At 47.1% G+C, this 118,023-nt stretch overlaps 4 protein-coding genes across 5 annotated transcripts; 2 read left to right on the plus strand and 2 right to left on the minus strand.

The window, feature by feature from the left end:
- The first annotated feature begins 35,196 nt into the window (after window positions 1-35,196).
- On the plus strand, window positions 35,197-79,320 carry LOC142588453 (paired box protein Pax-1-like). 2 transcript variants are annotated; one of them, XM_075700212.1, is made up of 5 exons: window positions 35,197-35,297; window positions 54,666-54,793; window positions 69,362-69,586; window positions 74,225-74,463; window positions 76,346-79,320. In XM_075700212.1, exons 1-5 carry the CDS (start codon window positions 35,294-35,296, stop codon window positions 76,494-76,496), a joined length of 747 nt encoding a protein of 248 aa, XP_075556327.1. In that variant the 5' UTR covers window positions 35,197-35,293; the 3' UTR covers window positions 76,497-79,320. The 2 variants fall into 2 exon arrangements, with proteins under 2 accessions (XP_075556327.1, XP_075556328.1); XM_075700213.1 differs by having other exon boundaries at window positions 74,225-74,409.
- An 11,579-nt stretch (window positions 79,321-90,899) lies between these two features.
- Window positions 90,900-93,631, minus strand: LOC142588454 (uncharacterized). The gene has a single exon (XM_075700214.1). It carries the CDS (start codon window positions 93,335-93,337, stop codon window positions 91,082-91,084), a length of 2,256 nt encoding a protein of 751 aa, XP_075556329.1. The 5' UTR covers window positions 93,338-93,631; the 3' UTR covers window positions 90,900-91,081.
- A 7,703-nt stretch (window positions 93,632-101,334) lies between these two features.
- Window positions 101,335-106,208, minus strand: koko (cyclin Q). Its single transcript, XM_075700215.1, has 5 exons — window positions 105,970-106,208; window positions 105,794-105,891; window positions 105,626-105,711; window positions 102,399-102,531; window positions 101,335-101,703 (listed from the first exon to the last, which is right to left on the minus strand). The coding sequence occupies exons 1-5, from the start codon at window positions 106,028-106,030 to the stop codon at window positions 101,359-101,361; spliced, it is 723 nt and encodes a 240-aa protein (XP_075556330.1). The 5' UTR covers window positions 106,031-106,208; the 3' UTR covers window positions 101,335-101,358.
- Window positions 106,209-106,406: 198 nt separating this feature from the next.
- ix (mediator complex subunit intersex) lies at window positions 106,407-110,861 on the plus strand. The gene is made up of 4 exons (XM_075700216.1): window positions 106,407-106,642; window positions 107,381-107,439; window positions 107,538-107,631; window positions 110,132-110,861. The coding sequence occupies exons 1-4, from the start codon at window positions 106,448-106,450 to the stop codon at window positions 110,342-110,344; spliced, it is 561 nt and encodes a 186-aa protein (XP_075556331.1). The 5' UTR covers window positions 106,407-106,447; the 3' UTR covers window positions 110,345-110,861.
- The last annotated feature ends 7,162 nt before the right edge of the window (window positions 110,862-118,023 follow it).

The following is a 118,023-nucleotide window of genomic DNA, read 5'->3' on the forward strand; positions in this document are numbered from 1 at the left end:
AGCTGAAGCTTTATTTTAAGAGGAAGCTTTAGCTCGGATAGCCCCTGGACCGATATCAATTAAAGTTGTTTTATTTGACAGAGAAAATTAAATTATAGCAAATTTTGGAAGCAAAATTTTGATTTAAGGCCTGCGATATTATTTTGCAAAGATTGCCAAAAATTGTTAGGTTTCACAAAATAGTATCATGAAGGCTGAAAATTCTTAACTCTGCATCACGAACAGATACAGCAGTTCTGTAAACCGCATAGGTTAGAACATTCAAAGCGGACAAATTTTCTACATCAATTTTTATCTTACATGAGTTTCTTATAATGTTTATGAGGGTTTCGCGGAAGTCCTACTCACATATTAGTGTTGCATTTAAGAGCCATGTATTATAGAACACTCTTGACCGCTTTAGATGTGCTATTAGTACAATATGCAGAATTGTGATATCATTCTTTATTGCTGAGTTACCGAGTTGTAAGCTTGATTGTTTCGTTTTCTGAAAATTTGCGATTTCCAGCAATTTTCATAGAAAAATGGACGGTCTAAATCAAACATCCGCTTCCACCAGTCACTAAATTTTAACTTTTCTTTTATATGGAACAAATCTCACCAAAGTTGGTGCCGTGGTTGCCGAAAAAAAAAACAATTTCTCCTTTCCCACGTATGTAAATACCTACACCCTACTTATCTAATTTGCCTTACGAAGGTTAAATTACACGCGCACACATATAATATGATATACGGCATTGTGAGTGCTGGAATGTGCCACTAAATTGAACTAATTCCGGTGAACAGATGCTAATAAGTACCATTCCCAAACTGTTAAATTACCGTTCTGATCCTGATATGATGTTATAAGATTTAACTGCACTAGAACTTAAGCACGCTTTTCTGAAGTTTGTTTCTTTGTATCGTTTTTGTTTCCTACACAATCGTATTATGCAACTGAACATGAATCACAACCATGCTGTTTATCTCAACTTTGAATACTCCAGCGCTAAGAGTTTCCCAGAATAATTGCTAGAAAGAACTCTAGCGCTGCGATCGCTGGGCCACCATGGGAAATGATGGCTAGTACATGGATTTGCCCGATATTCGTGCTTCTGGCTTCATACGTTCTTGTGGCTTCGTTTATTATCCATTGTCTGCCTTCAGTTGCCTAAATTTCAAAGTAATTCATACCTTCTTTTAAACGCAGAAGACAATAAGGATCTGCTACCACGCATAATCACTGCCAATTGCAGTGATTCGACTTGTCCGTGCGTCCGTGGCGTAATGATTTCAATATCGGGCTTCTGTGCTGGATGTCCTGTGTTGGAATCCTGCTGGCGGGCTACTTTAACAATGTTTATTTTATTAATGTTTATTTCAATATTTATAGCACAGTAGTTTCTTGTATCAGTTTGCAAAATCACGAAGCCGTTTTAAAGCCAGAAGCACGAAGTTTAGGCAAATCCATGTAACTACCCATCATTCCCATGGTGGCTGAACCGCCCTGCTTACAGCTGCCGCAGACACCAGCGCCACAGTTCCCTCTAGGAGGAGGAGGAGACAAAGGGGAGGAAAGACAGGGAGGTTAGCCAGTGTAAGTACCGGCTGGCTACCCTGTGCTGGGGAAAGGAGTAAAGGGAATAAAAGGAGAAAGAAGAAGAGGGAAAAAGTGGAAACCAGTAAAATCACACAGTAACGCGATACTACGCGCTACAACATTCAAAGGCGGTCGCACAATTCGCATGTCCTTAAAAACTTCAGCAAAGCTCTTAAGGCCTTGAGTGCCGAAGCCCGTCTGGACCAATGTCCTAGAAATTTTTCCTCTGTAAAGGGGCGATTGCCCAGTTTTTCAAGCGCGGTCACGAGCACTTTTCTTGGCACTTTGTAACGGGGACAGTCACAAAGGAGGTGCTCAATCGTCTCCTCGCAGCCGCAGTTGTCACAAGTAGGGCTGTCGGCCATTCCGATGCGGAATGAATAGGAGTTCTTGAATGCCACGCCGAGCCACAGGCGGCACAGAAGTGTTGCTTCCGCTCGTGGTTACCCTGGTGGTAGGCGGAGTTGCAGACGTGGATCCAATCTGTGACGTGCGTTCGTAAATTCACTGGTGTTCCACAGATTTTGCGTAAGCTCGCGGGCGAGGGAGCGAAGACTTGTGGCTGCGTCTGTTCTTGACAGCAGTATGGGTATAATCTGGGCACCATCATGGGCCGACCGGGCAGCGTCATCCGCACTGTCATTTGCCGAAATTCCGCAGTGACCCGGTATCCACTGGTAGATGATGTTGTGTCCCTCGTTGATTGCGTGATGGTGGAGTAGTCGGATGTCTGCGACTAGTTGCACATTTGGTCCGTGGTTGAAAGGGGACATCAGACACTGGAGAACTGCCTTTGAGTCACATAAGATGGACCACGAATCTAATTATTTGTGAACAATAAACTCCAGAGCAGCACGGATAGCTGCGAGTTCTGCAGCCGTCGATGATGCAATGTGAGATGTCTTGAACTTGAGGGTGACAGACTCTGCGGGAATCACCACTGCTCCAGCTGAACGTTTAGAGGAGACAGAACCGTCCGTGTAAACGTGGATGCGTCCTCTGTGCTTGTCATGTAGCACTGAAAGCACGGTTTGTTTGAGGGCGAAAGCTGACATCTCCGTTTTCTTTTTGATACCTGGAATAACAAGAAGAGCCTGGAGTGGATGGAGGCACCACAGCGGTAGAGATGGTCGTGCTGCAGGCGTGAAGTTTGACGGTAAAGTTCCATGATTGGCGGCAATAATCTTGCTAAACGCTGAACGAGGTCGAGCGGCAGGAAGGGAGGCGAGATGATGCGATGGAAGTCGGGCGAAGTCCCTGACGTGCATCTTTAAAGTGTCGACTTGAAGATACGTGTTGATGGGGTGGTCATGCGCGATGGCTATTGTTGCTGCCGTAGATGCACATCTGGGAAGACCAAGGCAAATTCGCAGCGCTTGAGCTTGTACAGACTGGAGGGCACGGAGGTTGGCCTTACCGGTCCCACCCAGTACAGGTAAGCTATAGCGCAGGAGACCGAGGAACAGTGCGTTATAGAGTTGGAGCATCGCACTCAAAGACGCACCCCGTGACTTTTCCGCAAGAAATCTGAGCACGTGGGTTATCATGACTAATTTCCTTTTTAGGTAGGAGATATGAGGACTCCAGGAAAGGTCTCGATCTGTTATCATTCGTAGAAAGCGGTGCGTCTTCTCGTAGGCAACTGGCTGTCCATTAATTATGATAACGTAAGGTTTCATTGCTTTGCGCGTGAAAGCGACTACAGAGCACTTCTCGGAGGACACTTCCAGACCTCGCGCTCGAAGATAACTGATGTAAGTGTGGCCGCTTTTTGAAGTCTGGCGCGCACCTGGGGACGCGTCGCTCCTGATGACCAAATGCATATATCGTCTGCATAAATCGACTCATGGACGGATTGCGGTAGGGTATGAAGCAGGTCGATGAGCACGATGTTAAATAGAGTGGGGCTCAAGACTCCGCCTTGTGGTACGCCACGGTAGGTGTTGTGTTGTGATGACGCACCATCCTCTGTTTGCACAAAGAATGACCTTTCCTTCAAGAAGCTGGATATCCACCCAAAAACAGGGCCGCCTAGGCCGACATCGCCCAAGGCGTCCAGGATGGCTTGATGGGTTACGTTGTCATAAGTGCCTTTAACATCCCGGAACATCGCCGTTGACAGCCTCCTGAGGTTTTTTTCGTGCTGAACAGACGAGACAAGATCTATGACGTTGTCTACAGAAGAGCGTCCGCGTCGAAAGCCTGCCATAGCGTCAGGGTATAACTTGTAGTGTTCTAGATACCACTCTAGACGCGTCAGCACCATCCTCTCCATCACGTTTCCTAGACAACTGGCCAGAGCAATGGGACGATAAGACGCCACGTCTAAGGGTGATTTACCTGGTTTTAGCAGAGGCACAAGGCGGCTGGACTTCCATGCAGCAGGAACTACTCCTTCACGCCATGAATTATTGTACACGTCCAGAAGTGCATGCCGGGCTCTCTGACCAAGATTTCCAAGAGCTGCGTATGTGACACAGTCAGGTCCAGGCGATGAGGAACGTCTGCACGCTGCCAACGCCGCCTGCAACTCCTCGATGGAAAACAGATTGTCCATACGAGAATCCCGCGAGATTGGAACATCACGGGGATCACGTGTAGCGAACGATGGCGGTAGACCAGCAACCTTGGAACAGAAGTCCTCCGCTACGTCGATCTCTCTGCGACCTTGGTAGAGAGCCAGGCAATTGAAGGGGTGGCGTTGTTGCGGTGATGTTCGAAGACCACGCACTGTTCTCCATATATGTGACAGGGGTTTATGCGGATCAAGGGAAGCACAGAAGGTTTTCCATCTTTGAGACTTCAGGGAGTTGATCCGACGCTGGATCTTCTTCTGTATGCCTCTCGCCTCCCTTAGGTCGTAGATGGACTTGGTGCACCTGTACCTTCGTTCCGTGCAACGGCGGATCGCTAGAAGCCGCTCCAATTCTGCTTCGAATTCAGAAAATTTAGGAATAGACCTAACAGATCTTGTGGCTTCTTGAGCAGCGGCGTTAATTAGCTTCTCGATGTTTCCAGGTAGACAGTCCTGGATCTCTTGGCAGTTCTTCTCCATGAGCAACGTGTATTTAGGCCAGTCGATGTGATGAAGAACTGTAGTAGAGTATGACTTGCGTATACCGTCGATTTTAACATATGTTGGAACGTGGTTACTACCGTGCGTTTCGTTGTCCGTGAACCATTTCACACTGGCACTGAGACATCTTGAAACAAAAGTTAAGTCCAGGCAGCTGCTGTATGTCAATCCCCGCAGAAAAGTAGGAGTGCCATCATTTAGGCAGCAGAGCTCATGGTCCGACGCGAAAGATAGTACACGTCTTCCTCGACAGTCCATCTTTAAGCTTCCCCATAGCGGATGATGCGCATTGAAGTCGCCGGTAATAACCTATGGTCCAGGTGTCGCTCTAGTAATTGTATGAAACTCTATGCTAGCATACTGGTTACCTGTTTATCATACCGGTAATAGTTGAGTGAAAGCTTTTTTTTTTCATTTTTGTGGATGCGTTCATTGTCTGTGATTAACTCTTTTGTGTGCTGTTAAATGTGACTGGTCAAACGTATGGGAGTGTCATCTCGTCAAGCTGTCTGATCGGCAGCCTTCTTGTTCATATTTTTTTTCTTCTTCTTCATTTAAGTCGGCAACCTCTTTTTTTTCATGACTTCATCTGCATTGCTACCAGAATTGATTGATTGATTGATTGATTGATTGATTGATTGATTGATTGATTGATTGATTGATTGATTGATTGATTGATTGATTGATTGATTGATTGATAATGACAATGGTGATAACGATGACGATAGTGACATGCATTGGGACAGCTCCGTCTTTTACAATGAACGCGTCCTTGCTCCCGTTTTGTCGTTGCCCCCGTGTTGATCTTGTAGTACGTTATTCTCAGCCTCTGTCCTGCATGCGAGATGTACAGCAGGCGCTGCCGATGAATTGCGGATCTGCGCCATTTTGTGGGGCTCGTTCTTCGCGCGTCCGTCTGCTGACGGTGGCGGATAACAGATGAATTCAGTGCGCACGCCGCTTCCGCGCGAGAACACTGCCGAAGCTGCAGAAGTACGCAGAAGCAGACGGGGGCGCAGAGGCAGCAGAAAGTTCGCCCCGCGCCTCCTTGGCGGCGTGGCGGGCGGGCGAGCTCGGCAGAGGAGTGCGGTGCGCGGCGGCACGGAGAAGCCGAAAGGACGACGTGCCATCTGGGCCTCAAAGGGGCCGCCGCCAGCAACGGCGGCAAACACAGGTGCCGCCGTGGAAGACTTTGCGCATCTACGAAAGAAGGAAGGAAGAGCTGATATGCGCTTTCTGTTCTGCGGACTTCGTTAACCTCCTCCGCGAGTCGTCTGCGTTGCTCTGAAGCAGGCGGGCGTCGTCTGCTGGCGAGCGGATATCACGCAGAGTTTTGTCGGGATGGCTGATATCTCTGTATAACTTGTCGGATACAACACGGCGTAAAGTCGCCCCCTGTGGCAACAAGGTGTTCTCGAAACGTAAGACTCGCTGATGCACACGTGTGCGCGCGTTACGTATATGTGTACACTTACGAGATGTGTTCGCGTAAGTGAATATTTGCGCGCGCATTCCTTTGTCTTTTCATGGTCTCAGCGTTTATCTTGTCCTTTCAGTTCTGTAACTTGAGTCGTTCGCATTATTTCGCAGCGTAGACCGGTGCACATGCCTTTTGAGCATCCGAGAGCCCACGTATGCACCGAGAAGCTCACTCATGATTGAACGATTCGATTATTCATTAAGTTTATCGTCCTGAGCAACCCTACACGAGACAGGAGCTTACAGGAACATAGTGGGTTGAAGTGATTAAAAGTGGTCGAGCAAGGACTGCCGCCGTAGCGAACGTTTGGACAAAGGATCTTCTCTTCATCAGGACAGCTTCCCTGACGAAGAGAAGCCATCTTGTAAAAACAATGGCTCCAGCGGCATTCTTCAAAAGACCACTGTTGATCAAGCAACCGTGGCTATAAAGACGTCGCGTAGCGGGGGGCTCCGGGTCCATTTTAACCACCTAGGGCTCTTTCATTGTACGTGCCTAACACGAGTGAAATGAGGGAGTGTGACACACATGATGATGATGATGATGATGATGATGATGATGATGATGATGACATGAGGATACCCTTTCAGACGGGGTGGCATCAAACGTCACGAGCTCATTCCTTAAAGCCTTGCTGTGTATCTAAATATTTAATGAGCTATAGCTTACTGAGAACTAAAAGTTCACGTCCATTTGAATGCTTTCCTTTCTTTCCCTTCTTTTCTTTGCACCACCCATACTCCAGCTCAATAGTTCCTGTGCCATTTCCACGCGATAGAGACGAGCACTCGCAATTCGCGATAGCGCGATTTCATAAAGAACCGTTAACGGAGGAAATCATTTTAAAATGCCGACCTCACAAGCCATCGCAGCTGAGGTAGACGAGGGCGCTGTTTCAGTTTTAAGGTCAACATGGGCCTGCAGAAGCGGCTGTAGCCTGAACAGATGCTTGTAGTGCTACAAGTGCTATTATGCTGTGATAGTATTAGTGTATAGTAGTATATGGGTAGTATATAGTATAGTAGTATAACTTTAAGGTTTGGCTCAAGTGAAACAGCCCGTATATCGTTCACAATATACACGTCCGGGCAACTGAGAAGCTTGTAAATGATAAACAACAGCTTTCATATTACCTAGAGCGTCATGGAAATGACAGTAATGAAAGAACAACATATTACCATGGGATGTTTTCTGCGACGATTACTTTCGGCGATACTATCGCCTCGGCCGTCAGGCGCGCGCTGGCTGGCTGGTTGAGCACTACGTCACGTGAAGGTGATGGTATCGCTGAAATTTATCGTTGCAGAATACGTCCTCAGGTGCTCGTACAGTGTTGTTTTCGTTGAAGGAGAGACGATTGATACCACAAAGCATAGCAAATCGTCTTAAAGGGATGCTAACACAGTAAGATTGGTAAAATAATAAATAGGAGCACGTTCTTATATCGGTTGCATAAAAGGTTGCGTTCTTATTGAATGGCTGGAAATTATTCAATAGAATTAAGTTTTCTGCCCTGCACGTATTCGCTCAGAAGCTGGTGCCCGTGAGTCATAACCACAGCTGTCTTGTAGCGAAATCATTTGTGTCAGCGTTTGAAACATCTGTTGTTCTGTCTCCCTCGAGACTCTAATAAGAGCTTTTATTGCCCTATCTTTCGAAAGAAACGTATATTCGACAACTTGGAATAGCGAATTCTCGAATCGAATGCGTATTAAATAGCAAAGACTATTTTATTTGCAATAAAGATTTCGAATATGTGTACACTCCTGTCATGAGTCACCGGCAAGACCTGTATGACAAGGTGAACAGGACGAAGACGCCGGTCGACGAAACGGAGAAGGGACTCGCAGGCGAGAAGCACGTGAAGCGCAAAAGAAGAATAAGAAATTAAGAAAAAAGGAGACGCAGGCGGAGATGAGCTGGCATTGCTGACGTGGTCGAGAAGGAAGACAGTGGCATCTCCAGCTGTGCTCTAGAGACGGGAGGCAGCAGCTTCGGGGACCACGGACCGGAGAAGGGACGTTCGTGAGCTGGCCAGCGACGACTCCAGCTCCTGAGCCTCGACTGCGTCGCTGTGGCTTTGTTCCGCGGCCCCTGTCCAACGCCAGGCTGCCTTAACCGGTTACTGTCCCGTGCCACGAAGGCAATCGTTTGGCCACGTCAGCGGCAGAACGGCCGACTGGCCCAGACCGCGTCCGGTGCCACGCGGGTCTCTGCGGAAGACTACAACCTCATCGCTCTCGACGGAGGTCGGCGCCCACGCAGCGTCGGAACCACGCAGGTCAACGTCCTTTGCCACGCTAAGCCGGAGTCCGACACGACTGGCGACGGTCAGAACGTTCGTTTGCTCGTGACGTCGCGTTGGTTAGTCGAGCGGAGGAACAGTATGTCGTTGAGGGCTTGTTTGCTTTTACATGTATAGCTAGTTCTTGGAGTGTGTCTAGTGCGCATAGCGTTTATAGTGTGTCAGGGTAGTTTGCTGTTTTTTCTTTCATTATTTTTTTTTTCAAAATAACTATTCTTCAATATATTTTGATTGTATCTCTGTCCATTTCTGGAGCGCTGAAATTCGTGACAATTGGCGAGCCTGCCAGGATTGATTTTTTTCTGCCCCGTGACGAATTTTTCGTTATCCGGAAATGGATTGTGACAAGACTCTAGCCTTAGTGAAAGAGTTGGATTTGTCGAAGGACGAAGCCCTGAAATTTATTGAGAAGCAGAGAGAGATCTTCCAAAAAGAACGCGAGGCCGAACGTGCGGAAGCGCGGGAAGTGCATGCTAGGGAGAAGGAAATTTTAGAACTCAAACTGAGATTGGCACAAGCAACAGAGGGTCACCGCGATGACGACAGTTTGGTGCCAATGTCCTCCGACTCGCAGTCTCCAAAAGCCAACAAAATCTGTCCGCGTAAGCTAATGGCACCCTTCGATGAAAAGCGTGACGACTTGGACGCATACTTGCACCGGTTCGAAATGATAGCCCTCAGACAAGGCTGGGACCGGAGCGAATGGGCCACAGCCTTAAGTCTCTGCCTGGTAGGGGAGACACTGAGTGTTTTTGGGAGGATGACCGCCTCCGACTCCCTAGACTATGACAAGGTTAAGAAGGCACTACTACAAAGATTCCGACTTACAGCGGAAGGTTTTCGTGAACGATTCCGAAACTGCAAGCCGGAAGATGCAGAAACGGGAAAGCAATTTGCGTGCCGCCTGTCAAATTATTTTGACCGGTGGGTGGAAATGGCAGATGTCGCGAAGACTTATGCGGGGGTTCGTGACTGCATGGTCCGTGAGCAGTTCTTAGCTTGCTGTAGCCATAATCTGGGTTTCTTCCTAAAAGAGAGAAAGTTGGATTCACTCAACGATCTTGCCGAACACGCTGATCAATTTTTGGAGGCACAGGGGCTGAGAAACATAGGAAGAGTGAAAGAGGACCTAGCCAGAGAGAAAGTAGACGAGGCAAAATACGAGCCTCAGGGAACAGTGCACCCACCCCAATTAAGGTGTTTCGTCTGTAATCGTACCGGGCACCGCCGTTAACTGTGACATAGGGAACAGCCGCTCCCACCAACAAATAGCCATGTGTCAATTATGCAATGGAAAGGGACACAGTGTGAATGAGTGCAGGTCTGGCACATTACAAAAAACAGCGTGCATAATAGGCAAATGCGGAAAATCCGACTCTCAACCGAATTGTGCAGAGGTGAACCAGGCTCAAGAGAGCCAACAGGTACCGATGGAAAAGCGGAAGGAAGGAGTCCCAAAGGAAAAAACTCTACCTGTCGTAGAAGGAGATGTTCGTGGACAACGGGTAACGGTGCTAATAGATAGCGGCACAAATACAGTTTTAGTAAAGAGAAGCCTGGTACGCGATTATCTGACAGGAGTGCTAACGCAAGTTACCGTAGCTGACAACCCAGTGAGGTACCTACCTGAAGCCTGTATCCAAGTCTCCAAGCCGTATTATACCGGGTGGTTTAAGGCAAAATGCCTTGAAGAGCCGTTATACGATCGAATTCTAGGAAATGTATCTGGAGTACGGAGAGTAGATGAAGATTTGAGCTGGAAGGGAAGTACAGCTATCGCAGTAAGAGAGATGAATTACTGTGGTGAACAACCACATCAAGAAGTGAACAAGCAACAGCTGTACATAAGTAAATCGCGAGAAGCGGCAACTGGGGTCTGCCGTCCAGTTATATTGTCAGCTGTTCGGACCAGAGCCCAAACCCAGAGCAAAGCACCCATGGCAGCCCTGAAGGTACCTGCAATTCAGTGGTTAAGCATCACGCCCGCTCATTTCATGGAGGAGCAAGACAAGGACGAGTTGGTCAGATCGTGCCGCAAGAAGATAGGAGAATTAGTGAAAAGGAAAAGGGAAGCCGCACTACGTTTGAGTTTGTTATGCACAATGGTCTTTTATATAGAAGATGCGTATTCAGCTCGGGCAGAGAGGCTCAGCAACTCATTGTGCCTGAAGCCTTTATGGAGGCAGTGATGGGATTAGGACATGATGTCATGGCTGGTCATGATGTCATGATGGGCGTAAAGAACACCCTAGCAAGGATTACAGAAGAGTTCTTTTGGCCCGGAATTTAGAGTGACTGAAGAGACACGTGAGGTCTTGTGACGTGTGCCAAACAACGGTACCAAAAGGGCAAGTGGGGCATGCACCACTTCGGCACATGCCCATTGTCGACATGCCGTTTCACAGACTGGCCATAGACGTAATAGGCCCAATAACACCTGTATCTAGCAAGGGAAACCGCTATCTTCTCACGCTGCTGGATGTGGCTACCAGAAACCCGGACGCAGTTGCGTTGAAGACCATTGACACAATACAAGTGGCAGAAGCTCTCCTCGAGATGTTTGCTCGGTGTGGGGTCCCAACGGAAATGTTGAGTGACCGAGGATCAAACTTTACGTCAGAATTTATGGAGGAGGTCAACAGGTTAATGTCCATCGAGCAGAGATTGGCGATGCCGTATCACCCAATGTCTAATGGGTCGGTCGAAAGATTCAATGGTACGATTAAAACTATGGTCAGGAGACTGTTCCAAGAGAGGCCCAAAAACTGGGACAGGTATCTGCCGGCTCTCCTTTTCGCCTACCGGGAGGTACCACAGGCAAGCATCGGATTCTCGCCATTTAAAATGTTGCATGGAAGAACAGTGAGAGGACCACTGGCGATCCTCACGGAATTATGGGCAAATGAGGAAATTGGGGCAGAGCTAAAGACCACATATACATACGTATTGGAGTTGAGGGAAAGATTAGAAGAAACATGTAAGGTGGCGCACCAGAACTTCTGGTGCGCCACTCTTCTGGTGTACCAGAAGCACCAGTTCTAGTGCACCAGAACAGGGACCTTTTCCTGTGGCTCAAAAGAACAATTTTGATTATGAACTCCTCATACAGAGTCATAAGAAGGTGTTTCGCATAAGCACGTTAAAGACGTACGAAGAGAGAGAGACAAAAGAAGATTCCACAATAGCCTGAGTGGTCGTGACAGACGAAACTAGTGCAACAGAAATGCCCACGTACAGCTCCAAAAAAGTATGGGTGCAGAAAACGTGGTAATTAACCCATCCCTTTCGGAAAAACAGGACGCTGGACTGAAGGTTCTGCTGTACAAGTACAGCGATTTGTTTTCAGACCTTCAAGGAAGTGCAGACTTAGTGCAATGCAAACTGCAATTCACGACTGAGGAACCAGTACATGTGAAGCAGTACCCTCTACTGCTGGCGGTGCAAGAATCGATAGAGAAAGAAGTGGACGAAATGCTGCGTCAGGGAATAATAGAAAGGACTAACTCGGCATACAATGCGCACTTAGTCGTGGTCAAGAAGGCCGATAGTTCAGAGTTTGCTTGGATTTCGGACGTTTGAACAACGTCCTGAAGGCGGACGCCGAGCCTATACCGAGGATTGACGTTGTGTTCGTGAAAGTGGCTGGCAAGAAGTTTTACTCATAGCTAGACTTGGCGAAAGGCTACTGACAGATCCCCATGGAAACATCATCCTAGGAGAAAACAGCATTTTCGTGTTCTAGCGGGCTTTTACACTTTAAGTACATGCATTTTGGGTTATAAACAGCTGCAGCAGTATTCACAATACTGATGAAACTAGTTTTGCATGGAATGCAAAATGTAGAGCACTACATTGACGATATTCTGATTGCGACTGACACGTGAGATGAGCCCTTAAATAACATTAGAAGAGCTGTTTTACAGAATCAAGGGCGCGAAGTTAACCGTTGAGCCAACGAAATGCGAATTTGCCTTCCAAGCGGTTTCTTTCCTAGGACGTAAGTTAGGCATGGGCAGAATCGCTGCTAAAGAGGACATCTTAGAAAAAAATCCAAGCGGCGGGGCAACCACGAACCAAGGAGGAGGTTCAATCGTTCTTAGCGCTGACGGGATTCTACAGAGATCTTATACCTCATCACGCCGATATAGCTGCGCCATTTGTAGAACTTACGAAGAAAGGTGCTAGTAATGTGGTGAAATGGAACTCATCACACAGTAAAGTCTTCGAAACACTAAATGAAAAAATGGCGGAACCACCAATCTTGTTAGCCCCAAATATGGAGGTTGAGTTTGTATTGTGCACTTGCAAGAAAAGGACGGGGTTTTACATCCAGTATTTTATGCCAGCAAGAGGTTCAATGATACGCAGAGAAATTATTCTACAGTGGAGAAGAAATGTCTGACATTGGTATGGGCTGTCAAAAGGTTCCATATTTATCTGTTTGGGAAGTGTTTCAGAATACAAACGAACCACCTGCCGTTGGAATTCTTGAGTAAGAATAAGTTAATAAATGGAAGAGTAATAAGGTGGAGCCTCGTTTTGCAAGAGTACTGTTTTCATGCCGAATATACTAAAGGGAGAGAAAACGTGGGTGCGGACTTTTTGAGTAGAGTTACTTAGGTTCGGACGTCAATTCAAAAGACAAGTGTAAATTCTATTTTGCTGTGCAGAGAGTTGTGTTTAAGTGCAGTCAAGAGATTAATCGTTTGGTGCCGTGAGGTGATGTATGGACAGTGGACATATGGAGTGGCATTGTGAGCGTTCACTTCAAACCTGATGTGATAAGCAAGTGATAAGCAGTTTTCCGTGCCAAAAACTCTTGAAATGGGCGCATTTCTCATGAGTCACTGGCAAGACCTGTGTGACAAGGTGAAAAGGACGAAAACGCCGGTTGACAAAACGTAGAAGAGGCCCGCAGGCGAGAAGCGCGTGAAGCGCGGAAGAAGAAGAATTACAAAAAGGAGGGACAGGCGGAGATGAACTGGCATTGCTGACGTGGTCGAGAAGGAAGACAATGGCATCTCCAGCTGTGCTCTGGAGACGGGAGGCAGCAGCTTCGGGGACCACGGACCGGAGAAAGGATGTTCGTGAGCTGGCCAGCGACCACTCCAGCTCTTGAGTCTCGACTGCGTCGCCGTGGCTGTGTTCCATGGCCCCGGTCCAACCCAAGGCTTCCGTAACCGGTTGCTGTCCCGCGCCACGAAGGCAATCGTTTGGCCACGTCAGAGGCAGAACGGCTGACTGGCCCAGACCGCGTCCGGTGCCACGCGGGTCTCTGCGGAAGACTACAACCTCATCGCTCTCGACGGAGGTCGGCGCCCACGCAGCGTCGGAACCGCGCAGGTCAACGTCCTTTGCCACGCTGAGCCGGAGTCCGACACGACTGGCGACGGTCAGAACGTTCGTTTGCTCGAGACGTCGCGTTGGTTAGTCGAGCGGAGGAATAATATGTGGCTAAGGGCTTGTTTGCTTTTATATGAATAGCTAGTTTTTGGAGTGTGTCTAGTGTGCATAGTGTTTATATTGTGTCAAGGGTAGTTTGCTGTTTGTTTGTTTCTTTCATTATTATTTTCAAGATAAAGAATATTTAACATATTTGAATAGTCTCTGTCCATTTCTGGAGCGCTGAAGCTCGTGACAACTCCTACTTTTATTATGCTCATCGGAGATTGATATGGGGAACAGGTCATACTCGTTAGCGAAGGCCAAGAACGAGTATCTGAACGCATCAAGACCACCGAATTCTTGCTGGAGCTGAGGTATTGAAGTACTAAGGTACTTGTCCTCACTGCTCATTAGCCCTAAAAAAGCACACGAGCACTTGTGCAATGTGCTAAGGCCAAAAAACTTGAGCGCTTGACTGACACGCCGTGCTTTATATATATATATATATATATATATATATATATATATATATACGCAGGAAAGAGACGACGAACTTTTTGGGAGACGTCTTTTTCTTAACATTTTCGGCTGGTGGACCAGCCTTCGTCAGAGTACAGTACTACATGTACTATATACTATATATATATACATATATATATATATACTATATATATATATATACTATACATATATATACTATATATATAGTACTACAGTATATATATATATATATATATATATATATATATATATATATATAGTATTTTAACGCATATAAGAGCTCGAGGGTAGATTGAATTTATTCAAGCGTAAATAAGGGATTGTGCATGCCACACGCTAAATCAATAAGTCTATACATAATTACACGAAATTCAATGGAAATCCGAAGCAACCGCATTCAGAAAAAGAAGAAAATTTAATGCACTGCAAAATAACTTATACAAGCCACTTAAGCTATATACACGATACAGTGAACACATAGGCAGTATACATATATTACAGGTGAAAATGACAATAACTTAGACTTTAACACAACAGGTAGAGTTGGCGGCTTAAATGGTTAAGCTTCCTTTTCTCTCTCTCTCCCTCTCTCTCTCTCTCTCTCTCTCTCAAAAGCGATAGTAAAGGGCGGCTACAAAGTTTCCGAACGCGGTCCATCGAAATAAAAGCCGTCGAGGAGCAGATCGTAATTGTTGAAGATAGCATAAACGACGCACAAACACGGTCTCAGAACTTTCTCTCTCCGCTCCCTCTCCGCCATCACTGCTTTTAAGAACGTGAGAAGCGTGACCTCGCAGCAGTCCCTGGCTTCCCCAACAAGGCGACCCGTTCATCTTCTAAGACGCCGCCGACGCACATCGAGGCGCGTTCACAAGGTCGCGTCGCTCGTGACAGCAGTTTCTCTCAAGCATTCGAGAGTCGGCTATGCATATACGGGACGCATGTCCCTGTAGGGCCCATTTTAACATATAGCTTCCTATACAGAAATTGCCACAGTGAACTCTGGCTCTGCGACCGTTAAGCTATCATAGGAATAATGAGTATGGTACATGGATTTGCCTAACATGCGTAGACGTGTGGCTTCAGAAGCTGTTACTAAATTGTGAGGTTTAGCGTCCTGAAACTATACACAGCCAGCTGCGATTATGGAGTAGAGTGGAGGGCTTCGGATTAATTTTGGCCACCTGGGCTTTTTTTTTTTAACGCGTGCCCAAAGCACGTTCTCCTGATTTTGTGTTTTCTTCCGCCCACATCGGAATGTGGCATCTGTATCTATCCGACCGACGAGAGCTAATTTTAGCTTACAGAAACAAATTACGAGAGGAAACACTCTGCATGCATGGTGTCTGCGGGAGCTGCAAGGATGGTCTCAGTTGAGCCAACAATGAAATCACGAGTGACCCGCCGTGGTTGCTCAGTGCTATGGTGTTAGGCTGCTGAGCACGAGGTCGCGGGATCGAATCCCGGCCAAGGCGGCCGCATTTCGATGGGACCGAAATGCGAAAACACTCGCGTACTTAGATCTAGGTGCACATTAAAGAACCCCAGGTGGTCGAAATTTGCGGAGTCCTTTACTACGGCATGCCTCATAATCAGAAGGTAGTTTCGGGACGTAAAACCCCATATTTTTTTTGTTAAATAACGAGTAGTATAGTACATGTATTTGCCTATAAAATTCGCCCTTATGGCTTCAAAAGGTGCTGTAACTTCGTAAATTGATAATTTTCAACAAATTATTGCGTTATGCATGCAACACTTTGCTACGATTATGCGTGTATACGCCCAACCGGCAGACATCACCAAATCGTGACTGCTAGTTTACCGCAGTCTTCGAAAAGAAAATATTGCCATTTCTACATTGTACCGGTGCTAATATATATATGGGGCAGGAAACTACCACGCAACGAGCGATGGAACTGAAAATGTTGGGCCCAACTGTTAAGAGACACCAAGACAGCGGATGCGAATTAGAGAGCAAACGGTGGTAGCCGATATTTCAGTTGACATTAAGAGCATGAAATGGAGCTGCACAGGCCACGTAATGCGTTCGGCCGATAACCGCCGGACCATCAGAGTTATACAGAATGGGCGCCAAGGGAAGCGGCGCGCGGTCAAGGACGGCAGAAGACTGTAGCTGGGGCGATGAAATGAGGAAACGTGCAGGCACAACTGGGAACCAGCTAGCGCAAGAAAGGGGTAATTGGATATCGCTGGGCGAGGTCTTTCTTTCTGTAGTGGACATAACAATAGGCTAATGACGATGACGATGCGTGTACGAAGAGACTTTGTTGCCTGGCGCGTGCGTTTCTGTATAACCACGATCTCTCGTAAATTTAGGAAGATAAAGCGTGGCAAGTGGCGCCGCAAGAAAGCCCGGATTAATTAGTCACCGGCACGAGGTATGTAGACAAATTCACGTACCCATCATTGCCACGGTATAGCTAGCTGAGCGGACGCATCGCCACGATTGCCCCTAGAGAGAGAGAGAGAGAGAGAGAGAGAGAGAGAGAAAGAGAGGTACTTTATTTATCCCATCTTAAAGGGAAAGGGGCTGCGGGAAGAAGGCGAGGGAGGTTATCCTACTCGCGGTAGGCCTTATCTACCAGCTCAGCCCATCTCAGGATAGCTTCCTGAAGTTCGAGGTTGTAGCTGCGCATGGCAGCGTTCCAGAGCTCCCTACTACTTAAAACTCTATAAACGTTAGGGGGAGGGGAGTGGTTCTTGCATTGCTATGTAATGTGGTTGAGGTACGCTCTGCTAGCAGGACAAAACTTGCAGACTGAAGTAGGGTACATTCCCTGGTGAATTCTGTGACGTAAGGCAGAGGCACTATGACTTAAACTATACAGACTCCCCCTGGGAAGTTTTGTAGCGATAACTCAGCGCTCTCGGGCATCCGAGAATCGGCATATTGCATATGCGTGCGGTATGCACAGCTATATACGTACACACTGCCGAAGCACGGGCGGTGAGGCGAGCGCGCGTGCGTGCATCCGACCGACTGCTCGGGGCTAATTTTAGAGCAGAGCTCCCCTCCTCGCACGCGCGGGTGTCGCCGGAACGATCGCGAGCGAAAACGAGCAGATATTCCGCTCACACGACGACGACGCGCCCGACTCCGCGGCGGGAAACAGGAAGGGGGTGGCGTCGTCGTCACGCCGAGCTCAGAGCTCGAGGCGCTGCGCCGGGCACGCAATGCGAACGTCGGCGCTACAGTCGGCGTGCCAAAGGCGTGCCTGGCTGTTCACGCTCCGGCGATTCGCCACCGGGCCGAGAGATCGCTTACGCCGCCGTATGATATATACGTCCCTCTGTAGCATAGCGAGCAGCGTTACGGAAGCCTGAAGTGGCGCTCTGTACTCGCTCTCATCGCTGTATACCCTTTAGGTGCACGCCTTCTTAAATTTCGGTGCGGCCCATCCTTGAAACCGTTGCGGCTTAGCCGTTATCGTTTTAAACGAAATCGGTCGGCTTCGGGGATTCCTTCTGCTCTGAACTCGCGTATTGCCAGGACAGCGTGCAGGCTCTCGCAGCGTATACACGGGTGTCTTGTTGTTGACAGTGCTGGATTAGGAAAATTCGGGGCCCACGGCTACATTTGCCTGGGCGCCCAAGTGTGGTAACGATGACGACGACAAACACGGTGATCAGTTAAGATGCCAAATATATATACGCTGTTAAAGGTTTCACCTACTATCTGTTTTCAAGCTTTTTCTCAGATTAAGGGTTACGTGCCTATCAAGTTGCATGCGAGGAAATATCTTGCATCTTGATATAACGTTCGCAGCAATCCCTCTTTGAGAAAACGCGCTTTTTTTTTCTTCTTCTTCTTCCGTTAGGTTATCTAATGATTATTGCCTCACGGGCACGTCTCTATAATTTAACCGTGAAATCAGTGACTGATCCACGACCTGCTCTATCATCAACACTCATGAAAAAGAGAACTGCGTGTTGTAAGGCAAAACATATATAGTCAAGTTGCTAGTGGTAACTTCTTAAAGTTCTGTGGCATATAACCTAGGGCCGGTGAACCCTGCGGTCTCTATTATATGGGAGGTCAGTGAGGAAGGTCACTTGCGCGCTGCTCGAGAAAAACCTCCGTCCACAAACGTCAGATCGGTTTCCTTTCGCCCCACTTTGATTCTGTTTCGGCTATCAGTGATCGCAATTCAGCTCCATGGCCTCCGAACTAGCTACACTGCGGACAGCTTTTGTTCACGTCACAGACCCGAGTCGTGGGTCACCTTCGCCGACTCACGGGCGGTACTGCGGTCCCTGAAGTCGCCACGCACGCAGGAACAACTCGTCGTGGACATTTAACGTGCGTGTATCAAAGCCTGCGAACTGCATCACAACGTTGTGTTGCAGTGATTACCCGTCCTCTGCGCTATGGAAGGCAACAACGAGGCTAACCATGCTGCTTGAGCTTGTATGTGGTCTCAAACGTGCTCTTGGGACAAAGGAACGGCAACGCATGCAGTAGTGCAAATAATCACACGGGCATTTATTGCACCTTTCATACACCAATGCCAGCTAGCCGAATCCCAACCAACAGAACGTGCCGATGGGCGCTGACAAACCGAGGAAGTCTGACTCATTGCGATAGGATATCGAGCGAATTATGTTCACGTCCATGCCGGACATCCCCGCCTAATCGTTCGCCTGTACAGTCACGCGAACGGTGACGCGCGCGAACGATCGTGTTCGTCCGTCCCAGTGCCCCGCTCCGAAGCCTTTCCCGGGACGGTCCCGCAAAGTGTGCCGGCCCGGTGACCGATGAGGGTATACTATATGGTGATTATGAAAGGAGGAAAGAGACGCTTAATACTCCCTCTTGCATACGAGTAACCCCGCCGTTAGGTGCAGTATAGTAGCGCAACACTAGCGCTACCCCTCGTACTGTTCTGCAGCTACACCGACCACCAGCGGCTCTTAGCTACGCGGCAAGTCGGATTATAGGAGATGCATGAGGCATGCGGGGAAAACAACACAAGGGGATGCAAGAGTGTCGAGCGTCCCCAAAAGCTGCATATGAGATTTCGATATAAATGGTCCGGATACCCCTCTTGAGAAAAGACGTGGTAACGCTGGTATCCGCATGTATACGCTTGGCACTTGCAGCGCTTCCTCTTGTTGCGTTTCGCCTGCGACACGTGGTTTTGCCGGCGCGACGGCGGCGGGGCGGCGGACATTTTGGCCCGATCGTCGTCACCGCAACACTCATCGCCAGGTGTTTCCAGGCGCGTCTGCGGCGATGCGACCGCCTAGGGATTTCGTTCCAGTCATTGTGCCCGAAACAGGCGAGGCCAAAGCAGGGATCTCCTTCCAGTTATTGGGCCCGAAACAGGCGATGCCAAAGCAGGGATCTCGTTCCAGTCATTGTGCCCGAAACAGGCGATGCCAAAGCAGGGACCATCTTCTCGTTACAGTCATTGTGTCCGACCGGCAGCGCCACGACAGTGTGCTGCGCAGCGCCACGACAGTATGCTGCGCAGCGCCACGACAGTGTGCTGCGCAGCGCCACGACCAGGTGCTACGAGATCGTGCGCAGCGCCACGACATGGTGCTACGGCATCGCTACGACAGTGTGCGTCACCATTAGCCCATTGTACATTCACGTGCTCGTCTTTTGAGGGGTTCCTTCTTGCCCTCAACTGCGAGAGTATAAAAACAGCTGCCCCCGGACGCCAGAGGAGGGCTCCGATTTCTTCTGCTGAGTGAAGTGCTCTCCCGTCTCTCTACTTCGGTCAAACCTGACCGCCAACTCTTTGCGATGTTAAAATAAACAAGTTGTTTCGTTGTTACCTGTCGACTCATGCTTTGCCGGGACCTTCGGATGCTTGCAGTTGTACCCCAGGCCGCCAGGCCAACGCTACCCTTGGGGCTTGCGACCCAGGTACAACCACGGGCGTCAGCGCCGAGTTCCCAACAGATCGTACCAGAAGTCCGATCCAAACATCTGGTTGGCAGCGGTGAGATCGCCTACGACTTCAAACAACGGTCTGCCAGCGGCGAGATCGCGACAACGGAGGCCAGCAGCAAAGAGATGCAGTTGACTGTATGCTGAGCAGCTCAACGTCGATCCGGGAGCAGTGCAACGAGCCCTGTGTGACGACTGGTTGCCTGCAGCGGAACGACTGCGCGGAATTCCTGCCTGCGAGGTTTGGTGAGTGCGGGACTTTCTTCTACTGAGCTTTGCCAGGCTTTTTGTTAGTGTCAGAAACAGAGCTGGTAATTGTGGTTGTCGTTGCTGCCGGGTTAGTTTGCGGCAAGACAATAGTAAGCAGTAGAGAAAGCAGCATTCAGAGCAGCCATGGATTTGAAGTCGTTGCGCAAACCGAAATTGTTGGAGCTTGCAAGAGAGTTGGGTCTGGATGTCTCAGACAAACTAAGAAAACCGGAACTGATAACGGCTATTCTTGAGTTAGAGGCTGAGGATGACGAGCTGTCGGAATGCCTTGAGACTATTGAGGAGAGGTCAAAAAGACAGGAGCGCGAACTTAAAGAGCAGAAAGAAAAAGAAGAGCGCGAACACGCTTTGGAAATGAAGCGTCTCGAGGTAGAGATGGAACGCGCTCGTAATGGAAGTCAGGCACACGGTGCAGGAGAACGCGTATTGTTCAAAATGACTGACCTGATGCGGCCGTTTAAGCTTGGAGAGGACATTGGTTTGTTCCTGGTTAACTTTGAGCGAACGTGCGAGAAGCAGGGGTTCTCTCGGGAAACGTGGCCACAGCGCTTGCTCACTTTGTTACCCGGCGAGGCGGCCGACGTAGTCGCTCGCTTGGATAGAGAGGAAGCAGAGGATTTCGACAAAGTAAAATCGAGTCTGCTAAAAAAGTACCGGCTGTCTGCGGAAGCGTTCCGTCGGAAGTTTCGGGAAAATGAGAAAGGCAAAAGTGAGTCATATACAGAGTTTGCGTATAGGCTTATGTCGAACATGCAGGAGTGGCTCAAAGAAGAGAAAGCGTTTGGTGACCACGATAAAGTTCTGCAGTGTTTCGGGCTAGAACAGTTTTATAGTCGGTTACCGGAGAACGTGCGATACTGGGTCTTGGATAGGCCAGACGTGAGTACGGTGGCTAGAGCCGCTGAGCTAGCCGAGGAGTTTGTGACGCGTCGAGCTCGCGGAGCTAAGGACGGTCAAAAGGGTGAATTTGGCTCCAAGTCTGAGAGGCCAAGGTTCACGCCCATGAGATTTAAGGGGGACACGCGTAGTGAGGATGCGAGTGAAAGCAATCCGACCAAACGTAAAGAGACGGCAGCCGAAGCCGAACGCAGAAAGCGGTTCGAGATGAGGCGAGCGGGCGTTTGTTATACGTGCCAGAAGCCGGGTCACTTTTCGGCGCAGTGTCCGGAAACAACACCAAAAGTTGTGTTTTTTTCAATAGGCAGCACGGACGAGAACATGAAGCTTCTCGAGCCTTACATGCGAGACCTCCTCGTAAACGGGAAAGAGTGCCGAGTGCTTCGCGATTCCGCAGCTACGATGGATGTAGTTCACCCGTCTTACGTAGAACCCCATATGTTCACGGGCGAGTGCGCGTGGATCAGGCAAGCCGTGGAAGCTCATAGCGTGTGTCTGCCGGTAGCAAAAGTGCTTATTGAAGGACCTTTCGGAGCGCTTGAGACGGAGGCGGCAGTGTCATCTATGCTGCCACCCCAGTACCCGTACCTATTTTCAAACAGGTCCGATCACCTCCTGCGCGAGAAGGGGCTTTTGTTTGGTGAAGCTAGTGTTCAGGCCTTAACCAGATCGAAGGTTCGGGAGCTCGCTGCAAAGGCGGTAGTTGCGGGGCCGACGTTATCAAACAACGAAAAAGGGTCAGAGGCGCCGCAAGCTGATATTCAGAGCACGCCCGAACTGAATAAAATTGAGTCTGTAGCGTTGAAGGCGCCAGATACTGGAGAGGAAAATCCCGATTCGGGAAAGTTAGAAGAGCTATCTACTGATTTGCTCATCGCGCCTACGTCAGACGGACTTGATAGGTTGCTAAAAGTCAGCCGGACGGCTTTGATAGCCGAGCAAAAAAAGGATGGCAGCCTGGAAAACGTGCGCTGCAATGTCAAAGAAGGTATCGCCAGGAAAACTGCGCGTTTTGTGGAAAGAGGTGGAGTCCTGTACCGGAAGTATCTAGACCGCCGAGGAGTGGAGTTCGATCAGCTGGTCGTGCCTCAATGCTATCGTCAGGATCTGTTGCGCTTGTCACATGGGGGTTCGTGGTCCGGACACCTAGGAGTTAAGAAAACTAAGGACCGTCTCTTGCAAGAGTACTATTGGCCAGGGTGTTTTCGGGACGCAGACCATTTCGTGAGGACATGTGACACTTGTCAGCGGGTGGGCAAACCAGGGGACAAATCGAGGGCGCCGTTGAAATTGGTACCTATCATTACGGAGCCTTTTAGACGGCTCGTTATTGATACAGTGGGACCTCTGCCGGTAACAGCCACGGGGTACAGACACATTTTGACTGTGATCTGCCCAGCGACAAAGTTCCCTGAAGCAGTGCCGCTTAAAGAACTCAGCTCAGTTGAGATAGTTAATGCACTACTGTCCATATTTGCGCAAGTTGGTTTTCCTGCAGAAATTCAATCAGATCAGGGCACAGTGTTTACTAGCGCTTTGACGACAACTTTTCTCGAAAGGTGTGGGGTAAAGCTGCTACACAGCTCAGTGTACCACCCACAGTCGAATTCCGTTGAGAAGCTCCACTCCGCCATGAAGCGCGTGTTGAGAGCCTTGTGTTTTGAACATCAAACTGACTGGGAGCTGTGTCTGCCTGGGGTGATGTTTGCTTTAAGGACCGCGCCGCATGCGGCTACGGGGTTTTCGCCAGCTGAACTGGTGTACGGTCGCTCGCTTCGATCTCCGCTTCGCATGCTTCGAGAATCATGGGAAGGTAGGGGCGACGACCCAGTCGTGGTGGAGTACGTGCTTAAGCTCCTCGAACGCTTAAGAAGGGCACAGGAGTTGTCAGGTGAAGCAATGACAAAGGCCCAGCAGAGGGCCAAGGTTTATTATGATCGGACAGCCAGGGCCCGTCGTTTTGAGGTTGGCGATGAGGTCATGATATTGCGCACATCGCTAAACAACAAACTAGACGTGCAGTGGGAGGGCCCAGCGCGAATTGTTCAGAAACTGTCGGACGTTAACTACGTGGTAAGTCTGCCAGGAAAGCGGAAAGCACAGCAAGTTTACCACTGTATTCTGCTCAAACCTTATAGACAAAGGGAAGCAGTGGTGTGCATGATGGTAAACGTTCCTGAAGAGCTTCCGGTCGAGCTTCCGGGACTAGGCTCAGTGACGAACAGGGAAGACACCGGTCAAGTCATTAGTGACCTTATCAGTAAAGCACCGCTGTCGCCTGAGCAGAAAACCGAACTACACCAGCTATTACAAGAGTTTCAAGGTCTGTTCTCTGAGAGGCCTGGTAGGACTTCTGTACTTACTCATGATATAGAACTTACCTCCACAGAGCCAGTACGATCCAAGGCGTATCGGGTGTCACCCCGCCAGAGCGATATTATGGAGGCTGAGGTAAAGAAAATGCTACAGCTCGGTGTTATTGAGGCAGGTGAGAGTGATTATACCTCCCCTTTGATTTTAGTTGAGGTACCGGGCAAGGAACCTCGTCCTTGCGTCGACTACCGCAGGCTTAATTCCATCACTAAGGATCAAATTTATCCGATCCCTAACATCGAGGAGCGCCTTGAGAAAGTTAGTAGCGCTCAGTTTATTTCCACCCTAGATCTTGTCAGGGGTTATTGGCAGGTTCCACTTACAGAAGAGGCTAGTAGGTATGCGGCGTTCATTTCACCAATGGGAACATTCCGTCCTAAAGTGTTGAGTTTTGGTTTGAAGAACGCGCCATACTGTTTTTCAAGTCTCATGGATAAAGTGTTGCGGGGACAGCAAGAATTCGCTTTACCGTATCTAGACGACGTAGCGATATTCTCCGCATCCTGGTCTGAGCATATGACACACTTGCGGGCAGTGCTAACCCGCCTGCGCGAAGCAGGCTTGACAGTAAAGGCTCCTAAGTGCCAGTTAGCACAGGCCGAGGTTGTCTACCTCGGTCACGTGATTGGTCAGGGTCGTCGCCGCCCCTCTGAAATAAAAGTGGCCGCTGTGCGAGACTTTCCGCAACCGCGCACAAAGACCGATATTCGGTCGTTCTTAGGTGTCGCCGGCTACTATCAGAGGTACATCCCTAGGTACTCTGATATCGCGGCTCCCCTGACGGATGCTCTAAGAAAGACAGAGCCTCAAACAGTCGTCTGGGACGAGACAAAGGAAAGAGCTTTTAGCGCCCTAAAGAGTGCCCTAACAAGCCAGCCTGTGCTACGATCGCCAGACTATACAAAAGGGTTCATTGTTCAGTGCGATGCTAGTGAGCGAGGCATGGGCGTTGTACTGTGCCAACGGGAAAATGGAGAAGTAGAACACCCCGTCCTGTATGCTAGTCGTAAGCTGACCAGTCGTGAGCAGGCGTATAGCGCCACCGAGAAAGAGTGTGCATGTCTCGTGTGGGCCGTTCAGAAATTGTCATGCTATCTAGCCGGCTCGAGGTTTATCATTGAGACAGATCACTGCCCTCTCCAATGGCTGCAGACCATCTCTCCCAAAAATGGCCGCCTCCTGCGCTGGAGCCTCGCTTTACAACAATATTCCTTTGAGGTGCGTTACAAAAAGGGGAGTCTCAACGGTAACGCCGATGGCTTAAGTCGAAGCCCCTAACGTAGGAATCAGCCTCAAAATTGTTTGTTACTGATGTTTTTCTTCCTGAGGCAGGATTTTTTTTAACATATTGCTTTTGTTTAGTGTTTCAAAGTGATGATATGCTTTCTAGTGCAATTTTTCAATTTGTGGACGCGTTCTGAGTGATGCTAGACTACTGTAAGGAACTAGGCAGTGGTATAAAAAGGGGAAAGAGCCTGGCAGGGCTTAGTGAGGGTTGTGCCGTGCTTGCTGACTGAGCGGTTGAGTTTTCAGCGTAGTTCTAACGCTTGCCGGGAACGAGAACAAAAATGTGAACTCTCCCGAAGTCACTTTGCAGTGTCCCGTGCGAACCTGAACGAGAGAACGAGGCCTTCTCTGTGCGCTGCGCTCAAGAAACGTCAAGGGACGCCCGACTTCGGTTATGAGCATCATCGAGCGACATCCCTCCGGACAGCGGATGCAGTCCCCTGTCCATCGGGATCTCCTTTCCCCGGCGGGGCGGTCTGTTGCGTTTCGCCTGCGACACGTGGTTTTGCCGGCGCGACGGCGGCGGGGCGGCGGACATTTTGGCCCGATCGTCGTCACCGCAACACTCATCGCCAGGTGTTTCCAGGCGCGTCTGCGGCGATGCGACCGCCTAGGGATTTCGTTCCAGTCATTGTGCCCGAAACAGGCGAGGCCAAAGCAGGGATCTCCTTCCAGTTATTGGGCCCGAAACAGGCGATGCCAAAGCAGGGATCTCGTTCCAGTCATTGTGCCCGAAACAGGCGATGCCAAAGCAGGGACCATCTTCTCGTTACAGTCATTGTGTCCGACCGGCAGCGCCACGACGGTGTGCTGCGCAGCGCCACGACAGTATGCTGCGCAGCGCCACGACAGTGTGCTGCGCAGCGCCACGACCAGGTGCTACGAGATCGTGCGCAGCGCCACGACATGGTGCTACGGCATCGCTACGACAGTGTGCGTCACCATTAGCCCATTGTACATTCACGTGCTCGTCTTTTGAGGGGTTCCTTCTTGCCCTCAACTGCGAGAGTATAAAAACAGCTGCCCCCGGACGCCAGAGGAGGGCTCCGATTTCTTCTGCTGAGTGAAGTGCTCTCCCGTCTCTCTACTTCGGTCAAACCTGACCGCCAACTCTTTGCGATGTTAAAATAAACAAGTTGTTTCGTTGTTACCTGTCGACTCATGCTTTGCCGGGACCTTCGGATGCTTGCAGTTGTACCCCAGGCCGCCAGGCCAACGCTACCCTTGGGGCTTGCGACCCAGGTACAACCACGGGCGTCAGCGCCGAGTTCCCAACAGATCGTACCAGAAGTCAGATCCAAACACTCTGTAATGACGCAAAGCATCAGCACGGACCCTTCTAGGAAGTCGATCGGTCTTGTGGCCTACATATGCCACGATGCCTCGATAGGCAATATCAAGCATGCATGCCTTCACCGCATCAGGGTTAACGCATATATAGCCTACACGAACTACTTTGGGTGCAAGATTCAACGCACAGACTCGCCAATGTGTTGCGAGTGTAACGTCTTCTGAAGACCTTCAACGTGTTCTGTGCGACTGCTGCCGCTACTTGTCAGAGGCACAGTCTTTGAGTGCGGCATTACGCCTGAAGCACGGCTGGAGCTTTGAGCTGCGGCACATTTTAGGCCCGTGGCAAAACGCCACGTGCGCGTCATAGGCCACGAAAGCGCTGCTGCGTTTCACGGGTCCATAGGCTCAACGAAGCTTCGGGAATGTCTCTGTTGTGTACATGTGCGTCTGTGACTGCACGTTCTATTTGGGTGCTTATGTGATTACCACCCAGCACCTGGAGTGCCACGCCAGGCAATCAGCCCGGCTAACATCTACAGCATGTCATTAAAGTTTGTATCTTTCTCTCTCTTTGTGTGTTTCGGCTACTACTAAACTATTTTTAATAATTCTCGCGATAAAGCTCTGCCCGACGCTTTACAATTGGGTCATTCTACGGTGAGATTGGTTGTGGAATTAAAAAACAAGAAAGAAAACGGATGTCTCGCCCTAAACAATATTTACTAGAATTTAAATTTCTATATCGCAAGCTAAGAAGTTGGTGCGTATAATGAGCCATGTCACAAATTTTTATCTCGAAGGTCCTGGTGATAAAGTTAGCTCTGAATTTCACGAAAAACTGCCTTGAAAAGCTTTTTTTTTATAATTTAAAGCTATCTTATCCCAAAATATAGCAAGAGCCAAAAGTGGGGAAATTTTATTGTTGCTGAAACATCGGCACCGCTCACCAAAAAGATTCTGAAAACGCACTTTTTTTTTGTTACTGCGGCAGAAATACGCGGAAAATTCTTACGTGCATTCACTTACGACATCGCATGAAAGAATAACACGACTGGAATATTCTGGGATAATATTTGCCATTGTGCCTAGTGTGAAACTTGATTTTTAGAAATGCACCTACAACTAACTTTTGCTTATTCACGGAAACTTCAAAGAGCACTTAAGTGATTTAAAAAATGCATTTCTTTCGAGAAATATAGTAAAGTGGAACCTCATACGCACAATGGCCAACTAACCCAATCTTTTTCTACAGAATCCGCGATGGTCGCTTTTGGGATCTGGGACTTTTCGCGGGGAATTACCCAACCTATATCGTAAAACCAAAGTTTTCAACTGGGCCGTCTGGTGAGGGCCCCTTTAAAATTGTTGAGGGGCCCATATCAAAGGGTCCTTTTTCGTGGGGCCCTTTGGCAGTGGGGGGCCCAGGGCTGCATCCCCCTTATACCATAGGTTAATATGACCTTGGTTGTTGCCTCCTAAATATGACACGTAACCACGAGGTTGGATTGACCAAGGTCCGCAATGGAAGCAACATGAACTGATTTTCTTCCTGCTAACTTTATTGTGAACATTTTTATATTGATTCGCTTATTGATTTCAACGTCCCATTACCTTTACATAGAAACATAGAAACCCTTATTCACCGCCTACACAAAACACTTTTTAGACACTCTGGCCGCGCTGAAATGACTGAGTGTGATTGTGGCTTCGCTGACGAAGACACATATCTCCTTCTAGAATGCCCGCACCATTACACATGATGCAAGACGCCGACTTACATCATCATTAATTGCATTAGATCGTAGACCCATCAGTTTGAAGAAATTTTAGGGTCGTGGTCAACTAGAGCAATGCAAAACTGTGCTTTAATAGTATTAAAAAAAATTCTGGAAGACAGCGGCATCATTGGTCGTTATTAACGCAAGGAAAAATATTGTTTATAAAAGAATTTCGTATTTTTATTATCGAGGCGTATACGCCCTATTGTTGTGGTTAGCATCGTTGCTTGAGTGTTTAATAAGGCGAAAGCCTTAAGTGGCTCGTTGCAGTGGCTCATACCCCCTTAAGGCGGGGTCTACGTCAAGTGGTACAAAAATTATCAGCAGCAATGGCTCATACCCCCATAAGCAAGCAAAAGTGCGATGGCTCATACGTTCGTTGGAAGCTCCCATAGAACACCCAGAACACCATAAGCTTCAATAGACAACAAGTTGAAAACAAGCATCCGAGCCATTAATAAAGTCCTGCATACCCCCCTTGGGATGTACGCTACGGCCGAGGATGCTCGCCAAGCGAGAATCGAGGTGCGACTTGCGAAGTGGCGGGAGCAAGGCGTTCGGCCGCGAGTGCTGTTTTACCCTGCTGAGTGGGACGATGCCCTCCGCGACGGACCTCCCGAGGTCCTCCGAGCTGTGATACAACGGGCTCGAAACATCGCCGGAATCATCTTAGGGACCCTGGACTGAGGGTTCCTACTGCTCTCGCCATTCAAATATTATCAATAAAGATGTTTTACTCTCTCTCTCTCCCCTGCCGAGAGGACGCAACGTAAGGTCGAAGAGAAACGTTGTTGGCGCGAGTCGGACCCCGCTGTACGAGCGCGCGAAGCCGCAGCTGCGCGTCGAAAACGAGCCGAGTAAGCCGAACTGCGAAAGCAGCAGCGATGCGAGACGGCGACGTATGAAGAGGAGCTCGCAGACAACGGACTCGTCACACGTGTATACTTCACACTGCGACTCGTTCTGTCTTGCGAGAAGTCTGACCCGTCCGATCGTATACAACTTAATGCATTACCAAGCGCGCCGCAGGCTTTCGCCTCCACGTGTCACAGGAGTGTAACATGGTGCCGAACTTTTTCGTCGTGTGACACCGTTGTTCGCATTATAGCTTTAAGTGCGTCTTTGTAATCTCGTCTCGTTATTTTGAACTTGTACGTGACACCGCAAATTTGTTGTAACTATGTTGTATCTTGTTATGTGTTTTATGTTGCAAGTGCATTTTGTATGTTCCACAAATATTGAAGAGCCAACGCCGTATTGCTGCACCAACACCTTCTTATATCGTGTCAATAATAACAAAGACTACCAACGTAAAAAAAAAAGAACGCAACGTAAATAATTGAAAACCGAATAGGGCAGCTTATATTGGTCCCGCACGATAAAAAAGAAACGAAAATAAGCTTTTGTGTTTACAAAGAGGAAAAAGGCGTTTAACATGTCAGCCTTGGAGCAGCGACTTATACAGGGTTGTTTCACGTAACTTGTGCCAAGAATTTTAAAGGCGTGGTTAGCCGCAGCTGAATGAAACCGACGGCACATGGTCTGCCGTCACGTGGCGCCCCTTATAGAGTCTTTTTTTTTTTATGTTCCGCTTATTTAGTTAATCAACTAAGATGAATTATGCAATTTTTATTTATATTCACTTTAAGGCCAAGTGTGTCCCCTTGTGTTGTGGAGGGGATTCAGAATGGACCGATCCTTTTTTTTTTTTTTTTTTTGTGGCAACATACGTGCTGCGTGGCGATTTTATCCGGCGTTTAAGAAAAGCCCGCGAGATATGAAATATAACAACGCGACTGCGCTAGTGCGCTGCCGTACTGCAGCGCTCTCAACCGTGCGTCGAGCCTATCGCTTATCAGGGACGACGGCGCTTCCTTTCCGTGTGCCACCGCGAGAGATGGCACAAGTTACGGGAAACACCCTGCGTGTGTATAGGTATATTTTTATTTACTTATTTATCGATACTGCGGTAGGACCTTAGCAGGGTGCATACAAAGTGAAATTGAAAAAAAATCCAAGTACAATATACAGCGATACATAACATAGGTAACTCGTGATGTGCAAATGCAAGCAGTTACTGAACCACACACAGTAAATCACTCGCTACATAAACATAGGTGGTCACATAAACATAAACATATATATATATATATATATATATATATATATATATATATATATATATATATATATATACATACAGTGAAGTAGACGCGCATCCCGGCCACGGCGGACCGCATTTCGGTGGGGCGAAATGCGAAAACACCCGTGTACTTAGATTTAGGTGCACATTAAAGAACCCCAGGTGGTCAAAATTTCCGGAGTCCTCCACTACAGCGTGAGCCTCATAATCAGAAAGTCGTTTTGGCACGTAAAACCCCATAATTTTATTTTTATGTAGACGCGCGTATGAAGCGATTTACTGACGTTTCGGCCGGGGTCCGGCCTTCAGAATCAGAATCGTCATAGTCATGCCCAAAGTAAGAGAGTTCCTCCCGGGAACGACTCCGGCTGGTTGCACAACAACTAAAATATCAAATGCATACAGAAGACGGTTCTTAAGTCGATACGCAAGCTGGACAGTATCCGTTTAAAATATTCACTATTTCTCCTCAAGCATCAGTGTGACAGTGTTACCAGACGACTGCCGCAAGGCTGCAATAACTCCAATACATAAATCTGGCTTAGAGTTAAATAACTACCGCCCAGTGTCACTAACAAGCAACACGTAATACTTAAGGCCATTATAACTTACCTAGAAACTAACGAACTTCTATATAATCAACAGCACATGTAGTTTCAGATCAGGCCTGTCAACTATAACCCAATTATCCGAGTTAACTCAGGACACAGCTAACGAACGTACCTAACAATAATGACCAATTAGATGCAAATTTTTAGACTTGTCGAAGGCGTTTGACATAGTGCCGCACAAGGATTTACTCACAAAACTATCAGCTTTTGGTATTAGTAATAAAATAACATCTTGGATCAACACTTTTCTAACCAATCGTAAACGTAGCGTGACAAATGATAATGATATTTCACAACCACTCGACCTACACGTGCTCCGTAGAATATCTCAAATCGGTTCACGCGCGACTGTTGCTGGCGGTGGCTATTAACGACATTCCGTTTTCCGTTAAAAACTCCATTCAGATGCATCTCGTGTGCACAGTCGTACACAACTCGGGCGACCAAATACAACTCAACAATTCACTGCAAGCAATTCACTCCTGGTGCAACACCTGGGGCATGAAACTGAACACTACAAAAACACATTACATTTTTTTTTCCACAAATAAGAAGCTCCCGCTTCACTTTACATGTGCGATCAGAAGTTCAGTGATCAACAAAAGCGACCAGGTAAAACACCTAGGCATTAAACTCACGCCTAACCTTAACTGGGAGCCACGTATCTCGACCATGTGTGAGAAAGCCGAAGGCAAACTATCCTTTTCAAAAAAAAAATGAAACTGCGCACTGCACCACCCCACCTCCAACTAAACGTGTACAAAACACTAATAACGCCATATCTAGGATACGCTGATATAATCTAGAGTCCTCATCCAAAATAACTTATGAATAAAATATAACGCATACAAAATTTTGCAGTCAGGTTTGTACGTTCAGATTACAAAAGCAATCCAGTGTCTCAGGTCTGATCGCAAGGGCAAACCTAGAATCCATCTCGCCGAGAAGAATAATTTCTCGACTAAAATTTATTCATCAGTTATACCATGGTAATTTCCAGATAACACGTTCTCATTGCCTGCATGATCCTCCTAACGCTCAACCATACTAAATCATTCTAAGACAATCCATCTACCTCCAAATCGGGTTGACGTTCACAAACACTCCCTTTTACCGTCGGCAATTTCCCAGTGGAACAAGTTAACAAATGATATTTTATGTTGCAATGACATCGACTCTGTTATATGAACCTCATTTAGTGTATTAACCTTTCACCGTGTTTTTTTTTTTTTTTGAATATGTACTCGCATTTACCATAACATTTCTGTACCACTCCTGCACGGGCCGTGAGGGGCCTCCAGTATATTCAAATAAAAAAATACATAAGACATGTCACTCTACGTATATCTTTATTTCGGATTTATAACTTCAGCTAAAGAGGAGAAAATGGTCCCATGAATATACATTTCCACATGACGTACTAATTTTTGATGACGTTACCCAACGTCTATACACTCAAACATAGGCTTTAAGGGCCATACTCGACGCCATAGAAGAGTGATCGGATATACTTCGCAATGTCATGCATCAGGAACACGAACGGACATCTCCATAAGCAGGAATTTTGGACATTGTCCCCTTCGTCAATATGTTGAGCATCACCGCAATACACCAACGCAACTCAATGGGCAGGCAACCACTGTCGGAGGAACCTATCCTCGGCCCGTGGCCTGACACTGCAACTTCAATGCGGGCAACTAAAGTGTTGTTGGAGTTTCTGCAGGACATCAAACTCGACGAGCGGCTCTAGTGAGACGACTGTCTCATGTACGTAAGCACTCACCACTTCTCTTATCATCATCATCCATCCCAGTACTTCCACTCCCCTTCCCTCTTCCCCAGTGCAGAGTACCAGACTAGAGCGCACTAGCTCAGGTCGACCTCTCTGTCTTTCCTATCAATAAATTCTATTCAATGAATTCAATGGGCAGCATTTTCAAAAATTACATTTGAAAAGATCTGGTGCATTTCATCAACTTTCCGTGAGCAACGTTGACAGGGTGCTTATTTCTAACAAGGCATACGCATTTACGACACTTGATCAGCACTTAGCGCTGCGTTATAGCAGTATTGTAAAGTATTGACCAGAACACTGCTACACCGCAGCAACAAGTGGTATAAGTGCGGTAAATGAGCATGTTATTAGAAGGAAGTATCCTCTCGATGGCACTATCTGGTACTTGTTGAAAATCGGCCTACATTTTGAAATATAATTATTTTTTTGAAAAGGCTATCCGACGAGTACGTTATGCAGGCGTAGTGCGGTGAAGTTCGACAGATTGGCGAAAAGGAAATGTCCTACGTTCCTGGGCATGGGAACAAAGATAAATTTTCATAGCCCGTCGCAGCATGAAGGGGCTGTAACTGTTGCGACCGAAAAATTGTTGTCGACGGAATCTTGCCACAGAAGGCAAGGCAGAAACATATACGGGCCCACTAAGCACTGTCTTTGCCGGTCTGTCTGTATCTGCAATCTCATTGCGAGTGTCCACAGTGCCCTGAAATCCACAGAAACCATCTTTCTTTTTTTTTTCAACATGAGGATGAATGAAAGAGTGTAACGATCGGCTTCAGTATATAGTGAACTGTTCTTACTTTCTATGCTGACATATATGGACAGAGAGACGGTCGGCGAGCACAGTAATATACGACCCATTTGTTAGGAATTTTGTGCAAGGCCAAGCGAATGGACCTGAATTCGACCGCAAGAATGACTATGCAGTTCGGAAGACGGATAGAAAGCCTCCGCTAGATTGATTCCGAATGAACATCAATTACCGATGTTTTGTCTATTCCAAGAGGCACCCGTAGGCAATAGCGCGTGTCAAGGAAACATTACGAAATACTCATTTAATAGCCCATCGATGCGTCTGACGGGCTATTAGGTTAACGTTCTTAACCGAACCTACAATTATCACAACCTTCAAAAGAACTGACACACGGAATTTATCCGACGTTAATGGGCTCACTCTACACTGTAAAATATTTTACACCCTTAAAAGTGAAAAAGGGTGTAAATGTGTCTATAACTCACACCCTTAGGGGGCTATCTATATAACGGACACCATAAGGATGTGAGTTACAGACACATTTACACCATTTTTCACTTTTAAGGGTGTAAAATAGTTTACAGTGTATTTGCTAAACGGCTCTGTGTAAACACAACCAGAGGAAGTACCGGTTGTGGAGGAGATGCCGGCTCCCATGAGCAATGTCTTATTTACACTCACCGTCAACCGCAAAAGTTTACGGGACGCAGGATCTGCGAAGAAGCTGAGTTCTCGAGAAGCGTGGTCACACATCCTCGAATTAAATGTTCCAGCATGTGACAGCCTTCGCCACCTACACAGTGATTCACTAAATAAGAAGCGCAATGACTTCACAGTGCAGGAATTCACATTTGCAGGGGAAACCACATCCCGTAAACTTTTTGCTGTCGACTGTACCTTTACAGGTGGTTTTTCTTGTTTCCCCCCCCCCCACTCCGAAAAAAAGAAGAAATAGATATCGCTCATAGGGCTACGTGGAAAGCGCGCGAAAGCCGCAACTTCGTCGAGGCTCAAAATACTCCACATTCCAGAAGCCTATTGCATCGGTGCGTGACTCTCGCCCAAGGCCAAACACACTATATAAACCCCCCACCGCTTCCTCTAAACAAACGCCAAAGAAGCGCTCGTGGCGTTCCGCAGATTGATACGGAATGCGGCGGCAAAATTCCGCAAAACCTCCAGCGGGTCGCTTTCGCCCAAGCATTTCGGGTTTTCCGCTCCCCAACGTTTTTCCAGTGGCGGCGGTGAAGGCCGGCGGGTGGTATCGAGTGTCAATCAAAGAACGCAGCCTGCATCGGAGCCAAGAATTTACTCTGAAGCGTAATTATCGAGAATTATAACATAAAGGTTTCCTTCGCGCGTACCTTAGCGAATTAGGCGAAAACTCTTTTGCGCGGTTTATCTTATGTTTTTCTTTCCTGTTTCGCTCTCTACAGCGGCGCTTCGCATAGCTTCGCAAAGAAAATCGCTCTCCGAACGTGTGCGAAACCGAAGAAGAAAAAAGAAATACGCCTTCCTACCGCCCGCCCGTTCACATCAAAACGACAGGCGAACAGGTGCGCAGAAAGCGGCGGCGGCTCGCGTTGCGAACGCTTTGCGAGGACGCCGGAGGTGGGATGTCGCGAACGCCGACTGCCTGCAGGAGAGGCCGCCCACGGCAGGGCGGTGGGCGGCGCCAGGGGCGGAGCCGTAGCTGCCCTGCGTCGCCTCTCCGCGCACGGCTTCATCTCCTTCCGCGCTTCATCGGCATCGAGGCCGCGGCATCGTCTCAGCCCGGGCGGAACAAGCGAGCCCCAGCCACGCGCAAGGCAAGGCCGAGCGGAAGCCAGGAAAACCAGCGCCGGCCATGGGTGAGCACCTCGCGTCGACCCCGCAAGACGGAGCACTGTAGTGCCGCGCGCACTGCAGCGGCACTGCCGCCGTGCTGCGCGATCTACATGGCTAAGCCCGGCTGGCTGCGGCATTTAACGCTCTGCGCCATTTACTCCGGCCTGTGTGCACGCATGTGTGTGTGTGCGTGTGTGTACGTGTGTGTGCCTGCATAGGTCACGCGACGTGTGGCTGCACAGCGATGAGGAAGCTCGCGTGCCAGGCGTATGTGCCGACTTCAGCGGATGACGTTATTACTGCGGCTGACGGTCGGCGTTCGAAGCACGCGATCCCGGTGAGCGAATGGAACGTTGCTTAGTATACGGCAGGTGCAACTGAAGTCTATGTAGCCGCAGGTCACTCACCCTCAATATCGTACTTTGAAGAACGGTGCGTTGGACCGTTCTCGCATGTGTCTTCGGTCACGAGTCTTCGCGTCTTACGTCGACAGCGCGGTGACGCTGCCGAGTCAACACGGTTACGCTATTTAGAAATGCGCGAACAGTAACTTTTGGGGCCGAGTCGAATAGGAATGGCACCGCGACGAAAGCGAATCGAATCCTTGCTAATTTTCGAATAACGAGCTTCCTTTTTCGCCATTAGTGTGAAACGATGTTCGCATCCTATAGTCATATTTATTGCGAATTATGAAGCGTGGTTTAATAAAACCACGAATGGAGCACCATATGAGAAAGTAAAGCTGCTTGTTCGCGCGCTGAGGACTCAACGTAGCATACGCCGCCACGCATGCATGCTTAACCAAAGTTTAGCAACGCAGCCTTGCGGACCAGGTGCAATCTGTGTTACTGTCGAGGCTAAATAGGAAATGCGCGTCATCTGCGGTGAAGACAGAGCGGAAAGAAGAAGAAAAAAAGCATTTCTGAAGATTTTCTAAATATTCGGAATGGTCGCCCTGCGAACGGTACCAGCATAGTATAAGATAATCTGCAAGAGTGTTCTCAGCTGGGCTGCATGGTTGGTGCAGTCTTATAGAAGATAATTCTATTATAGAAGATAATTCAGCTAGCGCTTATTCAGACAGGACAAAGTATATAATGACGACAGCGCTGTGTCTCGTCTTTATATTCCTACTGTCTGAAGTGCTGCTCGATTACTTTCTCATATCGGGTAATATTTGAACAGAGTGTATACGTGCACTTAAACCGAAGATAGCACACATGTGCGGCATTCACAAATGGCATCAAACAATACCTGCTGTCAGATAAGCATCTCTGAGCGAAACTTTCATACGAATGATAGCCGTTTAGGCGGAAATATCTGGCTCCCAGAGCGATGCAGCATGTTTTCTGAACGTATAACTTCTCGTGGTTTATGATCACTATGCTCGCGATTAAAGTCGCATTTTCGCTCCAGTTTCATGTTCTGTCATGCACAGCTGACAATGTGACGCATCTGAAACTTATTCCAATTCAATAGCACTGAACTGATATGGCAGTTCTTCATTCCATTATTCAAAAGTTATGCACATGTGTATTCGCTCGGCCATACTAACTAGGCTAAGCTTAAACTATAAGTTGCATATGCTCGGTAAACAATATATAAAGTCCATTGGGAAAATCTTAGCAGCAGCTTTTATTTAGGCAGTGTCACGATTAGGTATGATGACTGTCGTTCGACTTTTCGCGCAGCATTTTGCAACTATCTACAAGGTTAGTTAAGCCATGGCGAGCACAGAAGCGTGACTAAGGTATGCGTAGATAGCCGTCAGCCATTTTTGGTAACGCCTGAGAAAAAATAACTTCAGGTTTATAGTTGGTGCAACATATCAGCAGACGGCGCCCTGTGTCTGTATTGATGCGTGTGGTTTAACGTGTCCCAAAGCAACACTCTGGGGCTACTAGAGGGATTAGTTAATGCCTCTAATAATTAATGCCTCAGCATTAATTTTGGCCATCTGGGCTTCCTTCACGCGCACCTTAACTTCAGTACACGAACCCTCTTGCGTCCCGCACCTATCGGAATGCAGTAGCCGCGGCCGGTATTCCAAGCCGCGTCCATCTATATTCACTGCTGCTCTATGTCGTGTCTTCTTCGGTCTTATGGCCTTGTCTGAACGCGTCCTTATACGTTCATTGTGCACGAGCGCGTGATCGAAATGCGAACTATAATGTCATCAGACGTATATACATAGCGAAGCTATAAGCATGGACTGTCCTCATGAACTGTCCGTCAGCATAATAACTACGTTATGCTAACTATGCATACACTTGCCAGCGTTTCCGAACCGCGTTAAACGGCGGAAGATTTCTCAGTCGCAAAGCAGAACTCTGTCCACAGCTCTAATCGTGTCCGCTCTCGCCAACACGAGGATGAAGCTTCACGTGTGAGGCGCACAAGGCATACGTGATATATACGTATGTGCCTTGTGCATATATATATATATATATATATATATATATATATATATATAACTAGATGTTCCGAGCGGGCTCCTGTTTTCGACAGAAAAAGTCGTATGTGCCAAGTCAAATCAAACTTATTTTCCTTCATTACATAGGAGGAAGGAAAACTGCATAAAAGCTGCTGCACATAAGCGGCTTGACAAGCTGGCCACCCCAATTCACTGACAGCTTGAGACAGCAGTTACACAAATAAATAAATGTACACAAGCACTGCTTTACTGGAGTATTCGTGAAAGGGCCACATGAAGAAGAATAACGAAGAGCCTGCAAAGATGTAAGCATAGAAAACGACGTAATTAAGCGCATGTGATGGTAAATTATCTATACAAAACACAATTATTTGTATTGTTTGCATTCAAAAATGGGTATGCATAAAGAAAGTACAGTGACTATATAAAGTGACTTTTAAAATATACCAATCGGTAAAAAATAATCTGACTTTAAAAGCGGTTGTCTCTCAGTCGTCTTGGAGTCTCAGGGGAACATACTGCATAAAGCGTTTTATTTTATTTATGTTTTTTAAACTGTACAGGATATTTATAAATCGGAGGTGACAGATCGCACAATTCTACTTCTTGGGTTGGATTACTCGAAGAGGCGGACATTACTGTCAGGAGAAATGGAAGTGCATGATGAACTAACAAAACTTTACTATTTAAGCTTTTAACGACTTAGTTTATGTCACATATTGCAATTATTAATTGTAGCGGATGCGTTCTCAAAGCGTATACGCTTTGAGTGATACGCTCAAAGCGTATACGCTATTCGTTTCAAGTGAGTATGCTCACTTGAAACGAATTCTGAGGATGGCACCAAATGTCGAGATATGTGCCGTCAAATTTGCGGTGAAAGTGCACTCTTGTTCCACTTACTTTTTTTCAAGTTTCAGAACGGCGGGTTATACACTGAAGCTCAAAAATAACTGGAACACTAGTGTAATTCGTCGCACGCATTCCGAATAAATATCGCGAAACCGTGGCCATTATACAAGAATTAGTTCCAAGTGGACATGCCTTGTGCATGAATTCCTCGGCTATAGTTTGTAAATCACAATATCTGCCGTGAATTATTTAGTGATAATCGCAATTAGTGAAACTTTGTTGATTAGACAATTACGCATTTAGATTTCTCATGCGAGTAATGTCCGCCTCTTCGAGTAATCCAGCTCAAGGACTAGAAATGTGCTACCTACCACTGACGATTAAAAAAAATAAATTTCGTATCTACACTCTAAAAAGAAACGAAACACCAGAAGCTTGTGCAACGATGCGCCCTGTTTATCCTGATTTTAACTCTGCGTAACGCTGCAGACAGACTGAGGACTGAAAAGCTTTCGTTCATGTGCAGCTGCTCTCCGATTGGCCGGCCACCTTCGCTATGTCCTATGCATCATGTACGAGTGGCTGCCATGTGTTCTTACAAACAGTTCTCCATAGCGCAAGAACTCCCTTGCGAACGCGGACTTTGTTGGCTTAGGCTATCATTTGTAAAGTGCTTACTTACGCATGCACTTGACACGTGCTGTGTGTACGTCAGCGTTATCGATTGCATACATGCTCGATCGGATGGTTCTAAATTTGCTTCAATCCAATCTTAGAGATTCGGGACTCTCCGATCTATTCGATGCACGAGGCGGCGCGGAGAAAACGCCTTCGCCAGGAAGACATGTACCGAGCTACAGAGTGTGCACGGATCGGACCGGTGGCCGGTCTCCTTAGAGGACTGCGTTCGCGCAGACCCCGAGTCCCTCCTGGATTTTGCCAGGGAACCCGGGGTTTTACACCAGCTGTCTATAGACCCTGCTCCTCGCATGGCGCGTTGCACTACCGACACACTTTATTCCCTTCCCCGTTACTCGTATTGGGCCCAAAGAGCCATCCAATAAATAAAACATTTATTCAATGAATCAATCAATTCGACGCAAGCGGGAATGGAAATACTATAACATGCACCGCACGCCATAGCGTGCGGTGATCTTGTTCAATGTGAATGCTGTAATACAAGCTTCAACAGCGGGGTGATATGACTTATGTGCAAGCGGCGAGTGAGTGAGTGAATAAACTTTTATTTGGTCCAGCAAAGCGCGATAAAACGCGCACCCGGCTAATCCCACGACGGGACTGACAGATCTATAGCCTGCCGGCCCGATCGCGGGTGCGCTGGACGGCCAGGATTTATGTCCTCAAAGACGGGACTTCGCAGGAGCGCGTCCCACTCTTCCTCGGTGAACTTCGGGCCCAGCGACCCGCACTCCCAGAGCATATGAGGCAAAGTAGCTACCTCACCACAGGCCACGCAAGAACAATTCGGATAAATCTCGGGATATATGCTATCATTGACGTGTTTAGTGCACGGAGAACTTTGCGTTCTACGTGACGATGTACGCCTTTAAATTTATGAGAAAGAAAGCTTCCACCATGACGAGCAACACATCAGCTTTTCTTCGAACGATGGGAACGCGCATTATTCGTCCACTGTTCCAAGTTCGTGGCGAGCGATTTCCAAGGTCTTTTCCCAGGTAACATCTCGCAATTTTAACCCAGCCTTTTAATGACACATGTATATTTGAGGTGCGCGCTATGTTCTTCTATCACCGCATCGCTTTTGCTTAGCAGAATTTCGCCAAATTCGAACAACTTACCCGGTACCTCGCTTTACCGGATAAACTCCAAAGCGCTTGGAAGGACTAAATTTCACCGTCGTATATTTTATGCAGCGGCGATACCATCGCTATGAGAGTTTGCTTTTTCAATAATTTGTTACGATGGTTTGCTGTTTTATTAAAGGGCTTGCCCAGAAAATCAAGAGGAACACTGCTATAATGCGGCTGACCATTATTATGGACGTATCGTGATAGAGCATCGTTAAAGCAGTACTAACATGATTTGTGTTTCTTCGCGTTAAACGAAGATTGAGATTCCTGAATACGCCCCCCCCCCCCCCCCCCCCCAGAGCTCGAATTCACAAATAATTTTTGTCCGTAAGTGTTCCATGCTATTCCAGCCGCCATCTCAAAGAATACTTTCGCCACCAATATTGGCTAGAGTTTTCTCTCACAGAGAATTCTGGCGTAAGAATTTCTTGTCAACACGGGCCCAGTTTCGGTATACCCACCAGTCAACGTGAACTGGTACCCACCAGTTCTGCGCTACGCTCCATACTCGCGCAGCGCTCCAAGCATTATTCGGCGTTCCAGTTAAATCATGAAATATATCGAACAACGTTCCATACATTTAAATCTCTTGTTGAATACGCATAACAGTAAATATGTGCGGACTATGTCCCAGTGAAGTCGACAATGCTGTCCGCAAGACTGTCACTGATAACAGCGATTATTTTAGTGAAATACAATTCAGTATATTTTGATGTGCCTTTAAAAAGTAAGAGAAAACTCGATGTATGAAACGTTTAATATTTATTTACAGTGTCCACAGGGTAAAAATGTACATTATAGAGGTGACCTGCATATATATACAGTTGTCAAAATATACACGAAAGCACATTATATATATATATATATATATATATATATATATATATATATATATATATATATATATATATATATATATATATATATATATATATATATATATATATATATCAGACAAACAATGCTAGCTGATTACATTTTTTCATCAGCGCATTTTGAATACACAAGCTAACAATAGTAGTTGAAGCCTCAATATGTACATTATTTGCAAGTACCGCGCTTATACAGTAATAACTAAACTTATAGTATACTCTATTAAACAAGGAGAAGGATGAAAAGGAAGGAAGGAAAGGTAGCGAGGTCAACCAGATGCACTTCCGGTTTGCTAGCCTACACAGGGGAAGCGGTTTAAGGGGAGAAAAGAACGGAGAGGGAGAGAAGAAGGCATTATCGGTGTAAGTACATACGGATGTATACATAACTTCACGCCTATAATCGGTCACTGAGACGAGTCGCTTTCATGAAATATCGAAGTGCCCACGTCGCTTTGTAAGCCTGCGACGCACGGGGCCATGGTCTGAGAATCTTAGTTACTTATTATATACTTATATTACTTATACTTATACTGGGAAAACATGGGGAATGCGGGCGATGGAAATTCAAGACGATGAACAAAACGTGAACAAGGTGAATGCAGGAGCCTGCATTCACCTTGTGCACGTTTTGCTCATCGTCTTATACTTAAACTGATTTTCTTACTTATACTCCTGTACTTATACTGATTATACTGATTCCTTATACTGCTATTCAGCAACATGGTTCAAGGACAAGGTGCGGTTAATCAAAGCAGTTTTAAATATAGAGTGGGATTACTTATACTGGTATTCAGCAACGTGGTTCAAGGATTAGGTGCGGTTGATCGAAGCTGTTTTAAATAGAGCGGAGTTAGTTATACTGCTATTCAGCAACACGGTTCAAGGATTAGGTGCGGTTGATCGAAGCTGTTTTAAATAGAGCGGGGTTAGTTATGCTGCTATTCAGCAACACGGTTTAAGGATTAGGTGCGGTTGATCGAAGCTGTTTTAAATAGAGCGGGATCGCTTATATACTGCTATTCAACAACATGATTCAAGGCTTAAGTGCGGCTAATAAAAGCCGTTTTAAATAGAGCGGGATCACTACTATACTGCTATTCAACAACATGGTTCAAGGATTATGTGCGGTTAATCGAAGCAGTCTTAAATAGATCGGGATTACTTCTATACTGATATTCAACAACATAATTCAAGGATTAGGCGCGATTAATCAAAGCAGTTTTAAATAGATCGGGATTAGTTATACTGGTATTCAGCAACATGGTTCAAGGATTAGGCGCGGTTAATCAAAGCAGTTTTGAATAGAGCGGGACTATACTTATACTGCTATTCAACAATATGATTCAAGGATTAGGTCCGGTTAATCAAAGCAGTTTTAAATAGAGCGGAATCACTTATATACTGATATTCAACAACATAATTCAGGAATTAAGTACGGGTAATCAAAGCAGTTTTAAATAGAGCGGGATTACTTATACTGGTATTTAGCAACATGGTTCAAGGATTAGGTGCGGTTGATCAAAGCAGTCTTAAATAGAGCGGGATCGCTTATATACTGCTATTCAACAACATGATTCAAGGATTAAGTGCGGCTAATCAAAGCAGTTTTAAATAGAGCGGGATCACTACTATACTGGTATTCAGCAACATGATTCAAGGATTAGGTACGGTTAATCGAAGCAGTTTTGAATAGAGCGGGATTACTTATACTGCTATTCAGCAACATGGTTCAAGAATAAGGTGCGGTTAATCAAAGGAGTTTTAAATAGAGCGGGATTACTTCTACTGCTATTCAACGACATGATTCAAGGATTAGGTGCGGTTGATCAAAACAGTTTTAAATAGAGCTGGATTATTTGTACTACCGATGCAGCAGACCGTTCCGATTACTACGTGCCTTCGGTGAAAATGATCGTGAATGCGTCAGTGCGTCAGAGTCGGGAACGTGTGCCTCGTGCACTTGATCTCGACGGGGAATCCAGATGAACGGGGCTGATCAATCCGTGTTGACCGAAGCGGGCTCGTTTTCTCCAGGTTGAGAGTGAAGGGAGGTTCAATGAAGCATTCACTTGTGTTATATGCTTGCCGCGCGATGGCAAATGATTATTACGAATCGAACGGAACGATTCTGAACGTTTTCAAAGCAGTTTTTTAAGGTGGCATCATGTGGGTCCTATACTGGTGATGCGTGTTATAACTGCAGTATACGATGTGTTGCGTATAACAAAAGTATACGCGTTAACGGTGCAAGTGGGAAGTTTCTGCGAAAGTACCCTAATGCGCGATTAGCTTTTGACGTTATATAAATTCGATGTGTCGTCCAAGACAGGCTACGTATATGGACACTGATATATTTGTAGTTTCTTACGCGCTCTAAAGGATGGCTACCTGGCAAATATAGGCAGGGCGAGCTTCATTCTTACAGGAGATTCGCATCTATATACATTTTTTTAACGTTAAGTTCCATCTGACCTTTAAAATACCAGTCAAGCAATGTGTTTAAGTCATCCTGAAGAGGGAAGACGTCAGTTTCCTTCGTAATATTACCTATATTACGCAGTCGTGTTACAAAGACGTAACTTAGATGAAACGTAAATCAGGCAGGTCATCATTGTAAACCATGAATAAGGGGTGCCCAAATACTGACTCCTGTGGAACTCCCTGCAGACTGAACGGGTATTAAGGTTGAATTAACTTCATTAACTAACAGCTCTCGGATCTTTAGGAAAACCCATATAAAACTAAGTACATAGAGGTCAATATCTAGCGCACTGAATTTACACAGCAGCAACGTGTGGCGTACTTATGTAATGTAAGGAATGTGTGGCCCCCGGGGCCTTTATGGGTAAAGTAGATGATGATGATGATGATGATGATGATGATGATGATGATGGTGGATATGTCGAACACTTACGAGGAATCAACAACTATGCAGTCGGTAACAATCCAGCGTATAGACTGGAATGCAAGTCGTCAATAAAGTAAAGACCCAGGTTGTAACAGGATAACAATGTGCGAAAACCATGTTGGCTGGGAGTAAACAAGCTGCTATAGATTCAAGATAACTTATGACCTGAGAGTAAATAACATTCTCCACTATTTTAAAGGAAACTAATGTCAAAGAGCTGGGTCTATAATTCGAAGGGCCATGAGTCTCACTAGATTTATGAATCATAATTACTTCGGACATTTTTTAATCCAGAGGCACCGTGCCTCAGCGAAGCGACTGAGAAAAAAAAATAATTTCAGTGCGGCAGAGCGACATTCATAGAAACTTGGTGTTAATTCCATCTACACTACACGACGATTTCAATGTTACTTTATTTATAATTGATTTGTTGCCACTGAAATTGAATACTGTGGGATCCATCTGAACGCATAGCCTTTATGTTACTCTTGGGGAAGATGAGTAACAAGCGAGGCCGGTGGAAACGCATGAACACATGAGTCATCTGGCACTGCAGCACATGCCTGATTACAAAGAGCGTCCCCTGATGGTGCCATTAGTGCGAGCATTGCAGTATTATTTGCTTTATTAACGCACCAGATTTTTCACTGTTAGCTTTTAATAGCTTGTGAAGCGTAACACTACAGAAGGAAAACTTCGCCGGCCTTACTTAAAGTAGAAGCGTTGGGTATAGAAGCGTATACTATATTTTGCTCGTTTGTGTGGAAGGCCGCTCCGTCTAGGTAAGTGGAAAATATTTTCAAAAATGTTACTCCTATATAGCTGGAACCTAAATGGAACTATATTGACGGTGCAGACTGAACACATTTTGTGAACCCTGTTGCCTTTGGCTTTAGCCCCTATATAGGAAACCACCCCGGCTGTAGTTGGCGTCCTTACGTACGGTGACGAGCAGCTTCATGGAAGAGTGAGCTGCCCGTGTTCACAGTCCCGCATGGTATATATGTAATGTGTATACACACGCGCGCGCGCCCCTGAGCTGCTGCCGCTGCGTCTCCATTGCACGCCCGCGCTCGTGTTATCTCGCGCGAGGGCGTCGCGAGATAAGAGCGCCTCGTCGTCTCGACAGGCGCTGTGACTGATGAGGGGTCGGCATCGCGACGCTGCAGGCGCGAGCCGGCGCCGAATGGCCCCGTCCTGCGAGACCTCGTTAAGGGGAAATGCTTGCGCGAGGCGCAAACGGCCCATTCGAAAACGGTGTCGTACAACACGCGCACACAGACAGCCCGCGGGCTGCATGCATATGCTGACCGCGAGCAGGATTTCTGCGGCCCGCAGCCGAGTTACTTGACGGATTGGTTGGCCACACCTTTGGCGACGATGAGCAGGTCTGACCTTACTCAAACGCTCATAGTAATGTGCAGAGTTGTTCGTCTGATAATAATGTAGGGAATCAATGTGTAAAAGCCCGAGTTGGTCACAAAACCACCTGCAGTTCCAGTTGGCTACTCCGTCTCGTTAACCTCTCCGACTTCCAGTACATTCTCTCTCTCTCTCTCTCTCTCTCTCTCTCTCTCTCTCTCTCTCTCTCTATCTATCTATCTATCTATCTATCTATCTATCTATCTGTCTGTCTGTCTGTCTGTCTGTCTGTCTGTCTGTCTGTCTGTCTGTCTATCTATCTATCTATCTATCTATCTATCTATCTATCTATCTATCTATCTATCTATCTATCTATTTCTCTCTAGCAGCTGATAGACAAGTCCTTGCTTTGACGGGGGCAGATTCGGCTTTCTTTCTCTACTCCATGCATGCTTGCTTATTTCAAATCAGACGCGTAGTGGTGCAACCAGGTTTTATCGCAGCCAATGGCGCCATTCAAAAATGCACCCATTTATTGTGCAAACCGCGCTGAGAGCCGGTCACACACGTGCAAACGTGCCAACTTCTTCTTGCAGTCTGATACCCGAGACCCAACGGGCATACACTTTATGGAGTCCTACAGCTAGGTCCTTGGCTAATATGAAATGAGTGCTTCCATAACTTATGCCTATCTTAGAACAAATTTCCGAAACCTTCGAACATCGGTTGCCTTCCAGAAGTTCACGAATGGCTTGAATCTTCTGCTCCGTAATGTCCAGCCGTGGGCCACAACAACGGTTCTGGTTACCGACCTCTTAACGGCGTTCTATAAATTCTGCATGCCAGGGAAACACACGCGGCCTTCACAGTGTTTGCAACCATCCCCTAACTGTGAGGTCAATCTATAGAACTTCGGTCGGTTTTAGACCCAGTAATTGAGGTCATAACGCTGTATTCACACGGACAGGAAAGACGACAGGACACACGTAGACACGTGTCCACGTACTTTTGTCAGTGGCGGAAAATGCGCTGAAAGAAACTCTAAGTGCACCGGGTGGTACGCTCAAGCGCATCCACGAAAGTAAAAAGAAGGTGGTTGTACCACTTACATGCATAGGCGAGAAGAAAGCGGGTTAACCGAGGGGCCCGATTTTTATTAGTCATATCATAAGAAGCCAACAAACACTGACACCAAGGACAACATAGGGGAATTTACTTGTGGTTAATAAATCAAATAAAGAAACGATAAATTAATGGAAATTAAAGTGGATGAAAAAACTACTTGCCGCAGGTGGGAACCGAACCCACAACCTTCGCATTTCGCGAAATGCGAAGGTTGTGGGTTCCTTAATTTATTGTTTCTTTATTTCATTTATTAATCACAAGTAAATTCCCCTATGTTGTCCTTGGTGTCAGTGTTTGTTGGCTTCTTATGATATTGTTACGTCCAAGCGCGTCAAAGGGACGCGGGGATCAAGAAGAGAGGGGAAGAGGAGAACGAAGACTGTGCAGCGGCCATTCCTGTTCTTCGTAGCCTGCCGTTCCTGCCCTCGCACGCCTAAATAAACCCCTTTTCCCCGTGCTTGTAACAAATTGGTGGAGGTGCGGGGTAAACCTCGTAATCACGGAGCCTACGCTGCTACAACTTCGCCGAAGCCGTCGACTTGCCGGACTTCCGCCACCCTCACCTGCCATGCCTGAATACGCCTGCCAGATTCCCGAAGGATCTGACGCGGCTTCAAGGCCAACACCTGGTGTTCCGTGGCAATACTACCGGGTGCCACTCACTTTCGGAGGAAAAGCCGGAGAAGATGTCGACGAGTGGCTCACGAACTACCGAAGGGTGAGCCGGTCTAACGGTTGGAACTCGACCGCACAGTTGTCCAATGTTGTGTTTTCCCTTACCGACACAGCGCTCGTCTGGTATGAGAATCACGAAGACACGCTCACTTCGTGGGAGCTTTTCGTCGAGGAGCTCAGAGCGTGTTTTGGGGACTCTAGCGCAAAAAAGAAACGCGCTGAACAGACGCTTTCGCAAAGAGCTCAGATTCCCGGCGAGACCTGTACGACTTATATCGAAGAAGTGCTGAAATTGTGTAAAATAGTCAACTCTCAGATGTCTGAAGATGACAAAGTGGGACATTTGTTGAAAGGAATAGCCGAAGACGTCTACAATTTTTTGATCGGCAAGGAAAGCTTGGACTCCGTGTCTGACGTCATTCGCCACTGCAGGACCTTTGAGACGTTGAAGATGCGACGGATAATACCGAAGTTTGGTCGCCTGGCTAATGTCACAACGGTGGCGAGTGTAGACCCGAGCTCGTGTGTTGACCTTCCATCCACTATACGGCAGATTGTTCGCGAAGAGTTGCTCCATCAGGAAGAGATGTACCGTTGCACACCCGGCATCACTGGCGCGTACTCACCACACGAGATGAGAAACACGGCCGTTTCGACCGCATGGCAACCCACGGTTCACTCAGCGACCATGGAGTATAGGTCTACCCCACAAACGAGAGGGACCATGAGCTATCAAGGTCATGACTACGGCCAACACCCACGCCGCACGCAGGCCTCCCGGCGGCCGATGCCTAGCCATGATGAATGTCACCCACCTGCTGTCTATGCAGTCGACAGCAACATGCACGACTCCATGGAAGAACATCGCAATTCGAGGCATCTGCCGGTGTGTTTCCAATGCGGTGTCGCGGGCCACATAGCGAGGTTTTGCAATCGTCGCCCAACAACGTGGAATGGTCGATCCGGATTTTCAACAAGGCCCACACCTCCTACGAGGACAACTCAACAGCCGTACACCACCTCTTGGTCAGCTGGCGTCCCTCCTGGCAACGATTACTGGCAGAGAAGCTTCAGGAGCCGCTCGCCGGCATCTGACAGGAGTTTGACGCCACCGCCAACTTCTCGTGCACCGCGTTTACGTCAATCTCCATCGCCAGTGCGCCGCTCCGCCTCGCCTTCACAACCGGAAAACTAGCTAGCGCGGCCGATGGGGGTGAGGTCGCTCGACACGTGCTATCGACAGAAATGCCCCCTGCAGTTGCTATGATTAAGAACAAAGTGCATGTACTTGTTGATGGTGTTCCTACAATGGCTTTAGTGGATACCGGAGCAACTGTATCCGTAATGAGTCTCGGTTTTAAAGGTCGGTTGGGGCGTAAAGTTGTATTTCGGTGGGACCAGGCTGCAACGTTTTGTGGAGTGAGCGGCGAGTCGTTGCGCCCTGTTTGTGTGTGCACTGCTGACGTATCCTTGGCTGGTGGAATTTTCGCGACGGAGTTTGTAGTTATTCCCCGATCGACGCACGAAGTGATTTTGGGCATCGACTTTTTGCGACAGTGTGGTGCGACCGTCGATTGTCGCACGGGGGAAGTTTGCGTCGATGGCCATGTTTCGTCCGGGCTCTTAGAGGAGACTTGCCGTCAAGGTGAACTTTGTGTGTCTGCAGATACTGTTGTGCCTGCGTCCACCTCTGTGTGCGTGCCGGTTGTGTGTCGCGGTGAAGTTCCAGACAGTTTTGATGCCTCCGTAGAGCCAATGCATCTCAATTGTATGAAGAAGAACGTTTTTGTCCCTCATTGTGTGGTATCCATCGGCAACGGGCGTGCTGGCTTGTGGACGGCCAACTGCTCGGCAGAACCCATCCTGCTTCCAGACGGCTTGAAACTCGCCTACTTTACAGAATACACGTCTTCGTCCGTAGCCGTACTAACAGGTCGGCCGTGTGAACCTGCTGACCTTCGCCACGTCTCAGACAAAAAGCTTCTGTCTATGGTAAACAAGTCACTCAGCACAAGGGAGCGCCATACCTTGGTGGATACGCTTTCTAAGCATCTGTCAGTGTTTGACTTTGCGCAGCCGGACAAAGCGTTCTCGATCCCCGAGTCACGAACACGCCATACTATCGATACGGGATCTGCGCGCCCGATCAGGCAAAAGCCTTATCGCGTGTCGCCTAACGAGCGGAAGATAATCGGGGAACAAGTGAATGACATGATGAAAAATGGAATAATACAAGAGTCCTCGAGTCCTTGGGCAGCTCCGGTCATACTTGTCAGAAAGAAAGACGGTAACTGGAGATTTTGCGTCGATTATCGAAGATTAAACGCCGTGACTAAGAAGGATGTCTACCCCCTGCCCCGGATTGATGATGCAATTGATTGCCTGCATTCGGCCTCTTATTTTTCTTCAGTGGACCTGCGCTCAGGATATTGGCAAATCCCGATACACCCGGCAGACAAGGAGAAAACAGCCTTCATAACCCCGGATGGATTATTCGAATTCAATGTGATGCCATTTGGGTTGTGCAACGCTCCAGCAACCTTTGAAAGGTTCATGGACACCATTCTACGTGGGTTAAAGTGGAACATCTGTATGTGCTATCTTGACGACGTTGTTATATTTGGGCGCACATTCAATGAGCACAATACGCGCCTGGATATTGTCCTCGACTGCATCAAAAACGCTGGCCTGGTTCTGAACTCCAAGAAATGTAACTTTGGTGACCGTCAAACACTTGTGCTGGGACATCTTGTTGACAAAGACGGTATCCGGCCTGATCCCCTCAAGACGGCAGCTGTCGAGGCATTCAGTGCACCGCAGTCAGTGAAGCAACTTCGTAGTTTTCTGGGTCTTTGCTCTTACTTTCGCCGATTTATTCCTGGTTTTGCTGACGTCGCTTATCCTCTGACAAATCTGCTACATAAAGACGCACGGTTTGAGTGGACACCCGAGTGCGATTCTGCATTTCGTCAGCTGAAGTTCCTGTTAACCTCCCGACCTATCCTTCGCCACTTTAATCCTACTGCGCCAACAGAAATCCACACAGATGCTAGTGGCGTTGGTCTGGGTGCCGTCTTGGTCCAACGCTATGACGACCGTCAGCACGTGATTGCTTATGCAAGTCGCTCATTAAGCAAACCTGAACGCAACTACACGGTGACAGAACAAGAATGCCTCGCTGTAATCTTTGCGGTTCAGCGATTTCGCTCGTACTTGTACGGACGCCCATTCCAAGTCGTCACAGACCACCATTCCCTGTGCTGGCTCGTGAACCTTCGCGACCCTTGTGGTCGCCTTGCGCGCTGGGCTTTGAGGTTGCAGGAATATAACTTCACTGTTTCCTACAAGAGTGGCCGAAAACACGCTGACGCAGACTGCCTTTCCCGTATGCCGCTTGCCACGACGGACTGCGACGCAGACGATTTTGATCATCTCGTCGCTTCTGTGACACCCGCTTTTCCAGATATCGATGGATTCAAAGCAGAACAACGGACAGACACTAAATTGGAGCCACTCTTTACTTCTGCCCATTCAAGTGCAACAAGCAGCTACTGTGTACGTGACGGGCTCCTGTACAAAAAGAACTACTCAAGCACGGGTGCACGCTTCCTTCTAGTGGTGCCGGAGCGTCTCCGGCCAGCAATCCTTCAGGCTATGCACGATGACCCTACCTCCGGTCACTTAGGCACTGTGCGCACACTTTATCGCATTCAAGAACGCTTTTACTGGCCCCGGATGCGACATTCGGTTGAGTTTTATGTCGCCAGCTGCATACAGTGCCAACGTCGGAAACGCCCAACCACTGCCCCATCTGGTCTCCTTCAACCTGTGCCGCCTTCCAGCTCACCCTTTCGGCAAGTTGGAATTGATCTGTTAGGCCCTTTTCCAAAGTCATCTAAGGGGAACCGCTGGATAATTGTCTGCGCCGACTATTTCACACGCTATTGCGAGACGGCGGCTATACCATCAGCAACTGCCACCGAAGTGTCGCTTTTCTTACTTCACGCTATTGTTCTACGACATGGACCGCCTGGTGTTATCATAAGCGACCGGGGACGTCAATTCACGGCGGATATCGTGGAAGAGCTTGTGCGTTTATGTAACTCGCACCTCCGGCACTCGACGCCGTATCATCCGCAAACGAATGGCCTCACTGAGCGCACTAATCGAACAATCACCAATATGCTTTCCATGTATGTTGCGTCCGATCACAAGAATTGGGATGAAGTTTTACCGTTTATTACTTACGCCTACAACACCGCCAAGCACGAGACAACCGGCTACAGCCCCTTCTTCCTTCTATATGCTCGGCCGCCCCAGTATACGCTCGACACTGTCCTCCCCTTTTACCACCACGAAAATCCTACGGTCGCCGATACGCTATGCCTCGCTGAAGAGGCTCGGCGACTTGCGCGTCTGCGGACTTTGGCATCACAAGAAAACTCCAAAGCCCGCTACGACGCACGACATCGGCCTGTTACCTATCACCCTGGTGATCTCGTTTGGCTTTGGACTCCCACAAGGAAGCGCGGTTTGTGTCAAAAGCTGCTGGCAAACTACGATGGACCGTATGTTGTCATCGACAAAGTCAGCGAAGTGAACTATACTCTCGCGCGCCTCACGAACACTGGTAGACGTTCTGCTAGGACACAAGTCGCGCATGTCGCACGGTTGAAATCATGTACGCCACGACAAGCTAGTTGACTCGCCCAGGGGGCTTTGTCTGCGAGGGGAGGTATGTTACGTCCAAGCGCGTCAAAGGGACGCGGGGATCAAGAAGAGAGGGGAAGAGGAGAACGAAGACTGTGCAGCGGCCATTCCTGTTCTTCGTAGCCTGCCGTTCCTGCCCTCGCACGCCTAAATAAACCCCTTTTCCCCGTGCTTGTAACAATATGACTAATAAAAATCGGGCCCCTCGGTTAACCCGCTTTCTTCTCGTTTATTACATAACGAGGGTCTCGAATCCGACAACATTGATGCCTTCAGGTAGCATATGTGGGTTTATTGACCAGTTGCCTTCACCCAAAAAGAACACGTTCTCGTGACGCCTGCGGCAAAGAGGACGTTCCACGTCCGCCGCCAAGGTCTGGGAGTGGTGGCGCTGGCTAACACTCCCAGGGTTCTAATAGGACACATAAATAATCAAGAAAGTGGATGGGAAAACGGTGCCGCGGTAGCTCAATTGGTACAGCATCGCACGCGAAATGCGAAGGTTGTGGGTTCGGTTCCCACCTGCGGCAGGTAGTTTTTTCATTCACTTTAATTTCCATTAATTTACCATTTCTTTATTTCATTTATTAACCACAAGTAAATTCCCATATGTTGTCCTTGGTGTCAGTGTTTGTTGGCTTCTTATGATATTACATGCATAGGGTATCACACGGTTTAAAGAAAGTGACCCAAAAAGTGTAAGTGGACGTCGTATCGGCTTCTGTTATGGCTTTGTTACACTGACAAGAGGAATGACTCAACGGTCTCATATCTCGCGTATTACAACCTCTACAGCTGCAGAACTTGCGGCTCTCTCCCCAATGCACGTCAGGTGGTCGACACAGAGTGTCCCGGAAAATAGCGCCTATACGACGGCATTATAGAGTGTGCAATCATTCCTTCGACGCGGAACTCACGACCAATTGGCGTGGAAAATCGCGGGACTTCACCCACACTTGAAAAAAAGAAGCCCGTGCGATTTCTTTTCTATGCATGGTTACCCGACCGTTGCGGCATTATTATTACTATTATTTGTTTTGAACACACATACACAATTAACAGGAAACTGAAAGCGAGGAGCAGGCGGGCAACTGCCACCGGAAGGGGCACAACGCCTGCCTACTCTTCAGAAGGGAGGTGACAGCAACACAGATATGGAAGATAGGAAGGAGAGGAGGAAATAGGAAAGGAAGAGCAACAGGACAAATCTAGAGAATGAAGTAGAACACAGTACAGCTCACACACAGTAGGGCCGGTGACTGAACGTCACACTACTACAGAATGTTGAATAGAATAGTTTGGACGCTACAAACGAAACTATATCGCTTGAAGATATGACGCCGACAGATGTGCTCGAACACCTCACGAAGAAGCTCGCTGCGTTCCGATTCCACTCTCTCTATAAAGACAGAAGCTGCAGGGACGTACAAAACAACGCTACATTTACAAAGTTTGCTAGTGAAATTTAGTCAACTAATCAGTTTATCTATTGCCATAGCGCATTCCCCGATCTGCGGTAGAAGCAGTTACACATTTCCTAAAACGCACTTCTACGCTGTCTTTAGAAATATGTGTCAGTCCTCACCGAAGCACGCGGTACAACGTCCACGGCTTGACTTCGCTGACGGTTGCACAGTGTTGACTCTGTTATAGCGCCGGCTTTTGCAACAGCGAATAGACGCCCGGCTCGGCACGTCGACTATGTACTTACGTCACACTCGCGTGTTAAATGTGCGAGGAGAAACAGAGGAGTCGGAAGGCTCGATATCTGGTTATAGTTGGGGATGTTAGAATGAGTTTAAATCTCCAAATCGAACCGAATAACATTGTTCGAGAAAAAGCGACCACTGCATGATTATTGAGGCGAATATCGAAGCTTTTCTAATCTCTATAAAGCAACGTGAATGTGAAGCTTGCGCGTAGTCCGTTTGATAAAAATAGAAAGCAAGCTTATATATACATATGCATTGACATAAGCATGTTACCAACTACCAATTACACGTTCGGAAGAATGGGGAACTTGCAAATGACAAACGACTGCTTTCAGTTGTCTGATGCACCATGGCAATGACCGTACCGAAAGGAGGAAAGGGCTTGTTACCAGATGTGCAGGTGGTCTTCTGTCCGCTGAAGAAGAGAATTCGTCCTTTTGCCCGCGCACAGTAAGCCAGTGGAATTAATAACTCGCCCGACGACGTTGTAACCGCATCCGATACCTCCTCTTTCCCCGCACTAATTAATGCCACATTGCCTCTTCATGATTCACGGCGACGGAAAGGGCGTTCGAACACCGGATCCATGGATCCACTACGACGACCATACGCCTTCATGCCCATCATTATTTTAATAAAGCGCGTAGCTTCTGAAAGCGCTCGCCTATCGCTTACATTGACAATCATCGTCGGTGGTTTCCGCACAATTTTTTGTCTCGCATTGCAGCTTCAACGCTTATGTGCCGGGTTACACAAGCTTCCTATAGCAACAGCAAAAGTTTTCCCACAGATAACGAACACGTCGAAGAGACCGTCGCGTCGCCGTTCACGTATACTCCTGCAGCGAGTGGCGCACGCGTGCGCTGGCAGGTCACCGAAGAATTGTGGACCGTTTCGCCGCAGCAGCTCCGGAGCCGTGGTCCGCGTCCGAAGCGAGGCTGACCGGTGTCCATCCTGCCCACACGCACCACCAGGTCCAGCAGACGCCGCCCCTCCAGCCGCAGCCACAGCAGCCGCAGCAGCAGTATGGAGAGGTGAGTCGTTGTGGTATATTATTATTATTATTATTATTATTATTATTATTATTATTATTATTATTATTATTATTATTATTATTATTATTATTATTATTATTATTATTATTGATGCTGTTGCTGCTTGCTTTTTTTTCACAACAAATGACTCATGCCCAAGAGGGGAGTTCGAACATAAAGAACCTCGTGACCACAGCACGGCACTAAAGAATGAAACAAACGAACACACAATCATAAATGTAAATATTAATTGGTGCGGTCACAATCCAGACCAGCTGTTTTCAACAGTTCTACCTGGATCGCTGATTGCGCTTCTTGTCTGCACTGATTCATGATGCTTTTTGTCTGAATCCTCTTGAGTGTCACGTCTGCCTCCGAGATGCGTAACCGTGCTAAATTCTACTTGCGATGTCAAGTTAATGAATAAAGGGAAAATCAGACATTCACCCGTTCGTAGCAATTGCTACAAAGGTTGATTATTGTCGACAAATTCGACTTCGCCTTGTCATCTGCTAGCCGCCTGGTTAGCTCAGATGGTAGAGCGGCTGCCCCCGGAAAGGCTGTGGTCCCGGGTTCGAGTCCCGGACCAGGAGGAATTTTTCTTCAACTATGAGGCTTTTCTTTCGAGGAACCCGTATGGGTTTCCTTTGTAGCCATTGCTACGAACGGGTGGGTGTCTGATTTTCCCTTTATTCATTACTTCTCTCCACCTTGCGGGATGCCAAGTTAAGCTTTGCGCTGGCACCTTGTCTGAAGCCTTCTGTGTGTCAGGTGCCTTAGGGCTGCATTGAGCATCGAATCACTAGAAATGCACATCGGCGTATAAAACTGGGGTGCGAGGCTCAGGATGGATATCCTCCCCTAACCCACACAACCCACTTCGCACCTTTATGCCACCCGCGTGCTTTTCGGAATAACTGCCACCACTCATTGCCCACCAAGTCAACACACATTGACTTGTACTAGCTGCACTGCAATATGTGCGAACAGTGAAGCGCGTGCCTAACGGTATACATGTCATCCCCGACTAGTGGACATGCGCTCACTACTGACGACGGGGAGACGAGGATGTGAGACCCGCCGTGATGAGATGGATCATCGCTTGCTGTAAGTTTAACTGATGCATTTCCTGCACTTCTAAAGAAACAGTAAAAATTAGAGAACAGAACAGAAAAGAAAACAATAAGAAAAGAGAACAGTGATGGTTCCGCAGCCTCATCCATGTCCTGCTTCCGGGAATAAAATCAGCTGAATATCATGGTCTTCAGCTGATTTTATTTCCGGAAAGTACCCCCCACGCGGTGCAAGACGAAAGGACAATAGAATTGTGGTGCATACGTCAAGCCACTCGTCGCAATTGTGTAGCACAGAAGTTTGGACGCAGACAGTCGCACTCTTTCATTGCCAATGAGACAGAGGCAGTGCTAATAGACTTATCGGATTGTTTTTTTTAATATATATATATTGTAAGCCTCAAGAATCAGCCTGCATTTTTCGTCGTCTTTTGTACTTTCGTTTTTGCTCGTTTTGAAGCGTTGGAAATGCGCCAGTTTATCAGAAGTTCGACTAGCCCAGCTTAGTGTTGCAAGTGCTGCAAGTTTGCTTCACCGAACCACCACCTGCGCCTGCACGAGCTGTCGTGTATGGCCGCGCGATATCGCACAAAATTTGCCTCTACGCGCGAGTTTCGCTCGCGCGTGCTGGTGGCTTTTGTGTGATGGATTACAGACGTGCACTTTCACCAAAGTCGGATCGTTCTAGCGCAGAAAAAAAAAACGCAATTCATACAGGTTGAATCTTTGGTTCCTCCAGAATATACAGTAAGACAATACTTATTTGTCTATAAACCATCAGCTAGCCCCGAGTATAGACTCAGTTATAATCCATGACGTCACGGGATGTTGTCTCAGGAACATCTGGTGACATCGCCACCCTTCTTTGGCTCTTGCGTTCTTTCAGGCTTACCGCGAGCCTTGGCCCACGGCCGGATAATTTCACGATAACATCTATAGAGGGAAGTACGGGGCTGCAGTCATTCAGCCACCGCGGGAATAATAGGAAGTACTATCGCGCTCAATGTGAGCTACTACGCGCCACGCGCTTTGCCACGCAAGTTCGCGTTGTATATAGCTCATACCGAGCGCGGTAGTACATGGATCTGTCGATGATTTCGTATATGGATCCGGTGAGACAGGCTCATTTTATTGCTGTTCTTGTGGTTCAGTTATGTTGTTAAGCTATGCCAGTGTTTCCTTAGAGCAATTAATTCTTACACCTACACAATTACCTTGGTACGCATATCTCCAGCACTTAAAAAAGTTACTATAGCTTCAACCATGCGTGTCGCTAAATATAACTGTTGCACGGTAAAACTCACCATGCAAACAGCAGCGGGTCAACCACAGTTTGTATAGCTAGAGTTAGTATAGATTTAGCATAGATTTAGAATAGCTATCGTTATGGTTTACCCATAAAGTTTGTTATGGGGCGTGAACTGTTGTGGGTGAACTCCCCATAGAATTACTATAACAATCTATAAGGCAGACGACGGAAGGGGCCTCGGCTTGATGAGACAACGTTTCTACAAGGGAGCTTGTGTTCGTTTGGGGCGCCGGATCAACTTTCTCGATCGCAACTGACTCCGCTTCTGAACTGCAATTGGCTCCTTTGCGCAAGCGGAACCTATGGCGATCGAGAAATTCGCTCCTGCGGCCTCTGACGAAAAAGTTTTTTTGTAGAAACATTGGGCTCTCCAGGTCGAAGCCCCCTTCCCTTGTTCGGCAACTGTTGATAGCTTCAAGTCTTCATCTTCCTGCGAACCTTCTGTCTTGTTTTAATTTCATTGCGCACGCGAGTTTTTTAAGTATTCTAAATAATAGCGATTGCTTGCAATGTCCTGAAGAACCACCTAACCGTAGAAAATAGAGAATAAATGACGCTTATAAATCATCATCATCATCATCATCATCATCATAAGCCTAGTTACGCCCACTGCAGGGCAAAGGTCTCTCCCATACTTCTCCAACTGCCCCGGTCATGTGCCCTCTGCTAGGCTTCCCTTCCCTTGGAATCCACTCCGTAACCCTTAATTACCATCGGTTATCTTCCCTCCTCACTACATGTCCTGCCCATGCCCATTTCTTTTTCTTGATTTCAACTAAGATATCATTAACTCGCGTTTGTTCCCTCACCCAATCAGCTCTTTTCTTATCCCTTAACGTTACACCTATCATTCTTCTTTCCATAGCTCGTTCCGTCGTTCTCAATTTCAGTAGAACCCGCTTATAAATGCCGTACAATAATTCTGCAATGAAAAATAAGCATGGCTGATGTAGAAATCAACAACGTCCTTCGAAACCAGAAGGACGCTGTTTAGCCAAGATCCGTGTTCTTTTCATCACTGCCACGGAGGTCGAAGGGCAGCTGAAGCAACCCGCGTAGGCATGGGTAGCGCGATATTATATTTACAAACTGTATGGCTGACGGTATAACGTTGGCCTGTACTTGGCGTTCGATCCGTCTAATCTACCAGGGGTCCAATTCCGCCCTGTTGACGCTGTGGGCCAATCAGGGAGGCCCTATGGCCGCTCTGTGAGCCAATAAAAGCTGAAAAGAAAGCAAATTTGAAATATTGATGGGCAATATATTTGGCAATGCACGTAAAATAACCCAGTTAAAGATAACTCGATAGTTATTTTTGGGGTCCCATTAAGGTGCAATATAAGTAACCGCGTGGTGGCTTGATGGTTATACGCTGCGTTGCTAAGTCCGAGGTCGTGGGATCGAATCCTGGGCGCAGCGGCCGCATTTCGATGAAGGCGAAATGCGAAAAAAAAAAAAAGAATTCGTCCGTGTACCATGCATTGGCGGCACGTTAAGTAATCCCAGATGGCCGAATTAATTCGGAGTTCCTCCATCATATAATCGGATCGTGATTTCAGCCCGCAAAGCCCCAGAATTAAATTTTAAGGGACAGGTTAAGTGGTTACTCTCGGCCGAAGAAAAGAGTTATAGCACTCTCTTCGCTTTCGCATAGCGCAAAAAAGAGTTATAGCAATCGCCATATCTGGCCCTTGCGCCATTAAACATCAAACATTCATTCAGTTATATCACTCTCTTCGTTTTCGTATACGTAACAAAAATACGTTCGGCCCTGACTGTAATCTCCTCGAGTTGCCTCGTAACGAGGTTTCTTTCGGCACACGGTCCTCCTTTGTATACGCGGCGAGGCGAAGGAGATTCGTCATCTCGAACCGCTACGCGCGCAAGGCATGCGCCCGAGGGGACCAACTTTTTTATGGCTCCGGGGCGCGCAGCTCCCGCGGCAGATGGCCGCGGGCGTCGCGTATACTACACTGCCAATGCAGCGGTGCGCGTAGAAGGGACAGAAGCGCTAAAGAAAGAAACGTAATCTCTGTGTCGGCTGTACGCCTATTACGGCGTGCTAAATCGTACTTTCGGCGGCCGCGTGCATCGTGCGCATACTCTTTACGCGAGTTCGCATAGGCACACAGGAAGTACGGCTGTTACGTGGTGCGCGCGCTCTCTCTCGCTTTCCTGTCGTAAGATTCGCCGAGGTCACGCTCCGTGGCCGAGGTCGAGGAGTGCTCAACGCGCTTGAAGTTGCTAGAGGTCATGTGCAACCCCCCTTCCCCCCACAACACTTCTACCACCCGTCTTAGTCGAGCGGTGGCGAAAACTGTGCGTGGGAAGAGCTTGCTGAAGTGTATAATCTCTGCGGGATAATTTTTTTTTACTTTCGTTATTACTCCGAAATTATAAGCGCAAAAGGAATAGCCCTCTCCATCGCGTAGCGTGATGTCACGGAAATTTACTATTTTCGTTTCGGCGAGGAAAGAAAAATCAACAAATATTGGAGTTCACGTTATTGCGTCGAACGCGAAGTCGCGTATCAAAGAGGGTGCGCGATTTCGTCCTCCTTAAATATTATACAATATATATATATATATATATATATATATATATATATATATATATATATATATATATATATATATATATATATATATATATATATATATATATATTTATATATATTTCGATTTCGTCCTCCTTAAATATTATACAATATATATATATATATATATATATATATATATATATATATATATATATATATATATATGTATATATATATGCTTCATTAGGTTGTGCTATATATTTTTCATTTTTTATTAACTTTTCAACGTTACACAGTTATGCGGTGCTGACCTGTACGAACTCTTCTGAGCTCGGCGCGGAGTCCGTTACACCCACATTCAATCAGAATGCGCCAAAACACGCTTTCGCCGAGCGTACAGACACTGCTTGCAGAACGAGTGCATTGACCTTGCTCTAGGCCCCCTTTTCTATTTCCTTTCGCGCGGACTTCGCTCTAGTTAACTTCCCCGTATATATACTTTCCATCGCACGCGACAGATATAGTCCAGTCTGGTGTTTGAAACGCAGATAAATAGAAGCATCACGACAAGATATTTTACTATAAACCCGAACACCCGCCGCGATAACTCAGTGACTCAACGTTGTGCTGCCGAGGACGAGGTCGCGGGTTCGATCCCAGCCGCGGCAGCCGCATTCCGATGAGGGCAGTATGCGGGAGCGCTCGTGCGCCGTGCATTGGATGCACGTTAAAGAACCTCGGGTGGTCACAATTAATGCTACCCGTTATTCGAAGCCTCGAGTTGACACACATTTCTTGGAAACGGCAGCATCTGCAACAGAATCTTGGTTTGTAATTGGTTCCGGAACTTTTCCGGAACTATGAGGCCAGAACCGTCTAGAAATCTTTTGAAACAGAACAGCGTGGTTTTGACGGGACAAGAAGGGAGAAACGACGGAAGTTTATTGCTTGGAACGAAGAATATATAACAGCTCCAACGAACAGGAGAAACCAAAAAAAAAAGAACACATACATATATTCACAGTCAATCACACATGCCGCACTGAACAAGGGAGATAACTGTAATCATCATACCCCCCCTCCCCCCCGCTAAATATGTCAGTTCTTTGGACGTAATCGATAAGTAGGGGCCATACTGATGCATGCGTCTTTTGACCAGGCGATGTGCGCTGCTTCGATGATTTCACGCGTTAGTTGGTTACTATGTTTACTTAAAACTTGTGTTCGAGGGAAGTCAGCGATGTCCAAAGAACTGGCATTTTTAGCGGGAGGGATATGATGATTACAGCTATCTCCCTTGTTCAGTGCGGCATGTATGATTGACTGTGAATGTATGTATGTTTCTTTGGTTTCTCCTGTTGGTTGGAGCTGTTATATATTCTTCGTTCCAAGCAATAAACTTCAATTGCAAGTCAGCGCTCGTCCGTGTCGTTTCTCCCTTCTTGTCCCGTCAAAACCGCGCTGTTCTGTTTCAAATATGGCTTACCAACTCGCCCAAACGTCCGTTTTAACGTTTAGAAATCGTTCAATATTGAGTTATCCTATCGTTACCCTATTCCCTATGGTTACCCCTATTACCTTATAGTTACCCTACTCTATATTAGTTACACTATAGTTATCTACCCGGATACATCAAATAAGTTTTTAGGCACGTTGGGCCCCTTGGGCTTGTTGCGTTTCGCCTGCGACACGTGGTTTTGCCGGCGCGACTGCGGCGGGGCGGCAGACATTTTGGCCCGATCGTCGTCACCGCAACACTCATCGCCAGGTGTTTCCAGGCGCGACTGCGGCGATGCGACCGCCTAGGGATCATCCTCGCATTCCAGTCATTGTGCCCGAAACAGGCGATGCCAAAGCAGGGACCTCATTCCAGTCATTGTGCCCGAAACAGGCGATGCCAAAGCAGGGATCTCATTCCAGTCATTGTGCCCGAAACAGGCGATGCCAAAGCAGGGACCATCCTCTCATTACAGTCATTGTGTCCGACCGGCAGCGCCACGACAGGGTGCTACGAGATCGTGCTCGACATGGTGCTACGGCATCGCTACGACAGTGTGCGTCACCATTAGCCCATTGTACATTCACGTGCTCGTCTTTTGAGGGGTTCCTTCTTGCCCTCAACTGCGAGAGTATAAAAACAGCTGCCCCCGGACGCCAAAAGGAGGGCTCCGATTTCTTCTGTTGAGTGAAGTGCTCTCCCGTCTCTCTACTTCGGCCAAACCTGACCACCAACTCTTTGCGATGTTAAAATAAACAAGTTGTTTCGTTGTTACCAGTCGACTCATGCTTTGCCGGGACCTTCGGATGCTTCCAGTTGTACCCCAGGCCGCCAGGCCAACGCTACCCTTGGGGCTTGCGACCCAGGTACAACCACGGGCGTCAGCGCCGAGTTCCCAACAGATCGTACCAGCGGTCCGATCCCAAACATCTGGTTGGCAGCGGTGAGATCACCTCCGACTTCAAACAACTGTCTGCCAGCGGTGAGATCGCGACAACGGAGGCCAGCAGCAAAGAGATGCAGTTGACTGTATGCTGAGCAGCTCAACGACGATCCGGGAGCAGTGCAACGAGCCCTGTGTGACGACTGGTTGCCTGCAGCGGAACGACTGCGCGGAATTCCTGCCTGCGAGGTTTGGTGAGTGCGGGACTTTCTTCTTCTGAGCTTTGCCAGGCTTTTGTTAGTGTCAGAAACAGAGCTGGTAATTGTGGTTGTCGTTGCTGCCGGGTTAGTTTGCGGCAAGACAATAGTAAGCAGTAGAGAAAGCAGCATTCAGAGCAGCCATGGATTTGAAGTCGTTGCGCAAACCGAAATTGTTGGAGCTTGCAAGAGAGTTGGGTCTGGATGTCTCAGACAAACTCAGAAAACCAGAACTGCTAAAGGCTATTCTTGAGTTAGAGGCTGAGGATGACGAGCTGTCGGAATGCCTTGAGACTATTGAAGAGAGGGAGACTGCAAAAGAAAAAGAAGAGCGTGAACGTAAAGAACAGAAAGAGCGAGAGCAACAAGAGCGTGACCGGTCGTCAACACGCTTTGGAAATGAAGCGTCTTGAGGTAGAGATGGAACGCGCTCGTAATGGAAGTCAGGCACACGGTGCAGGAGAACGCGTATTGTTCAAAATGACTGACCTGATGCGGCCGTTTAAGCTTGGAGAGGACATTGGTTTGTTCCTGGTTAACTTTGAGCGAACGTGCGAGAAGCAGGGGTTCTCTCGGGAAACGTGGCCACAGCGCTTGCTCACTTTGTTACCCGGCGAGGCGGCCGACGTAGTCGCTCGCTTGGATAGAGAGGAAGCAGAGGATTTCGACAAAGTAAAATCGAGTCTGCTAAAAAAGTACCGGCTGTCTGCGGAGGCGTTCCGTCGGAAGTTTCGGGAAAATGAGAAAGGCAGAAGTGAGTCATATACAGAGTTTGCGTATAGGCTTATGTCGAACATGCAGGAGTGGCTCAAAGAAGAGAAAGCGTTTGGTGACCACGATAAAGTTCTGCAGTGTTTCGGGCTAGAACAGTTTTATAGTCGGTTACCGGAGAACGTGCGATACTGGGTCTTGGATAGGCCAGACGTGAGTACGGTGGCTAGAGCCGCTGAGCTAGCCGAGGAGTTTGTGACGCGTCGAGCTCGCGGAGCTAAGGACGGTCAAAAGGGTGAATTTGGCTCGAAGTTTGAGAGGCCGAAGTTCACGCCCATGAGATTTAAGGGGGACACGCGTAGTGAGGATGCGAGTGAAAGCAGTCCGACCAAACGTAAAGAGACGGCGGCAGCCAAACGCAGAAAGCGGTTCGAGATGAGGCGAGCGGGCGTTTGTTATACGTGCCAGAAGCCGGGTCACTTTTCGGCGCAGTGTCCGGAAACAACACCAAAAGTTGTGTTTTTTTCAATAGGCAGCACTGACGAGAACATGAAGCTTCTCGAGCCTTACATGCGAGACCTCCTCGTAAACGGGAAAGAGTGCCGAGTGCTTCGCGATTCCGCAGCTACGATGGATGTAGTTCACCCGTCTTACGTAGAACCCCATATGTTCACGGGCGAGTGCGCATGGATCAAGCAAGCCGTGGAAGCTCATAGCGTGTGTCTGCCGGTAGCAAAAGTGCTTATTGAAGGACCTTTCGGAGCGCTTGAGACGGAGGCGGCAGTGTCATCTATGCTGCCACCCCAGTACCCGTACCTATTTTCAAACAGGTCCGATCACCTCCTGCGCGAGAAGGGGCTTTTGTTTGGTGAAGCTAGTGTTCAGGCCTTAACCAGATCGAAGGTTCGGGAGCTCGCTGCAAAGGCGGTAGTTGCGGGGCCGACGTTATCAAACAACGAAAAAGGGTCAGAGGCGCAGCAAGCTGATATTCCGAGCACGCCCGAACTGAATAAACTTGAGTCTGTAACGTTAAAGGCGCCAGATACTGGAGAGGAAACGCCCGACGCGGGAAAGTTAGAAGAGCTATCTACTGATTTGCTCATCGCGCCTACGTCAGACGGACTTGATAGGTTGCTAAAAGTCAGCCGGACGGCTTTGATAGCCGAGCAAAAAAAGGATGGCAGCCTGGAAAACGTGCGCTGCAATGTCAAAGAAGGTATCGCCAGGAAAACTGCGCGTTTTGTGGAAAGAGGTGGAGTCCTGTACCGGAAGTATCTAGACCGCCGAGGAGTGGAGTTCGATCAGCTGGTCGTGCCTCAATGCTATCGTCAGGATCTGTTGCGCTTGTCACATGGGGGTTCGTGGTCCGGACACCTAGGAGTTAAGAAAACTAAGGACCGTCTCTTGCAAGAGTACTATTGGCCAGGGTGTTTTCGGGACGCAGACCATTTCGTGAGGACATGTGACACTTGTCAGCGGGTGGGCAAACCAGGGGACAAATCGAGGGCGCCGTTGAAATTGGTACCTATCATTACGGAGCCTTTTAGACGGCTCGTTATTGATACTGTGGGACCTCTGCCGGTAACAGCCACGGGGTACAGACACATTTTGACTGTGATCTGCCCAGCGACAAAGTTCCCTGAAGCAGTGCCGCTTAAAGAACTCAGCTCAGTTGAGATAGTTAATGCACTACTGTCCATATTTGCGCGAGTTGGTTTTCCTGCAGAAATTCAATCAGATCAGGGCACAGTGTTTACTAGCGCTTTGACGACAACTTTTCTCGAAAGGTGTGGGGTAAAGCTGCTACACAGCTCAGTGTACCACCCACAGTCGAATTCCGTTGAGAAGCTCCACTCCGTCATGAAGCGCGTGTTGAGAGCGTTGTGTTTTGAACATCGAACTGACTGGGAGCTGTGTTTGCCTGGGGTGATGTTTGCGTTAAGAACCGCGCCGCATGCGGCTACGGGGTTTTCGCCAGCTGAACTGGTGTACGGTCGCTCGCTTCGATCTCCGCTTCGCATGCTTCGAGAATCATGGGAAGGTAGGGGCGACGACCCAGTCGTGGTGGAGTACGTACTTAAGCTCCTCGAACGCTTAAGAAGGGCACAGGAGTTGTCAGGTGAAGCAATGACAAAGGCCCAGCAGAGGGCCAAGGTTTATTATGATCGGACAGCCAGGGCCCGTCGTTTTGAGGTTGGCGATGAGGTCATGATATTGCGCACATCGCTAAACAACAAACTAGACGTGCAGTGGGAGGGCCCAGCGCGAATTGTTCAGAAACTGTCGGACGTTAACTACGTGGTAAGTCTGCCAGGAAAGCGGAAAGCACAGCAAGTTTACCACTGTAATCTGCTCAAACCTTATAGACAAAGGGAAGCAGTGGTGTGCATGATGGTAAACGTTCCTGAAGAGCTTCCGGTCGAGCTTCCAGGACTAGGCTCAGTGACGAACAGGGAAGACACCGGTCAAGTCATTAGTGACCTTATCAGTAAAGCACCGCTGTCGCCTGAGCAGAAAACCGAACTACACCGGCTATTACAAGAGTTTCAAGGTCTGTTCTCTGAGAGGCCTGGTAGGACTTCTGTACTTACTCATGACATAGAACTTACCTCCCCAGAGCCAGTACGATCCAAGGCGTATCGGGTGTCACCCCGCCAGAGCGATATTATGGAGGCTGAGGTAAAGAAAATGCTACAGCTCGGTGTTATTGAGGCAGGTGAGAGTGATTATACCTCCCCTTTGATTTTAGTTGAGGTACCGGGCAAGGAACCTCGTCCTTGCGTCGACTACCGCAGGCTTAATTCCATCACTAAGGATCAAATTTATCCGATCCCTAACATCGAGGAGCGCCTTGAGAAAGTTAGTAGCGCTCAGTTTATTTCCACCCTAGATCTTGTCAGGGGTTATTGGCAGGTTCCACTTACAGAAGAGGCTAGTAGGTATGCGGCGTTCATTTCACCAATGGGAACATTCCGTCCTAAGGTGTTGAGTTTTGGTTTGAAGAACGCGCCATACTGTTTTTCAAGCCTCATGGATAAAGTGTTGCGGGGACAGCAAGAATTCGCTTTACCGTATCTAGACGACGTAGCGATATTCTCCGCATCCTGGTCTGAGCATATGGCACACTTGCGGGCAGTGCTAACCCGCCTGCGCTAAGCGGGCTTGACAGTAAAGGCTCCTAAGTGCCAGTTAGCACAGGCCGAGGTTGTCTACCTCGGTCACGTGATTGGTCAGGGTCGTCGCCGCCCCTCTGAAATAAAAGTGGCCGCTGTGCGAGACTTTCCGCAACCGCGCACCAAGACCGATATTCGGTCGTTCTTGGGTGTCGCCGGCTACTATCAGAGGTACATCCCTAGGTACTCTGATATCGCGGCTCCCCTGACGGATGCTCTAAGAAAGACAGAGCCTCAAACAGTCGTCTGGGACGAGGCCAAGGAAAGAGCTTTTAGCGCCCTAAAGAGTGCCCTAACAAGCCAGCCTGTGCTACGATCGCCAGACTATACAAAAGGGTTCATTGTTCAGTGCGATGCTAGTGAGCGAGGCATGGGCGTTGTACTGTGCCAACGGGAAAAGGGAGAAGTAGAACACCCCGTCCTGTATGCTAGTCGTAAGCTGACCAGTCGTGAGCAGGCGTATAGCGCCACCGAGAAAGAGTGTGCGTGTCTCGTGTGGGCCGTTCAGAAATTGTCATGCTATCTAGCCGGCTCGAGGTTTATCATTGAGACGGATCACTGCCCTCTCCAATGGCTGCAGACCATCTCTCCCAAAAATGGCCGCCTCCTGCGCTGGAGCCTCGCTTTACAACAATATTCCTTTGAGGTGCGTTACAAAAAGGGGAGTCTCAACGGTAACGCCGATGGCTTAAGTCGAAGCCCCTAACGTAGGAATCAGCCTCAAAATTGTTTGTTACTGATGTTTTTCTTCCTGAGGCAGGATTTTTTTTTTAACATATTGCTTTTGTTTAGTGTTTCAAAGTGATGATATGCTTTCTAGTGCAATTTTTCAATTTGTGGACGCGTTCTGAGTGATGCTAGACTACTGTAAGGAACTAGGCAGTGGTATAAAAAGGGGAAAGAGCCTGGCAGGGCTTAGTGAGGGTTGTGCCGTGCTTGCTGACTGAGCGGTTGAGTTTCAGCGTAGTTCTAACGCTTGCCGGGAACGAGAACAAAAATGTGAACTCTCCCGAAGTCACTTTGCAGTGTCCCGTGCGAACCTGAACAAGAGAACGAGGCCTTCTCTGTGCGCTGCGCTCAAGAAACGTCGAGGGACGCCCGACTTCGGTTATGAGCATCATCGAGCGACATCCCTCCGGACAGCGGATGCAGTCCCCTGTCCATCGGGATCTCCTTCCCCCGGCGGGGCGGTCTGTTGCGTTTCGCCTGCGACACGTGGTTTTGCCGGCGCGACTGCGGCGGGGCGGCAGACATTTTGGCCCGATCGTCGTCACCGCAACACTCATCGCCAGGTGTTTCCAGGCGCGACTGCGGCGATGCGACCGCCTAGGGATCATCCTCGCATTCCAGTCATTGTGCCCGAAACAGGCGATGCCAAAGCAGGGACCTCATTCCAGTCATTGTGCCCGAAACAGGCGATGCCAAAGCAGGGATCTCATTCCAGTCATTGTGCCCGAAACAGGCGATGCCAAAGCAGGGACCATCCTCTCATTACAGTCATTGTGTCCGACCGGCAGCGCCACGACAGGGTGCTACGAGATCGTGCTCGACATGGTGCTACGGCATCGCTACGACAGTGTGCGTCACCATTAGCCCATTGTACATTCACGTGCTCGTCTTTTGAGGGGTTCCTTCTTGCCCTCAACTGCGAGAGTATAAAAACAGCTGCCCCCGGACGCCAAAAGGAGGGCTCCGATTTCTTCTGTTGAGTGAAGTGCTCTCCCGTCTCTCTACTTCGGTCAAACCTGACCACCAACTCTTTGCGATGTTAAAATAAACAAGTTGTTTCGTTGTTACCAGTCGACTCATGCTTTGCCGGGACCTTCGGATGCTTCCAGTTGTACCCCAGGCCGCCAGGCCAACGCTACCCTTGGGGCTTGCGACCCAGGTACAACCACGGGCGTCAGCGCCGAGTTCCCAACAGATCGTACCAGCGGTCCGATCCCAAACAGGCTGTACTTGTCGGCGATAAGGTAGCCTCACCACCTACGGGATTATCTCACTGAGCTATGTGGAATGTTTCACTGCCATAGTCGGAAGTTCGAATCCTTCTACAAGTTTTCTTTTTAATTTGACGACGGTGAACTTGAAATTCACCTCCTCCAGTGCACTACACCTGCAGGCTTGGAGTGACGCCTGAGGCTCATGTTATTTAACGCTAAAAAACAACGAAACACAGTAATCGCTAGTAAGGTGAACCTTCGAGATAATAAAATCGCTTTATTCGAAACATTGTTTCATTCGAAGTTTTCGTTGTTCCGACCACAGTGCGTGCATTTTTGAACCGAATTATTGAAAGCGCCGTATAACAGCGAATTCCGGTTATCGAACGAATTCTGAGAAATTCGTAAATCTACACGGCACATCTCGGTGCAGCCTACATGGTAAACATTTGCGTTTCTTCGAACCAATCTGCAAGGCAAGGGGCGACGCAAACGCCACCACGCCTCTTGGCGGCAGTCCCTTGGGACTATGTGTATCACGTGTTTATAGCCGGCAAACCTGGTCGCTGCGTTAGCAGAATGTCGTCTCTGTCACGCCGCATTTATCGAGTGCGGCTTTCTTTCAAGATACGCATAGCAAGCTCCCATGGTGTTGGAGCGTACATCCCGCGTTACCGGTACTATGTTATAGCTCGTAGGTTTTTAACGAAACACCGCTTATAAGGAAGACTAGGTACTGAAAGGTACGCGTGCAAAACACGGATACGAGAAGGAACGAAAGGGACAGTACAAACGCCGACAATCAAGTGAAAGGTCGCGCGATGGCGGAAAAGAATCAAGGAAGACACAAAACTTTGTGCGCATGCTCGAGGGAAGGAAGATACAACTCGTCAGTCACGTACACGCGAGGGCACATCGCGTGTATCGAGGGCTGACTTACGCACGTGCTACAGCCTATATACCGCCATTAATGATGTGTCATGCTTCTACCATATGGCTGCATGCAGTTTTTTTTTTTTTCTATGTCTGAAGACAACTGTATACCGCCTGCGAATTTTGGCGAACACTCGCAATCGCTACCATGTAGCGATTGGGTCAGACGATGGTGTTCCGCTACAACATTGCGTGATGCGCGCTCGGTTTCCAAGAGCCTGCAGTCCGCGAACGCCCGTCTGTGCGCAGGTGAACCAGCTGGGCGGCGTGTTCGTCAACGGCCGTCCGCTGCCCAACGCGGTGCGGCTGCGCATCGTCGAGCTGGCGCAGCTCGGCGTGCGGCCGTGCGACATATCGCGGCAGCTGCGCGTCTCGCACGGCTGCGTCTCCAAGATCCTGGCGAGGTTCCACGAGACAGGCTCCATCCTGCCCGGCGCCATCGGCGGAAGCAAGCCACGCGTCACCACGCCGAAGGTATACGACGGCGCGAGCCGGTATCTATTCTAGCGCGCGCTGTTTGCATTAAGGTACACGAATAGTGAAATTTCCTAATCGAACACGAATGTTCGAGAAAAATGATCATCAAATATCGAATCGAATGTTCGGATATTTTTCCCTTTCTATAAAGCAACGTGAACTATGAAGTTCGAGTGAATCTGTCTGGTAAAAGAAAAAAAAAAGTCAGGTTTATATAGCTTGACATTCGTGTAATACATTCCACAATTAAACGTCCGAACAATTGGGAAGCTTGTAAATGATAACAACTACGTTTAATTAACTAGAACACCAAAGCAATGACAGCCAGTTTTTATTAAACGAGTGAACAGCTTGTTTCCATATGCATGTATATAGCGCATGTTCGCCGAAGGAGACAAGCGGGCATGCTACAACGTGCCACATTGTTGCGAGCCTGGGGAGAGTGGTCGAATGATAAATCGGAATAAATGCAGGGCCGCCTTTGCAGACATCCGCCAACGGTTGTTCCCGACTCATGCAGCTGACGCGCCAAATTTTACTCTGCCACCGATAACTCAAATCGCCACTTGCTTGCGGAGGCCTGTTGTAAAAGCACACGACGACAACAGTTGCTGAGCTCTGCAAAGTGGTGTTCAAGCGGAGACCGATATTGAGCATTGCTTCTTGTAAACATTCATTCGGCCTTGTTACTTTCCTTTATACGTCATGCGAACGGGTTCATGGCAGTGGCGCTGCATGTCAGTCACTGACTCGGGGGCTTCCGGGCCTGTGTGCGAAGAGGAAGAGGAAGAGGAAGCTTTAGCTCGGGTGCTCCTATCTAAATACATGTAAAAGCAGAATTCGTTTTTATCGGCAACCACAGCACCAAATTTGACGAGGTTTGTTGCATTTAAAAGAAAAACTTGAGATCTAGTGACTGTTTGTTTCGAATTTTTGATTTAAGTTGTCAATGTTTTATGAAAAATTACCAAAAATCGCAAATTTTCAGAAAAGGAAACTATCAAGTTTAGAACACTGTAACTCCGCAACAAAAATGATATGACAATTACGTGAAATGCATCTAATAGTACATTTAAAGCGGACAAAATTGATATGTTACACATGAATCTAAAAAAATTCACTAGTATGGAAATACAGCTTTTGCAGAACCCTTGTAAACAACGTGACAAATTCATGTAAGATGTGAAATGACATGTTGAATTTGTTCGTTTTCAATTATCTAATGGATGCCGTTTACAGAACAGCGATATCTGTTCTTGATGCAGAGCTATGAATTTGTAAACTTCGTGCTTCTATTTTTTTTCAAACTTCGGAATTTTTGAAAATCCTTGTAACAAAATTCAGGACCTAAATCGAAATTCCGCTTCCAACAGTCACTAGAAATTAACTTTCTCTCTCAAATGCAACAAATTTCATTAAAATTGATCCAGTGGTTATCTCAGAAAAACGTTTTTGCGTTTTACATGTATTTGAATAGGCCGCGTCGGAGTTGTGCCCGAGCTAAAGCTTCCTCTTAAGACCAGTAGTTACTGTTAACAAACCATGGAATCTTGAACAAACTTATTGTCCTAAAAAGTAATGTGTTCTATATCATTACGCACCAGCAATTAAATCACATTTTACTTCTCTCTACCGCAGATTCATTTAAGTTTTTCTCTATTTTCCCTAAAGCCCGATGCCTCAGCAAGAGTTGAATTCGTAATTTATATATCTAGTTTAACTTACGGTATCCCGTTTTAGCAGCCCCTTAAAATTTAGCTGGGATATCAGAGAAATGAAGAAATGAGCTGTAAAACATTTCGAATTCGGGGAGATGATATGCGGAATTTCGCAGCATGGTTTACTGACTGCAGACGCGATGAATAGCGCAAGAACGACAGGTATCGCTTGCAGTGACCGACTTTCGCTTCTCAAGGTCACCACCATATTGGTTGACCGGGGACGCTAGCATTCTGCCATTTCAGAGTTCCTTATAGCTATCAGCCATCTTCTGAGCTCTGATTGGCTCACAGGCCTGCTGCGGCCTCTATAATTGGCTGGAAACGCCAACATGGCGGCATTCGACGATATGGAGGAATTAGGCAGTCCCTTGAATAGCATGCACCCCGAGTCTTTCGAGCGCTGCAGCAGCGCCACTCAGGCCTCAGTTTTATACTTACGGAGCAATGGTGTAAAGCTACCCGCTCTAGGACGCCTCCGTAGACCTCTCCGAGGCAGCTGTGTCCACCACTGCTGTGATAACTAAAAGACTCTCGCGCCTCCACATGCCGCGACGCGAAGATTAACTCTCTTTAGAAATGCCTGCAGTGCCAGCGTAGGCCCATGTATAGCGGCATCGATAAGTGCTCAAGTCTCACTCGCAAAACCTCAGAAGAGCGCGACACAGCATCCGTGCTTTCAGATTCCTCGGACTAACCTTGCGTCGCGATCGATTTTGAGCGTCCCGAACCGTAAAGGCGTTTTAACTGCGCCCTTTTAACGTTTCTTTTTTGGAATCGCATGTCGTTAACGGTTCCCCCTTATACATAGCTGTCTGTTTATTTCATTTATCTATTCTGCCGCTTTCTTTTCTCGAATGCGCGTACATAGCGCGCGCGCGCGCACAGCCGTCTGTTACACGCTCGGCCGAGCAGACGACGAGAATGCGCGCGCACGCAGCGCCGCAAAGCGGCCGGCGCGAGAAAAGGAAAGACAAGGCTCTCCTGTTTCCCGCCAGTTCCGCGTACAATAATGAGCTTCTTCTGCCTGCCGCCACTGGTGCTTATATAGCGAAAAGCTTTAACGTACTAAGAGCTCTCTCCTGTGGCCTGCCTCACCGCCGCCGCCGACGACGACGAGTGTCAACGAGCAGGGCGGCGCGATCTCTTCCCGCCACTTTCCGCGAACGCCCTCCCCAACTTCTCAGTCAGTCAGCGGTGCATCTCCTTGCAACCCGATCCGGAACGGCGCCTTCGAAGGCTCGCCCATAGCCAGGCAAGGAGGAAAGGAAACGGTCTTTCGGATGGGAGAGGGAGAGAGAGATGCGTAGGACGAAGGGCATCGGAGAGGAGGAAAGCAAGAAAAAGTGATCCTCAAAGATGGCCGAAGAAGACGAAGAACCGAGATGAGGGGACAAAACACTTAAAACAAAAAGGAACCGCGTTCGCGGAAAGCCGCCGCCAGGGCCGTGCAAACAAACGGTGCCGCATCAACGGTCTACCGCTTTCGTGGAGCATTTTTTTTCGTTCCCTGGAAGAGCCGCATGGACGCAGGTGGTGCGGGATATAGCAGCTCCCCACCCCAGCTAAAGAAGAAAAGATGGACGGATAGATTCACATCGCTATTTATGCGTGTACTCGCATACGTATATGCACTGCGGGTCACCCGACTTACGCTCGTTTCTCCGCCGCTACCATCGGCGCGAGGAACAGCAGGGCAGTTTGTTCTCGCCTAACCAGGGGGCGAGCAAACGGAGCCGGAGAAAACGAGCTTTGCGAGGTGGCTGCACGTGTGCCTCGCTCGCATCGCGGGAAAGTTAACGAGAAGGAGCAAGACAAAAAAAAAAAAAAAACTGAAATTCACGCAGATCCAACGCACATGTTGCAATCTATCTGAAGCGAAGTTTTAGAGAAGTGATTAATCAAAGGTCGTATACAACTAAATGCGATGGGTAAAGTTGTTTTTATTTTCATTCTATGCAATGTGTAATCTCACGCGACGTTTACGTTAATGCAGTGTGCAGATCGCAATTTTAATGCCATGCAGTGTTTATTTTTATGCATTTCACCGTTGACAATGACATTACTAAGTCGAAATTCAAACAGCGGTTCATGCGGATGAGCGCTGCGAGACGTCGCACAGTGGTGTCACGAGGACGGAGGCGATGTTTGTCGAGGAAAGAATGCAGAGACACACGTGGCGCAACGTAAACTAACTTCGGGCTTCCACTATTCACCTTGTGTAGTGGCCATAACCATTTTAAGGTGTTGGCCAAGAATGCGCGTATACCTTCAGGTGGCCCAAGAATGGAGTGCGTTAAGGAAATTTAGGAAAACCAAAGAAAACCACGCAGCAGCACTACGGTGTTTTTCGCCTTTAAAACGGGCTCCTCCACACGATGAGCACTACTGCGGCGAAGCCACCTTTGACGAACGATCTTTAGCGGCTATGCAAGCGAGTAAGCTTTTCAAATGCATCGACAGCGGAGCATGCTTAATAATTTCATTTTATTTATTTATTGCGATAAAGCTGCTTCAACAAAACATTTTGTACGCGTGCTTCTCGTGATATTATTTCTCGAGGCGAAGTTGCCGCTGGAGTGAAGGAACGCCGCCGGTAGTGATTATAAGATGACTACAACGCTGATGATGGTGACATGAGCACCCCTTTTGCGGTGGCGCATTCTGGTGACACATCTAATTCTGAGCGTCTTAAGTGTTCCTTGAATGTGAGAAAAGCGGCCGCCGGGCAATCCTTGTCTCTCGCCCGACTCTGCGCAGCAGAAAGAAAAGCTAAGATAATGCATATACCTATGATACAGAGTACAGCGTACGCGCGATACGCGTACATGACAGTTGTGTCCTTACACTAGGACATCGCCAAGGCGGCAACAACAAGGCGCTCAAGGGCTGCAATGCCGCGTCGCTTCTCGTGCAGGTGGTGGCGTGCATCCGCGAGCTCAAGCGGCGTGACCCCGGCATCTTCGCGTGGGAGATCCGAGACCGGCTCCTGTCCGAAGGCGTGTGCGACAAGGGAAACGTGCCGTCGGTGAGCAGCATCAGCCGCATACTGCGCAACAAGGTCACGCACGGCGTCACGGCCGCAGCCACAGCCACAGCCAGGTACGGAGGAGACCGCTGCACAAGCTGGTGCGCCGCTGCCTACTCGCCACGCAGGCAAGGGTCGCCGAGTCCAGCAGCTGATCTTTTGTTTAGTTCAGCACGATGTACGCCAACCGGCTTTTGGTACGAGACAGAACGGACTGCATACGAGCACAACAGGGTTGTATTTCAACATACCGTATACGTAATCAGCCAGTAAGCCAGTTATGACTGATCAATCAATCAATCGATCAATCAATCAATCAATCAATCAATCTGGAAATGCATGTAAGATAGTCATTAAAGAGCTTATACTGCGAACACGATAAGCGAGCTCAACTGATGACAGTGAAGATCGATTTAAAGTTGTTCAAAAAGTGTATTGTTGTAATATATGGTACCCAAATAACGCATGCAAGCGTGGGCTCCCTCAGAGTAATGAAAATCTGTCTCGAACGCAATATGCTCTGCCGTATACTGCAGGCGCTGAAAGTGGCTGGCGACGTCACGGCCGTTTTGTTAGAACACCATCGATACAGCTTCGCAGCTTTCGTGACCGACCATAATAGCGCTGTCGAAGCGCTCTGGCATGACGAGTCGTACACATTCTAGAGACCTGTGTTTTCTCTTTTGCATCATAAGGAAGAAAGAAGATCCGTAGCAGGATTTCATTTTATGGTCCGGAGCGTTCAATATATAACACTAGGCACAGTTACTAGCCTGGTCTGTCAATAAAAATGAATACGAATTTGCCTTCGCCCGCGTCCTTCTTGTCGTTTACATTTCCTCTTATCGTTCAGCTTTCCCCAACGATTAATGTTTTCCAATCTCGAAAGCCATGCTTTGCCGTACTGTAGATTTTGGAAGCGACCAGGTAACGTCACAGCCGCCATGTTTTGGACAACACTCATTGTGAGGGGTCGCAGACGAAGGCAACTTCGCATTTTTGTTTTCTTGACAAACCAGCAAGTAACAGTGTTGAATACTATATTGAACGATATGGAGCATAAACTTCAACCTTGCTGCGAAATTTGAGCTAGCTCAAAGCAGCGGTAAGCATAAAATATTTTTTGTGTGTGTGTTCGTGTGCGTGTGTGCGTGTGTACGTGTGTGATGTGGAGAAAAAAAACGTACATGCCTGTATGCCACTAAATTCGATAAATATGGTGTTCTGAAACAAAACAAGACAGAAATTTACAGGGAGATGGAGGCTTGAAGTGAATAACAGTGGTCGAACAAGGAATATCGCTAGAGCCAACGTTTCGACAAAGGGACTTCATCAGGGCAGCATTTGCCCCTTCACTCGGCTTGTTGGAAGAACTAACAGCGGCATATCTACCTGTTCCTTCGCTATTGCAAAACATCACCACCGCACCTTTTCTTCTCCCCCTCCCCCCTTTTTTTTTTTTGTTCAACAGTCGGACTTTTTTCACCTTACTCTGCGCACCAGCTTATTCTCCTAGCTCACTGAAAGTGCGAGAGCTGCGAGTCCGCAAACACTGCTATGGAAAGCAGTTGCAGTCCTGACGAAGTTCCCTTGTCGAAACGTTGGCTCCAGCAACACACTTTGTTCGCCCACAACCGTTCTTTAAAACACAGTATACTTTAAACACAGTTTACACCCTTTGGGCTTTACCTTGTCCCCAAACAGCAATCATCATCTATCTGGCTTGCGTTTCCTTTCTTGAAAGCTACCTTCCTGTCATGAATACTATATGTCACGCTGAGGAACGCGTTCATCACTGAAATCTGCAAGGAGCCTCTTGTAATGCGCAAGCTATCGCTTACAAATATATCAACCGAAAGTTGGTTCTACTCGGAATTTTTAATGACAAGATACGCCCCAAGGGGTGCAAACGTTGTGTTTGTTTCTTTGTTTTCTTCTTATTTTAACGTAGGCTTCATGAATGAAAACGGTGGGACTTAGCGTTCCTCTCTCTCTCCCCTGTATGCGCAGCCTCCAGGCAGCCCAGCTGAGCCGCTGGGCTCCTCCTCACCACCCACCTCCGCCTCCTCTCCTGGGCGCCTACGCACATCCTCACAGCTACTACCTGCACGGCTACTACCTGCAAGGAGCTGCAGCCGCAGCCGCAGCCCAGCCTCTCTGACAGCCATCTCTTCGCGTCTTCTCATCAGTCGCGCAGCTATAAACGCTCGTCGCGACTCGCAAGGCTGCACGCAAGCGTTTGCGCCAAGACCCTCACGATCCCTTGGAGGATGTGCCTATATAGCTCCAAACAGCCCCTGACAGCGCTCCAACGTTTCGTTGTTTCCTAAGCTTAATAGACACCTTGTCGAGGTTGTATCGACAGCGCGGAGCTACGTGGTTGGCGGGAAATACTCCTCTGCAAGACGGATCGGCCGAAACCGACTGTACCCAACGTTACTTCCCTGCTTGCCACCGATCCCATGGTTCACCGCGAAACACGAACTCTGGCAATCGCACCACCGACAGCTGGGAGCACATGCGAAGCGAGACGCTGCAGCGTTTTCACCGGAAAAATGGCCAAACGCCGGAGGCTGCTATGGTGACGCGACGTGTGGCCCGCATACAGATAGGATATAAAGCCTGTGCATGGCAGTGAAAAGGACTGTGAACGCGATCTCACCTCATATCAGCGTCGAACAAGCTTCACTCAGCTTTGCATGCATATTCTTTTCCGGAACATCGTGAACGATTCCGAGCTAGAAGAACTTATAATTTGATTTCTGCCCGCGCAGAATGGTGACGGCAGCGCTGCCGCACCTTCGTGACGTCACCCTCTGTAATTGGTCAATTCAAAGTTTATTTAACACGAGGGTACAGACTAGGGGGTGTCGCCGGTATCGATCGACTGTATAGAGAAGCATATATAAGGTATACCTTTATAGACACAAGCCCATCACGTAGTCGAATTCGGCCAGGTTGGCATTTGAGCCAATCGGAGACGGCGTCGCTGCCCTGTGAGCTAACCAGAGAGCACAGGTTGGCGAATTTGGCATTGCTTAGCATACCAGCCGTAATCTGCCTTTGAGAAGCGCCTGATCACGGAAGAGGTAGTTGCGCAATAACCACATCAGACTTAAAGCTGCCCTCGTTGTTCGATGGACTGATGCGTGCATAGATTATTGCATGGATTTATGCGCGGGATATTTTATGACGTCACCTGTGTAGTACGCACGCGCGTGTCATACGCATTTTGCAAACAAGACTGTGGAGCCAGTGAATGGTGATTTGCATCGCAGGACAAGAGAGCCCCTGCTGAACGACACAGACTTAAGGCGCGAAGCGACGACCACAGTCAACGTTGTTACAACGAACGTCGTGCTTGTGCGTGTGTGCTGCCGTGCGTGTGCGATTGTTAGAACACCGACGGGAAGATCTCCTTGCGCACCAGCAAGAGAACTGCGTGGACATCTGGACACGCCACGGTGAACAATTATAATGTACAATGAAACCTCTTATTATACGTATGCTATATTTATTTATTTATTTATTTCACTTATTTATTTACTCTCAAGGCCAATGGCATTACAGAGAGGAGTGGGAAAAGATGCAATCATAAAGAGAACAACAAAGTACAGTGAGTTACAATAAGAATTTCAAATAGGCATGAACTTAAACAATGGTGGTTAGTGCCTCGCGAAAAGGTTGGTTATCTATGATTGATGAAATGTCAGCGGGAAGGTGGTTCCACTCGACTGCTGTGCGCGGAAGAAAAGATTCGGAAAATGTTTTTGTTTTACTAAATGGACTCCAATGGCGATGATCAATGCGATGGGACATATATTACATATATTACGTTGATAGAATAAATTTGTCGTGAAGAACGGTATGGTAGTATATGTTGTGAAATAAATTCAAGCGGCCAAGTTTTCGACGCGTGGCTAGAGACGGAAGGGAAAGTCTGGCTTTCATGGTTGTTATGCTAGCAGTGCGATTTTAGTTACAGAGAATGAAACGAGTAGAGTTATTCTGAACAAGTTCTAGGGCACCGGTTAATTTTACATGCATAGGATCCCAGAGAGAGGGAGCGTATTCAAGCTTTTGTCGAATTAATGTTTTGTAAAGTGTTTAACTGAAGGGGCAACAGTGGAAAAGTTGCGACGTAAGTATCCTAGCATACGGTTAGCATTGTTAATGTTTTCTGTATGCACTGTCCAACTTATATTACATGATATATGAACACCTAAGTATTAATAATATGTGACGGATTCTAGTGGAACGTTGTTCAAAAGATAAATAGGAGGACTGTTAGTGTTTCGGACGACACGCATAATCTTACATTTTTGTACGTTTAGTTTCATTCGCCATGTTTTACACCATTTAGATACAGCAACTATCTCAGGTTGGAGAGTGTTAGCATCCCTATCGGTATTAATTTCACGGAAAAATACACAGTCGTCGGCGAAGAGAAGGATGTCAGAGGAAACAACGGAAGCCAGATCATTAATGTAAAGTAAGAATAGAAGGTGTCCAGGACGGACCCTTGTGGAGCGCCGGAATGAACGTTAGTGAAGGATGAGTTACGGCTATTAGCACTGACAAATTGTAATCGGTTAAGAATGAATGATCTAATCCACTTTAAAAAGTTGGGGTCAAGGTTGAGAAAACTTAGTTTGTGCAGTAGGAGCTTATGACACATTTTGTCGAATGCCAGCAAGGGAACTGCATGCGTGGATATCAAGACATGGTACGGTGAACACTTATGATGTACAATGAAACCTCTTATTATACGTATGCTATATAGCGTACATATATCTCACGATCTGCTTATGCGAGTTCATGGCCGACTGTATGTCGGAAACGCCGCCTGTTGACAACCAGTGGCGCTGTATGGTAGCCGTCAGGGTAGGTAGTCGCCGTCACAACCCGAACAATGAAGATACATCTGCAACGGCCTAACTTTGAGAAACGCGGACTATAAGGGGGCAAATGTCGAATGGTTTGGAAAGAAAATACACTTTAAAACACTTTATAAAACACTTATTGAACACTTTATAAAAGATTAAACCTTTAAGGCTGTTTCCTTGTCTCATTGGTAATAACCTTGCCTTTAGGGCTATATAAAATTTTATTGCACATGGCAGTGAGCTTTAGCTACAGGTGCGATGAGAAAATTACACCATTGAAAAAGGTGTAATAATTCTGACCACATTGGGTGCATATAAATACCTGACAAGAAATGTTGACAGCGAAAGCTTTGAAAGCTCATTTATTGCACATTTCCTGTCGCCTGTCGCAGCTGTCATAATATTTACTTGCCACAAAATGCCGGTAGACAAGTAGACTTCACTGGTCCTTACCAACAATTCTATCTTACCCTTTAGAGGGCCCCTCACCAGGCCCTTTAATTTCTCTAAGGCCTTTTTATTTCCCTAAGCTTTAATTCGTCTATTCAAGCAAAGTATCACACAAATAACAGGTGCATGCAGACGGAGAACAACGGGGCCAGTGCGGAAAGAGTCATCATCTGAAGAAGACATGCGTAGTCTTCCCTGAATATAGCCAAGGTTTTTTTTTTCTACCGTTAGTTTTGTCCCCGTGTGGCTCGTCCGCTGTTATTAGAGCCTTAAGGTTTAAAGTTGTAGCATCATCGTTCAATTTGAAAACTACTGCAAGGTCATTTGTGTACAAAGGCAAAATGTAGCAGCCGTCATCGCCTTCCATCGTTCCCACGCGCTTCGCCCTTTCCTTCTTTCAAGCCGAATCAAAATGCTGCTTTCGTCTTTTCTTTTTCGTGGCCTTAGTCGGTTTATCGCTTCGGCAACGCTCGGCCAGCAGCATGCATTTGCACCGTCATGCGATAAGAGCCGCATGCCCAGATACGACACCAGGCATATCGCCCTGTCGCGGGCCAATTTCGCTGCAGCCGACCTTGTTCATCTATCGCACGCTTGAGAGCAACACAATAACAGTGCAGAAGCGCCCCGTCACGTGGCATTTTTTCTTATTTCGCAAGCTTTCTTTGGAACGGAGAAAAAAGGACCGCGTGAGATATATCGTGTCGGAAACAATTTATTGAGAGGTTTCTCAAGCTACTCTAAAACTTTGCGTATCCAACTTGGGGTCTGCAGCGAAAACTTCAAAAGTTGATTAATTTAACATAACTAATCCATTAGTTAAGGGGGAAATAAAGAAATTGCCTGAGTAACTCTAGGCCAGTGCCAACATTATGCATTCGGTTCAACTCGCGTCCGGAGTGCCTTTCATCTTTAAAACTTTGGCTCAAGTTATGTGGGGCAACCTGTATATACGTTAACACTTTATACGTAATCTTTACTACGTGCTTACTGCGGAAATGTTTGCGATACCAATCTTCCTGACGCAGTAACATTCCCTGCCGAGCCTTGCCGTACTTTCATTTAGATGCACAATGAAAAGGGACACCGAAAGAATGATTAATTAATAGGTGCAGGTATTCTTTCAGGACTCCATTTTCATCTATTTGGTCAGAAGTGGTTAATTACAAGCATGCAGAGGAATTTAAGGGCAAACATTTTCTGTTGGAATCTGGCGCCGAAACTGCGGCGCATATACAGTGTTTAGCGATTGAAACGCGATACTTGGACAACATGGCGGCTGACACTTTTTTTGCGCCACCGATCGGCGCTGGTGCATGCATTTTTGTGTTATTTGAAGGCGATAATCTTTTCGGTGCATCCATAGAGTTTCTCACTATAACACCTAGAGGGAAATCTGGCGCCACCGTCTATGGGAGTTTCTTAAGGGGGCACCGTGCCGTCATGGGAATGACGGTATATGTGTCTGCGAGGCTCGTGTTGGCTGGTTTTGTAAGAGGCTTCGTCTAAAACGTGGATATGGCTACCCAAATAACGCGTTCTCAAAATAAAATCTTCATAAGATGTTTCCATTCACGCATGTTACATCTTTACTCACCTACAATGCATGACCAAGAGAAGAAAAGCAAGAACAGACGACAAACTGTTTCAAAGCGGCCGTGAACCTTGTCGTCTGTCCTCCAACTTTAGCGGCCCGCTGATACGTTTTACGTAACATATAATCGTACACGCAATAATAAGTTCTTATAGTTAAACGAAACATGTTCTTGCGTAATAATAAAACCAAAACAGCTTTTTACGTGCCGTTTTAGTAGAAAATGAATCATTCTGACAGACGGAACGGTGCTTGCCAAGCGCGTCTTCAAGGTGTCCTGTCTCTCCGAGAACGATGCCAACCCGAAGTCACAATATACCGGCATTCCCATGCATACCACAGCGCAGCAGCGCCAGATTTCCCTCTAGGTAATGTAGTGAGAAACTCTATGGGTGCATCGGAACTGCATTCGGCCCCCTCAGCGATCACCCAGCGATCGCCTGTGGCGCAAAAATCGCCGGCCGCCATGCTGTCCGAGCACGTTTCAATCGCTGAGCATGGCACACCAATGCGACGCCAAAATTGTCAAAAATACTTCTTTTTTTCTTCTTTCCGCCTGATTATACGTAGTTTCTGTGGAGAACAAAAAAAATGTAGAAACTTGCTACTTTGGGTCACCATCTCGCCTAATATACAATGCAATTATTTGCTAGTCGAATATTTTGAATGACGAAGGCGCGACTACGTTTTCAAATGTGCTAAGTTCCTAGCGAAGCCATTTTAGCGCAATTGACAAACACAGAGGACCGGGTACCATGATCTCCCGTTCGTTGTGTTTTGTTTTAACTGCGCTAAAATTACGCGTCTAAGTATCAACAAATTTGCCCAAGAACGAGTTACCCCGTGTCAAGTTATGAAACGATTTTTTTTTTTTCGCGTACGTACGACTGACTCGCACACATCGACAGTGCGTACTGGTGTCGTTCTTATTGAAGATGATGACGGTGAATCGCTTCTATGGAACGAACCCATTATGAGTAATTGGCCAAGAATCGGGCGGCAGGAGGTAGCGTGAGAGAAATAACTATTTTATGGGGAGAAACGAAAAATACAAGGAAAGCCCTGAAAAGCAAGATTAGTGCCCGAGTGAACTGTCACTTACGCTGACTGAAACAAAACTATGTAAGATGTATTCATGAATCACAGATCAATGACCATATTCATCAAGAATGCGGAGAGTCAATTTCGGTGCTTGTCTGTTGCTGAGTGAAATGGCGGAACCCACTCTGGGAGACCGGTCACGAATCGGGCAGTACGCAAGTTCAGCAGAATAGAACTTTGAGGAAAATAAATGAAGTGAGATTAGCAACCGGAAATTGTGCAATTAAAGGTGAACTGGTACAAATATGATATCAATAAGAACTAAACATTATAGTAAAGAAATATGAAAATATTCTCTAGCCCGTATTTTCCACACTGCACTTAATTCTGCTTCTAAGACACACGAACACTGCCTTATTTTACTATGCTAAGCAGTTATAATGAGCTGAATATCCCCTGTAACATCACGCTCGAAGCCTTGGAATGTAAATGAAGCATAAGAGAAAAATAAAAGGTCGGCCAATTTCAGCGGTTTCGAACCTCACGGCTCTGAAGAATATGCTCTATCACTACTACACGCACAAGTTATCTTTCGTTGTGCTTATTGCAATACTTAAAAAAAATAACGTAAGTATACTGAAACTATTTCCGTATTGCGAGCACCAAACGTCATAGCAAATGACCGCGCAGCGAGCAGTGCACAATAAGAAAATTAACACTGTACAGAGCAACACCTTCCATCGCACTAAAAACTGGAAAGTATAAGCTAAGCACCTAATCAAAAGTGGGTACCAATTCGGCTGAGCGTCATCTTGATTATAAATGTGCTTCAGGTGCATGTACGATCCCCTGACCAAAAGCTACTCTTGAGGAAACTATTATTTCAGCGCATCACTCTCGCATACGAGTTTTCTGCAAGTTATGCAGCTCTGTCAGTAAACACAAATGAAATGGCACGTCGTCACACAGTACAACTGCTCGATGCACAACCGCATTCCATTTTCGGTGAACAAAAAAATGCTTTAGATGGACTTTCGCTCCAAATTCACGAAATGGGCACCATTACATACATCACCTCAAAATATAAAACATTTTTTTCTCCTGGTTGAAATTAGGTATTAAAAGTAACGAAAGACCAACCGAGCAACCAACGCTCCTCCTCGTCTCGCAAAGAAGAAAGAAAAAAGGAAGAAAGCTTAATTTGTTTACTATCCTAACGTGTGACATTAAAGGTAGCACATCAGTATGAAACTACTTTTACACCCTATCCTTAAAGTAAACAAAGGCACATAAACAATGAACAGCGTGCCCCCCGTTGTCTTCAGCGTATACCAGTGGAGCTTCGTGGCTTGCGGGGGCCGTTTTCAATCTGTGCCTTGACTTCGATTTCGGTGGCAGCTCTGCTGTTGAAGAAAAACCGTTTGGTTCCTAAAGTTTGTTTTTAATGTATTTAGTTTCACTAATGCTTACAGTAACAAAGGCTCTTACATTGACATCTGCTAGAAGAAAAAAAGGGGAGGGATAAAAACAGAGGGGACGTCGGTAACATTGAATCAACATCAACAATTTAACCATCCGTAATATTCAAGATCTTCGTTTAACCTCATTAGAGACGCAAGAAACCTGAATGGCACAATCGCTTTTCAATTCGGCTCTCATTGCCAACTGAGATGCTGCAAACCAGAACCCCCCCCCCCCCCCCCGTCCCCCTTTTTATAATGCCCCGGTTAGATACTGATAGCAGCTTCATGCACGTTAATAAATTAGCCATTTCCTCGTGTTTCTTGCCGTAAAGTGTAAAATTGTGTAATCGTGTGGTGGGTCGGCATTCAAAAGGTACATCCTGCGTTTTCAAATCGCCTTGCCGTATTTGAAACGCACTTCATGCTTGCTTTTTGTCATCTGCGGGAACACAACGATCGAGATCAAATTTGTGCCAATTTTCATGAAAGCTGACCGCGAGAATGTGTTTAAATCACTTCCATTCAGTTTACACACGTATCTGACTCCACATCTGCGATGAATATTTTATATAATCGCATCCAAGTTAATCTTCAGAAATATGAAACGTAATGCGCATTATAATGTACATGGTATCTCGAGGGGTTAAAGCTATACTTTATGGCGCCGAGTTGGCGCGGAAAGCTGGGCGTAATCAATCCTAGTTATGTTTGGAGACCTTATCCACTTCAATATCAATCCTAAAAGGCAGGTAATTATGTCAAAATGTTTGGCTTCTAGATTAAGGTCCAACACGCACGTCTTATAAAAAATTATAATGCGAGTGCTACAGCGTTGAGTTAATCATCAATCAAGAAATTAAGCTAATTGAACCGCCTCACGAGAGGCACTCCTTTCAGCTATCTACAAGTGACACTATTTGTTCCGGGAACTTGACTTTCTTTTTCTTTACCGGAGCCCTGCATAGGTGGTAGAGGTGGAGGTATCAGTGATCGACATCCAAAACCTTAGTGCACTATCAGCGTACTTTGTACGTGCACCTTCCGCAGCTGACTTAACCATTCGTGGACGTCCAAACTTCACGCCTATTGGGCTTAAAAATGTGAAATCACTGCATCCTCCCGCTTTACGTTGCTAATGTTTCAACAAAAGGGGGCAGACACTTAGAGGTTAACAAAGGATCTTCAGAAGACCAGGAAACGAGCGATGGCACGAAAAATGTTAGGCGTAACTTAAGCGATAGGACGAGGGCGGCGTGGAGCAGAGAGCAAACGGGGGTAGGCGATATTCTAATTGACATTAAGAGAAAGGAAATGGAGTCGGACAGACTATGCAATACGTAGGGAAGATAGCCGAATGTGTCTATTTGAGTTGCAGAATGGGTGTCAGAGAAATGAAAGCGCACGTAAGCGAAGACGACAGAGAACTAGGTGGCGTGATGAAATGAGGAAGTTTGTATGGCATAAGATGGGGTCAGCTGGTGCAAGACAGGGGTAATTGAGGATTGCTGGAAGAGACCTTCGTCTTGCAGTGGACATAAATACAAGATGTTGGTGATGACGATGACGACGACGACTAATGATTATTAGCAGTAAGTTGCGCAGCTGGAACGATTTGTGGCAACTGTGACGATGACAAGTTCAAGTTAGCATTATTTAAAATTTGGTCGCCTAAGCGCTCGAACAGTCACTGCAGTTCAGTAAGTCACGTCAGCGCAAATACGCACAATAAAGTCACTTCGCAATGCAGGCCTTTCCTTCCAGGTCAGCCCTCTGTGAAGGGCAAGTTTTAGCCCAATGCAGTCAAAACAAAACCATGCTTGTGAGTTCCACATGGAAGCTCGCCCTCGGTGGTTTTCCCGGAAAAGATCCCTTATTGTTTTTCTGCTTCGTCTTTTGACGACACGTGGCAGCACCGCACTTCTGGCCTCTTTCCGAACTCCACCCTTCTCAACTTCCTACGGAACCAAGAACGTAAAACAATACCGCCTGTGTCCTTCACTTTTCCGCCATTTCATATTTTTTTAGTCCGTTACTCTACTTGCAAGAGGCCCAGAGGACAGACACCGTCTGCCGCTACGACGTCCGCGGAACAAGACGGAAAAGTGATGCAAAAATCAAAAGCGTGGAAGACGGGGGAGTAATGTTTCCTGAAGAACGTATTTCTTTCTTTTTCTTTTCTTGCTCTTCTGCGAGTCGTCGTGATCGTCGTCTGCTTCGTGCACTCGAAGCAGCAGACGGCGGCGGCGGTGGCGACGCTCCCACCCTCTAGCATCCCCTGCGGTTACAACCCCCTGCTACCCCCACGGTCATGACTGATCGCCGATCCGGAATCCGAGAGTCGCGCACGCGACGGCTGCCTTTGAGACACGCGAGAGGCCGCCACTGCAGACGTGCTGGGCAGAAGAGTTTGTTCTTCGTGGTTTTCGTGTTCGCGGAGGTGGCGGTGTGGTGTCAGTTCAAATGCGAGAGGAAGGACAGACTTCCAAAGGGCTCCGGCAGCGGGTGTAAGAGGGCGAGGGGTCAACCTGTAGCAACGGTGGCGGCGAAGAGCGGTGAACCGCACCGGAATCAGCTCCCCCCCTTCGGGTGCTTCCAAGCGCTGCGAGACTCGCGCCATCTGTTGCCTTATCGGGCTTCTGAGAAAAGACCCCCATCCCATCACCTTTTCCCTTGACAACACCCCCGCGAAAACGGACACCCGGCACGGACGGGGTCGAGCCCGTAGTCATCAGCGGGCACGGAAGGAGACACGCTCGCTAGCCGATTAACAGGACCCCGGCGCCGAAATAGAAGCTAGAAAGCGCGCCGCGCTTGGCGAGCTTCGCGGGATGGGTTGCGGTGGGGTAAACTTTTACCAGTGCGTCAGGAGGGACGTTAATGCGTTCTAAAACCGAGTCCCAGGCGTGAAGGGCTACCGCGCGTCGAAATATGGGTGCTACTGCGACAACACAGGCGAACCATTTACTACGTGTAAGCAGCGTGCTAGACTGTTACGGTGCGGACCGCCAGCAGGTTTTACAATTCGTTTCAACCCATTCCGCTTTCTATGTACAAGAACTCAAGAGTCGATGAGTGGTACGAAGAGATACCGTTGTGGCGAAGTTAACTAAAACGAAGAAGCCGGACCGCGTCTCCGGGTGAAGAGAAGCAGAAAAAAAAAAAGCGCGAGCGACCTCTCCTTCTTGCCTTCGTGTGCTGGTGCTATATGTTCACTAAATGCATTTGCCAACAGGTCGAGTCCAGTGACGCGTCCAGTGCGCGATCGCGCTGTGTCAGAATTGCCTGATGGATATTTGCACACAACTAGGTCCTTCTCATGCACCGTCATTCCATCATTCGCGCTGCCTCACAAAGGAATCGGCGATCTGGCCTAAAGTTGTGGAAAGATGTTATTGATGCGAAAGCGCAAAATGACCCATTGAGCGAAAAAGATCGGTTTCTGCAGCAGCGAAGCGGCACCTAAATTCCCATTGGCTGCGACGCCACGTCACGTGCGCACCTCGACGGAGCAGAGCGGTTGAATCGGAAAACCTGCTGCAGAGGTGGCGCGCCAGGTGTTGCGCGAGGGGAGAAGGCATTGGGGCGACGACACGTCACTAGCGTGCTTCGACGGAGCAGATTCGGCGCGACGCGAGAAGGGTCGTCGGCGAGGCAGTCGCGGGACGCGCGCATTCGGGTCTTGCTCTCCGGAGCCGGCGCACACAGTCCGTATCTCTGTCTCACCCCCACTGGAATTAGTTGCTGTGCGCGCCTGCCAAACTTGGTGGCCGCTGCTGCTTCCTCGGTCTCTCGTCGGCAGCACGTCGGCGGCACCCACGTTAGCATTACGTCGGTGCGACGTAATGATAACGAATTTTTCTTGCATTTACCGCTAAATCACCACAGATATTGTTCGCCTTTTATCTCGGAAAACCTTTTACGACGGACTCCGGATGCCTCGAAATCTCGACTTCAAGGAATACCAAGAAAAATACAACGGGCAGAGTCGCCTGCACCCGCTTTTTACCCGGTGGCCAGCGCTCGCTAACCGAGCCAGACGTCGCACCGCGCTCCCCGATTATCTTTCCACCTTCTTTCTATCGATGTATATACAGTAGAACCTTGTTCTTACGTTTTGAAAAAAAAAAAGAACACGTGAAAACGTACTAACCGGAAAAACGTACGATCCGAAGCAACAAAAAATTTTACACTCAATTAATGCTCACATGTACGTAATGCGAAGCATCATGCGGATCGTTGCGGCATAAAACGCTGACGCGCGTCGAACTGGTGGAGCTCCGGCAGCTCGAGACGCGTTTTGTTGTTTTCTTATTGTGTAGCGTTTGAAGAATACGACGGGAAACCGAAATGAAATCAAGCTGGTGGGAGACGCCGGATGCTGCCGAAGTGAAACGTGATGCCCACATCGCGCTGCCTGCAGCAGGGAACGGTGACGCGTTTGGATTATCGCCTACTAAAAGCGTGTAGTACTCTAACAATGGCACTACGCACCGCGCGCTGTAAAACAGATAGGTGAATATACTTATCGCAATAGGTTTGGCGGCGATAGCTGTGAATGTGGCGTGCGACGACCCGGGCGGAGATTCGCTGGCACCAGAATAAGAAACTGTGCGCGCCGTCGTTCTCACGTGAAACGGGCTGCTATATACCGTTCTCGATCACGCGCGCCTCGGGCCATTTCTCGTTCACATGGGTTCTAGCGGCCGGTATTGGCCTCGAGCTCCACCGCTGGAAAAGCAGGCGCCACCGTCGGCGTGACGTGCTAGGAGGGATCACGTGGACATAGCGGCCACGTCGGCTGCTTAGGGAGCGCCGAAGCGAGCTGAAAACGAGAGTTGAAATTCCCTCGTACGCTGCGGTCCTCATTTAGTGGCGAGATTTTCCCGCTTCGAGTGTCTCTTTTAGAACGCTTGAAATCACTACAATAGGTAGTGGCTGCTTTGAAGGCGCGCAACATGGTAGGCTACTGCTCGGTACGCAACGGAGCCCGGTGTCAGCCTTATTCACACGTAGCCACAGGACAAGAAGCTGCGTAAAGCTTGGCTCGCGAAACATAAAACCGGCAAACAGTCATCGGCTACAACTCGGGTATGCAACAAGCACAGACGCGAGGAAGATTTCTGCTACGGCGCCGGGTCTGCGATATTCGGAAAACGCGCACTGAGACGCTCGCCCGAGTCCACTGCATGCCCGACTAATGTCATGGCGGTTTGGTCTATGAACTTGTCGATGCTATAGATACTGGCAAGTTCACTCGAGTGGAAAGGGAGCGGTAAAAAGCACATTAAAAACAAGCATGGCATATGGTCATGTTTGTGTTATGAATTAATGCACTGGATTACAAAAAAGAAGCAGCGGAAAATCGCCCGCTGAGAACACCGATAAACATACAGTGCGACGCAACTCGGGAAATAATATTGAAACGTCCAAGAATTTAGAAAAAAAAAAAGATTGAATCGTCGCAACGGCACATCAGAGTCTCCCCCCCCCCCCCATGTGTAGGCGTCGAAGTCTCTACAATGAAATTATTTTTGAACAGCTCTGATAGCGCCCACGCAACAATTGTTTTGTATACTGTCAAATGCTCATATTCTGCGGCCTAAAGCTCATGCCACGGTGCGAAAACGCGCACGCGGCGAAAGCGAAACAGTGCGCGGACAAGCATGCAGACGCGCAGTCTGTCGCTGCGAATCTGTTCGATCGTTGCACTGAGGCTTCATTCTATTACGATCCATTTAGTTATACAAACAATATAAGAACATATCTCTCATAGTTTACTCTCAGTGTTTACCTAACTTTCACGCAAGAAGCCGGTTCGGGAGACTCCATCGCGGCGACCGCGCGCAGTGGCGTTCACTGTACGTATTCGGTAAAGAGATGGCGTCTGTAAACGATTCTGTGCTTTCAGTTTGCCCAAGATTATTATTTAGACAGTAAAGAACTTCTCTCGTTTCGAAAGTACTTACAGAAATGTCCGGGAGAGCTCGCGCGTGGTATTTTCAGTGAGCGCTGACAGCAAAACCCGAGGAGCGCACCGCGTGATCCCTCATACTACGCCAGCGAGGCGCTTCCGATAGATGGCGACTCCGTAACTCCTCGCCGCCAATACGGTCGCAGTCTGCACCAGTGAACGGCGGCGTGTTTGGATTATCGCCTACTAAAAGCGTGCAGTACCGTATTCCAATGGCACTACGCACCACGCACTGCGAAACAGATAGGCGAAGATGCTTATCACAATAGGATTGACAGCGATAGCTTTGAATGCCGCGTGCGACGACCCCGGAGAAGATTTGATGGTACCGAAGTGAGAAACTAAGTGCGCGCCAGCGTTGTCATGTTAGACGGAAGGACGAGTATTGCGGTGAAGCTACCGCCGCAGGCTATATAGTGCTCTCGGTCGATTTTCTTGTTTACATGCAGTGTTGGGCAATATCGAAGATACATGTATTAGATACGATCTTAGATACTCTTTGGATATCTTGTGTTTTTATCACGATACGCCTGGCAAGACGCGTGTCAGTATCTGCATTTCCGATACATAAAGAAATGTATCGTGTATCTTAAGATACTGCTATCGCAACACCCTGTGAAACTATAAACGTTGGCTGAACTTCGCTTCTCACGCTGATACTGTTGCCACTAAGCCACCTGAATAGAATTAAAGGCAGCGAAATTCTGTTATATTTCCGTCAGAGCCCTCCATTGATGTCTGCGCGTCCCTATTGGTGGAGCAGAGCCACGTGGTGGCGCTCGCGCCGTCTCGACAAAAACAAGCGCGAACGCCTGCGCCACGACCTACTGTGGCCTGCGCACAGCCGACCTTTTGCTTTCTTGATTTTTTGCTTTTTAGATGCGTTGATGCCATGACACTTGCTCGTAGCCACTGTACCGTGTGCTCACGCCAAAACGTGCAGCGTGAATATGTCGCTAACGAACGCTTTACGCGAGCAGATAAGTAGAATATATAAAAGCTCATTGCAGCTTGTTGTGCTGTCTGTATACATGATGCGTCGCAAAAAAAAATGTCGCTACCAGCGGTGTTGTTGCTGTATGCCTTTCCGGTTATCCGGTATTGCGTAAACGGTAACACGTTTACAGACAAGGTAAAACTCCACAGCGGTATTTCATGGTGTCTACTAAATTACTTAATAGATATTCCCTGAATTTTCCAGGTTTTCCCTGATAATTCCAATAAAAATTCCCTGAATTTTAAAGAATGTTTGAGAGTCGAACAGAGGCACAATTCACATAGACGATTCCACTCACAAAACAGTTTATTGCAGTGCCAAAGCGAGATTATGAGCACATTTATTCACTTTAAAGCGTCAATTTCTTCCTGGAGAAGAGAAGCCTCATTCTGTGCTTCAGTGATGAGCCTTTGCTTCTTTTGTTGGAGTTCCTTGATGCGGGTGGCCGCCCTTTTCCTGTTTTGTTCAGCCTCAGATGCATCCAGCCTGTCTTGCTTCTTTTTCTTGAGCTCCTCCTTCCATCGAATACTTGCGCCACGCACCATTTCCACCATACTGTCTGTAATGTCAACATTGGCTACACCACCTGCCGCTGAAACTCCATCATACACTATTCTCTGCGCAATGAGAGATTCTTCGTTCAGGTTCTCTATGAGGCATTCTTTATTTACAGAAAAACCTCTTTCGACAGCAGCATTGCCATGGGACATGGTGAGGATGATCTTGGCAAAGATAAGCAACTCCTTATGGTTCCGTGAGCACAGCTCAAACCACAAGGTGTCCAGTCTCTGTGCTGTCCTATCAAAGTTCTTCAGAAGTAGCTGTGCAGAGCTCAGCGAACAGACTTGCACATAGGATCGGTGCGCCCGTTCTGCTTTTAAGCCGGTCAGCCACCGGTGCTGTGTGAGTATTTCCAGGGCAATCGCTAGTCGTCTTTTGCCAACCTCCACTGACAAGGCGCAGACTGGATCCAAACAACTCACTCCTGTTGTTAGCCTGTATTTTAGAGGCGACCTCTCCATAATCTTCTGCGAGCACACCTTCAAAAAAGAAATGCATTCCTTCTTGAATGTAAGCAGTGCAAGTTGAGATGGTTTTGCAGCTTTTCGAAGTTCGCTCTTGGCAGCAAAACCAACATCAAAAGCGTTGACAAAAACGATGTTCTCGGGCTTCTCCAAATCTATTTTAAGTAACTTGAACGGCGTGTCAGCGGCACGCAAAATTTCTTGCTTAATGATCCTTCCCATCAGTGATCGTAGGACAGCCTCCAATGCTGCGGCAAGGAAGGGGACCATTGGTTCGTCCGTTTGAAATTCGGTCAGGAATGGCTTCAATTCCTCAGCAACTGATAGCATGAAAGCCAGTTTTGCCGGCAGCATCGTGTCAGCTACTAGCGTCTCGACTGTGGTGAAGCTGGTGCACTTTGGCTTGCTCTTGTCTTTAGCTGAACACTCCACATACTTTATTAAGTGTGGCAGTACTTGAAGAGCTCTTGAAATCACCATACTGTTTTCAAGCCATCGAACCGCACAGAATTTGAGCGGAAACGATGTGCTTGCTGTGATGCGAATGTAATCAGCGCGGCGCGCTGGAACATACTTGAAAAGGTTATAAATACTCCGCAGAAATACTACCAAATTCCAGCCAGTTGCTGCATGGCCTGTTTTGAAAGCACCATGAACCACATGTAGGCCACAGCTTCCAATTTCCAGGATTTGTCGACTGTCGTGACAAGCAAGTTCTTCCTTAAGGGATCTAAGAAACCTTAAGTTTACATTTGGTCCATCCATTGACACTTGCAATATCTTGTGCTTTATGTCCTCTGTGGCTTTCTTGAAAGCAAGTGTCAGGTCTTCAGAACAGGTGTGGCCGAGAAAACATGAAGTCAGGTATCGAGTTTTTACAGTAGCGTCAGCCGAATCGCAGTATCTGACCAGCACATCCATTTGTTCTTTCTGCGCTACTTTGTTTAGTGAATCATCGAATGCTACAGCTATGTACGGTACTTCAGAAAGAGCTGATAGCAGCTTTTTTCGGAAGAATGGCGCGATGCCATGACAGATAGTATATCCCACTTTGTCTTTTCCTAATTGCATTTTCTTGGCAATTTCACAAGACTGGAACATCAACGGGAAGAGCGCCGCCGATGATGCCACGCAACGGAGGGATGCATGAGTCATTACAGCATTCATGCACCATACGATCTCAGCTTTCGCAACATCTTTCTTCAATAAAAAACCACGCACCGTGATCTGTGCAGGCGCTGATGTAGCAGGAGGCATCGATGAGGGGTCTGCTCTCTTCGCCCGTTCGTCGACGGTCATCGCGGTTGACAGGGCTGCACTGCTTGGCTTGAAGAACGAGAATACACGTGTCTGGGAGCCACTTTCCAGCGCCTTCATGGCGTTCTTATGCTTTACACTTGCAGCGTGGCTAGAAACCGCGGTTTTTCCCATGTTGCTCAAGCGAAACGTCTTGCAGCACACTGCGCATTGTGCGCTATATACATCGTTGGGCACAGGCTTAATCCAGCTGGCGAAGTCGGATACGTTGGCATTGGTCCAGTCAGCATTGAACGAACACTTCGTCGACTGTGACATCGCCGATTTCGAGTTTCTTCAAAAACAGCCTCACCGCAAAACAAAACTATGAAAACGCCGCCGCCACGAACAAAGCACAACATACACAAGTGCACCCACGAGCACGTCACGTATTACCACAAAATGGAGAGATGGCGATACTCATCCGATAATGATGATGACAGTTGCCTCTTAGACCGCTTGCTGCTAGTTGGTTACTGGCGCCACTTAGTGGCAATTAAACTGCGGAGAGCTACGATGCATGGAGTCGGGGATCTACGGCTCAATCTCGGAGGCCGTGTGTAACAGCGCCGTTGTTGCACACCGCCTCAGAGATCTTCGCGGTATTCGTGCCGGTTTAGGACGCTGTGTGCAGCAACGGCGCTACTGCAGGCGGCCTCCGAGATTGAGCCGTAGATCGTATTCATCGCTTTGTCGATCTCACCGGCCACATTCCCTGATTTGGTCACATTTTTTGTAATTTCCCTGACAATTCCCTGAGTTTTCCAGACATATCAAGAATCCCTGATAATTCCCGGTTTTCCCGGTTTTCCCGGTTGTTAGACACCCTGTATTTGCTCCGTCGTGCTGAGGCTTCTTGTTGACGTTCTTGTAATTAGATGGCAATTCGCTAGCTGGTCGGCACGCAGAGCAACGACTCCCACCAATTACAAAAGCGATGAGCAAGATCCTCTGACAGCGCAGCGCATAAAGAGCTTGCAAGTAGCTAAAGCAACCCCAATAATTTGTTTCGGAATGAAAATAGTTTGAGCAAAAAGCGCAAAAATTTTGAAATGCTAACAGATATTAACAGGCATTTCATTGAAATGAAACAAGGTTTGTCATAGTTAAGATATTTCTTAACTATGATTTCTTAACGTTGTGCCGGATTCCACGCGACAGTGGAATTCGGCACAACGAAAGGTAATGGCGGCAACAACACTTTTTGAGTGGAGATTGCTGGTTCATCGTAACAGAGCAGAAATCTTATAAAGAGAGGCATAAGACATGCACGGCGTCGTTCCATTTAGTGCTGCTTCTTCGATGGCGCATACCGAACTGCAGGGTATTGGCCAAGGTTGGAATGGTATTAGGGAGGAATTGAAGTTATTACTAAAATCTGAAAAAAAAATTCTGGAAGAAATGAATGAAAACCTAAGGAGAATTTCAGAAAATCACCCCGAAACAACTAAAAATTCCTCCATGGCTGAGCAAACATATGCGATTTGTTTTCCTCCACTAATGGCGTATGCACAGGGCCCCCCGGAGGATTGGCCAAGATTCGTATGGTATTAGGAAAGAAATTAAGTTACTACTAAATTCGAGAAATTTTTGAAATGAAATTAATAAAAAATAATGTACACAATACTTATGAAGAAAATCACCCAGAAGCAACTAAAGATTCCGCCACGGCTGAGACGTCCTTCCATACCAGACTTCTATCTTTGTCTAATTCCTGCAACTGCATTGCAGGCAGGCCCGCTTTCTTTGTGCAGATATATCATCATCATCAGATTCCTCGCTGTTCCCCTGTAACAGCAATAGCCCAAATGGGCGCCAACCAGTAACAAAGGCTATCTAGGGGCCTTACATCCAATGGCTCGATGCACCCACCACAATGACTGACCAGGCCTCATTTGCATACACTGGAATACTATGTGTGACAATGAAAAGGCAGATGCGATGTGCACCACTTTGCACATGCTTTGCCTGGTGCTGCTAGCACCAAAACGCAATGTGTGACGGTGAAAAGGCACGTTTTCTAGCGTATGTCGCAAGATTCATCATGCAATGAATAAATTGGATCTTTTTGTTGCAAGTGAATGCTATCAAATGAGCCATCTACACACATTGTAAATGACAAATGTGTTGTGAAGTACTTGTGTAAATGCGTGCATCAAAGGAAACACTGGTGCCCCTTGGCTATCACCGTTACTATAAGTTCACTCTCAAAAGCGAAGAGTCTTGTAGCTTTCAATCAACTCAGTGACATCGGCTTTGTGCTCAAAAGAAATATTTTGACGTGACAGCCACATGATCTTTGCGATGGGTACTGCTTAGCATGGGCATCCTACGTAGCATTGAAACACTCGCAGGAAGCACAGCTGCAATGGTCATAGCACTCTCATTCGGCTGGGCTGCTCTCAAAAGTAGGTGCTTCACTTCAGAACGGCAAACTTGCAGACTGAAAAATTGCAGAGCTATATCTTATGGTGATTCACAAGTGTGTCGTCTATAGTTCGACAAAGAAGTGGAAAAGGCTTAAAGGAGTACTGACATAAAAATTTTGTGAGCCACTGTTTCTTGTTTTTTTTATAGCTGTTGATTCCATAATTAGAGTACAAAGCACCAATTCCTTGAGAGCACCACAAATAATTAAAGTACCTTTTATGTGGCCCACTCAAAACCCATGAGTGCAGCACAGCTTTGGACATAAAAAAGGAGACTATTCACGTCACTGAAAGTGGAGAGGGCCGGTTACATGGTGTCATAAACAACTCGAAAGCATGCCAGTCAGCCTAGAGGAGTGATTAAGTGGACACAATGAATGTGTCACTGAAAGCTGCCAAATTGGCCTTTCCAACTGTGCACTTTTCTTCAAAAAGCAAGGGAATCCACTTTTCCCTCTTGTACCATCGAGTCCTGAATGGACTTGACTTTAGGCAGCCAGGCTTTCGTACCTCACACCACAAGACCACTACATAAAGTTTCAGCGATGTGACTACTTTCCTCTTTCGCGTCTCAAGCTGCGCTCCACTAGGTGCATTTTTTGAACCGATTGCTTTAAAACATTATTTATTTCTTGCACTCTCAAGGAATTGAGGCTCCATAGCGTAATTACTGGGTAGACAGCTATCCTATGAAGAAATAAGAACAAGAGTAAAATTTTCCATCAGTACTCCTTTAAAGCTGCCTATTCTAAGCTTGTATATGCTGCAGAACACAATTATTTCGGTATCAACCACATGAGCACTACGAAGCCGAAACATTCATATATATTTGTGGTACTTCAAACTACCCCTCCTTTCTGTCATCATAGTTGCACTTTGCTTTTGTTGTCAGAACATTCATGCTCCAACATGCCCCATGAACTTTGCATTTATCAGCAGCTGCAAGCGACAGCTTCAATAAGCAGCATCAATGGATGCAGGTGCTCATACCCTGGCAAAGCACTAGCCTTCAGATACAGTCTTTAGGGTTTACTTCAAAGCCAACCAGCTATCGGCAACGAGTGCTGAAACTTCCCATGCCAATAACAGCACTGTATCAAACAGCTTAGTGTGTGGAGGAGATACCTTTTAGCAGGACATGCTGCAGATTTGTATAAGCAAATTCACAGCTCACCTCGAGGCATTTGTGCGTAGCATCTGACATGACCGGGCACTGGCATGCTAGAATGTAAAGGCACATGTGCTCCTTGGAACACACATGGCCATGGACAGAGTTTGGTTGGAAGCATCAGGTGTTAGCAAGTGTTGATCCAGGCACACGTCCATTATCGTTCAAAATTTCATGCTCCTTTCAGTGCCTCTCTATCGCAACACATCAACAAATTTCAGCTGCACACTCAAACTGCCGTAGTGCTTCCTGGCCATGCGACATAGTACTCGTCTCGCTTCTTGTCTCGCAGCGTCTTGCAGCGGCGGATGTTCCACATCTGCCAACAATGTTTGCAAGTGGTGGCACTGGCTAACACTCCCAGGGTTAGTTATAGTAGCAATGCATAAATACCCCAGAAAGCGGATGGGAAAACAGCACCATGGTAGCTCAATTGGCAGAGCATCGCATGCGTAATGTGAAGACGTGGGATCATCCCCACCTGCGGCAAGTTGTTTTTTCACCCACTTTCAATTCCATTAATTTAATTTTTTAATTCAATTAGCAAGTACAAGTAATTTCCCGTGTTGTCCTTGGTGTCTTTGTTCGCTTCTTATGATATGATAAATAATAATCGGGCCCCTCGGTTAACCCCCTTTCTTCTCCTTCATTACCCAATACAGTCGCCGACCGTTTATTTGGACCTCACGGGCACTGCGGAAATGTCCGAATAAACAGGTGTCCGAAAAAGCACATAAAGAAAAAAAAAATGAAATCCTTTTTTTTCCACACACTTATTCGGGCTCGGCCGTAGGCTTGAAGAAATTGTGAATGCGCCGTTGCACACTGTTCCGCTTACGCGCAACCAGATAAGCCTGAATCTCGGAGAGGGTCGTACGGTCACTATAGGCGGCTGAAAGCAGTCACTGCTTGTACACACTCCGCATGCGAGGGGCAGCGTAGCACATGGTGCGTCATCTTCCAACTCGGAGTCATCGTCCGGCGGTGCAGCAGAAACCTGACGAATGATCTCGCTGTCATCGAGTTCTGCGCATGTAAGTACAGCAGTGTGACCACCTGTGAAAATGTCAAATGAGACGGTGTCCGGAATCGCAATGCAACCACTGCGCACGTCTCGGCAGCACATTTTCCGCGTCAGTATGAAGCACATCGGAAGGCGACAAATCTTAGGCCTCCCGGCACCCGCTTGTCAGTATTTCCCAGTGCAGTCTGCGCGGGCACTGTCGGCGCCATTAGACACTTGACGCGATGTTTCCGTATGCCGTGTCAGATCACCGGAACCTCGACACAGCACTCAAAGCAAACACCAGTCACACAAACGAAAAACGTGACCTACTCGCAACGTCGTGCGCGAAGAAACAAATCAGCTGCTGGATTTTCTTGACATGGCTTACTAAGCTGAAACCGGAACTGCTGTAGAGCCACTCTATTGAACCAGGCATAAACGATGATGATGAGCGGGGATTTGCAGCAGCGCCACTTCGTGGGGCAGCAAGGAGGCTCCGTTCAAAACAAAAATGGCGTTCAGCAAGTCAAACCATGCACCGGTCAGAGTTGGTGCATGGTGCTGTCGATAGAGTTGGCTCAAGGAGTGTCTGAAAAATCCGACGAGAGGTTGCAAGGTGTCCGAACTTTCGGCAGTTGTTATACTATATGGTCTATGAGGAGAATGGTGGTGCCGCGAAGCAGACCAAATAATCGAGCATGTCCGAATTTTTGGAGTCCGGAAAATCAGTCGGCGACTGTAGTCATTTGAAGTCGTGAAGTTTCAGGCCATTCTCAAAGCTAGATTACACATTAAGAACACAGGCAAAGCATTATTGGTGAGAGTGCACAAGATTGTTGAAACCAGCCCGACCCTGCGAGATGCCAAGAGGTTTTGGCTGAAGCCTGGTTAACTCTGCAGTGTCACTAGGCCTGTCGTCACTACATACTCTGGTGTTTGTCTCATCCTTATCCTTTTGTTTACAATTCCCCTTCCAGACGCATACAACCAAGTCGGCCAAGCAAACGCTTCAAGTGATTTGGTATCCATAACGGTTCGCCAGTGGTGGCGGTAGGCCGGCCACGACAGCTTGATCTGCAACAAATGTCCATGAAAGGCCAGCAACACAGCCTGTGTTAGAGCACAGGAGGGGTCATATGACCCTGTCGCCTCTGACAATGTGCAACCAGATGCCGGCACCTGTGATGAGCTATCACTGAGAACCACCAGCAAAGCAGCCCAGGCTGTCGGAACGTGCACCTAGGTGCCAGCATTGGTATAGCCAGGTCGGTATACAGGAACACGTGTTGGACATAATGGGTAGAATATAGAAAATGCAATTTGATAACTGAATTTTATAAACTGGCACAGAATGGACAGCATGTGAAACTAAGTCAATACATAACACCATACTTGTTTGTGCCACCGGCAATCGTCACCGTGCACTGACCAGCTAAACTTGGCCTTGGCAGGGCACATGCATGCACACTAGCTGCAATGACCTGAAGCAATCTCTTTGCTTATCCTTGCTGTTGTGTTACTAATAAGCTTTGGGCATATTTAATCCAAGATGTGCAGAACATCACATGACCAATGTGCCATCGACATCAACTCCGTATCATGTGATGGCTGCCAATCCATAATTCTGGTGAGCAATCGAGGGAATTTTTGCGATCCTGACACACTGAAGTTTGTTAGCACTGCACAAGTCCACCTAAAGCTCAAAACAGGGGCTTTCGGTTTAGTAGGATGTCACAGTGACCTCAAAAGCCAAGTGCAAGAAAATTTCGTGTTACAACTCAACGCCGTCTTGACAATGTCGCAGGTTGTGTAATAGCCCTACTTTTGGATTATCAGCCTTTAAATAGCACCTCACCAGACGACACAAGCCCCTGATGGTGGACAGATATGATGCAGATCCCAGAAACACATACAAACTGATTTCACTGTTTGCACCTAGACTCATGGGTGCCAATGCTAGCTCTAGCTCTCATTGTTCAGGGATCTGCATTGTTTCTGACATGCGACAATGGCTGCCTTTTTTTTTTCCGATAGCAATTATATGGACACTCAGGTACGTTTCACCGTCACCGTCACCCTGAGGTTCCGTATGAAGTCCAAGGGCGATAAAATCATTGTCGCTGCGCATTCTGTCCATAATAGAATGTGTAAGCGCAACTAAACGAGGACGTAGAAAGAAACGGACGCGTCTGTTTCTTTCTAAATCATCATTCAGTCGCGCTTACACATTACAGTAGAACCTCATTGATACATTGTCGTTATGTACGTTTTCCCAGCAGCGACTTGCGCAATCTAAAACACAAAAAATGACCCAACAGAGTTATACTCAATTTTTAACGCTTCATACGTTCCTGGAAAACGATTTTTCGGCACCAATATTCACTACGTCACTAAACTGATATTATAAGATACGTTTTCCAGCCACTAGATCTCATGGAAACAAGAAAATGCGCGAGGCACGCGCCAATCGAGAACAGCATATAGTTGCCTGCGATGGCAGCTTCACCGCAATGCTCGCCCACTTGTCTCACGTGAAAATGCCGGCGCGCACTTCAATTTTCATTTCGGTACCAGCAAATCTTCTCCAGGGTCACCACACACGGCATTCACAGCTATCACTGCCAATCACGATATGTATCTTCACCTATCTGTTTCGCACAACGTGGTGCCATCAGAAGCATAGCACATGCTTTTAATAGGTGATAACTGAAACTCGCTGCCGTTTCCTGCTGCAGACTGCGGTCGTATACGATTTCCAGCTGTTCCAGACCACATGTGAACAAGAAAAAGCACGCTCAATCAAGAACAGAATATAGCCACCCATCTCACATGAAAACGTTGACACGCGAAGTTTCTTATCCCAATAGCAGCAAATCTCCAACCAGGTCGTTGCATGCCACATTCATAGCTATCGCCACCAAACTTATTGTGATAAGAATCTTCGCCTGTTTTACAGCGTGTGGTGCAAAGTGCCATTGGTAGTGTACTGCACGCTTTTAGTAGCCGATAATCCAAACACGTCGCCGTTCCCTGTCCCTGCTGCAGGCAGTGCGATATGGGCATCACATTTCACTTTGGCAGCATCTGGCGTTGCCCACCAGTTCGATTTTGGTTTCCCGTCGCACTCTTAAAACACCCTACTATAAGAAAACAACAAAACGCGTCTCGGGTTGCCATAGCACCACCAGCTTTACACGTCGGCACTTCATGCCACAACGATCTGAATGATGCTTCGCATCACGTAGACCTGAACAGTAGTTGAGCTTGACCGATTTTTTTAGTTAGTACATATTTTCTCACATTGCCTTTTCCATAACGTATAAATGAGGTTCTACTCTATATCATTGTTAATTCAGTTAGCAAGTGAATATTTACAATATGATCTATAAAACTACTATCCTTACTTTGTATAGCTATCTATAATTTGCTATCAAAATCGGTGCTTTGCCTTCTGGGCGAAACGGTGACTTTTTTTGTAGTTTTGCTATCAAAATTGTAACTTTTGCTAGCTTTTTGGAATGCATTCAGTTGTATTTCAAGCAACACATTTTGCACAGAGGCTGCTTTATATCTATACTAGTACAAAGAATGCATTTTATGCAATATGAAATTTCAGTGCAGCCAGCCTTTGGTCCAGGACTGTAGCTGACAATGGACTAGTGCTTCAAGTCAGTCTAGATGATAATGGTGATGTTTATTACTGTCCTTCAGCTTCGTAAACCTGAATGACGTCCATGATGAGGTCGGCAAGCTTCTCCCGAGACAAGTTTTCGCAGAGTGTTTCGTACCAGCTAAGGACACTGTCCTCCCCATGTGGCACTCGCACGTCATAGGCGAGCAGCGCCACCTGGAGGACAGCCACTGCCAGCTCCTGTGGAGGATGCCGTAGGCAGGTTGGCTGCATGTACATGTCGCACAGCAGTGACCATGCCACTTGTGCTAGGGGGATCTGGCACAGGGCACCGCTGCGGGCTCCTCCGCCTCCGCCACAGGTCAGTGGACCGAGCCAGTCACCCAGTGACCGAAGGTAGTGAAGCAGGTACTGCAAACACACATCGTTTTAGTGGAGCACATATGCATGTGCTGACGGGTAGAGCAATTTTATGCTATCTACAAGATTCACCAGAGCTTCACAAAATAAACCAATTTACTCTTCTCAAAGTGAAATCTTCGCACTTGATAAAAGTTTATCTTGGAAGAAATGTCTTGCTGCTGAATGAGAGCTTTGTTGCTTTAGGACACTAAAACGGCAGCCTTTGTAGCATTCTGGGGCCACTCTTTGTCGTTGGCTCACATGCCACTGCACCACCATTATTGTCGAGATCAGCCATACAGTGCAGCATATAAAGAAAGAATGAGAAATTACATGGAACGATCAAATATATAAGAGCTGTTACACCTATGTGGAAGGTAATTTTTCCTGGTGTAGCACTTTGTCTACACCTTGTTTACATTACAGAAATTATTTTGTCAACCAAGACCATTTTATCTAAAACTTCTAACTTGATAAAGACGTGCTGTGCAGACTTCATCCCCTCGCCGTGCCAAGGTGCACAAGGCAGCCATAAGCTAAAATAATAGATATTGGCAGCTGAAAGTTGTGCAGACATCTCAAAATTTATTTTTCAGGAATTTCTTTTAGAATTCACGTGGGAAACAATTTCTTCATGCAACTTGTGCAGTCTTCTTGCTGATACCGTGTTTTGCTAGGACTGTGTAACAATGATATAAACTCACCCGGTGTGGATGGTCGACGGATACTTTAAACTGCAAGACCCGCAGCATAAGCAGCTCACACTGGACAATGGCATCACGTAGGCACCAGTACTCTTCCGCCAGCGGCAGAGGCTCAGACTTTGGATAGGCACTCCTGCAAAAATTTATTGAAACAAAAATCACTATCAATCAAATTAAGTTCATGCAGGATAAGGACCTGTCCCAGCGATTCCCAGCTACTGCCATTCAGTACAGGTTGTATCAACCCTATGACAGCAAACTTACCAACATCACTATTTTATTTAATCTCCTTCCACCTCACATGGGTGATAACTTATAGCTTTTAATGGCAAAATGGCATCGCTGCCAAATAGCATCATGACTACTTGCTATCCAAATCATCAAAATGCTAATTTCAAATAAAAATTAAGCTGTGAAGAGCCCCAAAACAGAAAAAGTATCGTTGTGTATGACCCAGGGAAAAAAAGATAACATTTCATAAACATGCGACACAGCATGCAACACACTGTATATTAAGATCACCAGATGTCACGTTTATGTGCGAAGTGTCAAAGGCCAACTGCAACAAAATCTTGGGCTGCGTAAAAAGCCATTTCGAACAGTAGATATAGCAGGCCTCTGTGCAAAATTTTATGCTTCAAATATTAGCGGATATGCCCCAAAAGGTTCCTAAAAGTAGACTAGGCTTAAGATGAGATTAAGAGCTGCCCACAGCACGCCGTAAAAATCTTGGGAGGCTACATGCTAGGACTTGCATCATATATCTATTAACAACCAGGTGCTTGCATCTTCTGCTTAGATGCTATATTTAAAGGCTGCTAGCAAAAAAATTAGAAAATTACCCATCCTGCAGCTTTGCCATAATTGTTTCAGTAGTATATACTACCCATTTATAACAAATTTATTTCATTGGGCTTTTCCTTTCAGCAAAGCTTTCCTTGATGTTTACACAAGTGTGAATTTAAATGTTATGTAAACATAATGTTAATAATGCAAATGCAGTGTTTGTCCAAACTGAAGCATGTGCTTCAATGCAGGCGCCAGCCTCCGTTTCACTCATATCTATACATTGAACCTAGATATTTTTTTTTTTCATGATAAGAGTCATCAGAAATGTCAGTTCATAATCACTGATGTGAGTGAATAGCCCAATTTTAATGGCTGCATGGGCATTGTGATGTGACTGCAGGGGATAAGAATCCAACTTTATTTTAAGGTTTGGGAGAATAAAGACAAAACTCAAAGAAGACCCCAAATAAAAAGCTACTGTCCATAGCTTTCAAACACTAATGAGTTTGTGCCTCATGCCTTCTCTTGCCTAGTCTTGTTCTTGACGGGGTGCTTTGCACAATAGTGAAAAGTGGCATGCGTGTTAAGAAATACAAGAGGCAACAAGAAATTTTCAAAGTCTCAATAGCTATGGCAAACACTAGGCCAATTGCACCACCAGTTGTCAACATGGGGAATGGTGATTGGCTGGTGTGACAGCCGACGAAGTGCACACTGAAGAAGTCTTCCATTTAGGTCGGTAAGCGCCAGTTTTCCTAGATCAATATTGAAGTCTTCAGTGAATACCAACTGTGTCATCTTGTCGTGGCTAGGATTACTGCTCCAGATGTGTACTGAATAAAGTGCAAGGTAAAGTACACTTTTACTTTCTTTTACATTACTAATGATGTGATGTAAAGAGCAGTCAATGTGATGTCTACATCTTTTTTATTCATTTGGGTTGCCATGTGGCATAACTTCAGTATGAAATTAAGTATAAGCATGCAGGCTTGTTTCGTGCCAGATACTGCAACAAGGATGTAGGGAATATGCTGTCCATAATCATTCGTTCATAGTCTTCCGGTTGGTCACTGTTCACTTTCACACCTCTAAGTACACTTTTGTGAATTGAGCAACAAACTCATTGTTCACACCATCTGTGAGGATGCACTCATTCTGCATTGCAATCTCGTTCTTGTAAAATTAACTGCTGACAGACCTCGTGCCCTCACATTTTCAGTAACATATTCGCTGGAAACCGGCAATTGGCTGCAGATCCGAGTTGCACATATCCGTCAGTGCAAGGATCTATGTTTAGGAGGAATGTTTTGGACAGTACTTCAAAGTCAGGGGCATAAGCATCAAAACTCTGCATACTGACTGAACAAGAGGATGGACCTGTCTCGGTTTCGAGCTGCTCGATCCCCAGTATTGACGGCTTGGTTGAGGCACATAATCAGTCTGTGTTCAAAAAGGTCATCTAGTCTTCCTCATGCACAGCACCATGCCCTACTCGTATTCCTGCTTTAGAACTTGCATCTTCTTCAGACATGCGTAAATGGATGCTTTGTTGGAAATGTCCAACAGGCGAGTCATCACCATTTGGTCCATGGCCACTGCCATATCGACGATTTGCCAGATGATGCCAAACTGTCTGCCGTGCAAGAGGCACTTGATTCGCATGAACGAAATATAAGGGGAGATCAAACATTTGCTGATCTCATTCAGCAGAGGTGGGCACACAGGGTGGTCTAGGTATGAGAAGGGTTTGTTTCATGGGAGTCGAGGCAAGCTGCTCCTATTTACCAGATCCCTTAGACATAGAGCATTCCACAAAGCTTGATATGTCTTCATTGGAAGAACCTCACTCAGCATAAACTTATGGTGCACTTCGTTAAAGCATGAAGCGCAGTTAACCGATTTCCGCAACATGTGCAAGTTGGTGTCTGTGAACCACTTCAAAAATATTGATGGAACATTGTCGCACATTGCTATGTTACTAGAGCACAGGTTACATGTTTTACACATCAACTAGCCTGCCCAACCCTTTGACTACTACTTATAGCATATTCGGCTGGTCGGATTAAAGCGCTCTGGCAGTGCTATTAATGTCGTGCAGGACAACTTTTAAACCTATATTACAATAATAAGTCGCTTGAATGTAAGCTGGGCTAAATCATCGCCAGTGGAACACTTACGCTCGCTGTAAAGCTTCGTCGCTGCATTACACAATTTTTGAGATGGCAACAAAGCACTCGTATACTTGGACTCACGTATGCAGATTTACGAGTCTTGCCTGTGCCTCTTGTTGCACTATTTTAATTTCACTTTATACTGAGATTTTTCATGCACGTCAAAGTACCCTACTTAAGTATTGCAATCCTCCACTACGGCGTCTTTCATAGCCTCAATGTTGCTTCGGGACAGTTATTTAGCACGAATCTGGTTTGGGCACTTACTTGTGGAAGACGTTCACCACATCTCGTATTTTGAGGTAGTCCTCTTCGACTTTCCCGGCCAAGTACATCGCTGTCGCGGCCACTAGCTAGCAGAGACAAAAAACAACATGAAACAGTGAGCAGCTATTCGGAAACTTCATCGATTAGAAGAAGAGCCGCGGCACGTACATAGAAATCATAATCATCTTGCGAACACTCCTGGAAGAACCGGTGAAAGTACGTGGCTGCTGTGGCAACAGTCTGCGGCTTAGCTTCCAACTTGGTACCTGAAATGTTGCACACAGGACACGCTGTGAAACGAAACCCTCTCAGCTGCGCCAACAACGTAAGCGAGAACCACTTACCTGCTTCAAATATTAGTCTCACCGAGCCAACGTACGACGGTGTCTTTTGAGTAGCCATCATAAGCTTTAAGCTTTGCGGACCACGCCGATGACGCTAGATTAGTAGCGTGTCGGCGTGTGTTCTCAGATTCTCTGGCTGCTCTTACTGACTGCAAATTAAAGCAAACTTAACTTGTAAATGAACATGCCGGCACAGACGCTTCTCCTTGTTGGCAATGGCGATAACTATCATCGCGCCGCCTGGCGCGCTCAATAAAGTAACAAAAAAAAAACCCCCGTGAGCTTGATGAACAATTAATTTGTATTACGCATTTATAAAAATAATACGTCTATTTAGCAGTCTATTGAAAGATAAAGCGAGAAAGCTGAATAAAGCGTACGCGGCAGGTATGCGTAACGCGGCTAGCACATAGCGGCTAAAGACCTCTGACGGGAATTTTGGGTCGGGAATATTGTCACGCTCTCATTTGTTGTCAAGATGGCTACTCCTTTGCAGGGTTTACCTGCCGGCGCCTCTGTCCCTCCTGGTGGACCTCCCAATCCATCTATGCCGCCTCAACATCCAAGCCAGCAACAGGCAGGCCACTCTTCGCAAGGCCAGACAACCGAAGTCAAGTTTGACAATGTGGCCAAAGTGAAAGCTCTAGTTTGGTCTCTGAAAGACGCACTCTCGGTAAGCTGTCACCGTCGACTGTCCGCTACTCGGTTATTAGCAAGATGTATGTTCTGTGCACAAAATGTATATTACTGCTAATAAGATGTATGTTACAGATAACAAGGTCTGTATGTGGAGGTCATCTGCCAAGCAGAATGACAGTCTTATCGCAACTTGCCAAACTGAGTATTCGATCTTCCGCCCAAAGTTCACTACACGTATACAAAATATTGTTAAACCCTATGCTAGTGGTGGGTCCATTTAACAAAATGCACGAGTTTCATTTGCAGCAACGTAACATAATGTCATAAATATATATATAACACACAAAAGAAATAAAAGCCATTGTAATTACTAACCCCTTGAGCTCTTTCAAGCACACTTCGTACAACACACTTATAACATTATTAAATAAGTTGCATCAAAAATATTTTGACCCGTTTTGTAACAACGATACCCAGTTCTCTTTCTTTTTCTTATCGCGTCTGTTTAACTGATACATCATTTGTTTCCCCTGAAATGTGCCGTCTAATAGGTACCTATTTTTGAGCGTATATAAGAATTTGCAGTGTACCTGTGAAACGCCTGGAACATATGTTATATGTGCTATGCCATCTGCTGTGTCTGCCGAAACAAAGGGTCAGGGTCCCTTCTCAAACCATTCTCACGGCTTTTAGTCCTACCTCCTGCAATTGAAAGGGAAATAAAAAAATGATGATTGATTTATTTATTGCTTTGTACTTTGCCTTATTTCAGAATCTAGTGAGGGTGGCAGCTACAAACATATATCATACAGCTGCAGTGGACAACGGAGTGTAAGTATGCTTCTCCAACGAGTGGTATTTGGAATACATTGACAACTGGTCTGAACCTAATGTGCATGCTTTATTTTTCATATTTTATTGCCCGGCAGGCGAGCGAACACATCAGACGAGTCGACGCCTCCAAGACTGGACAAGGCTGTCGAAGATTTCTTCTCGATTTGCAACCAGATCGAGCTGAATCTTGTATGTACTGAGCTCAATATTTATATTAACAACTGCTATCACATTGCGTTCTATATCTAAGGGCAACAAAAGACTTCCCTTCGCTATCTGTGGGCATTAACTGACGGTTCTGGTTATGATCATTGAGCCGTCAATTGCCTTCAAGTTATTCATACAGCCAAAACCTTTGCCAATTGTAATCTTGGAGCACCAACATTGGCAAAATTGATTTTCTCTGATGACTTTACCTCATTGGGGACTGAAATTAGAGTGACAACCATGCGAAAAAGCAAACAATATAGCCAGAGAAAGCATAGGGGAAGCTAATTATGTTTAATTGAAATGTAGAAATAATAAGGTAAACAGTGAAAGTGGACAAAAAGTTAGCTTGCTGCAGATGGGAGCCAAACCTGCATCTTTTGCATGAAGTGGGCATTGGTTTGCTAATGAAGCTATCATGGCAGCCATCCTTCGTAAGACAATAGAATAAAAGAGCACTGACAGAAAATATTGGATACGCTAAACCAACATGCCCAGTTTTCTATCTTAACTCCAACAGGACATGTGCTCTTCAATTCTCCCGTGCATCTGCTTCTTTACCCATAACCTTAGCTGAGTGCAGGAGGGGTCTCTTCGGAGGCTTCACGCTGGAGTGGCCCTTACACCATCTGTTGCCTGGGCTTGGGTATTGAAAAAAGTCAATCAAGGAACAGGTCCCTAGTGCTTGGCTCCTGTGACAATGTCAGATGCTCGATGCCTGCTCTGGCTTTGTCTTTTAATGCAATCGATCAGGCCTAAGGCTGGAATGAAGCCAATGAGTTACCTGAATGCTACATTCATCGCATGATGAGCAATAAGAGCCCAGAGACATTGCGGAGGTTCCTGCATGATGCAAAGTTACGAGTTGTTATTTTTTATTTTATTTCCCATATGCATTGTGGCAAATCATCCTGAAATGAAGAAACCTTGTGTGCATGTTCTATTGGTGTGTCGCACTACAACATGACCATCTATTAAAGTTGCTGCACTTTATATAAAGAGCATCAGGTTCAGAAGGCAGCAGACATTCTTTCATCAGCTTTCACTTCTTTAGGCAATATTTCTAATAAGCGACACTGATGGAGTATTGGTAAAGGTTCCCTATATTAAATTTATTATTTCTAACTCATTTTAAGTAAACCTGTGCATTTCGTAGCCGTTGTTATCACAATGATTTTTGGCAAACATGGCAATTGTACGTGCTGCAGAAAAGCCAGAAACTCGGAAAACAATCTTGTGCTCCCCTCCCTGCTTCCCTGGTCCGTATTTGCTCGTCATGCTGCCAGCAGGGTTATGTGCTTGACCACCAGGGTAAAAGCTGTCGATTGGTTGGTCAGTGAGGTATGAGAGCACCGATGTGATGAGAGCCAGTTTCTGAGAAAGGATGGGGGCTTGCCCATTGTGCGCCTTAGATTCTCTCTCGAAGCTTCCATTCAGTCGGTGTCGCAGAAAGGGCTATCAGCAGCAGACAAGAGAAGGAACCTTTTGGCTGGCTGATGTAACTTGTAGCTTTCATTGCACTGCATGGAGTTGATGACAACACGCAGCTACAAGAAGGCATGCCTGTGTGAGGGTCGTGAGACTGAGTGAGAAGCAGTGGCGGACAGGTGGACATTCTTCAAACGCCTATAACTGCTATTCAGCATCACTTCTAAAAATTCTTGCAGCTGTATGTTCATTGCAGACTGGTACACAGCTGTCTCAGCATAAGAAATTTTCGAGCTCAGGATGGTTCAAGGGACCTTTAAAACCTCTGAAAGGATGTCAAATGAATTTGCATTCAATGTTTTGGGTGATGCTTTCAAACATAAAAAAAAAGAAAGCATTGGAGCTCTTGCCATAGATTGCATTGCACATGTCATATTTTTCCTATCATGGTGGCTCAAAAGCCACAATGTTAAGTTGCCACGAACGAGGTTGTGGGATTTGATCACCAGCCGCATTTTGATAGAGGCAAAATGCAAGAACGCTCATCTACTGTGCTTTTGGTGTACATAAAGAACTTCAGGTAGTCTAAATAATTGTGGACCTTTTCTATGATGTGTTTTTCATAACCACTGTGTTACTTTGGGACATTTAACTTCATGAGCCAGTCCACCTCGTAGATTGTTGTATCCCTAATTTTCAAAGTGTGCTCATCTGCTTCGTTGCGCCAAGTTGCTGCCAAGGTTGAAAAGTAATTCTGTCACATCGCTGCTAGAGACCGTTGATTAATTGTTGTGAATATGTACGACTTCTTACCTTCTGGCATTCTGCTGCTAAGTGTGAGGTCACTGGTTCGATTTCTGGACTCATCGGCTGCATTGCTGTGGGCCGGATGGTAAAAGCACCCGTGCATTGCAGTCACATTAGAAGAAACCCAGGTGTTAAAAACTAATCCAAAGGAACCTTCCACCATGGCAACCTTCATCACTTGTTGTGCGTTTTAAAATGTTCAACTCTGCAATTCAATTTATGCACGACTTCCCATTCTCTGTTCCAGCGTACCATCCAGGAATGCGCACTGCAGCTGCGAGACAGTCACCAGTACCTGCCTGTACCCGTCGTGGCAACAAAGCCTGACCCCAGCAATCCACAGGACGGCACGCTCTCCTACAGTCAGTACATAAACACCATCCGCGCTCAGGTCAGCTTTGCCAAGGCAGTTCAGGACGTGCTCAACGAAGGTGCCCGGAGAATCAACCAGCCAGAGTAGGCTGCCTCCGGGTGATTGCATGTGAGGCATTCAAAGTGCAACTCCTTGCACAACATGTGTGTATGAATTGTCTTCAGTACTCCTACCCTATAACACTATATTTAATAAAACCTTGCCATTTTCATACATCAAATTTCTTTTGTGCACTTCATTGCTTTAGCCAGTCTGATATTGCAATATCAATTGTTTTGAGGATTCATTACCTTGAGAGGAAATCAAATTTACTTCAGCTCTAGCTTGAAGAGCAGAATAAGGGGAACTGAGGAGCTCAATCTTGTTATTTAAGACCATATGAAACAAACAACATGAAGCCAAAGCATAGGGAAAATTAATTACCTTTAAGTGAAATGTAGGAGTAATAAAAGTGCAAGGAGTGTGAACAAGAAGATCGCCATGCTGAAAAGCCCAGTTGCCATCGCATGGCTCGTACCCTGCTCACTCTCTGGCTGCACCCTACCTGCTGGTGCTGCATTTGTCACTGCTGCTCTACGACATGAATAAACTCCCTTTACAATTAGTGGAGGTGCTGTGTTTATTTACAAGCAGGGCTATGCAACAGCCTTGGCCCAAGAGTGTTGGTCATTATCTCATGCTCTCTGGGCAGTCGGACTTCATCGTCATCTCTCAATAGTTCCATACTCTTTTTCCCACTACATTGCACCCGGCAACGAAGAGGAGTCATCCTGGTGCCTCAAGGCGATTTTAGCACAAGAGGGTCGTAGTAGGGCTTTAAACGGCTCACCTGCACTGTTTCACTATCGCGGCAGCATCTGTCGATGGAAGGTGTCACAGGCTCGACAATGTAGTTCACCAGCAACGTGCATTGAACGATGCAGTAGGGACCATGATATTTCGCTGCAAACTTGCAGGAGATACTATTGGTCTGGCATAGAATTGAAAGCCACATGAATGAGCCAACAGGGAAGGTAGGGACAGGTTTAGCCAGGTCAAGGTGTTCATTTTGGAGACCTTGTGTCACAGATGAAAATGAGCGTGCTAGTTGGCGGCACTCTTCGGCACATTGAGCGAGTTTCGAGGCCTGGTGGTATCTGGATGCATCCAGGCACTATGGAAATATAGTATCCAGCGTGGTAGAGGGCTCACGTCCGTGTAGCAGAAAAAGGAGAAAATCTAGTGGTGGCTTGTGTGGCTGTGTTACAGGCATATGTTACGAAAGGAAGCACCAAGTCCCAGTTAGAATAGTCAGAAGCTATGTAGTACATCGAGAGCATATCACCGAGTGTTCAGCTAAAGTGCTCCGTCAAGCCATCAGGCTGCGGAGGATAGCTTGTAGTGGTGCGATGAATAGAATTGCACTCACTGAGAAGCTCTTGGATGACTTGCTAATGTGGTGCGCCCTGGCGAAGAATGAAGCTCCGCAAGATGAACAAGGCAACATCACGAGCTGAAGCTGCTGAAAGAGCGGCTGTTTCGGCATATCGAGTGAGACGGTCAACGGCCACAATAATCCACCGATTTACCGCAGGGATGGAACGAAGGGGCCCATGCAAGTCTATGCTGATTCTATCAAACGGGCGTGCTGGACATGGCAAATGTTATAATGGGCCAGGCGTGTGACAAGTTATTTTCCGGCGTTGTCACTCAATGCAGGAACGAATGTACTGGCAGACGTATGTGTACATTCCACACCTGTGGAATCGCTGGCGAAGTCTGTCATAAGTTTTCAAAATGCCAGCATGCGCGTTTTGTGGCTCTCTATGGAAGTGCATGCACAGGTCGGAGCACAAATTACGAGGTCTAACATGAAGCCATTTGGGACCATCTGGCTGTACAACATGGCGTCCTGGAGTGCAGAATGAGATACTTGGCGACGAAGGGCGTGAGAGAGCCGTAGGGATGGTGTTGCCGAAGGTGTAGGGAAGACGTTGATCAGTGAGGTTATCCAAGAATCCTTGTGCTGTTTTGAAGGCATGTCAGTGATATTGATGTTAGCGAAGGAAGTTGCGGAAAGGGAAACAGGTTCAACGTCAGAGGGCACGGGCGAGCGGGAAAGTGCGTCGGCCTGCTTGCATCCCGAGCGGTAAATGACGCGAATATCAAATTCTTGTAAACGTAGTGCCCAGCGTCCAAGTCGATCCGACGGATCCTTTAATGAAGCCAGTCAACACAGCGAATAGTGATTGGTGACAATATCATACGAATAGCCGTACAAATAAGGGCGAAATTTCTGCAACGCCCAAACAATAGCCAAACATTCCTTTTCAGTAACCGAGTACTTGCACTCTGCCTTAGAGGGGGCACGACTCGCATATGCAACTGCGGATACTCAAGAAACCCGGCTTTCGTTGGGTAAGAACAGCGCCAAGTCCAATCCCTCTGGCATCCATGTATACCTCAGTTGGAGCGGTAGGGTCGAAGTGATGTAGAATTGGTGGTGAAGTCAGCAGACGACATAATGTCGCAAAAGCCTCATCACACGCTGGCGACCAATCGGACAGATAGCCGTCGCGGGTGAGTGGCTTCGTCAGTGGTGCTATTATAAAAGCGAAGTTTTTCACAAAGCGGTACAAGTATGAGCACAGACCAGGAAACTGCGAAGCGCTTTCACGATGGTAGGATTTGGGATTCAGCAACAGCACGAAGTTTCTATGGATCGGGAAGAACGGCATCCTTCGAGACTAGCTGGCCCAATATGGCGAGTTGGCAAGCTCCGGACCGGCACTTCTTGATGTTAAGATGAAGTCCTGCGCGCGTCAAACAGCTCAATACTTCTTATTACGAAATATTATGGTGCCGAACCGTAACCGGTACTAAAAACCAGAACCGAACGGAACCCGTATTGTTTCCGCCATTTTGGAACTGAACCTGAACGGGAACGAATCGAAGGAACCATTCGGAACGGTTCCTGGAATGCAGGTTTCGAGCAGAGCAGTCTGGTCTTAGAGAAGCCGTCGTGTAGCAAATCCTCGCAAGGGTCTGGCAGTGAGCAGGTTCTCCGACTACGGAAGAGCAAGGAAATGAAGCAGGCGCAACTCCCACACGCATTGCAGATGAGCGCGGGTGTGAGCCGGAGTCACTTCAAAATCGTTTTGTTTTTCTGAAAATGGTCAGTGCTACATGCCTTGATCGCGCAATCCTTGGCATCAATGTACATTTCAATGAAGATGGCAGGATCCGCCTGCAGAGACTGGCGCGATGAAAGAACTTCTTGAGTGGCACACCGCGGAAAACTTAAATCGTGAAGTTCCTGGCGTGCTCTCTAAATATGGAGTAGCTCTGCACCACAGTGTACAGTGTAACGACGGACAATGGAGCGAATATGGTTAGAGCGGTTGCTCTTCTAGCAGAGCCGGCATCTGAAGACGAAGACGTGCGGTACGTGCCACAGTCCTAGGATGAAGAGTGGGAAACGTGAGATGAGAATTTAAGCCACCTTGCCTAAACGATTTGGAAGGAGACTTCACGTTTTTGGGTGATGGACCACGTCTTCAAGGGATGAGGTGCGCCGTTTACACCCTGCAACTTGCAGTTCACGATGCGCTGAAATGTTCAGCAGAAGAGGACCTCGTTATCAAAGCACGCAACACAGCGAAAAAAAAAAAGCGGGCATTAGCGCTGATGTCCCTGATTCGCAAGCTAAAATTGAAGAAACCAATTTTAAACTGTCTAACACAGCGGATGTCAGTTTGTCAACATGTCAGGATGTCAACATGGTCAGTTTTGTGAGGGCCGAAGTTGCCGGCATACTTCGGAAAATGTGAAGGGATAGTAGTGTTCACAGGCGATAATTGCGTTGATAGGGCATATAAAACGCCTTGTAGCGCAAACAGCACCACAAATGGAGCGCGCGGAAACCGATTCTTCGCAGGTTTCCTACGCACGTTCTGAGGCGCGCACCTTCGCCGGTTCAAATCTGGCGCCCATCGATAGCAATGCTGCGACTTCGAGCCCGCAAAGGGGGCGCGCAATTTAAAATGTACATGAAGAGGCGAGTAAAAAAATAAAATATCCGTGGTTAAAAAAACATAACTGTGTATTAAAGTTGTTTTAAAGTGAAAATATGTAAGCATGAGGAAATATTAGCTTTAGTCAAGCGCAGCGCAAGCAGTGAAGGTGACGCCACATACAACGATGCGGTTTCGCGCTTTTTTTGACGATTTTGAAACTTTCGGAAGCGGTGGATAGTGGTGGCGGCGGTTCGTTTTAAAGTACTATGCTTAAAGTGATTCGAGTTTTCGAGTGGAGAACTTCGGATCGTGTTTGCAAGAACGACAGCAACAGCCCCGATTTATTTTGGTTCAGTAAGTGATTTTAGTATATGATTGAATGGTTGCTACTTTGCTGGGAATCTTGTTGCGCAGTTTGGACGGCATGAACGTCAATTTATGTTTCGGAGTGTCGCCTTGTCGCGTTGATGCAGTTAGTGACGGAGGCTGTTTCAGATTGCAAGATTTTTATAGGCCTGTTATCATTTTTTTTTCTTTTGCCTCCTTGCAACTTGAGTATGATACTATCTTTGAGGCTACGACGGGAGCTGAGTTACCGACTCGATATCCGGTTGCAATACTATTGGCACGTGTGATTGTTCATCTTTCTCCGGTAACCGCTGTTCACCGGCTAAATGTTTATCGCTCAGCCCATGTACGCCTGCATGATTTGGAACTTACGTGAATGCTATCGTTCATTCTATCTGTTGTGTATGTCCTCGCCGAACCTTGTTGTGTAGTAGTTTCTGGAAACCACGCGGGCACCAGCGATTACACTAGAATTTCGACGAGTGATGTATAAAAGCAGACGGCGCTTGACCCGAGATTTCCACAACCGCCGCCATTGTTAGCCGCCATCGTTGTGCCAGCGTCTCCTAGCTGTGTTTGTGCTTTGAGTGTAGCTTGCTTTTGTGGGCGCAGGTTCGTCCAATAAAAAATTAGTTCAGCTATTGACAGCCTTGCTGCTGTGTTTTTTCGCCGTCACTCATACGTGACACTATATTCATCACTATGCATGCACTATAAAAACATGACCGCGTAAATAACACTCGCAGGCTGCGACTACAGACTAAAGATAGAAACCACAAGAATATCGCATGAAAGTCGCCTCAATACTGTTCGTTGACCTCCCATATAGGGAAAAAAACTGCTAATGGCCCCACATTTAGCTCATAAAAAGTGTGTCCTTTTTTGCGCTTTTGCTAAATGAAACTTGCAATTTCAAGGTACAGACATTACTACCGAGTGACTCGTTCCAGTGTTCCTGTGTGAAATGTAAAAAGCCTATCCACAAATCTGTTGAACTTTAACATACTTTTACAAATATTGCTTGGTTTAATGAGTATAATTTATTTTTAAAAAATTCTTTAAGTAAGATACCTTAACCGTCAATTCGCCTTTATTCTGTTTTTAGTGAATGGCTTCTGCGTTGCACTATCCTATGCGACTGTCAAGAGAGCTGTGTCACTTGCAGTGTTGTCACATAGTGTGTAGTCTTTCTTTTTCTTTTTGCTTTTCCGAGCATATGAATCTTTTTTTTTTCATTAGGAGAACCTATCTTCACTTGGAGGTCGCATTTGAAATTCTGTGTAAGCTACCACTGTTCATGTCACATTCTACCTTTCTTGTTGCAAGAGGAACATCTTGGATGAGGCTATTAATACCTGTCATGTAATTTGAGCTTGAAGTAACCTATGCTTAATCTCTTCAAAGAGAAAGCAATGACAGTAAATTTGAGACAAGAAACAAGGCTAAAACAAGGTATTTTTGGTTTGTTGTATAGTGAGCTGTCACATTTAAACTTTTTCCTTACATAAGCCAGTGCAACTTAAGGCTGCTAATAGCCAGTGCGCTATTATTTTGCCGTTATAATTTAACTAGTTGTTTGTGTTACCTGCATCAGCTGATCAACATTTTCTGAATTTCAGAGGCGGCTATGAACGACCCAACATGAGCTAATATGCTGTCACACTATCAAAACTGCTGCTTGAGCGTCGTCTGTGGCTTAAAGGTAAATGTGATGCTTTTTATAACCTTGATTACATGGGATTCTTACTGTGTTTGAAAGTGAGCTATGCTTGCATTTATTGGTGGGGAACCTGTAGCTTTTTAATTTAGTTATAAATAAACTCTACTTTTCCTAATTGCAATGTTTAAGTGCTGTCAGCATCAAGAAATTGAGTTTTATGTTGTGCTGTTTGTCAATAAAGAAAGTGGCCGTTCCCTCTGTGAAATTTACAATATCCAATGTGAATTTGCAATCAAAACAATGATGATCAGGTTGTTTGTCATTGTTTGTACTGACGAGAGAGTACTTAGCTTATTTAGGAGTATGCCACAAAATGTTCGTCATGTTTTTATGCCAAGAATGGATAGCTGCCAACTCGGCAATTATGCTACGGAGCCTCCATTACTTGTTCAATAATACAGAATTATTATTAATTATTACATTACCTTTTAGTGTTACAGCTCAAAACATCCACAAAGTGCAGTGTGGCTTTGAATGTGAAAGATAGGTCTATTCATGTCACCAGTACGTGATGTGGTGGTCTCATGGTACCAGACACAACTGACGTATACACATATTCACCGTGGCCATGTCGCAAAAACAGATCATTGAACACTTGACAGGATTACAGGTGAGAAAGTCCTCCTGCATTTCATAAAGAAGCGCACAATTGGAAGGGTCAATTTGACGGCTTTTAGTGACAAGGTCATTATATCACCATCAACTGCTAGATTAAGCCAACTATCTCATGGTTGAGTTATTTGCGACACCACATGAATTCCAACTATGGTTTCGGCGAAGCGAATAGTCTCTTGCTTCATGTATAAAATAGTGCTGCGCTTGGAGTAGCTTTTAAACTAGCTGCATAAAATGTGACGTAATAATTATTTATGCTGCTCAAGGAATTGAGGCTACATATCATAATTGTGGGGTTGACAACTACCTAAGGAAAGCACAAAAGCTGGGCACAAAGTTTTTTGCATTATGGGGACAGCGGCCGCATTGCTGCACAGCAGGGCTGCCATCATCATCGGAGCGGGGCTCATGCACACGGGCCGTGCGCAGTGAGCCTGACACAAGGAGCGGCGATCAGGCAGCTGCGTTTTGGGCTCAGTTGTTCTGCGCTGTTAGGAATGGCCTGCCGAGGTGGCAACATGCAAGTTTTTTTCAGCCAGCCGCAGCTGCGAGCGTTGCGAGCTTCCCCGAAGAGAACCATGGAAGCCTGTCACAATAACTGCGGTGACTCATTTCGTGGGGACCTAGAGGTGCCGCTTCGACACCCCCTCGGCGCCGTTGACTAAACGCGATCGGCGGACCAACTATTGTTAGTGAAATCACCAATGCCTTCATGGTTCGACTGAAGCAAGGGGATTTCCTGGAAGGAGATGCCTTGCGGTGCCTTAATTCTCACGGGCCTTTGAAGACGCCAGACAATGGACAACCGGTGGGCATGCTGCGGGGGTCAGCTCGGGGAAACTGATGCGCCTTTCAAGACTCAAGATAATGGACTACGCGCGGGTCGTCTGCGTTGACATTTGACGCTGCGAATTGGCGGTGAACTGCCGTTTTCCTCACCTAGGGATCTAGGGAGCACGGAGTGTTTATAAGCAGCTGTTTGTCGGCTGCTAGGTAAGCTCGTTAGCGTGCTCGTCAGTATGCTATGTAATCGTACTCGTGAGCTGTGCGCTGTGTGTTCGTCTTGCGTGCTCCATTTGGGAGCCACG

Source organism: Dermacentor variabilis, chromosome 7 (genome assembly GCF_050947875.1).
Source record: "Dermacentor variabilis isolate Ectoservices chromosome 7, ASM5094787v1, whole genome shotgun sequence".
Taxonomy (NCBI): domain Eukaryota; kingdom Metazoa; phylum Arthropoda; class Arachnida; order Ixodida; family Ixodidae; genus Dermacentor; species Dermacentor variabilis.

Coding starts and splice junctions, on each gene's coding strand:
- koko (XM_075700215.1), bottom strand. CDS start 106,030: ATGATGGCTACTCAAAAGACACCGTCGTACGTTGGCTCGGTGAGACTA. Junction 105,712..105,793: donor AAGATGATTATGATTTCTAT/GTACGTGCCGCG, acceptor TGTCTCTGCTAG/CTAGTGGCCGCGACAGCGAT. Junction 101,704..102,398: donor CCGTCGACCATCCACACCGG/GTGAGTTTATAT, acceptor GTGTGTTTGCAG/TACCTGCTTCACTACCTTCG.
- LOC142588453 (XM_075700212.1), top strand. Junction 54,794..69,361: donor CGCAGCAGCAGTATGGAGAG/GTGAGTCGTTGT, acceptor GTCTGTGCGCAG/GTGAACCAGCTGGGCGGCGT. Junction 74,464..76,345: donor GCTGCCTACTCGCCACGCAG/GCAAGGGTCGCC, acceptor CTGTATGCGCAG/CCTCCAGGCAGCCCAGCTGA.
- ix (XM_075700216.1), top strand. CDS start 106,448: ATGGCTACTCCTTTGCAGGGTTTACCTGCCGGCGCCTCTGTCCCTCCT. Junction 106,643..107,380: donor CTCTGAAAGACGCACTCTCG/GTAAGCTGTCAC, acceptor GCCTTATTTCAG/AATCTAGTGAGGGTGGCAGC. Junction 107,632..110,131: donor ACCAGATCGAGCTGAATCTT/GTATGTACTGAG, acceptor TCTCTGTTCCAG/CGTACCATCCAGGAATGCGC.
- LOC142588454 (XM_075700214.1), bottom strand. CDS start 93,337: ATGTCACAGTCGACGAAGTGTTCGTTCAATGCTGACTGGACCAATGCC.